General features: G+C 42.1%; 1 protein-coding gene across 1 annotated transcript; it reads right to left on the bottom strand.

Moving 5' to 3' along the window:
* Window positions 1-81197: 81197 nt before the first annotated feature.
* On the bottom strand, window positions 81198-142262 carry E2F6 (E2F transcription factor 6). Its single transcript, XM_030198856.1, has 8 exons — window positions 142178-142262; window positions 137509-137563; window positions 129667-129883; window positions 121225-121272; window positions 119465-119623; window positions 112603-112717; window positions 110388-110550; window positions 81198-82707 (listed from the first exon to the last, which is right to left on the bottom strand). Exons 3-8 carry the CDS (start codon window positions 129876-129878, stop codon window positions 82703-82705), a joined length of 702 nt encoding a protein of 233 aa, XP_030054716.1. The 5' UTR covers window positions 129879-129883; window positions 137509-137563; window positions 142178-142262; the 3' UTR covers window positions 81198-82702.
* Between the last annotated feature and the right edge of the window lie 1917 nt (window positions 142263-144179).

Genomic DNA, 144179 nt, shown 5'->3' with positions numbered 1-144179 from the left:
GGAAAGTATACGCATATTTTACCTTTAAAAACTAGTACAACTTATGTACATACCTGCTGCAAATGTTAAATGGCTCATTATAAAATTACTCTCAATGTGATCATAATTGCACATATTCAAGATGTGCATAAACTACAGATATGTATAATAACGTAATTAAGTTTTTCTTATTTTTTTTCTTTATTTGCAAATCCTCACAGATCCTACCATCCCATATAATCTCTTTTGACTGCCACTACTCATTAACCTAACTAACCAAAGTAACTCAACGATCTCTTAAATTACACAGAGGCACATAATCGAACGGGGCACCCAAGTTTTCCTGAGGACGTCCTCGCAGGACGTACCCGCGAAGGGGCAGGGAAACCCGTATTATTGAAACAAGATGGGCGGCCATCTTTCGTTTCGATAATACGGTTGGGGACACCCAAATCTCAACATTTAGGTCGACCTTAGAGATGGTCGTCCCCAATTTTCGGCGATAATGGAAAACAAGGACACCCATCTCAGAAACGACCAAATCCAAGCCATTTGGTCGTGGGAGGAGCCAGCATTTGTAGTGCACTGGTCCCCCCGACATGCCAGGACACCAACCGGGCACCCTAGGGGCACTGCAGTGGACTTCAGAAAAAGCTCCCAGGTACACAGCTCCCTTACCTTGGGAGCTGAGCCCCTCAACCCCCCCCCCAAAACCCACTCCCCACAACTGTACACCACTACCATAGCCCTTAGGGATGAAAGGGGCACCTAGATGTGGGTACAGTGGGTTTCTGGTGGGTTTTGGAGGGCTCACATTTACCACCACAAGTATAACAGGTAGGGGGGGTGGGCCTGGGTCCGCTTACCTGAAGTGCACTGCAGTACCCACTAAAACTGCTCCAGGGACCCGCATACTGCTGTCATGGAGCTGGGTATGATATTTGAGAATGGCATAGAAGCTGAAAAAAATATTTCAAAAAAATTTTTGAGGGTGGGAGGGGGTTAATGACCACTGGGGGAGTAAGGTGAGGTCATCCCCAATTCCCTCCAGTGGTCATCTCTCATTTAGGGCATATTTTTGTGGCCTGGTCGTAAAAAAAAAAAAAAAAAAGACCAAGTAAAGTCGGCCAAGTGTTCGTCAGGGACGCCCTTCTTATTTCCATTATTGGCCAACGCCCATCTGTTAAGCTCGCCCCAGCCCCACCTTCCCTATGTTTCCGACACGCCCCCGTGAACTTTGGTCGTCCCAGCAACGGAAAGCAGTTGAGGACGCCCAAAATCGGCTTTCAATTATGCCGATTTGGGTGACCCTGGGAGAAGAGCGTCCATCTCCCGATTTGTACCAAAAGATGGGCGCCCTTCTCTTTCGAAAATAAGCCTGATAATAACATAGTAAATGTTGGGAATAACCTGCACGGTCCATCCAGTCTGTCCAACAAAGTGGCCAGAGTTGAATCTGCACATGGTCCACTTCTTCATGATTAAACACTGGCATACTTAATCTCTCTCTCTCTCCCCCCCCCCCCCTGCCAATTTTGGGGTACAGATTGTAGAAATCTGGCTGGCACCTGTACTACTTTCCAACTACTGGAGTTGTTTTCAAAGCCCACTCCAGCCTTAATCCTGATCTGTTTTTTCCCATTTATGGTACCCTAACCATAGAAATCTGCCCGGCATTAGTCTTACTTCTCCTAAAGTTACTACTACTACTACTTATCATTTCTATAGCGCTACTAGACTGCCATCAAAGAACACTCCAAACTATGAGGCCACTGAAGTTTTGCTTTAATTGAATTCCATCCTTTTCCTGGAATGACAATGTCATAACAAAACTCTTTAAGCCACATTGAGCCTGCAAATAGTTGGGAAAATGTGGGATACAAATGCAATAAATAAATATATAGTGGTCCTCTGTTTATCCCACACACATCACCATTTTTGTCTTCACACCCTCCTGCAGGAGGGTATTCCAGGCATCCGCCACCCTTTCTGTGAAAAAAAGTATTTCCTGACATTGCTCCTAAGTCACCCACCCTGCAACCTCAGCTCATGATCTTTAGTTCTAGATCATTATTATGGTTTCATTTTGTTTGACTCTGCCTTTTCTAACCAGTTTTACGAAGTGTGCTGATGCATTATCTTTAACCTAGTGTATGTCAAGCATTCGACCCTTTCTTCACTCCCTTAACAGCTTCAGGCTGCATTTATAATTCTTACACTTTTATTTATTTTTTTTTACACCTCATGGTCCTTCTCATCTTATCTTCATCTATCCTATCAAACACTGTTCTCCGATTACACCTCTGTCCTCAATCTAACTGCTTTTTCTTCTCCATGACCTTCATCTACTCCTTAGTCTATTCCAACTAGAAAACATCCACATTTATTCATCTCTTGACTTTGTTGAAAACTATTCTGAAAACTCATCTCTCTTCAGTCATCTTACCAAAAAAAGTTTACACCTTTTGGCCTTCTGAACCTGTACTATAACTCATTTTAATGGATTCAAAGAAACTTGGAAAATAGTACTGTGAATATTCTGAGTTGCACTGGAAGCTGCTCCAACCTCATTTTTCAACCATTAAACTGGCTCAAGACAGTTCTCCAAAATGGATGAGATCTTGCACATAGAAATGAAAACAGCAATTCCTTGGCAGACATGGCAATTTCTTCACACAGGTGGTATAGCCTAGGAATCAGCACACAGAAATGTGAAAACTGCAGATTCAGGGTCCACCTGATCTTCAGCAAGTCACAATCCTTCCATACTCACACTTACATATCAAGTTTAAGAAAAAAGAAGCCTTGTGCAAGCAGGGCCGTGCCTAGGGTCTCTGGTGCCCCCCTGCAGACTATCAGTTGGCGCCCCCACCCCCTCCGTCTAGCAGAGCAGGAACAGAAGGGAGCAGGCAAGTAAGCTGGACCTCAGGAAAAAAATAGCACTGTATGTATCCCTCATTAATAAGTCTCTGACTCTAAAGTTTAGCAATTTCATTAAAGCAAAATGTATTTTCATAACACTTCAAAGATTTCCAACTCAAAATAGGAATGCTAATTCAAAATGTGAGCAAAGTCCTTTTAGTTTCCAAAGATTCTTTTTCTAATCTCCTTTGCACCAAAGGATATAATTCAGATCAAACATTTGTCTCTGATCAACTATCTCAGATCAAATATTTATTTCAGATTAAATATTAAGGTTTCCTTGCTTACAGTCACTTAAATCTACCTAGCCTTTATATAGCTTATAGGATTTAAACACTCTTAAACTGAAATTCACCCTTTTCTATTCTTCATAAACTTCAAGTAATCCTGAAATATTCAGATCCTTTTTCACTAGAGAAATCTCAAACTTCAATCTCCACCAACCTCTTTTCATTCATATTTTCTCATTTACCACATAATCTGGCAGTCTTTTATAATTTCAGTCAACACACACAGGAACTCACAGCTGCATGTCTCTCTTGGCCAAACCGACAGTCAGTTGCTGTCTCACTCTGTTCCCTTCCCGGCAGATTTCTAACAAAAGCTGATCATCCAATCAGAGAGCTCTATTTGAATGCAGATTAACATACTGACACTGTAATGGGAATTTTTAGTGAAAAACACTAGATAAACCCTTCGTTTTTGGACCAAACTTCACACTTTTGATCAGAGCCATGCCCTAACATTAAGGCTGTAAACACTTCCATCATTTTTTATTCATAAATATGCAAATGAGAACCTCCCCAAAACGGACTAATTTGCATACGATTTAAACAAATCTGGGCATATGACAACCAAGTACAGACTCCCAGCACCTGAATTCTGCAATTAGATTTAATACAAATACTTTTAAAACTTATTTTTAGCACTTTTAAAATTTCAGGTTGTCTTTAATTTGAATGCGGTTCAAGCTCTGAAGCTCACCCTGAGTGAGGAATTAGCCCCAAACCACAGCATATATAGCAATTTGGTTGCATTCTTTAAAATAACTTGAAGAGCCTGCCTGCCTCAGTGAATACTGCTGTTGCATTCACTTCCGGTTTGCCATGAAACATGAAAAGGAGGAGGGCAGGGGCGATCGCAACTTCAACTAAAAGATTTTGCAAGTGAGTGGAAGGCAGGGACCGCAGGGCAGCAGCGCCCCTCGAAGGCAGGCGCCCCCCTGCATTGCTTACCTGGCTTACCGCATTGGCACGGCCCTGTGTGCAAGCACGATTTGTACAATGAATTCAGTACATGATGATGATATACATCATTAAATAATGAACCGTATTAGCAGACCATCTAAGATTATAACATACTTCCCACTTATATCTCAGATACAGAAACACAGCCAGCTGTTGCTAGTGGCTACCAGTTTTTATGCCTCACCTATATTTATCTGAATTTAGCATAATGCATTTCATTGGTAGCTCAATAATTGATTACTCTGGCATTGATAGAGAAACAAATCTGCCTATTGTCACACAGACTCAATGGGAAAACATATTTAGACAAGTTAACCTGTTCTAACCCCAAGCAAAACTGCAACACCCCAGCCTAACCTCTCACAACAAATAGGTAAAAGAAGAGTCAATTCTGTCTATAAAGCACAGAAAGGACCATAATAAAAATCATAAACAGTGCAATAACTATAAAAGGATGCACCAGATAAACAAAATAAGACTGGTTTCTTGGATCTGCGGAACTGCTATATAAAATCAATGATTAAACTAAAAAAATTGAAATATAACATTTAAGAAACAAAATTCTTATATTTATGGGTTGAGTACAATAAATAGCATTGTAATGCTTTTCAGCGATAATGAAACCTGTATTTATTGACAATCCTCTAATTATATAATAGTATATGATACAAATGAATGCCTTTTCAGGTGAAAAAAAAAGCTAAATATTTTCTCTCACTGCTATGTTTGACTAGCATTTGCTACATAAAAACTACCTCTGGCTTGTGAGAAACAACCCCCCCCCCCCCCCCCCCAATCCTGAGACCTTGTACCTCAACTGTTCAGACCCCTCTGAACCTGCCCACTGCCTCCCACAGTACTGAACGCCCTGCTTCAGTGTATGGACTTTATTTTCCTTTAAGTTTTATTCCCATGAGCAATAGGGAAATAAGGTTTAAATTCTAAAATCTAGGTTTTGTTAATTTTTTCAGTGTTAACTACAGGGAAGCTTAACTGGAGCATCCTCCCCCCCCCCCCCCCCCCCCCCCCCCCCCCAGCTGGTCAGGCCCCATAGGGACCACTGCCAGATGCCTCACCAAGCTAAACCTTGTGTGCTATAGCTTGGGGCTGTGGTGGACATTCATTCCGTGCTCTACTGGGGGAAGGACTGTGGTCACACCCCAAGGAAACAGTACAAAGGATTCAACCTCATGGATGCAAGCTATGTCCTGGGGAGTCAGGCCTATCTGCTGGAGGTGGACAAATACTAGAGAATTCCAGGATGCGCCAGCCCTTATACTAGTGATGTCAATGGAACAGTTCAGAATCTCCAACTGTGCAGCTAGGTGGACTCAACCCATTTGTCTGAACTAGTCTAGCTGGATAAGAAGGAATGTAACCTTGCCACTCATTGAAAAGCAAAAACAAAAATTGTCTTACTAATTACCTTTTATTATTATAGTCATAGAGCCAGATACCTCAAACAGAATCTCTCTTTTAAAGGCAGAGGTTAAAACAAACCAACCACATCCAAGTTAATTCCTAGGAAATTACTTGTAGGAATAAAGTAATTATAATTTTTAAAGAATTATGGTACTTCAATTTTGTGTTAATAGAAGATGGTAGTAGAATTTTAAAGTTAAATATTCTGCTACCACTACTGCTCATTTATAAAATATTAAATTCAGGAGAACCTCAATCTCTCATCTCACGTCATCCCATATTGCCCTCCTAGGTCACTCAGGTCTGCACAACAAAATCAACAAGTAATTCCTAGTTATCGTCTCTTTATGCACCAACACATTAGACATTCTATTTTCTCCGTCCAAGCTCCCCATCTATGGAATAACCTTTCACCTTCGATGAGATTGGAAACCTCATTAATAAAATCCAAAACAGATGTTAAAACACATTTAAAGATGCATATGTTTAAATTTCACTGGTTTTCTTCCTTTTCCAGAGAGCTCCATATTGTATAAGCCTCCCTTCTTTCCACTTTGTTCTGTCCCTCCCACTGAACTATCACAAATGGATTTCTCCCCCTTTTCCCCTTATGGTCCAGTCCTGTCATTGTTTCTATAAAAAAAACGGTTTGTTCGCTGTTCTCTATTTATTCCCAAACAGTACTGGGCTACCAATTAACCTATGATTTCCAATTATAAATGTTAAATATTATATAAAACACAAATCAATTACAATAATATCAAGTTTTATTAAATAACTCCTAAATCTAAACCTAAAACAATTACCCAAAATCTGTGAGTCTCTCCTATTCCTATTCTTACATCTGTTGTAGAGTCATTAAACATACAATATTATACAGAAAAATTGTAAAGATAAATATATTTCACTTGTACCATCTACAAAAAGTTTTATTTGAAACTTTCTAGAGCAAATGTTCATAATAAAAGCTCTGTTATCCTTGTTAATCTAATGTTCATAACTTTCCATTTCCATACTATACAAATAGCAGGATCACTCAGTTCCAATGAGCAGACTTGAAAACCTTTAAAACTTATGTTCATGCACTCTGATGACATCAGCCCAACAAAAAACGAATCAACAGCAGTTAGTTGATTCAAGGAGGCTTGGCGCTATAGCAAGCAAGACAAATCCTGAGTCACACTTTTACTTAGTCTCAACATGCTGCATATTTTACCATATCGGCGTCTTCAGGAGACTAAACTGTGAAGATAACATACCAAGATACATGTATTATCAAATCACATAAGAACAATCTTACTTGATCAAAGTCATGTACAAATTTCTCACAGACATCTCTAGACTGATAGTTACTCCAGCAGGACTTCCAATAATGGGCTCCCACTGGTGTCTGATGCCAACAGCGGAAATGACACATTCAAGCCATTTCATGACAAACCTATATAACTGCATCCACTCGATCTGTCTATTGAACCCTAATTGTTCTACCATCTTCCAATTAAAAGTCATTCACTGCTCTAATCTCATCAATATAGCTGATATCTCCTCCTCTGGGGTTTGAATCCGCCGCAGAATTACAAACCGCAGATCTTAAATCGTATGACCTACGGCTTGACAATGATCCACAAGGGGTGGGGATCACTACTTATCTGTATGTTACTCAGATGCTGTGCAATTCTAATTTTAATAGGTCTTTTTGTTTGACCTAGATACCATTTGCTATAGGGGCACTGCACTCCATATACTATTTGTTGAGGGGTACAATCTGTATTATGCTGGTCCAAATTTATAACGCATATGGGGAATAATAATCTTATCGGTAATCATTGCATATTGACAATACACACAGTCTACAACTTGAATGCCCAATAACTCTGTTTGTTCATTAATTATTCCACCAAACTAATTCCCCCAGATTTTCCCTCTCATGAATGCAAACCTAGGTATCTGCTGGAACATTGGATTTAATGAAATTATATTCTAATTGTCACGAAATGCCTAGCCACCCGACTGGGGTTACCCTGCAGCCCATTAGAAGATCTATTCCCAGCACAGCTCAGGTCCACCTGCAGCTTGTGCTCTATGCTAGCACCCTCCTCCCACCAACTGGGTCCCGACTGCCTCTGGGCGAGTCTCCCGCTCTCAAATTATCCCCAGTGATTCTAGGTTACTGAAGCCACACTCCGAACAGTCCCACAGTTCCCAGAAACCACTCACAGACTCAACACACAAACCATCAGGATTCTTTATCAGTCCAGACAAAGCAGCAATAAACTGAAAATTGTTTGTCGTCTTAAAAAATTGAACAGTGTAACATAAAAAGTGTAATCAGCAAACAATAACAGGTAACTGAAATATGGGTCAATTATAACACTAATTAAACATTTGTTTACTTTCTAAAAAGTGCCTGGGAAGATCAGGACACATAGATGCACACAAGTTATCAAACATAACTGTTTATAGGACCTTAGCAAAGAGATCTGTCTCTCACTCCTTCCTGGCTAAGACTGGAGCAAAAGCCAGTATCGCCAAATGAAACTGAGCTCCTGGGTCAATCAGAGCCCAGAACAAGAACATTTCAAACATATACCGCTTCTTGCTTTTTGTTTGTGTGCTAAAACTAAAGAAAGGAGCATTCAGTTCTCTGTAACAGCTTTACAGCAAAGAAACACCACTTGATGGCCAAATAGGAGGAATACACTTCAGGATATGATTAATGCAGGAAAATATCAAATACATTTTACAGGCTTACAACATATTCAGGCCCTCTTACAAAGGTGCATAGGCACCTATGTGCATCCAACGCACATCAAGTTGGCACCGCCACCCAGCTACCGCGTACCCCAGGCAGTAATTCCATTTCTGATGTGCACCCAGAAAATATTTTCTATTTTCTACCGTGAGGTGCTTACCCCGGCGGTAATTGGCATCTGCTGGATGCTTAACGCCTGGTTACTGCGTGAGACCTTACCGCTAAGTCAATGGGTGGCGTTAAGGTCTCAGGCCAAAAATGGATTCACGCTGGTTTTCATTTTGCCACACATCCATTTTCTGACACATTAAAAAAATCCCTTTTTTCCAGGCACACTAAGGAAATGGACCAGCATACGTCCAAAGCATGCGCCTACACCAGCACATGCCACTTTTGGGTGCACCTTAGTAAATGGGCCCCATTGTTTCTTTACACTAATGTTTACATATAATTTGTTGCACTTGAGTGACTTACGAAAAATATGGTAAAAAAAACATTTGAGGCGCTGTTGTTGTGTATCATTGGTTATACCCGAAAACCATTCTCTATGAACATTAATGGCTCTCTTGTGTGCTTTGTGTACCAGCTTACTAGGGTAACCCCACTGCAAAAAATGCATCCTGATCTGCATTGCTTGTACTGAAAAAGCTTTAGGATCTGAACAAAGTCGCTTCAATCTCAAAAATTGTCCCATAGGGACACTATCCCTCAATTTGCATGGATAAAAACTTTTATAATTTAGAATAGAATTCCTACCAGTAGCTTTATGATATACTAGTAAAAAGGCCATTTCCGAAACCAATGAAACGGGCGCTAGCATGTGGCTTTTTGTGTGTGTGTGTGTATGTGTCACAGAGTTATTTTGTGTGTGTGAGTGTGTGAGGGTGCGGTGTGTGTGCAGGTTGTTGGTGTGTGTCTTTTTTTGTTTTGTTTTTTGCTTGGGGGTTGGGGGATGTGCTGTGCTGTCCTTGGTCGCTGTTTGCTGCTGGCTGGGCCGCGGGTAATCCTTCCAGCTGGGCCGCAGCTTGTCCTGTTCGTCCATGTCCCAGATGGTGACGGGCACGTGGCTTTCCGGGTCCTCTGACTCCATGTCAAGCGATCCCAAATATAGTCTGTGCTGTAGGCCCTCTGGCACTCTTCAGTACTGGCATTAGGCATTTAAAAATTTCTCCCCCCCCCCCCCCCCGGTCTATTTTTGCACATACCCACAGCAGGAATATTCTTCTCTCGTTCCAGCGGTGGTTCTGTGCTCTCCGTGCTGCACAGATAATGAGCCATTCTGCTGGGGAATGCTCCTCCCTTATTGTCACGTAGCTTCCTCTGATTGGTTCGTCTTACGTTGCCTAGTGTTGCCTGGGAACGGTGTTGTGATGGTCCTTTGTGTTTCAGAATGTTGAGGGTGTTTTTTCTGATTGGTCCGTCATGCGAGGGCGGGGCAGAGAGACATGGTCAGTGTTGTGGCTTCACCACCATGAATCCATGAACCCTTCAGGGAGTGACTAAGTGACTTCAGAACGTTGTCTTCAGAACGTGGAGGGTGAGTTTTATTATAGTAGATTTGTGTATGAAACCATCACTGATTATATGATAACTGGATATCCAAAACTTTGTCCCCCTATCTGCCAAGTAAATTGAATGTTGAAATCACTATTATTCAAATATTGCAAAAACTACATGATTATCACCTACCCAAATGAAAAAAACATCATCAATAAACCATTTCCACAAAGCTATTGAAGGCATAAATGCTGATGTATACACAAACTGTTTTTCAAATTCTATCATATAGAGGCAAGCTACTGTAGGAGCTACCGTTGCTCCCATAGCTATTCCTTTTGTTGTAAATAATATTCATTTTGAAAAAGAAAATAATTTTTGTGATCACTAGATTAACCAATTGATCCAAAAATTGAAGACACTCATGAAATAAACACAGCTGAGATAGTTCTTGATGTACAAGCCTCATCGCAGCTGGTTGGAGTACACTGGTGTAAAGAAATGCTATCTTAGACTGTCTCCCAAAGGGCGGGATAGTAAATAAAAATAAACTTGGAAAAGGCACAAATATGACTGTACATTCAAAATAGAAATCTGTTAAATTTTATTTTGATATTAAATATTTTTTCAAATCTAATTCAGCAGAACTCTGAAGTCATCTAGTATTATACTGTAACCAATGTTTTTTCTTCATTTACAGGTTTCTACATTCAAAATCACAATACAATCAAACAAGTACATTCTTCTCTACCTCTTTCCTATATTCCATACTAGTGAAAAAGGCCCGTTTCTGATAGAAATGAAACGGGCGCTAGCAAGGTTTTCCTCGGAGTGTGTATGTTTGAGAGACTGTTTGTGAGATTGACTGTGTGAGAGAGAGTGAATGTGTGAGTGTGTGTGTGTGTGTGTGAGAGAGAGAGAGAGAGTGAGACTGGGTGCGAGTGTGTCTGTGAGAGAGAGTGTGTGAGTGACAATCAGAGTATGTGCCAGGGGCCCCTCCCTCCTCCCTCCCAGTTTCAGGGTCCCCCCCTCCATCCCTCCGAGTTCCAAGGTCAGCCCCCCCCTCCGAGTTCCAGGGTCATCCCCCCTCCCTCCGAGTTCCAGGGTCCCTTCCAGTTTCAGGGTCCCCCCCACCCTCCCTCAGAATTCCAGGGTCCCCACCCTCCCAGTTCCAGGGTCACCTTCCCTCCCTCCCTCCCTCCCAGTTCCATAGTCCCCCTTCCAGTTCCAGGGTCCCTCCCCTTCCCTCCCAGTTCCACGGTCCTGTCCCCTCCCTGCTTGGTGGTGGGGGGGGGGGTTGCTATTTGCTGTCAACTTAAGGAGACACTGTTTCTGGCGTCCAGCAGCTAAGTCCTGTCCTGACCCACAGGAAGCTGGAGCTTCCCCATACTCTTTCAGTGACACACATTGACAGGCAACGGCGGGGCTGACGCAGCCACAGGCACTTACCTGGATAAACTTTGTATTGTTGACAAATTATCTGAAAATACAGAGTTTAAAATTGCTGTTTCTACCAGGTAGAATCATTTTTAAAGCTGTTTTAGTGATATTTAATTTAGATTTCATGATATTCATATGTACAGATGGGTACCTTTCAAATAAATTAAAAAGGTGTGCAGTAAAACCAAAAAACAAAAACCTTTTGCCTTTTATCTGTTAAGGCGCAGTTTATCCAGTAGAAACAGCTTTAGACGTGTTTCAGATGGAAGAAGAGAAAAAAAAAACGACAATGTGGATCAGCAGCTCCTAGGTGTGCTTGGTTTTGAGTGTATGGGAATAACAGCTGTGTTGGGGAGTGGAAACAGAGATTAAAACAATGGGCTTCCTTGCTTACATTGTAGTTGATTGGGTCACTTCCACTCGTGTGTAGTAATCGTCCTGCTGCATGGCCAGAGTCGGAGAGGAGAGGGGGTGCGGCGGAACGGTGAGCGAGCGGCTGCGGGAGGGTGGGTGAGGGGGACTGTGGGCGGGGGGACAGGGTGCAGCGGCGATTTTGTTTGGTTTTTGAGTGTATGTGAATGATGGCTGCGTTGTGGAGTGGACAGAGATTAACCAATGGGCGTCCTTGATTCGTTGAGTGTCAGTGCTCCACCCTCGACGTCATCACATTTGACGCAAGGGCGGGGCAGACACTCATGGGCAAACCAGATATCTATGCCACTTCAAGTTTCCGGCTTGAGGCTTCATTAGAACGTTGGAGGTGCGTTTTATATATAGAAATAGTGTGATATAGTTTCCATTCAAATCTGATGCTTTTCAGTTTTTTTTTCCTTTGAAGACTTCTGATAAAGGAATACAGTTAAGTGTTTTTCTTAATCTTTTAAGTTATTTTCTTTTACGAGTATCTTTAGACAGAAAACGTTTCTCCTATCTTTATTGTTCTTAAGTGCACTTATTTCTTCCTTTGTATGTTTCTTGTGCTGGACACCTTTGATGTTTTCAGTGGCGTACCAAGGGCAGGGCAGTGGGGGCAGTCCGCCCCGGGTGCACGCTGCTGGAAGGTGCCGAGAGCAGCCGCGCGCCTGTCGGCTCTGCTGGTTCCCTGCTCCCTCTGCCCCAGAACAGGCTACTTCCTGTTCCGGGGCAGAGGGAGCAGGGAGCCAGTGGAGCCGACAGCCGCGCGACTGCTCCCAGCAGCTAAGAATGCACCCCGGGGGGGGGGGGGGTGTTGTGCTGCACCCTGGGGGGACAGACACCACTGCACCCGGGGGAGGGTGCGCAGCGGCGATCCGCCCCGGGTGGCAGCCGACCTAGGATCACCACTGGATGTTTTCCGCTTTTTGTAAGAGTTCAGTGTTGTCACTTTCTTCCTTCCAGTACAAAACCTACTATAATAAGGGACCCTTTTATTAAAGTGCATTAAGCACTTAGGGACTAGATTCTGTATTTATCACAGAAAAAAAAATCGCCATGGACAAAGGAGAAATTAGACCTTACCTGCTAATTTGCTTTCCTTTAGTCCCTCCGGACTGGCCCAGGGTTGGACTGATGGGTTGTGCACGCCTTCCAGCAGGTGGAGACTGAGAAACGTCTGACTCTAGAGAACCAATAAGAGCCCTGGCCATGTGAACCTTGCCTCAGTTATTTGACTAACAAAGCAGAAGAGAAAGACCCAACCTTCTGTGGCCTGTGGAATCTAAGCAGCCACCAAGCAGTCCTAAACCGTGCTTGAAGGACGGCAAAGTCGTGCTGCAAAGCTCACCAACAACTCCGCCAAGTAGAAGAGGTATGGCTTAACAGGGTTTTGTTTGTTTGGGGGGGTTTTTTGGTTTTTTTTAATAATAAATAAACGAACTGTCAACTCGCAGAGCAACTCCGTCGTAGAACTCTGGAACTATGTACGAACAATCACTCTTCAAAGAACACGGGAGAGACCTGGGCCAGTCCGGAGGGACTAAACAAATTAGCAGGTAAGGTCTAATTTCTCCTTCCTTAGCGTCCCTCCGAACTGGCCCAGGGTTGGGCTGATGGGAAGTAAAAAAGCAGGAGACCTAAGGGAGGGACCCCAGCAAACCCGCTGAGAGCACTCGAGTTGCAAAAACCGCCTCCTACCGACACTGTAAAGCCAGTCTATAGTGTCTAGAAGAAAAGGAATGCAGCGAGGCCCACGTCGCCAATCTTCAAATATCTGCGGGTGGCACCAAGAATTGTTCCGCCTAAAAAGCTGCTTGTCCCCTTGTGGAGTGAGCCTTAACACCTTCCAGGACCGTTCTCCCGGCAAGCATGTAAGCAGAAGCTATCATCTCTTTGAGCCACCGAGAAATAGTGGGCTTACAGGGGGCCAAACCCTTACACAAACCAGCATGGACTACAAACAGACGATCCGTGCGCCAAAAGTCATCAGTAACCCTCAGATAGCGTTTGAGAACTCTCTTAATATCCAACTTACGCAACTTCCTCTGAGACCCTGTACCTAAGGAAGACCCTAGGACAGGGAGGAAGACCGACTGGGAGAGATGAAACCGTGACAGTACCTTAGGTAAGAAAGAAAGCACTGGGCGCAAAGCCACGAACTCCTTAGAAAACTCCAAAAACAGAGGCCTACAGGAAAAGGCTTGCAGCTCCGAGACTATCCGAACAGAAGCAATGGCCACCAAAACCACGGTCTTAAGAGTTAAGTCCTTAAGGGAACAACAAGTCAACGGCTCAAAGGGAGGACCTGTCAGTGCGGAAAGCACCAGGTTGAGATCCCAAGCCAGAAAGGTAGTTCTGACTGGTGGATGAAGAAGGCTGACCCCTTTCAGGAAACGTGAAATGTCAGGAAGAGTAGCCAACAACGTACCTCGCACCCCGCCTCGAAAACAGGACAGTGCCACCACATGTACCTTAAGAGATGAGAGAGACAAGCCTTTATTAATAACACGCTGCAAAAAATCCAAAATCTCCGCCACCGAAGCCCGGAAGGGAGAAATACGACCATCTGCACACCAAGACTCAAAATTCCTCCAGGTACGAATATAATTCAGGGACGTTGACCGATGACACGACCGGAGCATGGTTGAAATCACCAGAGCGGAATAACCTCTGATCGTTAAGCAAGCCCGTTCAAGGGCCAGGCCATAAGACAAAATCAGCTGGATCTGGATGAAGGACCAGGCCTTGTGTCAGAGGATCCTTGAGAACAGGGAGTCGAAGAGGAGGCACTGAAGGTCTGCATACCACGGACAACGAGCCCAATCGGGTGCCATGAGGACTACCGGACCCCCGTGAGCATCGATTCTTTGTAAAAGACGACCCAAGAGAGGCCACGGAGGAAACTCATATAGAAGACCAGGAGGCCACTGCTTTAAGAGGGCATCTATCCCCGCTGTTCTTGAGTCTCTTCGACGACTGAAAAAGCGGGGAACCTTTGCATTGAGTCCAGAGGCCAAAAGATCCAGGATTGGAACACCCCACTGATCCACTATCAATTGAAACACCCGAGGGCTGAGAGACCATTCCCCTGGATCGAGGGTGTGACGACTGATAAAGTCTACCTGAACGTTTTCGGCTCCTGCCACGTGGGAAGCCGAGATGGTGGTCAGGTAAAACTCCGCCCATGCTTTCTCTTCAATCTCTGGGCTGGGTTGTCAATTTGGCCAAAAGTCACCTGACCCCCTCGCAGTATCTAGAATATTTGGGGGCCAGGTTCGACACAGCCTCGGGATATGTGTACCTACCCGAGCAAAGGCGGTGCAAGCTTCAGAATCAGGTCCGTCTGCTCCTGAGGATGCCCCGCCTGCGAGCTTGGGACATTGTCCAGCTGCTTGGATCAATAACGGCCACCATGGAACTGGTGCCCTGGGCGAGAGCGCACCTGAGACCTCTACAGTATGCTCTACTCCAAAGATGGTCTCCAGTATCTCAGGATTACCAATGCAGACTTACTTGGCTCCCTGCAGCCCGACTCAGCATGGAGTGGTGGCTCTCAGACAGCATGCTGCGGCGAGGAATGCCGCTGGCGCTCCCCGATTGGTGCCTAGTGGTGACAGATGCCAGTATGAAAGGCTGGGGCGCACACTGCAAGGGGAAGCATGCCCAGGGTCTATGGACACCCGAGGAGTTGGAGTGGTCCATCAACCGCCTAGAGTTGAAAGCGGTGTTTCAGGCGCTTCTGGCCTTTCAAGTGACCCTGGAAGGATTGGCTGTCAGAGTGATGTCGGACAACTCGACAGCAGTGGCCTACATAAATCGACAAGGCGGCACTCAGTGCAGAGCTCTAGCCGCGCAGGCCGAACAAATTTGCCACTGGGCCGAGCTGCATCTACAGTTTCTGTCGGCAGCTCACATTGCAGGTCAGAGCAATGTGCAAGCCGATTATCTAAGCAGGCATCAGATCGATCCAGCGGAGTGGGAACTTGCAGACGAAGTGTTCCTGCAGATATGTGCCAAGTGGGGCAAGCCCGTGATGGATCTAATGGCGACAAGCACCAATGCCAAAGTCCCGTGCTTCTTCAGCAGATGGAGAGATCCTCGCGCGGCGGGGTTGGATGCCTTGACTCAACCCTGGCCTCCGGGCCTACTGTATGTGTTCCCTCCGTGGCCCTTGATAGGGCGAGTGCTCCTGTGGATTCGGCTGCATCCAGAAGTGGTTCTCGTCGCCCCGGATTGGCCCAGGAGGCCTTGGTATGCGGACCTCCGACAGATGCTCGTAGAGAATCCCCTTCAGTTACCTCTGGTTCCTAACCTGTTGTCACAGGGTCCGGTGACCATGGAGGACGCCGGCCGATTTGGTCTTATGTCCTGGCGATTGAGAGGGCGCAATTGAGAGGCAGAGGCTATTCCAATAAAGTAATTACCACTCTCCTGCAAGCCCGCAAGCGTTCCACTTCCGTGGCTTATGCCAGGATTTGGCGCCAGTTTGAAGTCTGGTGTGATTCCAAAGAGATCACAACCCTGCGAGCTCCTGTCTCGCCGATTCTGGACTTTTTGCAGGAAGGTGTACAAAAAGGCTTGGCCTATAATTCCCTGCGGGTGCAAGTGGCAGCGTTGGCCTCCCTGCGTGGCAAGGTTGAAGGCGTGTCTTTAGCTGCTCATCCGGATGTGGCACGGTTTCTTAGAGGGGTGCTTCGGCTCCGTCCTCCCGTGCGTGCACCTTGTCCAGCTTGGAACCTGGAGCTAGTGCTGAAGGCCCTTCAGGGTGCTCCCTTTGAACCGCTTCGGCATGCTTCAGAGAAAGATTTGACACTGAAGGCCGTCTTGTTAGTGGCCATTACTTCGGCGAGACGGGTGTCAGAGCTCCAGGCGCTGTCCTGTAGAGACCCTTTTCTGCAGTTTTCAGAGTCCGGGGTCACGGTTCGGACCGTGCCTTCCTTCTTGCCTAAGGTGGTTTCAGCGTTTCACCTAAACCAACCTATTTTCTTGCCCTCCTTTGTCGAGGAGGAGTTTCCATAATCTTTTGGGCAATTGCACCTGTTGGACGTGCGCAGGACTCTGCTGCAGTATCTGCGAGTTACTAACTCTTTCAGGACCTCTGATCATCTGTTTGTTTTGCTATCAGGTCCTCACAGAGGGTCTCCAGCGTCTAAAGCCACTATTGCCCGCTGGCTTAAAGAATCTATCTTTTCAGCTTATTTGCTTGCCGGCCGGCCTCCGCCTGATGCCTTTAAGGCACATTCCACTAGAGGAATTTCCTCTTCTTGGGCTGAAACTGGAGCACTCTCTCTTCAAGAGATTTGTAGTGCAGCAACATGGGCTTCTAAGCTCTCTTTTGCCCGACATTACAGGCTGGATGTGGCTGCCAGGAGGGATGCGCGTTTTGGTGCACAAGTGCTAGCGCGTGGTGTGGCTGTTCCCACCCTATCTAGGGATTGCTTTGTTACATCCCATACGTAATGGCTTCATCTGCTTGATGACAAGGAAGGGAAAATTAGGTTCTTACCTTGGTAATTTTCTTTCCTTTAGTCATAGCAGATGCAGCAATGATCCCTCCCTGTCTGATGCTATCTGCTGTAAATCTATTTCAGGTTCTGTTCGTGTTTCCTGGAGATTCCGTCCTTGGGAGAAAGTCAGAAAACAGTCTTCAGGATTCTTGTTCAATTAAAGGAGGATGACTTAATTCCCTCCAGTTTCATGTTTTGGAGGATGAGTTTATTCCCTCCAGTTTCATGTTTTGGAGGATGAGTTTATTCCCTCCGGGAGGATGAGTTTATTTCCCTCCAGTTATTTCTCAGTGGAGGATGTTTATGCCCTCCGGGAGGATGTTTCATTCCCTCCATTCTGAGTTAATGCCCCTTGTTGTAGGGCCATGGTTTGCTGTGAGGAAAGCTCATGTTATTCCCATTGCGGTTTGCCATACTGCTTTGGAAGCTTCAAATACTGAAGAGAGGCAGTGGAGCAAGCTGGTATGAGGCACTGAAAAAAGTGTGCTCTCTATCTCCCTCTGCTGGTTGATGGACACAACCCATCTGTAATGGCTGCATCTGCTTGATGACAAGGAAATGCGTCATGTTCCTGCATCCCATAATCAGGCCCAAGACTCCATTAGGCCTGAAGTGTCTCCCACACATGCCTGTCCACAAACGTGAGCACTTCTGGGTTCGCAGAGCTCCTGTCATACAACCACTCTTTCCCATCACACTGAAGCTCCTCTTTAAATGAATAAAGCTCACTGGCCTAGTTAATCACCAGCACTGCACCCTAACTCCTTCCCATGAAGACTATGACATAGTAACCAAAATAATGTAACCCTTGCTTACAATAACTTACTACTCTACTCTCACTGTACAGAAAAAGAACATGCCAAGTGATCCTCACCAGAAACTTGAATCCAGTTGGTATTAGTATTGATAAGGCACTTTTCATAATGGAACCTTGGTCAAGAGCTCTATTAATTTCCTGGTTAAGGAATGTGTTTTGTAGGCAATATTGGGAGGAAGAGTAATGTCAAGATCAAGTATACATATGTAGTATCACACCACACCATACATTATGCTATGAGTTTATCTTGTTGGGCAGACTGGATGTACCACACAGGTCTTTATCTGTCATCATCTACTATATTAATATGGATCAACTGATGGAGCCCAGAACAAGTTCAGCAAAGTATTGATTCTGTAAGTAACCAAACAGGCTGTGTCAAAGAAACAGACATTCTACATTTATAATGCAAAATTTGACAAGTCAGCCCATGTGGCTAGCTGAGGAGGGAAGTAGAGGTTGGCCCATGAAACGGGTTGAAGAGGGAAGCACCAAGGCTGGCCCACACTGCTGGAAGAGCAGAGCATCAAAATCAATCCCACAGTCCAAGGATGAAGTCATGGCTGAAGAAAACTTGGGAGGAAGTACAGACTGAGCCAGGGCCTGTGAAGCAGAGAAAGTTGGGATATAAACCTTGAATGAGAAGGAAAAAGAAAGGAGAGCGTGAGATGTAGGACAATGAATCTGGGGAGGGGGTGGTCAAGTCTGGAGTGACAAGAGTAACTGGTAGAGCGGGCTGGAAATACAGTGAACCAGGGGGCATTGCCATTTAAGGACCAGAAATATACACAGACTTTTTCTTTAAATAGTGTGTATTTTAGTCTTCATTCACAGAAAGGCACAGATTTAGAAGCTAATACAATAAAAGTTTAGAAAATTAGTGAGCTTCAAGTGTTTACGATTTGCCACTTAAATAGGACACATCATTTCTCAGGCTCATGTCACGATTCTCAGCTCCTGTGGAAGAGCTGAAACAAAATGTCCTGAAGTAAATGCAGTTCATACTAAACAGATGAAGTAAAACACTTTTTCAGGAGACAGTCACATCATTTGAAATGAGCAATGTATTAAGCATAGCACGGCAAACCCTCTTACTCAGATTTCCATCAGGATCCATAAATATACTTCCACGAAAGTATGACTGATGAAAGAGATGTGCAGCAGTACAGTACCAATATAAATAACAAATTAAAATCATTTGAGCAAACCTCAAACATAAAATCCCTAACATGTATATGAGCAGATGGCGTGAAGATTCATAGTGCCAGTGCCATTTTATCCTCCTGTTAAAAAAAAATTACATACAACCAAATGATTCCACTGAGTGCCCAAGCAGCCAAGAAGGGAAATTATTCTACCATATTTGACTGACCTCTACCCAGAGGAAGACTCGGACCCCCCCCCCCCCCCCCCCAAAAAAAAAAAAAAAAACTTATTTCTCACTTCCTAAAGTGGCAATTCTGCATGTACAACATGGGCTAGATCTGCTAAAAATAATGAGGTAATGTAGATTGACCTCAACAAAGCAATCTGCGATGTCATAGATTCTTTGTAAAGAATATCACAATCACTTTTCATAAAAATGAGGATAGTACAGCATTCAATGTCAACAAAACAAAAAAAACTCCACCCATTGTAAAACATATCGCAACCACACTTCTCAACATAGCAATCAAAATCATAGATACTCTTGTACTACAAACCTTTCCAGGGTAGGAAAAAAAGCTTCAGAATCCACACTGCTTATATACTAAAGAAAGCACATCCCAGAGAGAAGAAACATCAAAATGTGGATCATATGAGCACAATAAGTTTATTGCCCGAGTCTTAAGAATCAGAAGACCTGGACTGTAAAGACTGTTCTCATTGTGTCTGAAGTTGACTTGATTTTTCACATTTCATTTTTTCTAATTTTGAAATGCAAAGAGTTGGGGGTTTTCACATAATTGGAACATAAGAAATCTGTTTCATACTCCACTAATAAATTCAAAGGAGTTTCTTAGTCCAGTGATTAAATCAATCTGATCTGCTCTCTTTAGTGTATGAGCAGTGTGGATTCTGTGGCTTTTTTCCTACCCTGGAAAGGTTTGTAGTTAAAAAAAAAAAAAAAAGTTTATCTATGATTTTGATTCGTATATTGAGAAGTAATTTTTTTGATATAGTGGGTGGAGTTTGAAGGCTATCACAATCTCCATGAGAAAGGGGGAGGGGCTACACTGACTTCCCTATTTAGAGGACTTGCATGAAATTGACAGAACTGCATTAATTTTCTATCCCTACGCCTAAAGTGACTCCAGAAAAGGGGAGAAAGAACAGATGGTTAAGGGCCTATGTACAAAACAGGTTTTCTTCTATTTTGTATCTATAAGGAAAACACTTAGTTAAAAGGGCTCTAAAATGCAAAATAAAATTCAGATTAATCAAAGAGTAAATCTCTTTCCAGTAAATGTGATAATTCAGACTCCAAAATGAGCTGCTGTAGCCAATCAAATTCATTCTGGCTACCTCTCATTTTCCATCCTTATCTCAGCTTAGTGCCAGGCTGACGTTAACAACATTACTTTCTCTTCTATTTTTGTAGCAGGAAAGCTAAACCTATCCATGAGTCACCCTTCCAATCACAAGCAAGCTTCTCGCCTGGCCTGACATACTTTAATTGCTATGCCTGCATTGAGAAGCCTCAGCCTCAGAACTCCCACTCAGCTTCTGCCATCCCTCACATCTCCTGATCTCTGAGAAACTGGGGGGGGGGGGGGGGGGGGTTCCTCATGTTTTAAGCCATAGTATTAGCTAGAGCAAGGGATTGTACAATCTTTCCCTTCAGTGATCACATTGTACTTTCCCCCCTCCCACTTAGGGGTGTTGGTTAAAAACTGGATATATGACAGACAATGCAATGGTGTTGTTATTGGGAGGGATCAGGAATGGAAAAATTATCACTATGCATTCAAATGGAGTAAGCAGCACTGTTAATTAAAGCAGAAGGCTGTGAACCAGGTAAGCTAAGGTTCAAATCCCGCTGACACTCTTTCTGTAAGTGGCTTTATCCTCCCATTGGCAAGCCTTCTGCAACTAGCAAAATATCTGAAATACACAAATTTAATTTGCCTTGAACTACCAACAATACAAATTGCATGGTAAAGCCTACCTAGTGCTGCCAGATCTGAAGAACAAAAATCAACATATAGGAACCTCCTCTGGCTCCTGTTCTATTTTATCAATGGAAATTACTTTCCTTTTCATAAAATGGAACTAAATTGCCACACAATTTGAAGCTTGTTCAGCCCTGCCTCCTACTGTTCTCCCTCCCAACACTACAGAAAACTTTACAAATTTAATATTGCAAAATATTACATCTTCTATTAACTATATAAAAAAAATACAGCTTTCTATATTTGTTGTCCAAAGACTTTTTCATCCTAAGGCAGGTATGTCAAACTCATGACTAAGGATGGGAGAGTGTGGATAAATGTTTACAACATAGCTCCACTGAGTTCAAGACTACTACTACTACTTAACATTTCTAGAGCGTTACTAGGGTTACGCAGCGCTGTACAAATTAACAACTAAGGACGGTCCCTGCTCAGAAGAGCTTACAATCTAAAGGACACTTTTAAAGTTGAAAATGATAAAGATTGTAGTTTTCCTGTCCTCTTGGTTTCATTGGATGTATGTATGTATTCTACAACTTGAGGCCATACAAGTTATTGAGGATTATCCTATATAATAAAAGCACCTCCAACTTTCTGAAGCCGACTCCGTGGCACTGTGGCAGTGTGTAGGGTTCGTAAGTCTGTCATTCAGCATTCATTGGCTCTCACTGTCCACAATGTCACAAGAAACGAGGAACCAATGAACGCCCAACCCGCCTGCCCGGACAGTCATTGGCCACACAACACAAACACATGGTGGCGATTCTCCTCTCACTCCTGCCCCCCCCCCTCCAGGCACCCCACCGATTCTCCGTCGCTCCGTTCGTTCCCTCAGAGTACTGCCCTCGCGGAAAGAGGAAATGACGTCAGAAGGCAGACTCACAGGGAACAAACTCAAAGGGAAGGCTACAGACAGGTAGGGCTTTCAAAGGAGCGAAAGAGGTTCGTGGGTGCCTGGGGGGGAGGGGAGAGAGGGAGAATCGCTGGGTGGCTGGAGGGGGGTCAGGAGAGAGAGGAGAATCGCTGGGTGGCTACAGTGGGGGTCAGGGGACAGAGGAGAATCGCTGGGTGGCTACAGGGGGAGCAGGGGAGAAAGAAGCATCGCTGAGTGGCTGGAGGGGGAGCAGGGGAGAGAGATGCATCGCTGAGTGGCTGGAGGGGGGCAGGGGACAGAGGACACTGAATGTGCGAGGTGTGTGTGTGTGACAGACTCTCTCTCTCTCTCACACACAGTCACTGTCAAACACACTTTGTCAAACATACACACTCTGAGGAAAACCTTGCTAGTGCCCGTTTCATTTCTTTCAGAAATGGGCCTTTTTTACTAGTTTGGAATAATTTCCTCGTTCTCAATTGCGCCCACCAGAGTTTTGGTGTAATAGTGAAATTGCGATGAGACAATTATTTTTTTTTAATAGCTGATTTTATCAACAAAAACTCAGGAGTAGCTATGGAGCCTGCTTTGGCCCCTACAATAGATAATTATTTATGGCTCATTTTGAGAAGCAATGGATCTATGAATCTAAGTTCTTCCTAGGATTCAGGAACGGATACAGTTTATAGATGATATTTTTTTTATGGTATGGGTCTGTAGAAATGATGCTTCATTTTCTGCAATATTTAAATTGTTGATGCAAAAGAGGAGTGCGAATGGAACCAGGATATTCAAAAAAACAGACCGAAGACATCCAATACTTGAAGTTAAGTTTATTGAAAGAAGACTCTAGCTAGTGGCGTTTAGAAGCCATACTTTCTATTACACAAGAAAGGTCTTTTTCAAGACCAGTACGTTGCTCACAAAAGACTCTATCCTGAACACTTGTCCCCTAAACATTTTGAGACAAAGTACCAAGACTCCTGAAGAAGGCACTTCCGGTGCCGAAACAGGGTACCTTGTACAGTCTTCTTTCAATAAACTTAACTTCAAGTACTGGACATCTTCAGTCCTGTTTTTTGACGAGCCTGGTCTGTTCCAACTCCTCTTTTGCATCCGAGATTATCCGTGGGACATTGTTATTCTCCACCTCGGGATATTGAAATTGTTGTCATTAACCTATAAAATTGACGTGAACTATCACATGATCAAGTTACCTTTTTGAATGTTAAATTAATGGATAAAGGTTTTACACTACAGTTTCTTTTAAACCAACAGACAGGAATTCATTGTTACATTATAAGAGCATGCATCTATTCCATTTACATACCAAAAATTCCATTTTCCCAATTTTTGAGGTAAGCGGATCTGCTCCGATATAGCAGAATACTAGCTGAGAGCACATTTGCTTGCTGGGTTTCAAGATAGAGGGTTATACTATTAAAATGGTGAAAAAAGCAGCTAAAAGAGCTTTATATAACCCTCGAAGAGTTACTACAATAGAGAACTAATGCACAAGCAGATGGACTGCGACATTGCCTTGAAGTATACAGCTAGTCTGACAGGCTTACAAAGATTATTAAACCTTGTTTAAAAACGTTACATTTGCACCCATGCTTTAAGGATATGAATGTGATATTCTCTGTATGCAAGAAATAGCAGGGGGATTGGTTCTAATCACAAGATGTGGGGAAGTATAATGAGAATCCTTTAAATAGGATAGGGGCCATCGGAGTTGTGGACATTGTTCTGTTTGCACCAGTATTATGGACATTACATCTTACTACTGCATGAAAACTGGAAATATTTTCATTTGAAAAAGTTCAATTACATGTCAGTCAGCTATACTGGTTTATTTAATAATGTGCCCCTTTTTTCCTCTAAATGTGGGCTAGTTGGATTTCTAAGGATGGAACATTTGTTTCATTTTTGTAATTCTATTTTTGTAATTCCTGAAATTCCAATTCACATGTTTCTTTTGATGGACATGTAAAATGTTACATTCAAATTCAAACATGTCCCTGTGATTTAGTCTTAGACATGAAGATTAGACTGATAAAGCATCATCATTGTGTTAAAGCTAAAAAAAAAAAAAAAAACTGAGGAGCCTCTGGTAGCTCATTGTATTGAAAGTGTTTATTTCAAGAGTTGCATTGTACTGTATTGGAACAATGAACTTTTCTCAGATCATCGTGGTAACATTAGATGGAGTTTAAGGCAACAAGAACAGAAGTTGATTTTTTATTTTAATACTGTGGAACTGCAAGGATTAAATGCCATGATAGAATGGGCAGCTTTCTTCTAATTTGGAGTTCTGCTCTATTTCAGTATAGAAAGGAGAGGAGTCTGATGACGTTGAAAAGCTTTAAAATGTTGGCGTTCAAGTTTCTCTCCGCCACCATTTTGTTAGATTGAAGAGACTAAACAGTGTTGAGTTTCCCCCGAAGCAGCAAGAATTGATAAAGAGGGACTCACTGTCAGGTTTTGAATTAATCTATTGGTCTCCCTATTTTGGAGCAGCTACATGGAAGCTGTGGAGAGTGAAGAAGCACACTGAAAGCATTGAACTACTGGACTGAGCTGTGTTTGCTATATGAATGACTGTGCATATTGAACTGTTTGGGTGGTCACTAGAATTCTGTATTTCAAATAACTGAACATTCTATAAAGGATTTGTATTTTTGGTATTATAAACTACAGTGGAGTTTTTCTTTTCTTAAAGACCTATGATGTGTAATGTGTTGTCTTTTTGGTGCTCATTTTCAAAGCACACTGACTTACAAAGTTACATAGAGGCATATTTTTGAAGCACTTAGACTTACAAAGTCCATACGTTACTATGAAATATTGTACCTGTGGAACTCTTAACTCTAAGTGCTTTCAAAATGAGCCCCGTGGAGGGGCATAATCAAACACAAACACCCATCTCCATGGGCGTCTATCTCCGAGAACAGGTACGTGAAGGGGCGGGATAAAACCATATTTTCGAGAAAAAAAAATGGGCATCCATCTTTTTTTCCGATAATACGGTTTGTGCCAGCCAAATGCATCGGATTTGAGCTGGGCGGTTTCGTTTTCAGCGATAATGGAAACTGAAGGCGGTCCAGCTCAAAAACGACCAAATCCAAGGCATTGGGTTTGGGAGGGGCCAGGATTCATAGTGCACTGGTCCCCCTGACATGCCAGGACACCAACCGGGCACCCTAGGGGCACTTGTAACAATTAAAAAAAAAACAAAGCAACTACCTCTGAAGTCCATAGCTCCTTCCCTTGGGTGATGAGCCCCCCAAATCCCCCCAAAACCCACTCTCCACAACTCTACACCATTACCATAGCACTATGGCTGAAGGAGGGCACCTAGATGTGGATACAGTGGGTTTTGGGGGTGATTTGGAGCGCTCCCATTTATCACCACAAGTGTGACAGGTAGGGGAGGGGATGGGCCTGGGTCCACCTGCCTGAAGTCCACTTCACCCACTAACAACTGCTTCAGGGACCTGCATACTGCTGTGATGGAGCTCGGTATGACATCTGAGGCTGGCATACAGGCTGGAAAAAAAAAAGTTTTAAAAGTTGTTTTTTTTTTGGGTGGGAGGGGGTTAGTGACCACTGGGGGAGTCAGGGGTGGTCCTCCCCAATTCCCTCCGGTGGTCATCTGGTCATTTAGGGCACTTTTTTGGGACTTGTTCGTTAAAAAAAAAAAAAGTCCAAAAAAGTGACCCAAATTCACACTAAAAACCCCTTTCTTTTTTCGATTATCGGCCGAGGACGCCCATCTCTCCTCGGCCGATAAACACGCCCCAGTCCCACCTTCACCACACCTCTGACACGCCCCCGTCAACTTTGGCCGTTTCCACAACAGATTGCAGTTGAAGACGCCCAAAATCGGCTTTCGATTATACCGATTTGGGCGCCCACGGGAGAAAGACGCCCATCTCCCGATTTGGGTCGAAATATGGGCATCTTTCTCTTTCGAAAATAAGGCTGATAGTAACCTATGGAACGTTGCAAGTTCATGTGCTTTGAAAATGAGCCTCCACATATAGTAAGAAGCACATAGTTCTGAGGTTTTTTTTAATCTCCACTTTACATTATTGAAACTTGGTCTGATATTGTGGTTAACCCTGTGTTTTGTTTTTTTCCAACCCTTTATGAAATGTTCTGTTTATAGGAATTAGCCATTTTATATTTATTGACCTCCCTATTCTCCCATTAAATTATTTAGGAATCAATGGCTGCACTAAAATATTCGTCCTCTCTACTCTCCACATTACAATTACTTAGAAGCAAACTTTACATTACGTAATTAACCAACTGCTAAATTTAGAATTTGCATTAGATATTATGAAGCGGGTATGTTTTTACATGCCCATCCTAAGGTCTAGCAAAAAAAAAAAATAATAATATTTCCTCTAAATTCTCCCCTGGGTTGGCTTTTTTTACATCTCTTCCTTTTATATATTTACTTTTTGGATTCCACTCATGCCTTTTCAGTAGTAGCTCAAGGTGAATTACATTCAAGTATGCTAGGTATTCCTCAGTCCCATGAGGGTTTACAATCTATAGCAACAGAGGTGTTAAATGTCTTGCCCAAGCTCTTCCCAAAATTGTCTCATCTCACTTCTCATGTGATAGTTCCCCACTAAAGCCCAGTGCAAGCATCACTATGATATAAGTAAACCAGGAATCTCCCGTATATTACCGATACTTTAAAAAACAATCCTCATTTAATAAACCAGGAATCTCCCACATATTACTGTTATTTAAAATCCTCCTTATTTAATAAACCATTAGCATATACATATTTCACTCACACACCCTCAAAAGCCTCTAACAAAACAAGCTAGAACATTTGCCCACAATCCACAGCCAGTTCAAACAAATATTACACCACCACACAGATTTTATCACTTGGTAATCCTTTACTATGTCTAATTTTTCACACTATCTCCACTAAGTCTTTCCATACTAACTGTTATCTAAAGGGTAAACCTGAAGCAGCATTATATTTACCAGCATAATATAGTTGAATTTAGTGCTTGTGAATGCTTCCAGATTGAGGGTACTTAAACAATTAGACAAGACAGAACAAGCATAGCATGCAGTTCAAGATCGGCACTTGTAATGCCCTGCAATGTGTTTGAGCCTTACTCTGCAAGGATCACCTCAAAGTTTGAGAAGGTAAATGCCCCCAAACATATTTAATATTTGGCCTCCATTCACAAGGCTGACCTCCCTTATGCCAAATTGTGCTGGTATTTTTCACTGAGGACTGAACAGAGCATGCATGCTTCCTCATTTCATGTAGCTTTCAGATGGCAATGACACTAGTGCACTTCTGTCCTTTAAAGACTCAAACTAAAGATTTTAAAGTTAAACGCTTTGCAAACTTCTGCACTTGTGCCACTCCACAGACCTATTCAGTCCAGTATGGATGTTATCATCAAATAGGCAAATCTTAAACAAGGTGATGTTTGCACAGAACTTTGGTAAGAATCAGCATACAGCAGCAGCAGAGAGGAGGGCAGCCAAATAAGATTATGTTTCCAACCCTTTAAATACCAGTATCTTCTTGAAATGAAAACTGAAATGACAACTGATCTAATAAAATGATTTTGCCTGATCTGATGCTCTAAACCAGCACATTCAAAATTTGCAAAAGCTATGTTGAAATGCACCCCCCACACACACACCATTAGGACAATAACAAAAAACACATCATTCTTCATGTAGTGTTATTTTCCTTCATTGTGCTGTAATGGATATCAGTAAATCTCTATTCCCACCTACCACCTCCAAAGCACTGCAACCTCCTGCTGGAACTTAAAAATGGTAAGCTCAGATAGCTACCATCTCTCAAAACCACTGCATTGACTTCCTTGTCATCATCTAGTGCCTTCATTCAGAGCCTAGGTTTCAGAGCTTGCTGCACCTGATGACCCTCAAACCCCGACGAGATGCCAAGGGGATTTAATTCCCGTTAGGTGGCCACCATCTTGCTATCTCACAAAAAAAAACTCCACTGCCTGATTGTCGTCATCTAGTGCTTTCATTCAGAGCCCAGGCATGGAAGCTTCTGTGGTTACCTTCAAGCCCTGATATCAGTTGCTTGTATCCATCATCTGCATTCCAAGTTCTCTTACATTTCACTTAAACTGTCTACATCTACAGGTCTCAAATCTCAGTCCCACAAGTCACTCAAATTTGCCTTATTTGGATTTTAATATTGTCTTGCCAAATCTGAGCTTGAAAGTGTTACAATCTATGACTGTTAGATAACCTAGGGGTAAAAGGGGCACTCAGGAAAGACAAGGCCATAGCAGAGAGATTAAATGAATTCTTTATTTCAGTTTTCACCAAGGAAGATGTGGGACAGATATCACTGCCAGAAATGGCATTCAATGCTGATGAGTAAGAGAACCTAAATCAAACCTCTGTAAAACTGGAAGATGTATTTGAGCAATTTGACAAACTGAAGAGTAGCAAATCACCTAGACCGGATGGTATACATCCCAGAGTACTGATAGAATTGAAAATGAACTTGCAAAGCTATTGTTAGGAATATTGAGTTTATCTTTAAAATCAAGCACAATAGCGGAAGATTGGAAGGTGGCCAATGTAACACCTATTTTTTAAAAGGGCTCTAGATGTGATCAAGGACATTATAAACTGGCTAGCCTGAAGTCAGTCCCGGGCAAAATGGTAGTGTCTATTATAAAGAACAAAATTACAGAGCGTATACATAAGCATGGATTCATGAGATAAAGCCAACATGGATTTAGTCAAGAGAAATCTTGCCTCACCAATCTACTACGTGTCTTTAAAGAGCAGAATAAACATGAGGATAAATGTGAGGTCAATATTGTATATCTGGATTTTCAAAAGGCATTTGACAAAGTACCCCATCAAAGACTCCTGAGGAAATTAGTAAGCAATGGGATAGAAGGTAATGTCCTATTGAGGATTTAAAACAGGTTAAACGATGGAGAAGAGAGTAGGATTAAATTATCAATATTCTCAATGGAGAAGGGTAGATAGTGGGGTTCCCAGGGGTCTGTGCTTGGATTGCTTTTTAACATATTTATAAACAATCTAGAGATGGAAAAACTAGTGAGGTAATTAAATTTGCCAATGACACAAAGTTATAAAATATGTTAAATCACAAGATGATCTTACGAGATTGGGCATCCAAAAGGCAGACAAAGTTTAATGTGAACAAGTGCAAAGTGATGCATGGGGGAAAGAGGAACCCAAACTATAGCAACATGATATAAGGTTCCACATTTGGAGTCACCACCCAGGAAAAGGATCCAGGTGTCATCACTGATATGATGAAACCCTTTGCTCAGTGTGCAGCAGAGTCTAACAAAGCAAATAGAATGTTAGGAATTATTAGGAAAGGAATGGAAAACAAAAATGAGAATGTCAAAATCCTTTGTATCACTCCTTGGTGTGACCGCACATTGAATACTGTGTGCAATTCTAGTCACCACATCTCAAAAAAAGAAGTAGTGGAATTAGAAAAGTTACAGAGAAGGGTGACAAAAATGATAGAGGATGGGATGGCTTCCCTATGAGGAAAGGCTAAAGTGGCTAGTGCTCGTCACCTTGGAGAAGAGATAGCTGAAGTGAGATATGATAAGAGGTCTGTAAAATAGCGAGTAGAATGGAATGGTAGACATGAATCACTTGTTTACTCTTTCCAAAAATACTAGGATTAAGAGGCACGCAATGAAGCGAAGTAGTAAATTTAAAACAAATTGGAGAAAATATTTCTTCCCTCAATGTGTAATTAAACCCTGGAATGTGTTGCCAGACAATGTGGTAAAGCAGTTAGCTTAGCTGGGTTTAAAAAAAAAAGGACTGGATACTTTTCTAAAGGAAAAGTCCACAAGCCATTATTAAGATGTAATTGGGAAAATCCACTGCTTATTTCTAGGATAAGCAGCATAAAATCTATTTTACTGTTTTGGGATCTTGCCAAGTACTTGTGAGATTAAGAGTGAATTGGCCACCGTTGAAAACAGGATACCAGGCTTGATGACGTTTTGGTCTGTCCCAGTATGGCAAAGCTTATGTTCTTATGTTTTTGTTCCTGAGGCAATGGAAGGTGAACCGACTTGGTCAAGGTCACAAGGAGAGACAAGAGGAAAAAAATGGAATCTGAACCATCTTCTCCGATTCTCATACTACTGCTCCAACTACTAAACCATGCCACTCTATTTCTTGGGCAGGTGTAAAAAAGAGAAAGGGTGGGAGACAGAAAGGACAATGGCGATAGCAGAAAGCAGGATTCAAGGAGGAAATGCAAAAAAAAAAGTTATAAGTAAATTCTGGAGCAAGAGGCTTTGATAAAGGGAGAATAAAAGATAAAGGGTCATCTTTACTAAAGTACTAGGCAGTTAGTGTGTGGGTTCTTTTACCGTGTCATTAAACTCTGGAATTCATTGCCAGAGAATGTGGTAAAAACAGTTAGCTTAGCAGGGGTTAAAAAAAGGTTTGGATAATTTCCTAAAAGAAATGACTATAAGACATTAAGATGAACTTGGGAAAATCCACTGCTTATTTCTAGAATAAACAATTGTGCCTGTGCTCTGTCGAGCATCAAAATATAACAAAATGTTTAAACACACATGAATACAAGTGTATTGCTTCTTCAGCTTATTGAGAGTGGAGTAGTCTCATATGTAACACACGATAAAGATTATTTGATTTTTCACCCAATGACTGGGTGTATTATCTGTGTGTATTGTCTAATCATTGACTGAACCTCCACCACCCTTTGCTAATCTATATATAAAGATGTATTTCTGTTTGTCAATATGCTAACATCTAATTTTATGTAGCACTTAGCTTGAACAAGTTGGTGCTCTTAAAACCCCGACAGGTCCCCGTTTCGTGGTTACTTTCTCAAGGGGGAGTCACCAGTTCAAGTAACAGTCAAGTAACAGTCTCAAGTGCAACTGCAGCATTACTCTGTCTCCAGATTAGCAAAGGGTGGTGGAGGTTCAGTCAATGATTAGACAATACACACAGATAATACACCCAGTCATTGGGTGAAAAATCAAATAATCTTTATCGTGTGTTACATATGAGACTACTCCACTCTCAATAAGCTGAAGAAGCAATACACTTGTATTCATGTGTGTTTAAACATTTTGTTATATTTCTAGAATAAGCAGAATAAAATCGGTTTTACTGTTTTGGGATCTTGCCAGGTACTTGTGACCTGAATTGGCCACTATTGGAAACAGGATACTGGGCTTGATGTCTGTCCCAGTATGGCAACAATTATGCTCTTATGGCTTCTCTGAGCTTTGAGTTCAGTTTTTTTGTCTACATATTTCTAATATATAGTCATTTATTCTGTCAGTGGTGAAGCTCTATCCATATTTTGCAGGTGTGACCAAGATGAGATATTTTCCAAGCATTTAGTTTCTCTATCTTGTTCTCTCCCCTCTCCTGCTCCCCACCAAAGCTTTTTTCACATTGCTCTATCATATCCACCGGCCTGGGGCAGAAAAGGAGGAGGAGGATAAGGCCTGAATTCCAGCCGTGTACCACCTTCTCTTGCTGCACCATTGGGGGGGGGGGGGGAGTAGAGGCTGGAGAAAGATGGATGGGACATGGGTGCCAGAGGAGTGGGGGCTGGAGGCTGTACAAAGGTGGATGGAATTTGTGCACTATGGGAGGTTGGCTGGAGAAAGCTGAAGTGGGTGTGTGCGATTGGAAGGGGGCAGAGAAAAGCAAGGTGGAGGTTTGTGTCTCATGAGGAAAGACTTTGGGCACAAACAGAATTGGGTCTTGCTGGGAGTTATGAAGAAAGAATAAGGAGGAAATGAATGCTGAACGGTGGGGAGAGAGAACTCTGGGAGGCAGAGAGCTCCTAGAGGGTAGAGGACAGATGAACAGAGGGGGTGGGAAGAGAAAAATGGGAGGTATTCACCCCCTGACAAAGGGCTGAACTTACCAGGGGAGGAACATGAGATAAGAAAGCTGGAGAAAGTGAAATCCGAGGAGGGAAACAGGTGCAATGGGGAATGTAATTCATGTCCAGGGGAGGAGTAAGCCCTTATAATGGGGAATTCTAAATGACAGAATTATAAATATACAAAATTTTGCAAAATTGTAAAATATTTTATGCACAAAGTTCCCCCAGGTGAATAGATTTAAGGTTCTGATTTTTGCTTTCAAATGTTTGTACCAACTTGCACCCAACATACCTACCTGGTCCTATTCAATCCTACATTCCATGGCACAAGTTGCATTCTTCCCAGCAGAGATTCTTTGAAAGGCTAGCATCTAGCTTGGTTACCTTAGGGCTTCTTTTACAAAGTGGTGCTATCGATTAGCAGTGTGCTGAATGTGAAGAAAACAATTAAATTCCCATGGGCTTCATCAAATTCAGAGCACGCTAATCCATAGCACCGCTTTGTAAAAGGCACCCTTAGTGTCCACTGGGAAAGTCTGCTTTCAGCGCAATGCCCTATGATTTGCATGTAGAAACTGATTTGTTGAAGTTTCAAAAAACTTCAGCCTTGCATGTTTATTTAAGCTTTTCCAGAATACCAAATATAAGTGCTTGCCTGGTTTGTGTTTTCAATATGATTTTTAAATATCGTTTTATTACCTTAACTGCTGTTATTATATATTTATTGTAAACTGCTTAAATATATTTTTTGTGCAAGTGGTATATCAAGTCTGACTAGGAATAAAAAGCAACATTGGTAGAAAGTTACATAGCTAGATTTATTTATCACTTAGAACAAATCAAATCATTAATCTTTTCCTTTCAATTAGAATTTATATTTTGTTCCTGTAAAGACATTTCTTTTAAAAAGCTTTTAGCCACTCAGCAGATATCTTACTAACACAGCCCCATAGCTGAAGAGAATATGCAGTACAAGATGTTTCAGGCTATAACCATAAAACTACACAAAAAGCAAACAAAAAATACATTAGGAGAGAAAACAAGGTCAAACTGAAAGATGTTGCAGTAAAGAAACAGACAATTTTATCCTTTCAGGACTACCCATACTGTTTTTTATGAGTCACAATGGTCAGATGAAGGATAAAAGCAGACATTTTTCTTTATAATATTGCAGAAGTCCATGACAAAATGACAGAAAACCCAGAGGTGGGGTTTGCACTCTCCTACTAAAAAGGCCCTATGTGAACTCAAACACCTATGTGTCTCCAACCGGAACTTGGAGACTGATAGGGTATAGAATGATATGGTCAGGCACAGGAGAATAATTGGAGGTTGAGTGCGAGTGCGTTTTTAAGGGGAGGCATGAGCAAGCGACAGTATGAATGGGTGCATAAGGGCCATGTGCAAGTGCATGAAACATTCCATAGAGGAATGCTGTCTGTTCATTGTTTGATTCTCCATGCATTCACCCTTCCAGTCTGCTTCTCCTCCCATGCCCTCTTTCACCCTATTCCCCACACTGCTCAGTGCCAGTCATCTCCACTTATCTGAGTGCATCACTGATAGTACCATCACTACATGAAATGTGAGACAGGTGGACACTGGGTAACAATGTGAATATGGAGCTCATGCAAAAAAAAAAAAAAAAACAGATCAGATACTCACAAACATATGTAGTGATGAAAAGCAACATAACAATATCACAATCAAAAATTTCACATCTCTTTTCTATAGCACTGTAGCCAATGCAGTCCAGCAACACCAAAGGAGTCATGACCTGAGGTCCTTTTATGACTGTCACTGCAACAGCTGGATTATCAATAGAGCCTAACTAAGGAATAACCCCCAGTAACTGTGAAGACAGACTCATGCATACTGTTTCAAACCACTTCTTTACCAAAACCCTGCCTAAACTCTACACAGGCTTCACAAACTAGCCCTAAAGGAACAGTTCATGAAGAACCCAAGTTAGCTCTGTCACACTTATAGAACTACAATAAAATCAACAATATTAACTTCCACCAAGCTCAATTTCAGACAAAACATTCTGCTGTTTCCAGAGCAAGCACCAAAAGGCACAATTAAAATTTGGAATGAGACAGCTAGGGCTGCATTTCACATGCATGTCTACATCCCTGGCATGCATGATGGCGTAACTAAGCCTTGCATTTAATATTTTGTTTGTGTAGCGAACGACTCATTAAAATTGTAATTCCTTATAAATTTGCCAAAATAAACAAAGTATTCTTAGCCTTAAGAAAGGCTTTATGTTACTAAGAAATTTTAACTTGGTTCCCAAAAAGCAACACATTGTTTGACAAGAATGCATGAAGCAAAATTTACAGTACACATACAATTTGTTTCTCAAGTATCTCCAAGCAACCAGACCATGTTTTAAAAGAACTATATGGATTTCTACAAAACTTCAACATGCTGACTTCCAGGAGATAAATTTAAGGATTGAGCACAAAAAAAAAATCACTGTACACAACTAATATCCAAGGTTTTTAAATTCCCACCATCCTCTGAAAGGAATAAAATACCAGAGAAAAACACACAAGGAAAGCTGTGTGCAAATAGTACTACAGGAATTCCGCTTGAAAAGGACAAAATTTAAGAATCAATAAAAATCTGTCACTGGGTTTCACACACACTTTTGCCATGGTATTTTAGTTATTCCAGAAGATGTAGCAAATCAAAACTCTGTTCAAAAAATGAACATACTTACCTGTAGCAGGTATTCTATAAAAACTCATCCATTAATCCTCACATGGCGGCCAGTGAGGAACACTATCCAGCATAATATATCTTTAACAGCTCGCTGCAGTTCATTCGTGTTCTCTCTCTTTTATCTATATATATATATATATATACACACACACACACACACTAATGGCTTGTTTGTTTTGCTTTTTTTTTTTTCACTTTGATGTTTTTTGAGGGGAGGGATTTGAAAGTGGTCCTAAAATATAGATGCACTGAGCACAAAAACATCTAGCAAATGGCCATGTCCACTACTGTTTTTTGGGTTTTTTTTTTTTGGGGGGGGGGGGTTCGACTTTTTTCCTACATACAATATAAATGCATATGCTATCAACCTATATAATAAAACACACCTCCAACATTCTGAAGCTGACTGCATGGCTGAGGCATTCCTGCTCTCTGTATCCATCTCCTGAATTGACATCACGTACTTCCGGGTTCATCACAAGCAGAAGTCACCAACCACACGAGGTTTCTCAGCTTCAGAATGTTGGAGGTGCATTCTATTAAATAGGATTGGTCAGTTCCTTGAAGCACAGCCAGAGCTCAGCGTCCTGCACAGTAACACTCAAGACACCAGAGAGGGGGGGGAGGTATCTGTCACACACACTCTCTCTCTCTCTCTCTCACACAGTTCATGTCTTTCTCTCTCTCACTCTCACACACTCTATGTCTCACACTGTATCACATTCACTCTCTATGTGTCACACAGTCACTCACACACTCTCTTGGTCTCATACACTCAGTCTCACAGAGAGTCTGTCTTACACACACTCTCTCTCTCGCACACACTGTATCTGTGTGAAGCATACTCTCTCTCACACTGTCTTACATACGCACTTGCACACACTCTCATTCTCACACACACACTCGCACCCAGACTCACTCTCTCTCTCTCACACATTCACTCTCTCTCTCTCACACAGTCACTCTCACATACAAACTCCGAGGAAACCCTTGCTAGCGCCCGTTTCATTTGTGTCAGAAACGGGCCTTTTTTACTAGTAGAACATAACTTCTGAGGCAAAACCAACACATGTATTATTTAAGCAGAAGTGAGACTTCCTGGCAAAATGTGGTATTCCATCAACATTACTTCTGTAGCAAGACAAGAGTCATTCAGATGTAACTTTCTCAAAACACATTTTCATGGCAGGTAATCATTGCTCCACTGAGTGTAGAATATACTACTTTTACAGCTATTAAAAAATTACAATGTTACTGTAACTATTTTAGTTATTGTAATCCATCCAGAAAACATCAAACAGCAGATGCAAGGGAGTAAGTGACCTAACATTTTTGCAGTATTTTACACTCACTCAGTGATCCCCGCTTACCATCAAGGCAACCTCCCAGAAATATTAAACATTCATTACCATGCAAAAAAATCCAGGCGGTACCTCAAGACAATCTTAAGTTTATTAAAATATTGTTTGGTGTGCTCTCAAAATGGTACAGAGCAGGAAGATGCCGATTTAGATTGTTACAGTGAACAAAGTACATATTTCACTTATGCTATTAAGCGCTAGGAAACATCCAGAAACCACAGAATCTGCTGAAGCCTATTGCAAAGCTAGTACCCCTTCTGGCTCTATTCTTAAGGTCAAATTGTTATCACTGGGAGGTGCAGAGATCCACTACTCATCTAGTATCTTTCCAGTGCTGATAGAATGATTTCCTTCCAACAGAGACCACATTGCTTCTGGAGGCTATTAGATCATTTTTTTAACATGGACTGTTCTTACTCACAACTGAATCAGATCTCATAGATCCTGTTATTTTAGTCCATCAGACTTTAAGCAGCTCTAATTTAAACAAAACTTCAAAAACCTATGTAGCTGTCATACAAAATCGTTAAAGTGCTCCCAGTTAGCCACACCCACAGAATTAAGCAGCTTAAGCATGCTGTTCTGCTGACCCACATCAAAACCTTAAGCAAACATCATGCTGACACATGTAAACTATGAACACAATAAACAGGTGAACTATACAGCAAGAAAGAAGTTGCTTTAAATTACAATCCCATAACTGAAAAAAAAAACAACAACAAAAACACTGGCAGTACACCATAAAAAAAAAAATCTGGAAACAAAAACAACCTGCTATATAACGCCTTGGGTGAATCTCTACATAAAGATGGTTAATAAATCCCAATAAACAAATAAAGGAGAAAGCAACTTAGTCAAATACAGGCAAATTGGCAGCAAACAATCTAGTGTCACTGCTTTGAACTGATATTTTATTTTGTAAAGCACGCTGACTCCTTGCTAGTTGTGTATGTTTTTCCCCCTAACAGAACACACAAATCACTACTATTGTGTTTAAGCAATGCATAATTCATTATTCAGGAAAATGTCAGTGTATGATAGCCACACAGTCTCCAAAGAACTTGCAGAGCACAGAGGATACATGGCCTGCCCAAGGTCAAACAAAGTAATAGGCATGCAGAATTCTCCTCAGAGCTCCTCCCGATGTGGATGAAATGTTAATGTGAATTTAAAAAAAAAAAAAAAAGAATGGCAGATCACTAAGCAGGGATTTCAAAGCATGCCTGGTCACCAAGCGTCAGAAATAACAGTAAACTTAACCATTCATTTCAATTAACAGTTAAGGCAGTAAGGTTCCTCATTGATAATATGACAATAGAAGATTGAGGGGAGAAAAGTGTCAGGGCCTTCTATGCACCTAAAGACACAGAGCCAGCTCCAGAAGCACAGTGGACCCCAAAATAGCATGACATGCCTTGCCACTAAACCTTAAGGATGAACATGAATCAGAGACTTAAAACCAGTCACCTAATAAAATAAAGGAACCTATGCACCATCATGTAAATAAAGTGACTTACTAAGGAAAAGAGCACATTATACTTGATCTCCTTAATATTTCTAGGGAACACATGAAGATAGGTTTTCAACATGGTAAGTTAAAGGGAGCCTTAGATTTCACTTGACAGCCCTGACAATTCAGATTTAGATGACAGCAACTTCAAAAGGGAAGGATAAAATTTCTCATTTATTTCAGCATTGTGCATGCCAATACATACCACAGACTCTGCTGAAAAATATAACGGAAAACAAGTATACTGGAAATGTATCACTAGTCTTTTACTAAAGATTAGCACGTATCTGCCACAGAAACCATTTTATTTCTATGGGCTCTGCTGCAGTTAACATGCCTTTACCTTTTTGTAAATGGGGTCAACCTGGGTGGGCTCATCATAGATGCATCATTATCCTGTACCTCCGGGGGGGGGGGGGGGAGGGAGTCACACAGTTTTATTTGGCTGCTATCATGAAGTCACAACCACAAAAAGATTGACAAGTACTGCTCTAAGCCACGCTAGTAACAGCACTCAGTGGGAGGAGGATGTCACAAAACCAAAACCATTTCCATCATCAACAAACTTAGCTAAAAGAAACCTAAGTAAGCTGTAGTGTTCTCAGAAACTCACTACTCAATTTGTAGCTCAGGACTCAAGATGCTGTACAAGGGTTCTTGTAAGCCTTGAATTCTGCCTGCCATTTTTATACACTGAAGAAATACGGAATTCCATAAAATCTGCTTCCACTGAAGTACCATGCTTACCGCAAACTAACAGGAGAAGTTATCAATAAGGACTACTGTTGACCCCATTTATTAGTAACTAGATCTCAATGCATACAATGGGACCTGTGCGAAAATAGCACAAGTTAGTGGTAAAATAACATGATCGTCTTCTTTAGGGGTGATCGTCTTCTTTAGAGGTGTAGGGTTTTTTTTTTTCTTTAGAAAAAGTCCAAGGGAAAGGAATCATGATATTAAAGTGGAAACCTCAAAAGGAAAATAAAGTAAATATTACTCTACTGAGCAGATAACTAATGCCTTGAACATCCTACCAGCAAAAAGGACTGCATTTGACTATGCTTGGAACAGTGGATAGGAAGGAAGACTGACAGCAGTAATTGAAAGCAAGGAAACTGTGCCTGATTCACTACAGTCTTCTCTAATTTCTGTCTATCTGGAGGAGTAAGAAGCTTCTTAGATCAGACCCCAATGACAGAAACATCAGGCCATGGGAAAGCATTCCAAGCAAACAAAAAAATTAATTTGAAGTCTTCCATACTGCTCAAATACAGTACCCACCCAGCCATCAGATAAATGTTAAGCAGGACTAAATATGGAATGTGCACACAGGCTACCTGAACAAGATTCCAAAATAATATACCAGTTAAATAATGTCTCACTAGGTACATGCAAAAATTATAAACATCACCATCAGATTATCTTAAGACTGAAATAAAATGCCAATGCTTTGCGAAATTCCAGGCAAATAAAACAAAAAAACTGGTTTAGATGTATCATCTGACAAGGAACTTCAAGTGCTCCTAAAGTCTGGCACTTCATCCCACAATACAACAAACTTCACAAACAGGTTCTATATGCCTACGAGTAATCCTCAAGCTTCTGTAAAATTACACTGGAAAGATTTGATAGGACAAGGACCAGTTTCAAAAATCAGACATAAAATCAGAACTAGAAACACTAATAATTAAAAGCTTTTAAGCCAGATGTATGGAAAGTTAGGTACTAACCTGGTGACTATTTGTGGCCTGCTGTGCTATTTTTAACTATTCTTTCTGGCTGCAGGTCAAAGTTTTCCTAATGGAATTCCACAGAGAAAATGCTGGGAGAGGAGCCCAGAGGCCGCTCTCTGACTAGCCCTGCCAAGATGAGACAGACCCACAGGAAAAGCTTCTGTTTTGTCCACCAAAACCTTCTCCAGTATCATACTGGTACAGTGTGAGAGGACTTCCACCCCAGGGGTCCATTTTCTGCCAATCTCCACACACTTTAGACTAGCTCCATGCCCTGTCAGACCGCCCCCCCCCCCCCACCCCAATTTGGGGCCTGGGACACCTTCCTTCCTCCTCTCTACGTTTAGTCTGCCAAGGATCCTTCCATCCACCAGTTTCTGCCCCTAGTAGTCCCCCTCCTTTGCCCCAAGAGTCCACCAGCATCTACCAATGTATTTCCTCTCCCTCCTCTTCTACCTGCCTCATTCCTTTTTCCTATTCCAATGGTCTTTCCCCTCCCCCCAATCTATTAGCTTCGTTCCCCCTTCTCTGCATCAACGTCCCGTCCCCCCCCCCCCCCCCAAACTACCAGCCTCTATACCTCCCTCCCTCCCTCCCTCCCTGCCCCAAGGGTTCTCGCTCCAGAGCACCCCTTCCGGCTGCCTCTCGCTCCAGAACTCCTCTTCCGGCTGCCTCTCGCTCCCTTCCCCAAGGTCCCTCTTGTCTCAGGCCAGGGACTTTTTGTGTTAGGATTCTTCAGCAAAGCCTGCGCCCGCCCGCCCGTCCCACTCTATCCTGAGGAAGCGGCGGCGGGGGGAGGAGGAGATACAGTTCCGCCTCAAAACAAAAATAACAACGCTCCGAGCAAAGAAAAATCGCAGCAACGGCTCCAGCTAGCTCCCTCCTCCCTCTCCCTCAGGGCCGGTTCCCGCTCCTCTGCCCCGGGGCGGCTGCTCACCAGTAAACTCTCCACATTGATGGGCGAGCGCGGGTCCCGGATGATGGCTTCCAGCTTGCGCTGCCGGTTCCTCATACACTCCACGGTGGAGGCGGACATGATGGCGACCTCCCGGGCCGGGGCTCCGGGCTCTTCGCCCCTCGCTCTCCGCCTGTCCCGCTGCTCTCGCTCACCGCCCTCCTCCTCCTCCCCCGGCAGACGCAGCGCCGCCTCCTCCTCCTCAGCGCGAGCACCGACACCGCCCCGTCCTCGCGCCCTCCTCCATTCTCCGCGGCCGGCTCTGACATCAACTCCGACTCCTTTACCCAGCAACCCCCGCTCCCCGGCCGCCCCCTCTAAACAAGTCAGAAAGATTCTGAGACGGGGGCACAAAGCCGAAGGCGCGCTCGCCTCTGTCACATATTACGCACGCACCCAGATGTAATAATATAACATACATACGTAGCCAGGGCCGGTGCAAGGTTTTAGGGTGCCCTAGACGAACCTTCAGTCTTTTTCCTCCCTCCAACTTCTGCACTGGGTGCATGTGCACATCTCCAGTACTGAGCAAACTGCCACTTTCTTCAATGGGGCTAATTTCGAACTGAGTTCAGCACCCAACAGTTTTACAAATTTCTGCCATTATTTCCAGGTCTGTTTTGTCAGTTCTTTTGGGATTTAGCTCACACCCTTTCACTGCTAGTTCAAGGACAGCTATATTCAGACACATGCATTGCCCTGTACCCAAAGGGCTTACAATCAGACGGGGCAACATTGAGCCAGCAGCAGTTGCTTAAGCACTGACTACCATCGGCTGAATTAGACCCGGATGTTAAATGACCATCCATGTCCATAGGAGCCAACTTTTCAAAATGAATGGGGGTGCTGAATTTTTTTTTTTTTATACAAGTGGTGCATTCCCCCTCCCTCTCTCTGAGTTCCAGTCCCTCCCTCCCTCCGAGTTCCAGCCCCCCCCCCTATCGCTCCCTCCCAGTTCCAGGCCCCCCTCCCCTCCCTCCAAGTTCCAGGGCCGGCCTCCCACCCTCCAAGTTCCTGGGCCGGCTCCCCTCCCCTCCCTGTTCCAGGCCTCCCTCCCCCCATCCGTTCCTTCGAGTTCCAGGGCCGGTCCCCGTCCGAGTTCCAGGGCTCCCCTCCCTCCGAGTTCCAGGGTCTCTCCAAGTTCCAGGGCCGGGGGCCCCCCTCCCTTCCTTCGAGTTCCATGCCCCCTCACTCCGAATTTTAAAAGTCATCTTTCCTCTTCGGGGTTACGGCGGCAGCAGCAGTGAAAAGCGTTTAGGCTCAGCGCTTCAGCCTTCCCTTCTCTCTCTCTCAGCTCTGGTCCCGCCCTCATTTCCTGCCCTAAATTATGAGTCTCTTTTTTTGACCAAATATCGGTATGGCACAAAACATCAGCCAAATTAGCCCGTCTGGAGTAAGATACCATACAATTTTGTTGAGCAAAAACTCCATGGGTTGATAATTTAAAACAAACAGGAGAAAATATTTCTTCACTCAATGTGTGATTAAACTCTGGAATTAATTGCCAGATAAAGTGGTAAAAGCAATTAGCTTAGCAGGATTAAAAAAGGTTTGGATAATTTCCTAAAAGAACATTCCATAAACTATTATTAAGATGGACTTGGGGAAAATGCACTGCTTATTTCTAGGATAAGCAGCATAAAATCTGTTTTACTGTTCTGGGATCTTGCCAGATACTTGTGACCTGGATTGGTCACTGTTGGAAACAGGATACTGGGCTTGATGGACCTTCTGTCTGTCCCAGTATGGCAACGCTTATGTTCTTATGATCCAGCTATAGATCTAGATCTATATATAATTCCACATACACACAGCCATATGACTTCTTTAGAGATTCTGGCAGCTGTTAGTGATATAACAAAAAACGTTTTTAATGCGTGTTAACCATGTATGTGCCTACAATATCCCTATAGGCGCCTACATGGTTAGCATGTGTGCTAAGTGTAGACGTGCTAAAAACACTAATGCACCTTAGTAAACAGGACCCTTAATCCTATATAATAATTCTCACCTCCAACGTTCTGACTTGCCTGGGACCGTGGCTCATTCGGAATTGGTCTGCTAGGCTCCGTAGATCAGGCTGACATCACCGTAGCCATTATGATGTCAACTTCAGAACCCAGGGGGGGGGGGGAAATCATGCCTCACAGCTGAACCATGTCCAGAGGAGGGTCGCTGGACATGGGTGGCTGGAGGGGGGGCAGGGGAGAGAGGATGGTCGCTGGACATGGGTGGCTGGAGGGGGGACAGGGGAGAGAGGAGGGTCGCTGGACATGGGTGGCTGCAGGAGGCAGGGGTTGCTGGACATGTGTGGCTGCAGGGAGGCAGGGGAGAGGAGGAGGGTCACTGGACATGAGTGGCAGGAGGGGGGCAGGGGAGAGAGGAGGTTCGCTGGACATGGGTGGCTGCAGTGGGCACAGGAGGAGAGGATGGTCACTGGACATGGGTGGCTGCAGGGGAGACGAAGAAAACCTTGCTAGCGCCCATTTCATTTGTGTCAGAAACGGGCCTTTTATACTAGTTTTCAATAAAAGAGATTGCAACCTCTAATGTATAAATTTTCACAGGACCAATACAATAGCAAAATGTTTTTATTTTGTTTAGTATATATATTTTTTTTGGGGGGGGGGGTTGTTGTTTGTATTTTTGATTTATTGTCTAGCAGGTTCCTCTGGCTCCCTTAGACTTCCATCTAGTAAACAGTAAAGGACAACACATAAATACCAAAATGGCCTACCAGTTTACTGGATATGATTTGTCCACTTTGGCTAGACATACCTACAAATTCTTCTACGGAACCCATCACCTATTTCACCTTTCCACAAGTCCCTCACTCAAGCTTATTGGAGGCAATTTATAAAAGTACCACAAAGGGATGCACTAGTGTCAATTCTATAGCAACTTGACACACCTAAACCGTTATAGAAAACTAGCTCAAAGAGGGGCATTTTCAATATGACGTCTAAGTTCAAAACATCCAAAATCTGAATAGAAAAGAAGTTCATTTAAAAAATAAAAATGTTTATCTTTTGTTTTTGAAGATACTGTTTCTAACAAAGGTTTTGTGCTTTGGACGTTTTTGTTGGGGGTTTTTTTTTTGGTCCATTAAAAAAAAAAATGTGTCCAAGTGAAAAACGTAGAAAATCAAGCTATTGGGATGTAGGAGAGGCCAGCATTTTTAGTAGACTGGTCTCCCAAACATCCCAGGAAATAAATGGGGCACCCTAGGGGGCACTGCAGTGGACTTTAAAAACATGCTCCCAGGTACACATCTCACCGTTGCTCCCTTATCTTGTCTACTAAGCCCCCAAAAACCCACTGCCCACAACTGTACACCACAATAGCCCTTATGGGTAAAGAGGGCACATATATGTGGGTACAGTGAGTTTCTGGTGAGTTTTGGAGGTTCACATTTTCCCCCACAAATGTGACAGGTAGAGGGAGATAGGGACCAGAGTCCCCCACTCCATGGTGCATTGCACTGACCAGTACACTACTCCAGGGACCTGCATGCTGCTCTAATAGACCTGGCTCTAAAATCTGAAGTGGTCATACAGGCTGCTATTCACATTTGTGGGGGGTCACCCCTGATTCCCTCCAGGGGTTATCTGGTCATTTATGGCACCCTTTTGTGCCTTATTCATTATAAAAACAGGTCTAGCTCAAAAGTCTTAGTTTTAGTCCTAGACACTTTTGTTTTGTTCCATTATGGCTGAACAACGTCCAAGTGTTAGGAACGCCCAGATTCTGCCCTTAACACACCCCTGACATACCCCCTTGTGATTTGAATGCACTTCTGATGGACTTCATAGAAAAATGACTAAAAATTGGTTTTGAAAATACCAATTTTAATGTTTTTGTGAGAAAAACGTCCAAAAGCAGATTTATGCCACGTTTTTGGACGTTTTTCTCTTTTGAAAATGAGCTCCAAAGACACTTTGGCATGCCAAAAATTAGGGGTAGCAGCTTATGTCAATGGCTGGTGTAAACTGGTGTGTCTAAATACACCAATCAATGTATTAAACTAATAGTATTCTATAAGTTGCGCACATCATGTGGCGGCATGCCCATGAAACCATTGGCGTAGCCACAGGTGGGCCTGGGTGGGCAGTAGCTGGTGGGTATCCCAAGCGCCACCAGCTGAAGACTTCCCCCTGATGGTAACGAAAACGCTTGCCAAGGTGGAAAGAAGTGTTTTCCCGCCAGCTGAGATATTTTTTTCATGGGGGAGGGGGGAGGGAGAGCACTTGGTGCCCACCCACTTCTTGCCCAGGCCCACCCAAAATCTGTTGTCTGGCTACACCCCTGCACCCTTGCTCTGCCCATGACAATGCCTTCTTGGTGTTGCATGCTATGCAAAGTAGGCACACTGTTTATATAATAGCACCTAACATTTACATGTATAACTGCCCATTATTGGCACCAATCATTGGCATAAGTGCTAATGTTCTATAAACTTGACGTGCTATTGGAATGTATATTTGGAAGCCAGTTTATAAAATAAGGTTTGATTCCCAGTGCAGCTTCTTGTGACCTTGGGCTAGTAACTTAACCCTCCATTGCTCCAGGTACAAAAACTTAAGATTGTGAGCCCTCTAGAGACAGAGAAAGTTCCTGCATATAATGTGTACAGCACGCTGCATACATCTAGAAGCACTATAGAAATAATTAGTAGTAGTAGGATTTAGAAGAGGAATTATCAAAGCAGCAATGGATTCAAATTCATTTAGGTTTCTGCCAGGTACCTGTGACCTGGATTGGCCACTTCTGGAAGCAGGCTACTGGATAGATGGACCATTGGTCTGATTCAGAATGGCTGTACTTTTTGGTACCTGGGGCAATGGAGGGTTAGGTGACTTGCCCAAGGTCACAAGGAGCTGCAGTGGAAATTGAACCCAGGTTACCAGGATCAAAGCCTGCTGCACTAACCATTAGGCCACTCCTCCACTTATTTTCTTTTAGTATTGCAACTGCTTCTCTGAGAAGGATGCCCCAATGGGTTTTTTTTTCCATAGATCCAGTAGTTTTACTGTTGTAACTGCTACACTGTGCAGCTTACCCCTATGCATATTTCAAGATCTGATGGTTTTAAGGTTGTACCTGCCACATTCTGCAGATAACATTAGTAATTAATTTCTATTCTCTTAATTCTAGGAATCTTATGTGTTTATGCCATGCATTTTTACTTCATTGTGCTACATGTTTTCACTTTACAATCTGTGAAATTAATCCTTTTCTCTACTCTGGCCCCAAACCACATGAGCCTTCATTTGCAGTTCATTAAGTGGGCGCTTATCCCATCTTCACTTTCTCCTCATTCCTGCTCACCTACTATGGCAATGAAAAACACAATGATCTCCTCTGGAACCTGATACATCTGCACCCTCAGCTGTCAGTATGTGTCAGTATGGCCTAATGACAGAAACTCATTCTTTCTGGCAGTGGCAATGGAACACCTTTTGTTGGAAGGGCCAAACAAACCCATCTTCAATTCTACCCCTAAGCTCTGTAGTTGCTGATGCAGTGTTGGTCAAAATATTCTGCTGCCTATGCTCTATGAGGTGGGCTGGGGGGAACAGAGAAGTTAGGAATATTGGCAATGTCTGCAGCCTTTGATTCTTGAGCCTGATTTCTGCTCCAAGAGTTGGTAAACTTGAATCGTGTGCTGTCTTTGGCGCTGGCCCAAATATATGCAATATTTCATTACTTATAAATATTAGACTATAAATGACTCACAAGGGAGCAATAGCTGTTAAAATCATACAAAGTGTTTTCCTATTGATGTTAAGGTTTGGTAATGGAATGGTTTTCAACTCTCTCTTGCATGGTGGTTCATCAAAAACAAATAAAGATATTGCATTTGCTGTAGCAATTAATTCTAATAGTTAAACATCACACGAAAGTGCAGAGGGAATTACTATTGTCATTGAATTTCATAGAAGGTAATAATGCTCGTTTTTAAAGCACATAGACTTACTAAGTTACGTGGAGGGGCATTTTCGAAAGAAACGTCTGAATCAGAATTTGGACGTTTTACAAAGACGTCCAGATTCTAAACAGGAAAGAAAGTCATTTTCGAGAAAGATGGACGTGTTTGGTGATTTGGACGTCCTTTGTTTGGTCCATTTTTGAACAAAAGACTTCCAAATGCAAAACGTCCAAAACACAGGGGGAATGGCTTAATGGTTAGTGCAGCAGGCTTTGATCCTGGCAACATGGGTTCAATTCCCACTGCTGCTTCTTGTGACTTTGGGCAAGTCAAATGCACAAAGGGCATTTTTGGATATGACATCTAAGTCTGAATGTGGACGATTTTTGTAAAACGTCCAAAATCAGAAAAGGAAAGGTAATTTTCTACAAAAAAAAAGTATCTTTTCCTTTTGAAAATGCTGTTTGGAAAAACGTTTTGTAATTTGGATGTTTTATTCTTTGGTCCATTTTCAAACAAATACATCCAAATGCAAAACGTACAAAATACACAAGAAAATCCACAATAAAGTGAAAACATTCACATGTTCTAAGTGTGGTAAAAGCTTTGGTTGTAATGTAAATCTCAAAGTGCATCAGAAAGTCCACACGGGAGAGAAACCATTTGCATGTATAGAGTCTGGTAAAAGCTTTGGTTGGAAAGAAAGCCTCTCATGGCATCAGAGAATCCACACAGGGATGAAACCATTTACATGCACTGAGGAGGTAAAAGCTTCAGTTGCATTAGGACAGGTAATTAGGGAATGTACACTCTTGCTATGAAGTATGGAAAAATAGCACTCTGGTATTTAGATATATGTAATGAGACTGCCTTTTCATCTGTAGATCTGAATTCAAAGCCCAAATCTAATGATAAACAATAGACACAAGGCTCAGATGTTATTTAAACAAAAAAAAAATAGAAAGCTTGGCATCAGGTAGAATAGTGGAAAAGTGACATCCCAGGAAAGCAATAGGGCCTCCTTGGGGACACTGCAGTGGACTTTATAAAATGCTCCCAGGTACATATATGACCATTGCCTACATTGCCCCAGGTACAAATAAGTACCTGTATATAATATGTAAGTCGCATTGACCCTGCTACGAGTGGGAAAGCACGGGGTACAAATGTAACAAAAATTTAAACAAAATTATCTTGTCTGCTGAGCCCCCAAAACCCACTACCCCCAACTGTACACCACTACCATAGCCCTTACAGGTGAAAGGAACACCAATATGTGGGTACAGTGGGTTTCTGGTGGGTGTTGGAGGGCTCACAGTTTCCTCCACAAGTGTAACAAACAGGGGGAGGTAGAAGCCTGGGTCCACCTGTCTGCAGTGCACTGCACCACTGCTAGACTACTCCAGGGACCTGCATGCTATTCTAACTGACTAAGGTGCACCACTGAGGTTTTCGGGGCTCAGTAAAATTCACCAGTGGGAAGATCTTTGGAGCAGATTGAAACATGGTAATATGAATGCCATTACTTTGCTGCATCAGGAATAAAAGATTTTTTCAGCATATGCAATAGGATGCTGTGTACTGAAGCTCTGCAACCATTGTCATGCATTTATTATGTCAGCCCTAAAGCTGGTACCTCAAGCACTGGAGGGCAAAGTGGCTTACCCAAAACTTTACTGCAACAGACAAATATCCAAACTTCATACTTTCTTGTAACAAAGCAGTTCACTTGGTATCAAACAGTTCAATTTGCTGAAAGAAGTTTTTGTGCCAGTCCAAGACTATTGATAGAACTACTATCCACTAAATTTGCAGTCTCTTATAATCCTACGGTATTTATATATTTACAGCTCCACCAGTCCAATACCCATCCTTTTGAGTAGAATAATCCAAGGCTGTGCTTGCAGTTCATTTTGCAGCAAGTTGTCTCATTGGGATTTATCCAGCTGCCAGATCCACTTAGGACCAGACCTTCCTGTCTGTCCTTCCTCCAAAGGTACACTTCCATAAGCTGTTGCCTCTGGAATTGAACAGGCTGTTTCCTGTTCTGCTCCCGGGCTAGGTTAACCCTTCTACACACCTGGAGCACTCCTTAATCTCCACAGTTAATGCTTCAGTTGGCAAAAACCTCCTCTTAATTCAGCCTTAGGTTAATGGGCCTATCCAGGACACCCCCTCTCCTCACGGGTCCTGTTGGGGGGGTAGAGGTAACCAAAGACCATGTGCTTTGCACAACTTTTATTAATCTTAACTCCTCCCCTATATGACATCTCCTGTCTATCTAAACCCACAAACATTTCCCACAGCAACTTTTCCATAAACATTCCTCTTTGGGCTGGGCTTCTCACTCTCCCTTTCCAACCTGCTTCCTCCCTCCAGTAACTTTGAAGGAGGGGTCCCTCATTAGTATAATAATCCCCAATATATTGAGGGATTACGAACTTAAGAACATTGCTTCATTGTAAACAGACATGTGAGCTTAATAATTTAATTAATTCTAATCAGAATTTGAGAGGGTTTAACATGATTTGATCTTATTTTGTAAGCAAATGAAAAAGGATACGTATCTGAACTGTGTATAAGAGAATCATACAAGAGATTTACTTGGGCCTGTTATAATAATAGCGTAAAGGCACTTTGAACACTTGTTTTCAAGCACTGAATGATTTATTAAATTGTTTGCTACACTTATAATTGATGGACTAGTTCTATTCATTACAGGGCCAGATTTAAGATGCATGTGCCCATAAGTAGCACTGGAAGGCTTATCCTGAAGAGAAAACAGAGCAAGTGATCCTGAAGAAAGTGAAACCAGGCTCCATAAGATGGCTTCAAAATGTGGCATCTTAGGTAGTTGCTTATGTTGTCTCTGCAGATTTAATATATAGCTTGTTCAATAACTTTATTGATTATAAGCAGATGATCCTTCACTGAAGTGATCCTGTGCCTTTTTGTTTTTCAAATTCTACATGTGTATCAGTTGAACTGTGTTAAGAAATTGTGTATAAATTATAATATACACAAGGAATTGTATAATACACTATTCCTACTGTAAGTATTGCACATCAGCTCTAGCTATTACTATCTACCTCCAAGGGACGTATTGGATCCCTTTTAATAAGCAAAGTCCTAAGGATGAGTTTGTGGGTAAACCTAGAGGGTGACTGAAACTGGTTTCTTCAGCGTTGGCAGAAACCAAATCTGTGACCGAAATTTGCTGCTTGGTTTTGGCTGAACATAAGAACATACGAATAGCCATACTGGGTCAGATCAATGGTCTATCTAGCCCAGTATCCTGCTTCCAACAGCGGTCAATCCAGGTCACAAGTACCTGGCAAAAACCCAATTAATAGCAAACATTTCATGCCACCAATCCAGGGGCTTCCCCCGTGTCCATCTCAATAACAGACTATGGACATTTCCTCCAAGAACTTGTCCAAACCTTTTTTAAACCTAGATACACTGACCACTGTTACTACACCCTCCGGCAAAGAGTTCCTTAACTATTAACTATTCTTTGAGTGAAAAAAATATTTCCTTCTATTTGTTTTAAAAGTATTTCCATGTAATTTCATCAAGTGTCCTCTGGCCTTTACACTTTTGAAAGAGTGAAAAATTGATTAACTTTTACCTGTTCTGCTCGACTCAGAATTTTATAGACCTCAATCATATCCACCTCAGCCATCTCTTTTCCAAGCTGAAAAGCCCTATGGGCTCATTTGCGAAAGAGATGGAAGTCCATCTTTCGACATAAATTGGAACATGGACGTCCATCTCCCAGGGACATCCGAATTGGTATAATCGTAACCTGATTTTGGACGTCTCCAACTGCAGTCCGTCACAAGGACGTCCAAATTTCAAGGGGGCATGCCGGAAGCATGGTGAAGGCAGGACTTGGGCGTGCCTAAGACTTGGACGTCTTTGAGCCATAATCGAAAAAAGCAAGGATGTACTAAAGTAAAACTTGGACGTTTTCACCCTGACATGTTTTTATTACGAATAAGGCACAAAAAGGTGCCCGAAATGACCAGATGGCCACCGGAGGGAATCGGGGATGACCTCCCATTATTCCCTCAGTGGTCACTAACCCCCTCCCACCCTCAAAAAACATTTTAAAAAATATTTTGTGCCAGCCTCGGATGTCATACTCAGGACCATGACAGCACATGCAGGTTCCTGGAGCAGTTTTAGTGGTACTGCAGTGCATGCCAGACAGGCGGATCCAGGCCCATACCCTCCTTACCTGTTACATTTGTGGAGTAAACAGCGAGCCTGCCAAAACCCACCAGAAACCCACTGTATCCACATATAGGTGCCCTCCTTCACCTGTAAGGGCTATGGTAGTGGTGTACAGGTGTGTGTAGTAGGTTTTGTGGGGGGTTGGGGGGCTCAGCACACAAGGTAAGGGAGCTATGTACCTGGGAGCAATTTATGAAGTCCACTGCAGTGCCCCCTAGGGTGCCTGGTTGGTGTCCTGGCATGTCAGGGGGACCACTGCACTACAAATGCTGGCTCCTCCCACAACCCAAGGACTTGCATTTGGCTGTTTTTGACATGAACGTCTTTGGTTTCGAAAATCGCCGAAAGTCAAAGACGTACATGTCTAAGGAAGTCCAAATTTAAGGGCATCCTTGGTATTTTCGAAACGAAAGATGGAAGTCCATCTTTTTTCAAAAATACAGTTTTCCCCGCCCCCGGATTTGGACGTTTTACAAAGATGTACAAATCCAAACATAGATCTTTCTTTTGAAAATGCCCCTCCTAACTGTCAGCATTCGTTGTCTAGGTATGGTCCTGGGTCCAGTCCGTAGAGGCAGTGGGTTCTTAATAATGCACAATCCACACGGGTTTGGATAGAAAGTATATTTTATTTGCATATATAGGCTCACTGTCTGGCTGCTCCCAGATACCCAGAGAGGACAAAGGGTATGTTAATTAGAGGTACTTGCGAAAACAAAGGGCTAGCAGGTAGATGGGCACCATTTGGTCCATCTGCCATCTTCAGGGCTTCCTGAGGGGGGAGGGTTATCAGAAGCTGGTTTCATATTAATCCTGACATCCAGCAATCCTGACACCAATCTCTTTAGCCTTTTCTCATATGGGAGGAGTTCCTTCCCCTTTATCATTTTGGTTGCTCTTCTTTGAACCTTCTCTAATTCCACTATATCTTTTTTGAGATACGGCAACCAGAATTTAATGCAATACTCAAAGTGAGGTTGCACCATGGAGCTATACAGAGGCATTATAATATTGGTCTTATTTTACACCCTTTTCCTAATAATTCCTAGCATCCTCTTTGCTTTTTTGGCTGCCGCTGTACACTGGGCAGAAGATTTCAGTGCATTGTTAGTAGTGTATCTCACTGCCATTTGTCAAAATTAATTGATTTTAACAGATGACATGCCCACTTCCATGTTTTCAGCCAATCAGAAGCTAGGACACACCCAAGCCCTGCCCACTCCCCACCAGGGGCATAGCCAGACGTCAAGGTGGGAGGGGGCCAGAGCCCAAAATGGGCGGACACATTTTGATTTACCTCCCCACAACTCCTTCACTGCTGCCCTGCTGCTGCATATACATTAGCTGGCGGGGGTCCCCAACCCCCACCAGCTGAAGCACCACCGCTGCTGCCGCACATACCTTGGCTGGCAGGGGTCTCCAATCTCCACAAGCTGAAGCATTTGTCCAGCACTGGTCTCCGGTGCCGCCGCATTGCCAGCCCTGCTCTCTCTTCCTCTTATGTTTGGCATGCTCATTTTAATGAAATTGAGCATGTACACATCCTCAGTTTAACTAAAACGAGTGTGCCTGATGTGAGGGGAAGAGAGAGCAGGGCAGGCAATGCGGCGGCACTGGAGACCAGTGCTGGAAAAATGCTTTAGCTAGCGGGTGTTGGGGACCCCTGCCAGCCAAACCAGGGGCACAGAATCAATTTGGGGGGCCCAAACCAATGTGGCCCCCCATAGCTAAGACACTACTCCCCACCCCGTGGATGACATCACCAGATATGATTTACTGACCCCACATCTCTTGCATGCTATGCCCCTTGCCCCACCTTGTTTGCATAGCCCTGCCCAACCCCCCCCCCCACACCCTTTTTGCATAGCCCTGCCCCAACTCTGCCCCTTTGGTGATGTCACAGGAAGTAACATCGTAGCCATGCCTTTTTCCCAAGAAGGCGGCCACTACTGTATACATTGTGTTAGTTCCTGTTTCCATTACTAGCCACTATCTTGGATGAGGGGGGGGTCACATGATGGACAGTGATGTAAAAAAAAAAACAACACTGACCCCTACAGCCTCGACAGAATTTACTTGTACATACGCAGCTTAACCTTTTTTTTTCTCACAGAAAAAAAAATAGGCATTTGTTTTTCTTTTTTTCTTTTAAAAAAGGACACCTTTTTAAACTGGATTGTGTTAGATCAGTCTGCTTTTAAGAACGACAGGAAGTATTAGCCTGCTGTACAAAGCCTCCCTGCTTTTTCAAGAGAGATCGCAATGGCTCTGGCTCACCAGGCTTCCTTTTTTTCAAAGCTGTTGTAAGGTAAGTTTCACAAGAAAACGGAGGGCTTTTTTCTGAAAACGTTGAAAAAAAAACTCACTCTGTCTGCTTTAAAGAACGACACTGATTGCTGAGTGACATCGGGTCTCCAGTGTGCAACTAAATTATAAACAGTGTCAAATATAAAATGTGACTTATTTATAATATATCTCACACCATCCAAATCCCATGAAGATTCAGCTTAAATAACAGTCTGCTCAAAAACTAATCAAACAACAAGGCATACCAAAACAGTCTCAAAACATAATAGTCTTCGGTTGATGATACAATCTAGTTTGTGACATAAAATTGGTTCACTTATCTGAGTCATTAAAGTCACTGGAATTCAGAACCTTTTATTCCAAATGAGGTTCTACACAGCTCTGTTTCAGAAATTCCTTCTATCCTCAGGAACCCTGTATCGAGTATGGAAAATTCCCTGACCAAGACTGTAGGTGAGTGTGTCGTTTCAAAATGGCTAGTTAAACTGACTCTTCATGGGATTTGGATGATGTGTGATCCAAATCCCATGACACTGTTTATAATTTAGTTGCACAACAGAGACCTGATGATGGTACAGGTGTATCTTGTGACAAATACTCTATTCCTTTTGGATGGAGGATTGGACACTCCAAATATCACAATATCCCCCCTGTTTACAAAGATGGTGCCGTAATGCTGATACAGCCCATTCAATAGGCTGTGTCAGCATTGCTGCATGGCTTTGTAAACGGGGGGGGGGGGGGGGGGGAGTATATTAGTTACATAGTTTTTGCAGTTGTCTAATCTCCAAATCTCCATTTAGATGTCAGAGGATACTCCTTGTATATGTACGAGCAGGTTTTTTGTTTTTTAATAGAAAAAAAAAGCACTGTCCATGCTTATTCATTATGCAAATGTGGCCTAGTGGTTAGGGTGGTGGATTTTGGTCCTGGGGAACTGAGGAACTGAGTTCGATTCCCACTTCAGGCACAGGCAGCTCCTTGTGACTCTGGGCAAGTCACTTAACCCTCCATTGCCCCACGTAAGCCGCATTGAGCCTGCCATGAGTGGGAAAGCGCGGGGTACAAATGTAATTTAAACAAAATAATAATACTCTTTTACTAAGGTGCACTAACAGATTTAGGGCCCAGTTTACTAAGCCGCACTGTAGGCGCGCAAACGTTTTAGCACGCGCTAAAATTTGCACTCGCCAACAACGCTAGAGGTACCCATAGGATTTTACAAAGTTAGCGTACCTACAGTGCGGCTTAGTAAACAGGGCCCCTAGCATGCACTAACAATTAGCACATGCTAAATGATAAGATGCCCATAGGAATATAATGGGTGTCTTATCATTTAGTGCACGCTAATCATTAGTGCGTGCTAAATCCATTAGCACACCTTAGTAAAAGGACCCCTAAATCAACACAAAAAGAAATGTAAAAATAATCCTACTACAACATTATATTCAACTACAGGGGTGTAAGATACCCAAAACTAAAACCAAACAATTTAAAGAGTATTGCACATGAGGTCAGAGAGATGGTTAACATATAAATAGGTAAGAGAGTAAGAGGAGTTAGAAAGGAGTTAGAAAATAAGGGGACTAATTTAAAGAAAGGTGCACATGAGGTCAGAGAGACGGTTAAATATTATATCAGCTAGGGTAGGCGTGGATAAACATGTCCTGCTGCAGTATGTGCAGCTTGTGTCACTCCTTGTTTGAGTGAGACTAACAAGTTAGTTACTTCTTCCATTAAAGGTCTAGATGAAGAGCCAAGCTTTCACCTGCTTCCTGAAGTAGAGATAGTCTTGTGTTAAGCGGAGCCTTTTAGGGGTGCATTCCAAAGTGTGGGGGCTATCCGGAGAAGGCTCGCTTGTGGGTATCACATTGTGTAATGTCTTTTGGCGTGGGTGTGGTTAGTGATAGTCCTTGAGAGGACCTTAGTGTCCTTAGTGGTGTGTAGAGGGTCATCCTGTTCTTCAAGTACTTGGGGCCCTTTCCTTTAAGGGCTTTGAAGGTCAGAATAGAGTATTAAATTTAGCCCTGTATTGTACTGGTAGCCAATTAAGTTTTTGCAAAAACGGTGTGATGTGGTCATGTCGCTTGAAACTTTCTACAAGTCTTGCTGCAGCATTCTGAATCAATTGAAGCTGGTGCAGGCCCTTTGTAGTCAGACTGTTGTATTGTGCATTGTAGTAATCCAGTCTTGATGTTATCATGGCATAAACAACTGAGATAAGATTTACCTTCTCGATGTAAGGAGAGAGGCAGCATAGCTGTCGCAATTAGTAGAAGCAGCTTTTTAAGGTTACTTGGATTTGGGGAATCAGAGTAAGTGTTGAATCTAATTGTATTCCAAGGTTCCTGACTTGTGATCTGAGGGGGAGTTTGTACTTCTCAAAAGATATTTTGGTGTTAGGTATGTATCCACTTGTGTTAGGGACCCAGAAAACCTCAGTTAGATAGAGTAAAATGGGCTTTTATATATACCGTGTTACAATATTATGGGTTTGAACATAGGCGTAGACTGGGGGGGGGCGAGGGGGGGCAATGCCCCCCCCCAAACGACGCGAGGCGCCGCCGCGCCATTAGTTAAAAAAAAAAAAAAAACACATGCAGGCACGCGCTCCTCTCCGTCCGCTTAGCTTCCCTGCCCTCTCTATCTGCATCCCGCCTTCCTCTGACGTCATTTCCTTTCGGGCGGGGCGCAGACAGAGAGGGCAGGGAAGCCAAGCGGACGGAGAGGAGCGTGTCCGTCTACCCCTCTCTCTTCCTCCCTCCCTCCGGCGCAGGCAGCAGTCTTTTCCAGCGTTCCTGGCAGCGGTAGCGATGTACACGCTGCCTTTGGCTCTGCCCCGAAGCCTTCTCTTCAAGTTCCTGTTCCCGCATAGGTGGGAACAGGAACTTGAAGAGAAGGCTTCCGGGGCAGACCGAAGGCAGCGTGTACATCGCTACCGCTGCCAGGAACGCTTGAAAAGACTGCTGCCTGCGCCGGAGGGAGGGAGGAAGAGAGGGGGTAAACGGAGTCACCATCTTGGACCTCGCGGAGGGGGTGGGGAGCAGAGGGAAGATGGATGGGACGGAGGGATGGTGAGCAGAGGAAAGGAACAGAAGATGGATGGGACTGGGAGGGATGGTGAGCAGAGGAAAGGAACAGAAGATGGATGGGACTGGGAGGGGTGGGGAGCAGAGGGAAGGAGCAAGAGATGGTTAGGACTGGGAGGGGTGGGGAGCAGAGGGAAGGAGCAAGAGATGGTTGGGACTGGGAGGGGTGGAGAGCAGAGGGAAGGAGCAAGAGATGGATGGGACTGCGAGGGTGGGGAGCAGAGGGATGGACCAGGAGATGGATGGGATTGGGAGAGGTCAGGCACAGCAGAGGGAAGGAGCAGAAGATGGATGGGACGGAGGGATGGTGAGCAGAGGGAAGGAACAGAAGATGGATGGGACTGGGAGGGGTGGGGAGCAGAGGGAAGGAGCAAGAGATGGATGGGACTGGGAGGGTGGGGAGCAGAGGGAAGCCTACTGGAAAGAAGACACTGCATAAAACAGAAGACACTGGGATCAAAGCGAATAGAAAAACTAAATGATCAGACAACAAAGGTAAATAAAAGTATTTTATTCATAATTTATTAATTGAAATGTGTCAGCTTTTTGAAATGTGCATCTGTGATATTTTGCCTGTAAATTTCATTTCCTTCCTCCATATTAGCATATTCATTTGCATATGTATATATGCAAATGATATGCTAATATGCCCCACCCATTCTTTGCCCCCCCAAATGAAACAGTCAAACTACGCCTATGGATTTGAATGATCATTTGTCGAAGCAATTCACATATTGTATTTTGTTTCAAAATCCAGGATGTGGGTAAATGAAGACCTATCAGAAGACTTTGCCTTCCTTAGAGGGATCCGACAGGGCTGCCCATTGTCACCTATGCTTTTTGTACTGACTTTAGACCCTTTGATATGAGACATTATTACTAATCCAGAAGTTAAAGGCATAGGGGAAGGGAAGGATGTATTTATGATTGTGGCCTTTGCGGATAATTTGCTGGTCCACCTGGCCAGTCCCCATATCTCCCTTCTTGCGCTGCTAGGCATTTTTATAGAATATAGGGCCTATGCTGGCTTAAAATTAAATCTTTCTAAATCAGAGACCTTGTCCACAATGCACCATATGAAATCAAATCTCTTCTCCAAGTCCCACATAGTGTATTACTGTATTCTCTGGGAGAGGTGGAGGGGCATAATCGAAAGGGACGTCCAAGTTTTCATGAGGACGTCCTTGCAAAACGTCCCGATGCAGGGGCGGGGAAACCCATATTATCGAAACAAGATGGACGTCCATATTTTGTTTAGATAATACGGTCAGGGACGTCCAAGTCTTGAAATTTTGATTGTCCTTAGAGATGGTCGTCCCTAGACATGATTGTTTCTGATTTTCGGCAATAATGGAAACCAAGGACGTCCATCTCAGAAACGACCAAATGCAAGTCCTTTGGTCGTGGGAGGAGCTAGCATTTGTAGTGCACTGGTCCCCCTGACATTTATTTATTTATTTATTTATTTATTGCATTTGTATCCCACATTTTCCCACCTTTTTGCGGGTTCAGTGTGGCTTACAATATGAGTTAAATGTTGAATATACAATTTGTTACAGATTGATTATGGATTACATTGTGCAGAGTTATGCGAAATAATTGAGGTGTCGTTAAGGAATGTAACAATGGAACACAAACATTGAAACTTTGGAAGGAAACAATGGGAGCTTAGAGAGCAATAAAAAGGCATGAAGACATATGGTATATATCTTTCTGTGAGTAAAGGTATGAATGATGTGATAATACGGGAATGAGAGTTCAGAGGTGAATGTATGATGCATTAGTGAACAGCAAGTGTGGGCTTTATGTGTTTTGGTTCTTTCCGTAAATTTTTTCAAAAAGATGGGGTCTTCAATAGTCTGCGGAAGGAAGCTTGCTCGTTGATTGTTCTTAAGTTGCGCAGCAGTGTATTGCCAGGACACCAACCTGGCACCTTAGGGGGCACTGCAGTAGACTTCATAAATTGCTCCCAGGTACATAGCTGTCTTACCTTGTGTGCTGAGCCCCTCAACCCCCCCCCCCCCCCCCACTAAAACCCACTACCCACAACTGTACAACATTACCATAGCCCTTACAGGTGAAGGGGGGTGCCTAGATGTGGGTACAGTGGGTTTCTGGTGGTTTTGGAGGGCTCGCTGTTTCCTCCACAAACGTAACAGGTAGGGGGGTATGAGCCTGGGTCCGCCTGCCTGAAGTGCACTGCACCCACTAAAACTGCTCCAGGGACCTGAGTATCAACAAAAGGATGAAGGCTACTGTGGCTCTAACTCAGATAATCAAACAACAAGTGAAAAGTCCAATATAAATCAGGGGCGTAGCTAAGTGGGGCCACGGGGGCCTGGGCCCCTGTAGATTTGGCCCTGGACCCCCCTGCCGATGACCCTCTCAACCCCCCCCCTCCCGCTGCCAACCCGCCGTCGCCGTCTGCTATCTTTGCCGAGGTCCTCTTCTTCCTTTGTTCTGCTTCTGAGTCTGACGTCTTGCACGTACAATGTGCAAGACGTCAGACTCACAGAAACAGAACGAAGCCGTGCAGATCGCAAGGCTTCATTCTGTTTCTGTGAGTCTGACGTGTATGTGCAGGACGTCAGACTCAGAAACAGAACGAAGGAAGAAGAGGACCTCGGCTGGCGGGGGTTGGGGTCCCCCGTCAGCAAAGGTAGGTGATGGTGGGGGAGGGTTGGCAGTGGGAGGGGGGGGATCGAGAGGGTCATCGTCGGGGGATGGGGGTCAAAGTTGTTGTTGTTGGTGGTGGTGGTGGCGGCGGCGGCAGGGGGGGTGGCAATGGTGGGGGGTCGGCAGCGCCGGGGGAGAGGCTAAAATGTGTCCCCTCACCTTGGGCTCTGGACCCCCCTCCCGCCAAAGTCTGGCTATGCCCCTGATATAAATGCTTAATCAAATAATTAACATGATGTATTTAAAATTCCAATCTTCCTTTATTTTCAAACATGCTCTTCTTTTTATGTAACAAACAATTGTTTATTTATTTATTTGCTACATTTGTATCCCACATTTTCCTACATATTTGCAGGCTCAATATGGCTTACATAATATCGTGAAGGCATTCGTACTTAGCAATGGCTCGACGGTGGGCCAAACCCGTTTCACTTTACATGCTTCATCAGGAGCCGTGGATCAACTTTCTTATAATATCTAACAAGATGGTATCACATATTCTTGTGATCACCTATAAAACAGATACATAACAAGTGAGCTCATGTTGACATTAAATAATAGTAATGTAACAAAGAGAGGGATCTAAGTACAGAAAAGACCAAGCAAAAAAACAAAACAAAACAGCACAAAGGGCCTTTAAAAACAAAAGGGAACACAGTTCTTTCATTTAAAAAATCCTTTGAAACTTACACTGTTGCTGTGTGAAAGCCTTGCACTTCATTTCATTTGGAGGAACATATCACAAAAACTTTGGAAAGCATCAGCCTTTTGAAATTAGTCTGTTGAAGCCTCCTTTGTCATTGGTGTGTCGCAGGTGCGGTAGCACCGAAACACGGCCCATGTCGGGTCTTTCTTCAATCAAAGTTCACTATTAAAGGATTTTTTTAATGAAAGAACTGTGTTCCCTTTTGTTTTTAAAAGCCATTTGTGCTGTTTTTTGTTTGCTTGACATTAAATAATAGCACAGAAATAGGAGACCCCTGTGGAACTCCACAGGGAGATCGCCAAGGAAAAGATGATTGACCATCTTTAATAACTGGGTATTGCCAATTAAAAAAAAAAAAGAGCTGAACCACTGAAGCACAGTAGCAGTGAAACATAATTATGATAACACAACTATTAGCTTATTATAATTAACTGTGCCAAAGACTTCAGATATATCAAATTGTAGTAACACCATATCTATACCTCTTTTTAACATATGCTTAACTTTAGTTGTTAAAGATAATAAAAGTGTCTCTGTACTATGATAAATCCTGAAGCCTTGTTGAGATTCATGAAGTAAAGTTACTGTCATCATATACTCGGATAATTGAGAGCTTACCACAAATTCAGTCAAGTTGGTAAAGAAAGATATATTAGCAATAGGACTACAATTTGCAACCTGAGATAAGTCTGAACCAACAAACTTATATTCAGGTGCAGTAGGTATTTACCTGTCCCCAGAGAACTTATAATTTAAGTTGTACCTAAGGTAATGGAGGGTTAAGTGATTTGCACAAGATTACAAGGAAGAGCAGTGGGATTCAAACTCTCGTCTCACAGATTCACAGCCGCTAGGCTACTCCTCCATGCCAGTGTGATGAACAGAATGATGTCAAGAATGTATTTCAAAACCTGTAAATTCTGAATGTAAAATATAAATAATTTAATGAATTGAATGTTCACATAAAGCTCTATATTTGAGTCAGGCCTGGAACAGGTTCACTTATCTCGATCTTATTGTTTACTTTTAATATTTATTGCAGAATAATACCCTCGAAGCAGCCAAGACTGACTGAATTTTTTGGATCCAACTGAGTTAGAAGAGGCCCAACAATTTTGATGAACGTCAATGCTGATATTGTGTTAACTAACAAAGAAGATCTTGATGGAGTCACAATAAAGTTCATCCCTGAAAAAACTCTTTCACACTCACTTGAGGAAATTGGAATGGTGTCAAGAATATGTTTCAGTGGAAATAATTTGTCTCATCCAGATATTCTCAGAAGCCACAAATCATCTCCCTCTCATTCACTTGCAGTCAGGGCCAGATTAAGTCCAACTGATGCCCTACGCACAGCCCCAAAATAGCATCCCTCGGCCCTCACATTGCTTAACTGAAAAGACATTAAGACTCAATAAGTGCTAAGAAATATCATTATTGTGTGAAACAAAACATAACTATAATGATTAGAAAAACACTGAATTTTGTGTTGGATAATGGATATGGCAGACAGCAGTGAAAGAGTTAAGGGCATGATAGCTAGGGGAAAAACTCTGTGGTGCTCCCCTTTTCTTGGTACCCTAAACACATACTTATTTTGCATAATGGTTAATTCAGGGCAGGTCACAGTCTTTTGAACAAATTTCTTATTTCTGTTTCTCCAAATGTTAAATGCTTGTGGATGTCTTCTGGAGGGGCATAATCGAATGGGGCCGGCCAACTATATGGGTGGCCATCTCCAAGGCCGGCCCCGGAAAGCGGGATACCCAACCGTATTATCGAAACAAGATGGCCGGCCATCTTTCGTTTCGATAATATGGTCGGAGCCGGCCAAATCTCAACATTTGGGCTGGCGTTAGAGATGGCCAGCATTAGAGATTGGCGCCATTGGTTTTCCACCGATAATGGAAACTAATGGCGGCCATCTCAAACCCGACCAAATCCAAGCCATTTGGTTGTGGGAGGAGCCAGCATTTATAGTGCAGTGGTCCCCCTCACATGCCAGGACACCAACTGGGCACCCTAGGAGGCACTGCAGTGGACTTCATAAATTGCTCCCAGGTACATAGCTCCCTTACCGTGTGTGCTGAGCCCCCTCAAAACCCCCCAAACCCACTACCCACAACTGTAGAACACTACCATAGCCCTTATGGGTGAAGGGGGGCACCTAAATGTGGGTACAGTGGGTTTTGGAGGGCTCACATTTATAACCACAAGTGTAACAGGTAGGGGGGGATGGGCCTGGGTCCGCCTGCCTGAAGTCCACTGCAGTACCCACTAAAAACTGCTCCAGGGACCTGCATAGTGCTGTGATGGAGCTGGGTATGACATTTGAGGCTGGCATAGAAGCTGGCACAAAAATGTTAAATATTTTTTTGGGTGGGAGGGGGTTAGTGATCATTGGGGGAGTAAAGGGAGGTGATCCCCGATTCCCTCCGGTGGTCATCTGGTCAGTTGGGGCACTTTTTTGAGACTTGGTCCTAAAAATAAATGGACCAAGTGAAGCTGGCCAAGTGCTTGTCAGAGCCGGCCTTCTTTTTTCCATTATCGGCCGAAGCCAGCCATCTCTTAACCATGCCCCCATCCCATCTCCCGTACTCTACCGAAACGCCCCCTTTAACTTTGGCCGGCCCTGTGACGGAAAGCAGTTGAAGACGGCCAAACTCAGCTTTCCAATATACCGATTTGGCCGGGTTTAGGAGATGGCCGGCCATCTCCCAATTTGTGTCAGAAGATGGTCGGTCTTCTCCTTCGAAAATAAGCAGGCTGGCCACTGTTTGGGATCTAGCACTTTGGCCCATTTAAGTAGATCAGCTTTTTCATCGTCAAGCTGTCTCCTTTCTATAGAGATTTTCTAGGAAAGCATTTAGACAGATTGTAGAGTCTCCTTTTCTATCTTTTCTGTGGAGGGCAATCCCTTGGCATATGAGAATACTGGCAGCAGTAATGGATTTTTTGTAATATGGTCGGTCCAGGATTTTGTCATCTCTGTTCAAAAATTTGAACAAGATTTTTAACCATATTTGTTCTGTAAAGATCAGAGTTGTCCAACCTCAGTCCTCGAGGGCCGCAATCCAGTCAGGTTTTCAGGATTTCTCTAATGAATATGTATGAGATCTATTTGCATACACTGCCTCCATTGTATGCAAATAGATCTCATGCATATTAATTGGGGAAATCCTGAAAACCCAACCTGGCGAGGGCCAGGGTTGGACACCACTGATATAGATCCATAATCTTGTAGGTTTAGTCTTAGCTCAGACAGTTTTTTTTTTACATTTAGTTATGTGTGACCCCCCCCCCCTGAAAATACCCAAGATTTTCAGGGTTGTCACTAAGAGTAGGGAGCTGATATTGACAGCACCATGGCAGAAGGCAGAATCATTGTGAGGGCAGCCCATGGGGGCAGGGCCAAGGAGTTGATAAAAATAATGAGTGGGAAAGATTCTGGGTCTTTGGTAGCCCACCCCCAACTGGACCCGTAGCACTGAGGGGGAAGTCCTGGATGCCAAATCAAGAGGAAATTTGTCACTGTAGTGTTGGAATTTCTGCAGAAAGCAGAAAGAACCTGCTGTGGCGTTACCAACATGGGAACGACTTAGAAGGGCCTAAGGCAGTGTTTCCCAAACCTGGTCCTGGAGGTACCCCAGCCAGTCAGGTTTTCAGGATATACACAATTAATATTTAGGAAAGAGATTTGCTTGCACTGCCTCTACTGCATGCAGATCTATCTCATGAATATTCATTGTGAGTATCCTGAAAACTTGACTGACTAGGGTGCCTCCAGGACCAGGTTTTGGAACCATTGGCTTAAGGGATAGAGACCCCAGAAGGGAGAAGTTGGAGTGGGCATGCTTGACTTCTGGCAGGATCCACATTACCCAAAAAAGATTGACCCTGCTCGGGGATGGGACAGAGAACAAGAATTCATCATATGAGTGGACTACGGGATAAGTAAGACTAGTGCGGCTCACCTACGCGCTAAGTTGCTCATAATTCCACAAGACGTGGAGGGGCATAATTGAACGCGAACGCCCATCTCCATGGGCGTCTATGTCCGAGAACGGGTACATGAAGGGGTGGGACAGACCGTATTTTTTAAAAAAACGGGCACCCATCTTTTTTTCAATAATACGGTTTGTGCCTGGTAAATGCATCAGATTTGTGCAGATTTGAACTGGGCGGTTTTGTTTTTCAGTGATAATGGAAACCGAAGGCGCCCAGCTCAAAAATGAACAAATCCAAGGCATTGGGTCATGGGAGGGGCCAGGATTCATAGTGCACTGGTCCCCCTCACATGCCAGGACACCAACCGGGCACCCTAGGGGGCACTTGTAACAATTAAAAAAAAAAGTTAATTAGCTCCCAAGTCCATAGCTCCCATCCCTTGGGTGCTGAGTCCCCCCAAATCCCCCCAAAACCCACTGCGCACAGCTCTACACCATTACCATAGTCCTTATGGCTGAAGGGGGGGCACCTAGATGTGGGTACAGTGGGTTTTGGGGGCAGTTTGGAGGGCTCCCATTTACCACCACAAGTGTAACAGGTAGGGGGGTGGGCCTGGGTCCACCTGCCTGAAGTCCACTGCACCCACTAACAACTGCTCCAGGGACCTGCATACTGCTGTGATGGAGCTGGGTATGACATTTGAGGCTGGCATATAGGCTGGCAAAAAAAGTTTCTAAAGTTTTTTTTTTTTTGGTGGGAGGGGGTTAGTGACCACTGGGGGAGTCAGAGGTGGTCATCTGGTCATTTAGGGCACTTTTTTGGAACTTGTTCGTGAAAAAAAAGGGTCCAAAAAATGACCCAAATTCACGCTAAAAACGTCTTTATTTTTTTGATTATCGGCCAAAGGCGCCCATCTCTCCTCGGCCGATAAACACGCCCCAGTCCTGCCTTCACCACGCCTCCAACACGCCCCCGTCAACTCTGCCCGTTTCCGCGACAAATTGCAGTTGAAGATGCCCAAAATCGGCTTTTGCTTATACCGATTTGGGCGCCTTTGCGAGATGGGCGCCCATCTCCCAATTTGGGTCAAAATATGGGCACCCAACACTTTCGAAAATAAGGCTGCAAGTTACCTAGAAGAAAAAAAAGGGAAAGTGATTAGTACTTTAAGGTGACATGCCGTGGCCAGTTACCCCACAGCCTGATCAGAAGAGTGTGAAAAGGAAAGGAAACAAAAAACTTTATTTACAAACCTGAAAAAGTTGAGTGCGGCAATGATTGTGAATTGAGTTAAATTAAGAGGAAAATCCCCAAGCACCATGTCTGATAGCCAATACACGAGATTTTGATAAAGAACTGAACTGTGATCCTAAATATGTCCTGATATCATTGAAACTAGTTTTGCACTATGCTGTCTGAAAGATCCCTGATTGTACAGACCAAGTTGTCTGAGTTTATGAATTATTTTTCAAGTTGTTAGTAAAGCCAGTTAAAGGGTCTGAAAATGAGCCTTTTGACTATTTCTTGGAAAGACTGAGCCCAGAGAAACAGTACCCTTGGCCTACCGGATTGAATCTGCCAGGGAGATCAGTAAGTGCTCCCGTGGTAATTTTTTTAAAATGGTTGCATGCTAATACTTACATTAGCACACTGCCAGAAAAAGATATAATAGAAAGTTGCCTCTTTTACATCTGCACTAAAAAGGGCCATAGAACACAGGAAAGGCATAAGAATATTAATAGCAATACTGGAACAGGCTGAAGGTCCATCTAGCCCAATATCCTGCTTCCAACAGTGGCCAATCCAGGTCACAAGTACCTGACAGAAACCCAAATAGTAGCAACATTCCATGCTACCAATCGCAGGGTTCCGCATAAGGGCGCACTAAGCCCATTTACTAGCACAGCTTAGTAAAAGGGCCATATGGTGAGGCTAATAATTAAAGCAATATTTTATAAACTAAGGGCCCAATATTCAGCTCATGGACTGAAATGACTCTGTATATTCAATGCCAGGGCATGCTCGACTCCCAGCGTTGAATATCTGGGTATCAGTGGTCACCCGGAAGTTAACCGGGCACTGGGCAATATTCAGACTGGTGCCGTGTGAACTTTAGCACATAAAAGGGCCCTTTTTACAAACTACAGTAAAAGTGGCCTGTGGTAGTGTGGGCGTGTGAAAATTGCCAGAGAAGAAGCCTGCCTATGTTCGTTTTGATGAAAATGGTTGTGTAACAGCTTGAGGATGCCACCTCAGGAGGCTTTCCTCTCATTTCAACACTTTTGATATAACTGCACAGAAAGAGTTTGTCAACCTTTATCAATGCTTATTTGTCTAGTGAAATGCCATGACCTATAGACTTCCACTTTCAGTCCTGCTGTGCCATCTAGTGAACTTTGATGAATAACACCTGATTTGTTCTAAATGCCAGGACCTACATCATGACTGACAGTAGAATAGTATCTGCATGCTGTCTGTTTTTTTTTTTTTTTATTGAAGTTGACCTGCATTGGTCTGAATACAGTATTTTAAATGGCAGTTGGTGCAGTAGAGTGAAAATGGCACTGATTTGTATAATTGTGTTTTCTTACTACTCACAATTTTTTATATTCTGTATCTGGACAGCAGCAATATTCAGTCTGCTACTCAGGAAACCATACAGATAAATTTATGCAAGGTAAAACGCTTTCCTAAATTTATCCAGATAACATCTGTATAGGCAGCTTAATATTGCCGCTATCTGGATATTCAGTGTAGCAGTCCTCCTTTGATTAGGGGCTGTGGGTGCACCCAAAGGTACTACAAATATAATTTGTACATTAACATATCATACTATTTATTAAGAGCTAAAGTGTTTAATGAATAGCATTTTAGAGCATCCCCCAACTCCCTCCTTTACCTCCTCCCCTCCCCGAATATAAACCTCCTCCAAATTATAGAAAGAGCTGGTTCAATAAGAGACTGTGTACCCTGGGAGATAAGGCTAATACATAAGGTTCCCAAACAGACCAAAATTTGTTTCTGTGCTTCAAGGTCATACGTGCATCCCATGCTTCCATAAGTACCAAGTTATGGAATGCATTTCTCCAGTGCCAGAAATTGGGGAGAGTAGTCTGAGTCCAATAGTGGAAAATACATTTTGTATCCACCATTCCTGCTTTATAAATAAACTAGTAAAAACGCCTGTTTCGTAGAGGAATGAAACGGGCGCTAGCAAGATTCCATGCCCCCCTCCCTACCTCCCTGTCTCTCCTCTGAGTTCCAGGCCCCCCTCCCCCTTCGATTTGCAGGACCCCCCGCCCCCTCCCCTTCAAGTTGCAGGAGGCCCCCTCCCTCCCCTCTGAGTTCCACACCCCTCTCCCCTTCAAAGTTACAGGAGGCCCCCCTCCCCTTCAAGTTGCAGGATGCCCCCCTCCACTCCTCTCCCAGTTCAACACCCCCGTGCCTCCCTCCCTCAATCTCTGTCCCCTCCGAGTACAAACAGGACCTGTCCTCCGGCAGCCCCTCACCTTCCTGCGTGCTGGCTCTATTTTAAAAATTGTTACCTCGGGGTCCGGCGTCAGCATTGACAGTGAGCGGCGCTTCAGACTGCCTTCCCATCTGTCTCAGCTCTGCCTCTGGGCTCTGGTCCCGCCCTTCCGGAAACTGGAAATGAGGGCGGGACCAGAGCCCAGAGGCAGAGCTGAGACAGATGGGAAGGCAGTATGAAGCGCCGCTCGCCTTCAATGCTGACGCTGGACCCTGATGTAACAATTTTTAAATTAGAGCCGGCATGCAGGAAGGCAAGGGGCTGCCGGAGAACAGGTCCTGCTTGCACTTGGTGGGGACAGAAATCAAGGAAGGGAGGCGCGGGGCGTTGAACTTGGAGAGGGGGGGCGTTGAACTCGGAGGGGACTGGAAGGAGGGGGTGTCCTGCAACTCGAAGGGGAGAGGGGGCATCCTGCAACCTGGAAGGGAGCATCCTGCAACTCAAAGGGGAGGGGGGTCCTGCAAGTCAAAAGGGAGGACAGGGGGGGGGAAGGGAGGGGGGCGATTGTCTACTCACCTCCGCTGGCTGGTGCTGGCTTCCCTTCCCTCTCACTTCCCATTGGTCTGCTCTCTGACATCATTGCCAGGGCAGAACAATGGGAAGTGTGTTATGAACCCAGGCATCCAGACGGAGGTGCAAATTATTATATAGGATATACATTTTATTTCAACAGCAGTGGTCCACAGTGTTCCATTTGGCCCAATATAATACCTGCAGGTGAGGCTATGATATGTTTATGAAGCAATTGTTCCCAATACTTAATCAAAATAGACCACTATCTTTGAATAGGGGGACGATACCACAAGGTATGAGCCAAAGTAGCTTCAGGACATCCACATTTAGCACACGTCATCGTATTCACACATCCAGCATGGTATACTTGTCGAGGTAAAAAATACGATCTAGTAAGAATCCTAAATTGGCATTCTCTATAAGTTGCACTATATATGTACCTCGGGATCAGCTGCAACAGTCATTGAACCTCCCCCTCTCGAATATGTAGTCCCATATCCTTATTCCAATGCTGTACCAGTGGGGCAAAATCTTAGCAATGGAGACCCGATAGTGGTTCACCAGTCAAAAAAAAAAAACGTCTCCAGCAGATGAAACACACCCCGGGAACATGTCGTTAATAAAAGTTTAATATAATGGGAGCCTTGGAGATATGCAAAATAGTTTAGTGGGTGTGGTCTCAGGATTCACAGTAGAGTGTCAAAAGATTTCAATGTGCCATCTTCCTGCAATAGGTCAGCCACGTAAAATATCCCCTGCTGCGCCCATTTATGGAATATTCCTCTATCCTGGCCCAGGCCAAAATCTAAATTACCCACAAGAAGCAAAAGATCTGTGCACATCGGATCCCGACACAAATACCCACAGTATCAGCTGGATTAATGGCAAGGTAGCCAGTCCTAGTGGGACATCTAACATCACCCTCTTGCCAAGAGCAGGTAAGAGGCTCCATGCTCCAATCCATGTGCAGGGTAAGAAAGAAATCAGACTGTACCATTTTCGAGGCCCTTTTACTAAAGTTTAGAGCATGCTAAATGCTGCATGTCCGTCTATATATCTATGGGCCATATGGCACTTAGGGGTCCTTTTACTAAGGCACACTAGCGTTTTTAGCACACGCTAAAAATAAGTGTGCGCTAAATGCTCATATATTCCTATGGGTGTCTCTAGCATTTAGGGTACGCTAATCAGCACACACTAAAAATGCTATCCCACCTTTGTAAAAGACCTCTTTAGTGCATGCTAATGTCTGTTAGTGTGCACTAAGCATTAGTAAAAGGGCCCTGTCATTATCAAAGTGTGAGGGGCAGGAGGAGTGGGGATTTATGTTATTCCAAACATCCATTTGTAGCACTGGATGGGGTAGATAAGGACATTTGGGAAACCTAGCAAGGGGAGACACATCTGGAGGGAAGTGGAAGAGAGGACATTGAGGCATGACAGAGCCAGGACAGGGTGAACAGGGAGGCAGCCCTGGAATCACTTAGTGAGTGACATCAGACTAGTCTGAGACCAGTTTTGTATCTGGAACACTGCCTACACTGACCCCATCCTCACTGCACCTACCCTCCCACACCTTGAGAAGTAGTAGACTCAAACATCCTCTCTCACTGCAATGGTGATAGTTTCATGAGAAGCAAAATCTTACAGGTTTGAAGATCCAAAACAGAGCTTGATGAAGATATTAAAAGATCTTACTTTGTCTAGTCTGGGGAAAGGTTATTTAACTATACAGTAATATATATTTTTAAGTGCTGAACATCCAGTTACTTCAGTCATCTATACTTTACCTAAAGTCCTTAAGACTCTACAGACTCCTCCTAGAAGGGCTATTGTATTAGTAAGGGGTCATTATTAGGGCCTCCATTGATTTTTGTGGATATTTTTTTTTTTTTAGACTACTGGTTCAACAAGAAATCTTAAATACAATATTCATCTGATTTATTTTAGAGAAATTAGGTAAAGTACACTGTAATTTTCAAAGCACATTGATGACCACTGTGGACATCACTTCTCTACTTACAGTAATACTGCAACAAGAAGCACTTCAAGTGTTGAGTTATTTGTAGATGTGAGATCAAATCCTAGAAAAGTACCTACATTTTATCTTTTGGAGCTGGCAAAGTTGGCCATGACTAAAACATTTTTTTCAGTTTGAATGACAATGAGGCATATTTTCAAAGCACTTTGGGAGGCTAAGTTCCATAGGTTTCTATGGAACGTTGGGAGGCTAAGTGCTTTGAAAATGAGCCTCAATGTTTTTCAGCAAAGACCTGAGGTGGCTATGGGAGTCACTATGACCCTTTCTTTAGCCAATTTGTTTTTTGTTTTATTGATAATATATTATTCTGGGTACAGCTCATTGATGATGTTTTTTTTTTGTTTGTGGAAAGGCACAGAAAAGTGTCTTAAGCAATTTCATGTTTGGATTAATTCAGTGTATGCTAAGCTTTGATTAATTTTACATGCAGAGAAAATATAATTTTTGGATGTTCTGATATTAAAAACTTCAGTAGATTTTCAGACTACAATGTTTCACACAGACAGATCATAACACCTTTCTTCATTATAGTAGTTGCCATCCGTTGGCTTTGAAAGATAGTTTGCCATTTTCCCAAATTTTACATTGTAGACAGATTTGTTCTGTTATCAATGATTTTAAAAAGAAAGTCAGAGAACTCAAGACACAATTGATATCAAAAGGCTACCCTAATGCAGTGATGAAGACAGCATTTTAGTGGCCTAAATATAATAATAATCAATCATTACTGCTGAATTTCAATAATCATACTAATGATATTGGCTCTAAGGTAATTTGTATCAAACTACATCATGGGCTCAGTTTTCTGAAGAAAGTGATTAGAAGAAACTGGCATGTTCTTTCAAGTCATCTAACATTTTCTACTATGGATTCGAGGATAGTGGTCAGAAGAGAGCGTAACCTTAAAGAATTATTGGCCCCTCGATATTGCCATCAATTGAGCCACAGCAAGCCCCTGATAAAAGTAGGGTATTATCTTTGTGGAAACTGAATACTTGTGCAATCATATTACAACTATCATCTTTTGAAAACCCAACTACTACTACTACTACTTATCATTTCTATAGCACTACTAGCTGTACACAAAACATGTAAGAGACAGTCCTTGCTCTACAGAATCTAATCAAGACAGACAAACAGGACAAATAAGGAATAAGGGAATTACTAAGGTGGGAATTATAAAACAGACATGGGTGCTGAACAAGTGAATAGGAGTTATGAGTTAAAAAACGGTGGACATTTAGCCTAGATTTGAAGATGGCCAGAGATGGAGCATGACCTACTGATAATAAAGTATATCAGTTATGGCATTACACTACCTACACTTCATACTTTGTTTCCTGTGTTATGTGGGGGCAAACCTTGGGAGTGTCCTGGCTGTGTATGCATGAACACTACAATACTATTAAGCATCAGCACACCAGTATTCTTTAGTGCCATTTGCATTGACATGTCTAATGATTTTTCCTTGCTCTGCTGTTTTGTATTACATCAAATTTTCCCTAACCCAAGGGCTAGTGATTTCAGGTGATGCTTGCTCTAGCAACAATAATGTTAGATTTTTACACTTAAATCTATGGAACATTTGGAGTTAAATGGGTACAAGGAATGGATTCTTTTTTTATGAAGATCTGGCAGACATATTTAAATGTTTTGTTTTTTTAATTTCTATGAGCTCTTTTGGTTATCAATAGAAATCAAACAAAATAAAACATGGAAAAGAAAATAACATGATACCTTTTTTATTGGACATAACTTAATACATTTCTTGATTAGCTTTCGAAGGTTGCCCTTCTTCATGTGGTGCCAGTTTCCGGAACTCTTCCCACTTTGAATGAGAAAGCGCGTCAGCAATAGGGTTGCTTGCGCCGGGAACATGCTTCACGCACAACAATATATTGTTAAATATGCACAGCATGACTAGCTCGCGCGCCAAGTCAACTACTTGCGGACATCGCGCATTTTGCCTATTTATTATGTCCACCACCGCCCTGTTGTCCGACCAAAAAACTACACTCTTGTTGCTTAGTCTCGCTCTCCAAATAGCAACTGCTAATACTATCGGGAATAGTTCCAGGAATGTGATATTTCTAATGATGGGCTGTTCTTTCCAACTCGGCGGCCATACGTCCACACACCATTCCCCCTGGAAGTAGATGCCAAAACCGATGCTGCCGGCTGTGTCTGTATACAGCTGCAAGTCAGTATTGGATATTGGGGCATCTAGCCATACTACTCTGCCATTGAAATCGTTCAGGAACATGTTCCACACCCTGAGGTCATCTTTCATGGCCTTTGTCATCCTGATATGGTGTGAACGCTTACGCACCCCTGACATTGAGCTGGATAGCCTGTTTTTTTTTTTTTTTTACTTTGTTTTGATTGGTTAGTTAACTTTTGGTAAGCTGAACTGAGGAAGTGTTGTACACAATTTATTTTGTTTGCAATTTTATTATGGAGATTTTATATTTACACTGTCTCTGTGATTTTTGCAGCATTGGAGCTGATCCATTGGAAGTATGGTTTTTCTGTTCCCTGAAGCAGAACTGCGAAAAGTGTTGCAGCAGATTGTAAAGCACCTGACAGCTAATACTTTCATTTTTGTTTAAAGATAAGTTTTGATTTTTCACTATTTTGCTTGTCATCAATATTTCTTCATATAAATAATACTAAAGAGGTTTTTATGCCTATGATAGATATTTATACCAAAGTGTTTCTGCACTGGTATATGCTGAGACCCTTGGTAAAACCACAAAACAACACTGTAATAATCCATACGTGATAAAAAATAAACATTGTAAAACTGAGAGAAAATACCCTCTCGATAAATAAAAAATGAAACATTCGAATGACCACAACTTAAAACACCACATGCATGTGACCCAATATGTACTGCCAGACAAAGGGTAGGATCTAATATAACACCCAAACTGCACAACTCTTACCTATCTCCAGTCCTGGCCTAAATGCATTCCACTCCAATAATAGAAGCATAAGTTGGTTCCACTGAAGCCATATTGTACTCTGATTCACACAGAGCTGTAAAAAAATCAGATGTACAGAACATCCAGCTCATAGAATAAAACACAAAAGAGAAGCAAAACAGACATTAGAAAGTACAGGGGAAAACATAACCCCTTGTAGCACCCCAGATGGAAGAGAAACCCAGTCAGAAAACATGTGCCAACCAACCTTAAACTGATGACCACCTAAACGGGAGCAATTCATCCTAACACTAAGCCAAAATACTTCATCTTGCTCAGCCTATCAATTTGAAATGGTTCAGGGTGCCAAATACAGAGGTGATGTCCAATGAAATCAACAGACTGCCCGTTATCCAATATTTCCCTTTCCTCCACAAAATCTGAAAATCTCTGGAACAGTAGCAGTTCCAATATTTTACTTAAAAGAGATAAATTAGATATAGGACAATATGACTCCAACAAAAAATGGATCCAATGAAGACTTCTGAAGCACCAGATGTACTGTAGCATTTTCAATGAGGGAACACTATCCTCAATCAATGAAGTATTAAATGACACAGCACTGATGAAAACTCCATCTTCCATTCCTTAATTATTACCAATGGACAAAGAGCCGAGGACTCTTTTAACATTATCCTATCTTGTAAAGCTCCTCCACCTCCTTTTCTGACATCTCTCTGAAACAGGGAGTGCACCTGCACCGGACATTCATTTTCTTTTGAGCTTCTCAGAGTCTCCCAAATGGATTGAACCTTCTCCATCTGCAAAACTTATTCTAACTTTCTAAATGCAAAGGAAGCTGTTCCACATTCACACCTTCTACCATAGTAAGGTTCCGAACCATCAAAAATAGTTCCTGAGGACAATTCAACTGACATGCCCAAATGCAAGGAATTACAATAATCCAACCTTGTTAAAATCAAACTCTGTACAATTGTTCAAAAATTATAGTTAGATATCCTCTCTTTTAGTTTACTGATGACTTGCAGTTGAAAAAAAAAGAGATTGAGATCAATTTGATGCTGCATAGTTAAACTGGAGCCTAAAAACACTCCCAAATTGTGAAGATATGGTTTAACTTTTAAATCTATTCCTTGAAAACTTAAACAGAAGGCAGATGTCTGCCAAAAAACAGTTTTTGCAAGATTTAGGTCCAGTTTATATTGATACATCTAATTTGTTCTCATTCAGATATTTTGTCAGCAGCTCAGGTACATCTTGTACGTTCTCTGTTATTGTAAAAAAAAGTGGATGTCACCAGCATAAATTCTGAATGACACTCCTCTATTCTGAAATACTGCATTCAGGGACGACATATACAGATTGAACTGTAGTGCCGATAATGCTGACCCCTGAGGTACTCCTGGATTTGTAGAATGTTTGTCTGACACAGAATCATGAATTTTCACTACAAATGATCTTCCCTGTAGAAATGGATTCAAACCATTGTAATACATTTCCACTACTATCAACATTATACAGATCTTGCAATAATATAACATGATTAACCATATCCAACTCAGAAGCGATTCAGTGTTACTAAACAAAAGCAGATATTCTGATTCATAGCCAACCGAATTTCAATCAATCATAGATAACAGCAACAATTCAGTACTATGATCCTGTCTGAAACAATATTGCAAATCATTTAGTAAACCATTGCTTTCAACATATTCTTTCAACTGATTTAAAACAACTTCCTTAGCTATAAATGGTAAAACTGAGATTGGCCTGTAATTATGTGGTACAGATGAATCTCCAGTGCTTTTCTTTCTCAACGGTTTCAGTTGCAGTCTTCATACAATTTTCCAACATTCCATCCTGCAAGGGCTTTTTCACAATTTTAACCAAAAATGGGCTCACCATGCCTACCAAAGATTTAAATATAGCAGAACAACATGGATCAAAACAAGAGCGAATAGGGGAAAGATTTCACACTAATATACATATTTCCTCAACATGTATCATCTGAAATTCATCCCACACATCTATGATCTCCATATAATTTTCTCTTTCTTCTATCCTTTCCTCAGAATTGATTTAATCTGAAGACAACCATTAATGTGTCTGATGTTGACTCAGAAATAGTTACTGGAGTAACATTTTGTATTTCGCACTGTACTCATGCATGACACTTGTTTCTCCCCTGTTGATTCAATTGCTTGAACAGCTTTTTCTCTTTCTTCACAAATTCTGTTGTTTCCTTCCCTTTTGGTACTGGACTTTCAGCCATTTCTTCGTTGGAATGCTTGCCCAAGTTTGATGGAACTGGATTCTGGAAGTTTTCTTTAATATTTCAGCATGGAGGCCTATGATAGTAGCTCGATATAACCTTTTTGAATGAGACCCATCCCTCCTTCAAATCTAGGAATGTACAGTATAGGTATACACTGATTCTTATAGAAGACCTTGTGGGCATGGAGGAGTTTTCTTGTTTGCACATCTAGTTTTTCAAGGTCCTTAAGAAGACAGTCTACAATACCAAGGCTATGAGTGTGCAGGAAATGCCTGTATCTTATTCCATGATTTTAATACTCTCTTCAATATCAGCTTTAGTTTCTTATAATATTTTTTTAATGATTTTATTCTCCCAGCAATGTCTGCTTGATAGTTGTTAGTTCCTCCACTTCTAGATATTTATACACACCTTCCTGTTAAAGTTATTTATCTCAGAGTCATCAGTCAGAGAGATGTTTTCAGTTTTGCACAACTTTCCCTTAAGAAGTCACCTTAGCACATTTGTCCAGCCCAAAAGTAATCTAAAAAGTTTTTCACTACTTGAAGTTGTTTCAGTGGCGTAGGAAGGGGGGGGGGGCGGGAGGGATGGTCTGCCCCGGGTGCACGCCGCTGGGGGGTGTCGGCTCCGCTGGTTCCCCGCTCCCTCTGCCCCAGAACAGGTTACTTCCTGTTCTGGGGCAGAGAGAGCCGACGCAGCTCCCAGCGATGTAAACTCGGGGCGGACCGGCCCTCCCGCCCGCTCCCTTCCCTATGTGCGTGACTGGCAAGAATGCACTCGGGGAGGGGGATGCGCCATGCTGCACCCGAGGGGGGGTGCGCAGCAGTGAACCACCCCGGGTGGCAGCCGCCCTCGCTACGGCATTGAGTTGTTCCACTAATTGCTAAACTACTACTACTACTTATCACTTCTATAGCGCTACAAGGCATACGCAGTGCTGTCAGTCTAAAAGAAAATGCCAAATAGTCGGTTTTAGACTGACAGAGTTGTCCATGCTGATTAGGCTCTAGGAGCAATTGAGACTCCATTCCATATCAAAGGTGCTACATTGTCACAGTACCACCTACAATTTTTTGATCAGGATTAGCTGACCCCTGAGGCAGGCGCCAGTGCGGCAAAACATGGCCCGTGTTGGGTCTATCCGTCAATTAATAAACAAGAAACTCTGGACTGACTCCATCCTGTATATATCTTTCTATAGGTACGGTCTCCAGAACTGCACTCAGTACTCTAAATGGAGCCTCACCAGAGACTTACTCAAAGGTTCTATCATCTCTTTTTTCCTGCTGGTCATCCCTCTCCTTATGCACCCAAGAATCCTTCTGGCTTGGACCGTTGCCTTTTCTGTTTGGCTACCTTACGGTCGTTAGATACAATCACCCCCAAATCCTGCTCTTCTTTTGTCACAGAAGCCACCCCTATATTGTATCGTGCCCTTGGATTCTTGTAACCCAAGTGCATGACCCTGCATTTCTTGCCAATTATTGGACTATTTTTCAAGCTTCGCTAGACCCTCCTTCCTCATGCTATCCACACTCTCTGGAGTGTCCACCCTATTACAGAGTTTGGTATCATCCACAAACAGAAAAACTTAGCATACAGTCCTTCCACAATATCACTCACAAAGATGTTAAAAAGAGCCACCCCAAGGACCGATCCCTGCAGTATATCACTGAAAACATCTCTTTCCTCAGAGCAAGCTCCATTTACCATTACCCTCTGTCTCCTCCTATTTAACCAGTTTTTAACCCAGTCAGTCACTTTAGGTCCCATAACGAAGGCACACAGTCTATTATTCAGTCACTTGTGCGGAACCATGTCAAAGGCTTTATTAAAATCCAAGTACAGCACATCTAGTGCCCCTCTCACATCCAACTGTTTGGTCACCCAGTCAAAGAAGTCAATCAGATTTGTCTGACATGACCTGCCTCTAATGAAGCCTTAGGTCTTCAGTCCATTCAATTTGAGAAACCTCACAATCCTCTGCTTTAGAAGCATTTCCATTAGTTTACACACCACTGAGGTCAGACTGACAGGTCTGTAATTACCAACCTCCTCCTTACTTCCGCTCTTCTGCAGAGGGACCACATCCCCCCTTCTCCAGTCCTCCACTCCAGACTCTAAGGAAGCATTGAAGAGGACAGACAGCGGAGCCACCAGAACATATCCGAGTTCACTGACTACCCTCGGATGTCTCTCATCAGGCCCCATCGCTTTGTCTACTTTTAGTTTAGTTAGCTCCTCACAAGCACAGTCTTCCAGTCTACTATACATCCATCCCCATTTGCATTTGTTTTCTGCAGTCCTACTCCTGGCCTTCCATCTGTGAACACAGAACAGAAATAACTGTTAAGCAGTTCAGCTTTATCCTTATCAGCTTCTTCATATTCCTCCCCCTCAGCTTTGAGCCTCACAATGCTATTATGGCACTTCCTTCTGAAAAACATCTTGTTGTGCAATTTTACAGAGTCGGCTATCTTTTCTTCCATTTGCCTCTTCGCTTTCTTGACAGCTTTTTCAGCTTCTCTTAGCTTTTCCTGATATTTTTGCCTGTCTTCCTCTTTCCGAGTCCTTTTGTATTGTATGAAGGCTAATCTTCTTTCCCTTACCTTTTCAGCTACTATGTTTGAGCAGGGCCGGTCTTAGCAAGTGCGGGGCCCTGTGCAGACCAATTTGGTGGGGCCCCATCCTAGCCCCGCCCCACCCTAGCACCACCCCCACACTAGCTCCACCCCATGGTGGCAGTCCATTTATTGGCTGGTGGGGCTCGGCAAAGGTATGCCTAGCATGCCCGCACAAGGGAGGGGAGAGAGAGGCATGTATTCCCCCCTCCCCCCAAATTTCAGGGCCGGCTATGTCCGGAGAGAGAGCCTGTTGTTAAAATTTTACCAGCACACCCCTGGGTGGGTCCCACAGGCAAAACAAAACTTATACAAAATGGTGGACTACAGGCAGCTGAAACATTTCACCACCACAGACAGAGACAGACAGACTACTTTAATTTAAAAAGGTTCTTCCTAGAAAAAAAGCTATCATCATACCTGTAACCTGGCTGGCTTGCTGCCTTAATGGATTGATTTGGCACAACTGTTGTAGCACAGAAAGACAGTATATCAAATCGCATCTCCGGTCATACTGTTCTCTGCTTCAAACCCAATGCCCTTCTCTCCCATTCACACTGCCAGTGCCTACACAACTCTCCACTCTCTCCTTCAAGACAACATTTTCTCCCTCCAGTCCAAATCCTGTTCAGCCCACTGTCAATCTCTGAATCTCACTCATTCTTTTCTCCTCTGGTCTCCCTTTCTCCCTCCAATCGCTGTTCTGCCACCCCCAGCTAAGGCCACTTTTTCTCCCTTCCATTCTCCTCCTCAGGCCTCTAGTCCCTGTGTTTGAGAACCAAAGCGACCTTCTTTTCCTCTTTTATTTAATTTTCTAACATAAAGGTTTGTCGCCATTAATATGGCTCGTTTCAGTTTCACCCACTACTGTTTTATTTCCTTCAGCTGTTTCCATCGAACTAACTCTCATGTATAGCGATTGGAGGGAGAAAGGGAGACCAGAGGAGAAAAGAATGAGTGAGATTCAGAGATTGGCAGTGGCCTGAACAGGATTTGGACTGGAGGGAGAAAATGTTGTCTTGAAGGAGAGAGTGGAGAGTTGTGCAGGCACTGGCAGTGTGAATGGGAGAGAAGGGCATTGGGTTTGAAGCAGAGAACAGTATGAACAGGGATGTGATTTGATATACTGTCTTGAGAACCAAAGCAACCTTCTTTTCCTCTTTTATTTAATTTTCTAACATAAAGGTTTGTCGCCATTAATATGGCTCGTTTCAGTTTCACCCACTACTGTTTTATTTCCTTCAGCTGTTTCCATCGAACTAACTCTCATGTATAGAATGTTTGTACGTTTGGGAAGCTTGCCAGGTGCCCTTGGCCTGGATTGGCCGCTGTCGTGGACAGGATGCTGGGCTCGATGGACCCTTGGTCTTTTCCCAGTGTGGCATTACTTATGTACTTATGTAGAAATTCCTCCATCTCAGCAAAGTTAGTTCTTTTGAAATCTAGGACCTTCAGTCTCAAATAAGCCCTCTCCTCCTTTGTCTTAATATTGAACCACACCATTCAGTAACCACTAGATGCCAAATGATCTCCCACAGTAACACTGTCCCTGTTTGTAAGCACTAAGTCTAGAATAGCTCCATTCCGCGTCGGTTCCGTTACCCACTTGCTGAAACAATTCTTCATGTAGAGAATCCAAGATCCCTTTGCTTCTAGATGACCCCATAGCAGGGACTCCCCAATCAACATCTGGCATATTAAAATCACCTAATAATTACTTCCCCTTTCCTAGTTATCTTGTGGATGTCTTCAATTAAGTCTCTGTCCATTTCTTCTGAGTTTGAAGGTGACCTGTTTATTTCACCAATGTAAATATATTTTCCTTTCCCTCTTACCAGTTTAACCCACAGCGCTTCTTCCTTACCCCATATGTCCTGCAGTTCTGTCACTTTAAAATTATTCTTAACATATAATGCCACTCCTCCATCCTTTTTACTTACCCTGTCCTTCCTGAATAGATTATAGACAGGTATAGCTATATTCCAGTCATGGTGCTCCATGAACCATGTTTCCACTACTCAATCCAAGTCTGCTTCATTGAAGCATCTAGATATTTGTTTACCATACTATTGGTATACAAGGCTCTCCAGATGTTACTCTTTTCTCCCCTTTCTATGAGGGTATTTGATGTCTTACCTTCCCTGAGGGTTATTAATGCCTTTGGGGCTTTTCTGACCCATCCCCAGCCAGTTTAGTTTAAAGACCTCTTTAGTACTTTAGCCAGTCTGGTACTGAAGATACTTCGTCCTTTCCTTGAAAGATAGACACCATCACTGCTCAGTAGCTCTTGGAAAATCATCCCATGGTCCTGAAAACCGAAGCGCTTGTGTTGGCACCATGCACACAACCACAAATTCAGCTCCAGGATGCGAGCTTCCCTCATTCAGCCGTTACCTTCAACAGGAAGAATCAATGAGAATACAGCCTGTGCACCTAGGTGCTTTACCTTCTGACCCAGAGCCATGAAGTCACATTTGATGTGTTCAGTAGGATACCTAGCAGTACCATTTGTGCCAACATGGATGATCAGCATAGGATAATGGTCAGCAGGCTTGATGAGTCTAGGCAATCTTTCTGTCACATCTCAAATCTTGGCACCAGGCAGACAGCACATCTCCATAGACATGTCTGGTCGGCATATGGGCACTTCAGTACCTATCAGAAGAGAATCACCAACCACCACTACCTTTCGTTTCTTATTGAACACCAATCTTGCGGCTTTGGGATTTTTGATCGGTTTCCTCCTGTTCCTGAGATGTTTTCTTCTCTTCTGCCTCCAGTGCCGTGTACAGATTATTCAGTTCAACACAAGGTGGAGTTGGTAAATACATGTGGGCTGGACATCCATTTTAGACATTATGAGCTGCACGTCTCTACTCTGACTTGGATGTCCTTTCGAAGATGCCCCTCCAAACTAGTTCTGAGCTCTTACCCACTGCTGCTGGGACAGAGCAGTTGTCAGACTACTTGTGTGCCTGATGTAATCCTGCTTGTTTTTTCGTCTCTTTTCTGCTACTATCTCCTCTGCCTCCTTCCACTACGTTGCTATTAGGCAGAACTCTTTTGAGAACTTTGCTTTGTAACACTTTCCTTTTAACGGAGGTCAAAAGAAATTATATATAAATATTAATCTACTAGTATATCCCCAAAATAGTAAATCCAGCACCCCCAATGCTTCCCTTATAAATCAGTCAGGAAGCAAACCATAGTAAGCTCTGACACAGAGGAAAGCTTCCTTACTTCATATTTGGTTTCTGCTTTCCATTTCCAAATATTCTTTTAAAATGAATACTGGAGGAATGCCTGTAGGTAAGTGCATGTCACTGCATGGAGAACGATGCAAGAAAACCAGTCTTTGCAAAAAGCGTCCATGGAAACAAAACAGCGAAGATCACTCAAAATTAGGAAGGACAACGTATTGAATTGATATCCAGTTTAAAACAAATTTATTAGTAACTAGATAAACATCATTAAAATCAGAAAAAATAATGAATAATACAATAAGAAGGTCGGTGAGCAAGACTCGACACAGCTGTGTTTCGGCCTATCAGGCCTGCATCACGAGTATGAACCCGGTTCATACTCGTGATTAGACGCTATCTAAGAGAACTTTGAGAAGTTGCCTACAAAGACGCTCCAGTACGATCATATTAAACATCTTTGAGAGACAAAAACAAAAGATTGCTACACTAGAAGTGAGCTTACTTATGGTGAAAAGACTCCTGATGCAGGCCTGATAGGCCGAAACACAGCTGTATCGAGTCTCACTCACGGACCTTCTTATTGTATTATTCATTATTTTTTCAGATTTTAGTGATGTTTATCTAGTTACTAATAAATTTGTTTTAAATTGGATATCAACTCAATACGTCGTCCTTCCTATTTTTGAGTCATATTCGCTGTTTTGTTTCTATTGTCGCTGCATGGAAGCACGCTACTGATAAGACAACTCTGGCGAGGATGAGATCTTAAAAAGTGCACAGAAACCTACTTCTCAAATTAGTTTTTCATGTTTAACTGAAGATAGACTTGAATAAATTAATTTTGCTAGCGTTTTAAATCTGAGTTAAGAACATAAACAAGATTTCTGCATGGTACACAGCTCTCAAAAAAGAAAAACATATCCTCAGTGGTTAGTAGCATCCTTTTAATAAATCTTACAAAAAAATAAAATACATCTGTACAGTTGATTATGAGCCCCTAAAAATGTAATATTTTTATTACAGCAGGCTCTCCTAAATGAATAAAAGTCTACGAGACCTTTCTGTGAAAGAGAACATCTTTGATGTGTATAAGCCTTGAAAAAAAAAAATTCTATAGAGGAAATATTTATAGACATGGCCAGTACATACCTTAAGCTTGACATGTATTTCAAATAAGATACAACTTGACTGGTTCACATGAATTTCTGATAAGCAATGCTTCTTGGAACTTTTAAACCAATTTGAAACACTTGGGCAAATGGGCAAAAGAGTAATAATTCTGCTACAATTTCAAATTCTGCTCACTATTTAAAGAGAATCCATTGCTTAGTAATAGCACATTAAGATATGATAATGATTATCTAACATTTTGAAGTGCCAAATGACAATTATCAAAAAGCATTTAGTACACTTTAAAAAAAAGACATGATATAGATTCAATAATTCTAATTCATGATTAGTGGATACAATTATTGATTTGTATTCCATCTGATACAAAATGTCTGATTCAAGAATTACCAAGTTTAAATTATCACATAAAAAATGTCAAAACATTTGTATACTGTTACTTACAAAAACGTAACATGGTTTCTCATTCTAATCCATTCAAAAGAGGAGATACAATTAAATTGGACTTGAAAATACAAAAGTAAATGCTACTATAGCTAACACCGGCTTTCCTTTTTGAAAGATGATTTCCATTTTTGATGAAAAAGCACAGGTATGATGTATTCTTCATTCAAATCTTATGTAGAGACTCCTGTTATCTGTGAGTATGTGTATATATACATCCACTCACTGCATTTTAGTATGCATTTCCCAAATATTTAAGGGTACTGTATGCAAACAATGTCACACTGATTCTACATTATAATAAAAAAGGGACAGAAGCATTTGTTTTTCATGATTTTAAAGTAGTAAAATCATGAGGGTTACACCCTCCCCACCAAAGAAAGACCAGATTCTCTAGTCCCTGGTTCTCACATTTTCACAATCACAACAGAATTTTAGTGCAAACACAGTCACAAACAAACTTGATTATTGTAATGTATGCTCCAGAGTTGTACTATCACTCAGTAACTCTTTCATGATTTAAATTCATACACAGGCCATTTTCCAAGTTTTTAGAATGCACTCATTTTGTTGCTGCTAATGCAGATGCTTTTTCCACATAGGCAGCTGAAAGTTGTTGCTGCTTGCCTCTCTCCAAGCTATTGTTCCTGTACAAGTGAACCCTCCAAAACAGTCCAGAATTCTGACAGAGGCATCTTGAATGGAGATCTGGCAAGTTTACAACAGGATTATTGCTGGAAATTTGAGTCTGAAGCTTTAGCTCCTATACCATTCTATTCTCCAAATGGATTCTTAAGCAGTCTGTGCAAAGCTCCCAGAGTCACAATAGCTCTTGCTTTTGATTGTCAGAATAACCAGGAATTTCATTCTAGAAAAGAAAAATATTTTAAATGATTAGTGAGGATAAACTATCAGACAACAGCTACAAGTCGGAATGAGCATTATTCAACTAATCAGAACCATCCAATCTAATGCATTTATATAAATTAAACCTGATTATGCTCTTTATTTAGAATTGTTGAAATAGATGCATGTAGTCTAATTATGCCTACTCTTTAGTACAGTAGTACCAGTGAGCCAGCAAATGTTGAAATTTTGGTCCTAGAAGAGAAAGAAAACATATATTTGTGATAACTAGAAATTTTGTATCTTTGAAACTGAAACTTTTGTTGGAACTCAGGTTGATGCTTGTTTACTCCTTTTTACATGCCAGACAGCATGTAGTATGTATTTACTGGGATGTTTGGGGGATGAGTAAATGTTGGTATGGAGAATTTACATATATCAGTTTAATAAGGAAAAGTTCATACTAATCTTCTTCTGTCTGCATTGCTCCCATGCTATCTGTGGGTTTTTCCAAAGTAGTAATTTATTAGTTTTCTAAACTAAACAGTACTACTACTATTTAACATTTCTAAAGCGCTACCAGGGTTACGCAGCGCTGTACAATTTAACATAGAAAATCAATCCATGCTCAAAGAGCTTACAATCTAAAGGACAAATGTACACAAGTTCCCTGCATGTACTCCTCAAATGTGAGAGGTGTACAGTTTTCTAGGACTTAGGTTCTCACTAAGGGCTCTGTTTACTAAGCAGCGTTATAGGCACGTTAACATTTTTAATGCGCGTTAACCATGTAAGTGCCTACAATATCCCTATAGGCGCCTACATGGTTAGTGCATTCTAAGTGTAGGCGCGCTAAAAACATTAATGCACCTTAGCAAACAGGGCCCTAAAGTTGTCCAATATAACTTATTTTTGAGTATAAGAAAAATGCAAGATATATATTTTACAGTTTACCTAGTTCATGATTTTTTCTAAATTAAATATATATAATAGCGTTTTAAACCTTTGGCACAATCTCTTGGTAGAGAATATTTCACTAGGCATACAAACCAATACATTCACAGTGAGTTTATTTTTTAATTATACACTGTCATGCCATGTGCATTTGTTAGGAAAAAGTGATAAATCTTATAATTTGCTTGTCCAGGTTTATTTTTTCTTGTGTGAATGGTTCCTAAACTTTATTCAGGAATAAAAACAAACATAGGGCCCTGTTTACTAAGATGTGCCAGCGTTTTTAGTGCATGCCTAAAATTAGCACGCGCTAAACACTAGAGACACTCATATATTCCTATGGATGTCTTTAGCGTTTAGAACTTTTATACCACAACAACCTAAACGGTTCTATGCAGTTTACAGTAAAAAGAAACCAGTTGTACCTGGGAAGTAACATCAATTAGTAGATTAAAAAGAAAAACAATTACATTAAACTTCCTTTATTAAACTTATTTAAAAAATTTCTCAAATAGCCATGTTTTAAGCATTTTTCTGAATCGCAGAAGACAATTAAAAGATCTAAGAATAACCGGAAGTTTGTTCCAGAATTTTATTCCCATAAAAACAAATGCGGACTGGAAATTTCCTTATATCTAACAAATTTGGAAGACGGGAAATGTAAAAGTAAAGTATTCTGCAATTGCACAGCATTTCACCTGCAGGGAAGAGTGAATAATGACAACACATATTCAGGGGCAAGACCATGTAATGTTTTGAAAATAATTATATAAATCTTAAACTATATTCTAGCTTGAACAGGAAGCCAATGGGCTCTAACCAGCAAGGGAGTTACCCTCTCAAACGTTTTAACAGAATAGATTAAGTGAATTGCCACACTCTGTAAGGTCTGCAACCTCTTTAAAATTAGTTGCGTACATCCAATAAAAAGTACAATAATGTAACTGACTTAAATATCAAGGCTCGAACAATCACCCTTAAATTGTAGACGTTCAAAGCAATGCCTAATCCTTCTTAGCCTTCTCAATGTAAAAGACACTTTTTTAGTTGTGTCACATGTTTCTCAAAGAAGAGGCCAATATTCAATACTCCTCCCAATATTTTTTAACTCCAATTCAATTGGAAAAGAAACCTTATTTATATTAATCAATTGACATATTCTGTTGTGGGTTAGAAGCAATAAAAAAATTTTGTTTTGTCTAAATGTTAACTTCTAGCTACCCAAACTTTCACTAGTTTAACACAAAATGTAGCCTTGATATCAATATTTAATATACCTACTTCTAAGGGAATAAGTAGTGATATCATCTGCATAAATAAACTCTTTTCACAGCATGACTACTTAGAATGTTACCTGATGATGACAATTGCTACATTAAAAACAATAGATGACAGGGGAGATCCCTAGGGGACACTATACTGAACCCCAAGAAGAGAAAAGTTCATTTCTCATTTTTACGTGATAGGGCCGCAAAGTTAAAAACCCCTTAAACCAATTCAGGAGTATACCAATCTCATCCAATATCCGTCATGATCTATCACAGAATTCAAGCACGCGTGGGATAAACATAAAGGAATCCTGTTCAGAAGGAATAGATACTAAGGAGCTTAGCCGAGATTGGGTGGCAGAGCCGGTGGGGGGAGGCGGGGATGGTGCTGGGCAGACTTATACGGTCTGTGCCAGAGCCGGTGGTTGGGAGGTGGGGATAGTGCTGGGCAGACTTATACGGTCTGTGCCAGAGACGGTGGTGGGAGGAGGGGCTGGTGGTTAGGAGGCGGGGATAGTGCTGGGCAGACTTACACGATCTGTGCCCTGAAAAGGACAGGTACAAATCAAGGTAAGGTACACACAAAAAGTAGCACATACGAATTTATCTTGTTGGGCAGACTGGAAGGACCATGCAGGTCTTTTTCTGCCGTCATCTACTATGTTACTATGTTACATCAAACGCTGCTCTCAGGTCAAATTAAATTAGCAGCACATGATGGCCCTTACCAAGTCAGTATTTTATTTCTACTATTATAGCACTTAGAACTGTATCAGTGCTGAAGTTCTTTCTAAAACCTGATTGGGAAACATACAAAATATTATACTGATCTAAATGCTCCACAAGTTGTTGTGTAACTATGGCTTCTAGGACCTCAAACAAAGGTATAAGTACTACTGGCCTATAATTACTAATCAGTGATGCTGGGCCAGACTGGTTCTTTAAGATTGGCATAAGAATAATGTTGCCCAAGTAGTTAGGGTAATGCCACTGTTCCAGACAGATTTAACCAAGACATAAACCATTAAAAAAAGAAAAACAGTGATGAAGATAAACTGAGAGCAAAGCAGACTGCATTCTAAATACTTATTTTCAAATTTAATCTAAAAAATATCTAGTGAGAAAGCGTAGAACACTAATAAAAATGTTTCCTGTTCTGTGCTTTGGTTTCCATAAGAGGAATGGAAAAAGAACATTTGTAAAAATAAACCTTTCCTAAATGAGGCATGTGTGTTGAAAAGAGGACAAGATACCTGGCCTAAAGTTATCTGATGATTCTTTTGCCAGTTTTCTTACAAACAAACAATGAACTGCAAAATCAAGATAAAATGTTTAGATTGAAAATATGCTCATTATAACCAATAACACCCAATAACAAAATAAAAATGGCACACACTAACTCAAAAGAGTTAAGCCTTTCTTCCCAAGGGCTATCTTTTGAAACCTAGTACAATCTCTAGTGCTAAGTCACCTGGACTACTGCAACTCCCTATATGCTGGCTGTAAAGAACAAGACAGCCCAGAATACTGCAGCCAGACTCATATTTGGAAAAACAAAATATGAAAGTGCAAAACCCCTAAGAAATATACACTGGCTCCCACTGAAAGAACGTACCACGTTCAAGATATGCACGATTATTCATAAAATCATTTATGGAGACGCCCCGACATACATGTTAGACCTCGTGGACCTTCCACCCAGAAATGCTAAACGATCCTCCTGCACCTTTCTCAACCTACACTTCCCCAGCTGTAAAGGGGTCAAATACAAACTAACACATAATTCCAGCTTTTCCTACATGGGCACGAGGATGTGGAATGCACTACCAACTCACTTGAAAACGATCAACGAAATAAATTGCTTCCACAAAACTCTGAAAACCTCTCTCTTTAATAAAGCCTACCACGAGAACCCATAATGACTAAACCACAACCCTTACACTCCCTTTACTCAGAATGTCTTAAGGTATAGCTACATGACTTGATCCTCTTGTCTTCTTATCACTTTGTAAAACCAATTGTATTTCTTCTCTGTTACGGCAATGTCATAACAGATCTTTGTAAGCCACATTAAGCCTGCAAATAGGTGAGAAAATGTGGGATACAAGTGCAATAAATAAATAAATAAATAAATACATGATGGAACGTGAAAAAGTCAAAGTGTATTAATGTTTTCCTTTGAGAGACAAACATTAGCTCCATTTCTCAAATATCAACCTGCAGGTGTGACTGCTCTATTACTACTTTTGATCTTATTTTAGGTCTCTTTTTGCTCACATATGCTTTTAGAATTGGAAACATATCCTATAGCAGAGCTCTTTATTATTCATCAAATGGGGACCACTTGGCAAAGCAAAGAATGCAAAGATACAAATGAAAGAAAAGATAGCTAATACGTTAAAAATTGGAGGAAAAGACATTTTTTCTAAGATATGTAAATGATAGGAGGAAGTGACAAAATGGCATTGTAAGGTTTAAGGGTGAAGGCGAGGAATATGTAGAAGCTGATAAGGATAAAGCTGAACTGCTTAACAATTATTTCTGTTCTGTGTTCACAGATGAAAGGCCAGGAGTAGGACTTCAGAAAAAAAGGCATATGGGAATGGCTGTGTGGTAGACCAGGACCGATTCTCAGAACATTGTGTTTGAGAGTAGCTAGCTAAACTAAAAATAGACAAAGCGATGGAGCCTGATGGGATACATCTGAAGCTACTCAAGGAAATCTGAGTTCTGGTGGCTCCATTGTCTAACTTTTTCAATGCTTCCATAGTCTGGAGTGGTCCCGGAAGACTGGAGAAGGGTAGATGTGGTCCCTCTGCACAAGAGAAAGGAAGAGGTTGTGAAACACTTCTACAGCAGAAGATTGTGAGGTTTCCAGAATCTAATGGACTGAAGGACCCGAGGCAGCATGGTTTCACTAGATGCAGGTCTTGTCAGACAGATCTGATTGATTTGACTGGGTGACCAACAGTTGGATATGGAAGGGACACTAGATGTGATGTACTTGGATTTTATCAAAGCCTTTCACACAGTCTGCATAGGTGACTGATAAATAAACTGAGTGCCCTTGGCATGGGTCCTAAAGTAACTGACTGGATTAAAACTGGTTATGTGGAAGGAGATACAGGGTAGTGGTAAATGGAGCTTGATCTAAGGGAAAGGATGTTATCAGTGGTATACCGCAGGGATCTGTCCTTGGGCTGGCTCTTTTTTTTTAACACATTTGTGAACGATATTGAAGAAGGACTGTCTGGTAAGTTTTTTTTTGAAAGGGTGATGGACGCATGGAACAGCCTCCAAGTGGAGGAGACAAGGACTGTGCCTGAATTTAAGGAAGCGTGGGACAAGCACATAGGATCTATTAGGAGAGGAGGAGGTAGTGGATGCTGAGGATGGGCAGACTGGATGTACCATTTGGCCCTTACCTGCCGTCATGTTTCTGCCCAGGACCTGGTAAAAAATGTATTATGTTATGCACACATCAAAAGCCAGTTTCCTTCTGTGCACTGCCATGGAATACTTAATGGCTTCATTACCACATATTTTAATGCAATGTGCAGCCATGTCTTTCATGCAAGTTAATGCCCGACCTCAATACCTCTCTGCATTGTTTGGTCAGTAATATGAGCATACAATCTGTAGTAACCCTGCAGTTATGCTTGTGATAGCTTTCTGTATTGGTCCCAGATTTCTGTAAGTTGCCTGCCTATGTGAATTCCCCCCTTACAAATATGAGTGCCTTTTGTAGAATGCCACTTGGGTGCCCAGATGACATTTTAATGGGTAAGTGTACACTCAGGTGTATTCTGTACTGTTGGCCCATAAACTATTTATAGACTTGTCCTTTATGTGGCTCAAATTCACTGAAAGCAGTGCGATGTCAGAAGAAAAGAGAGCACCTGGTACATGCCTCTACAGAAGGTGGTACAGAATATTGGGAGAACAGAGGCAGCCTTAAGGACACTATTATAGATAATTCATCTTAAAAGAAAAGTCAGAGTCTAAATCTAAGCTTAGGTTTTTGGAACTGTGGGCAAAATTTGCACATTATGCATCTTGTACAGAGATGCCAGAACTGTATCAGAAATGGCAGCATCTTGAAGATAGGATACAAGTCTGCAAGATGGTGGACTAGAATAGGTAAACGTGAATCAGCATACTCTTAAAAATATAAAGGGACATACAATGAAGTTAGTAAGCAGTACATTTAAAACAAATTGGGGAAAATGTATGCGACCATTTCTGGGAAAAGGTGACTAAACAAAAAGATGAGGTTTTAATGAATTCTGTTAGAGCAAACAATTTGTAATACAACAGTCCAAACCCCATCCTTTTATGTGAAAAAAAAAAAAGTTACAGAAGATCAAACTTGTAACTTTTTCAGACTGTTTATGGACCCATGACATGAAAAATCAGCCATTCTCAACGGTTTGGACCACTACTTTGGTCACCTTTCCCAGAGATGGTCACATTTTTTCACTCAATGAATAACTGCATCCTGGAATTAACTGCCAGAGGATGTGGCACATATTAAGAGTAAATCTTAATCCTAAAGGTTTGACTGTGTGCAGGAGGATCACAGAAGATTTGTGTGACTCTGCAATTCCCAGTGTTTCTCTGTGGGGTTTTTTTTTTATCACAGGGATAAGAACAGTGGCTTTATATTGCAGTGGAGTTTTTTTCTTTCTTCACTTGAGAACTTGTTGGATACAAAGATCAGCAATGTTCAATATCTGCTACAATTATTAAGAACTGGGTTTTGTGTGCCCTTGTTTTTTTAAGGCTCACTGACTGATCTTTATTGAGATTGTGCTCTGATGATACACAGAGACTGAAGAAACTGCAATTTAGGGTTTATGTTCAATGTTCTTTGTGGGATTTACATATGTGATCAGGGTATAAGTCTGGTGTGGATGGCAGTGTGAGTGAGTTGCAGGGATACTATTTGGTAATTCTTTTAATGCACTGGTTTGTTTTCACTAATAAAGATTTTGCAATTTATATAGAACAGGAGTACTGTTGTTAACATATTAAGAGCAGCCAGATTTGTTTGAACAAGTACATAAATTGGGAGTAGTCTAATTGTTTGTGCAGTGGCCAGAGAACTAAGGGAACCGAGTTCAATTACCACTTCAGCTCCTTGTGATTCTGGCAAGTCACTTAACCCTCCATTGCCCCAGGTACAAAATAAGTATCTGTATATAATATATAAACTGCTTTGATTGTAACCACAGAAAGGTGGGATATCAAATCCCATCTTTTTTTTCCTTTATCCCTGGAATAAGTAGTATGGAATCTAGTTTGGTGATTCCTCTGCGGTCTGCAGATCCCATGGGAGTTTGTGAGAACATTACAGGAACCCCATAGGACAAAGAAAAAAAGAAGAGAGAGACTTTTTTTATGCTACTATAATCCATGCGAGCAGAAAACAGATGCTGTTGTAGATGAAGGATAAGCACTGGTAGGGATGACAGTAGTAGCATCAGTAGCTGCAGGGAACAAAAAGAAGCAGCAGGTTAGGCTTGGAGGTGGCTGCTCAGGTCAGAAGCAGTAATGGCTATGAGGGTAGGATTAAAGACTGCTGGGCACACCAGAAGCCGGTAACATGAGGGTGAGACCAGCAGTATGGCATCAACAAGCAAGAAAAGCAATACTAATAGTGGGACTAACTGAAAGAAAAAGGGAGCCTGCAGGAGACAGACCTGGAGGCGGGTGGGATAACGACTGAAACTGGAGGAAGCTGTCTGGGGGGAGGGGGAGGTGCAGTGAGAGAGAGGAAAATTGGTAGAAACAGAAGGGGAATTGGTATAATGGAGAAAGGCTTGGCACTTAAGGGAAAGGGGTTCAGGATGAATGATGGAGATGAAGTGGAGGTACCTGAAATTTTTGAAGGTTAATAAAGGGCCTACACAAAGAAAAAAAAAGTACCAAACCTCTGATCTGGTTTTTGGGATCCTACCAGGTACTTGTGATCTGGATTGGCCACTGTTAGAAACAGGATACAGGTTCTGATCCAGTATGGTAATTCTTATGTTCATATTTCTGTAGGTTTACAGTAACTCTCTACTGAAGAATCTTAGCCAAGTATCTTAGAATGTACTTTGGTAAATGATGTATTATCTAATTTGACAAAAAATAAAAAGCCACACTGGGATATTCCATGTTTGGTTCACACAAATACAAGGGCATTATGTAACACCTAACCAGTAACGTACTAATAGCAGTTTTTATTAAGGCACACTACCGCATTTAATAGGCACTACTTCGTATTATTTACCAACATCTTATTTTATGCAATTGGGCCTATTTCCTATTAGTACATGCTAATGCTGTTAATTAATATTTACATGTTAATGCACTAGTAAACTAAACTTGATCACATTCCATGCACAACAGGGCTATCTGAATGTTTTGTAGATGGGGTCCTTCCTGATCTTTAAACTGATTTAACAGCCCTAAGGTTGGACGATAAAGTTAAGCACTTTGGAGAAAAGTCTTGGAGCCAGAACACATCAAACAAAAAAATGTGTACTGATAATGGATTTTTTTTTAGATTTATTGTACTAAGCTATAGGACTGTAGATTTCATGTCTGGCAATTTCTCATACTTAAACCTGAATTCTGGTGCAGACATTTCACTCTGAAATACTTTAATATGTGGTAAAAATCTAAGCTCACAAGGAGAAAGCCTTCATTTTTTTTTTTTTAGAAACTATATAAGTAAGAATAAATTCCTTCAAAATTTCTCATTTTCTGTCTTATGTTTTAAAAATATTTTGGAACCTTAGGACTCATGAGGAACCCTTTGGGGATTTGTAGATAACCAGCCTGAACAAAATCAAGACTAAGGGGTCCTTTTACTAAGGTGCGCTAATGGATTTAGTGTGCACTAACGATTAGTGCGTGCTAAATGCCATATAGCCCATTATATTCCTGTGGGCTGCATTACCTGAACAAAATATTGAAGTATTCCAATTAACTGTTGCTGAGCCCAGTAGTGTCATTGAATGATTTTACTTATGAAGTTGCTTGGGGGTGTAGGCATAGTCTTCTACCATACTATGCTTTCAGTATGAATGAAAAGCTTACAATTCATATAGCTCTAAGTTGATATTTAAAAGATGAATATTTAGTAGGGATGCATATTTCTGGTACACATCCAATTCATAAGCATGCCTTAAAAAACTGTGGCCAAAATCATTTTAATGCTCATTAACCTACAAATTACTGCACTTACAAATCCATTTACATGTGCAAAAAGTTCTAATGCCCATTAAAAAATTTAAACAAAAACGTTTGAAGACAGCCAGAAAAATCCAAGAAAAAATAAAATCCAAAAATGATCAGCAAAGTTGCTTGCCTATAAACAGGTGTTTTCAATAGGCAGCAGAACTAAATCAGGCACACAAATGAGGGACAATGCACCGCTCTGGGATGGAACAGCACTCCCAGAGCTTAAACGTTCTGCATATGGATGCCACTTCCCACATGGAGGAATCTACTCATTCCCTTTTTTTAGTTTCAAAGTTCAGGAGTAATGCAACTCTCAGGGAGTTAGGAAGGACTGTTTGCCTGATAAATCCCATTGCTACAGCAGATATTCATTATAGGTAATCAACTTTACATCCTGTTTGTTGATGGAAATCAGGTACACAGATGACTACCAAGCTCACAGATGATCCATCTCAAATAACTTTGTCAATGAAGAGAAGCCTACTCAGACAATGATACAAGCACTGCATCATGAGGATGATACTGCTCAGCTGGATGGACTGTCTCTTAAGGACTGGTTCAAGCATCTGTGTGACATAAAAGGTATATGAAGCGAGAACCAAGAGCTGCTTTGTAGATTCTTTTCAGCAAAGAAGACTTCAAAAGAGCTACACTAATCACAGTGGCTCTGATGAGATTTGACTTATTCTAACCAGAAGCAGTCAGCTCATAACATAATTTGAAACAAAATGCTAGCCAAGTCTGCTGGGGCTGAAAAGGACAAAACAACTGCACAGATTCTCTAATGGAATCCGTTCTCTTAAGATAGAAATCAAGGGTAAATTAGTTTTTACCTGATTTTCTTTCTGATACCCTCCAGACGTTTGGGTTTGTGCTGTCCTGCCAGCAGCTGCAGAATGAAAACTACTGATGTCATCACTTAAGAACCCTGTGCAACCCCCTGGCCAGTCAACAATGCAGAAGGGCAATGAACCGCTTAGAGAGCTACTAACGAAGGATAAAGCTTCTCCAGACTAAAGATCTAAAAATGAACTAAGATCTTTATGATCCAGAAGAAAACCTGAAGCTAAGAACCATGGGTGGGGTCTGGACTGGTCTATAGGGACTCAAAGAAAGAAAATTAGCAGGAAAGCCTATCCTTTCTTATAGTCCCATCAGACCAGTTCAGATGATTGGGAAGTAGCAAAGCAATACTTACTGAGGGTAGGACCCTGAAATCCCTGCCGCCAACTCTTTGGCCCCAAGGGATGCATCATTTTGAGCATTCAATCTGTAGTGACAGACAAACAAATGCAGAGATTTCCATAGTTGTGCTTTGCAAATTTCTTGAGGAAGAACTAAGGAGTGCTCTGCTCAAGAAGCAGACTGACCATTCTAGAATGAGCTTTCAAAACTTCTGGAACTGGATGACCATGGACAATATAAACAGGAGCAACAACCTCTTTAACCCAACTCTGGAACGCAATACCAAGACACATCCGAAAAACCAAACACCACCTACCCTTCCGAAAGCTGCTGAAAACATACCTCTTCAAACAAACCTATCCAAATGACCCAAATTAATTCACAAACCTAACCCACACCACTAACACTACCCTCACCTCTATCCCTCCCCCCACATCTCTTCCTCTTATCCTACTCCATACAGTTGTGTTAACTCTGTGTTACTGTACCATACATTGTAAGCCGCACTGAACCTGCTATCGAGCGGGAAATAAATACTACAAATAAATAAAATAAAAAAATCAAGCTATTGTCACTTTTGATGCTGCTTCCCCCCCTTTACAGCATCAACTAAAAAGAACAAGAAGCTTATCCAATTTCCTTATTATTTTGTACATTTCAGGTACTTCAACATGTTTCCCACATCTAATTTGTGCAAGGCAACTGCACTAATTAAGATCCTGAAAAACAGGTAGAGACAAACCGATTCAGATGAAAGGCCAAAACTACTTTGGGAAGTAAGGATGGGCCTAGTCTAAGTACAACCTTTTAATTGATGAAGTCCAAAAAAGGTTCTGTACAGGACAAGACATATAACTTTGAAGTTTGCCTAGCCGAACAAATAGCTACAAGAAAAACTCTCTTATCTTCCAAGGCTGTGGAATCTAAAGGTTCAAAAAGAGGGTGAACTAAGGTAGACATGACCAAGTTTAAATCCTAGAGTGGGAATCAACAGATGACGTGGCAGACTGAGAAGTTTAACCTCTGTAAACCCTAATTCTTCCTGTTCTTAAGCGATCCCACATGCTTATCCCATGCCAAGTAGCTAAGTCTTATCTTCAATGATGCGAATGCCAGCTCCTTGTCCAAAACATCTTGCAAGAAACCCAAAATATCTGGAACAGAAGATGCAGAAGAAAAAGAAACACTTATCTTGACATCAATTCTCAAAAATCCTCCAAACCCTTATGTATGCTAATGAGGTACATCTTTTTTCAGAAAGTAACAAGGTAGCTATCACCTTATTCATTAATCTTTCTTCTATAACTTCGCCTTCTCATGAGCCAAGCCATTACAAAGAAAACTGAGACACAAGTGTATAGATACCAGTACCCAATCACAGAAACTCTCGATGCCATATGGCAAATATAGGTTATTCAGATCATATATTTTTTGCACTCATTCCCTCTGCCCAGTAGCAAATGAAGCTGTTCAGCCTTCTCTCAAGGGTATGTGTTTTGCAAACTTCACCAAACTGTGCACAATGTTTTGCAAACAAATTCATGTACATAAAAAGATGGCAAGAAGCTATGTGGGAAGCAAGCACAGCATTCTGAAAACATTTTCTTTCAAAAAAAAAAAAAAAAAGATTCCAATGTCTGAGCTTTTCTGAATAGCTCTTGGAACTTCTGGTCCTTTTCAAAGTGAATTTGACCTTTGTGGAATGAGGAGGAAGCAGTTGCTTCTCAATGTACATAGTCAACCACATACTTATCTGTACATATTTGAGTCATGGGCACAGCTTCCTTAAGGGGAGAAAAGGGGGTTTGAGGACTTGGAGGAGATCCAGTGGGTACTTCTAACTTAAACAGAACGGCCCCAGCCAGTTCTCTCACAAAAGCTAATGTACGAGACAGCTCCCTAGGAAGTGATTTTCTTCTTTCATGAAGAGAAGATGGGTTGATGGTAAGCTAGTTGAAAGTTCTCCAGAAAATACACCTGACTCAATCAGAAATACTACAGAGCAGAAGTCTGGGTCTCTGCCTGTCTAGATCTATTGGTATCTGTGTCACACCTTTGGCATGGGCATCAAGAAAGAAGCTTTCTCCCCCAACACACTGGAGATCGACAACGGAGCAGCAGATACTGACCCTGAAGTCATTCTGTGTGTTGATGCCTCCCCTACAGGCAGTGCATAAATCTCGAGGACCAATTGGATCTTTCTCTGTGTTAACAGAATGTGTTGAAGCTACAGCACTGAAATAAGCAAAAGAATGCATTATCTGCTCATCAAATCTCCCCCTGAGCTGCTCCTCAAAGGTTAGCATTGACAAAGGCATAGGGAAAACAGTAGGGGTGGCCACATCCTCATGAGACACTCAAGTAGTATTGTACGCCAGGTCTTGGGTCCTTGGGAACTGGTTCACCCCTCTATGATAACAAGGAGATAAGTGGTCCTCACATCAGGTGCACTTTGAGAACACCAGTAACCTCTGTGCTCTTGATGTCATGCTCTGAAAAACTGCAGTGTCTGTGACCCTGCCTATCTGGTGTTTGGCACTGCTAGCCTTTGGCATCAAAGTCGAAAACAGCAGGACTCAGGAATCATACTTGTTTCACACATATCATTTTCACCTCAAATTTCCAATGTTTGTAAAACAGGGTTCTTTGTACTCTGACAACTCTGTGCTATTCACCGTTACTTCAGCACCAATACTTTTCACTCCCTTATTCTCTGTTGACTATGAAACTGGACTACTGCACTATCATATACCTTGGTTGCGCACAAACATCCATTAAAAGGCTCCAATCTCTCCAAAATACAGCCATTTGATTGCTCTGCCACACCCATTGTTATGACCACACATCACCATTACTTCAAAAATATCACTGGCTTCCAATTCATAACCGCATTCTCTTTACACTATTGGTCCTTACATACAAATCCATAGGAATAAAATGTGCCCTGCTGCAGATAACTCGAGCTAATCTTTAATAAAAGACCCCCTAAATGACTTGATTTTGACCAAAATACTCCAAGAGCCCAAGGTACTCAACTGAGGTCTACACCAAACTTTAGAAGCACAAAAATATTAGGGAACTTTAAAAATAGGCAAAAATCTAAGAAAGAGTACTGGATGACAGTAACAGAACCAAGAAAACTTAAAAAACAAATCTTCTCCAAGCAATAGCTGGTGCTACTATTCAGTTTTCAAATCTTCATATTTGTGGAATTTCAATATTCATGTGGATAGTCCTAAACATCCAAGAGTATCACATTTTTTTCTTTTATTCAAAATCTTGGTCTGAATCAACAGGTTAGTATTGAACCCCATTGTGAAGCACATCCTTTGGATTTAATGATTTCCCAAGTATCCTCTGCATTTGCTTTATACAGTTTTACAGCATTTCTGATTTTTTTGTCTGACAATTATGTCCTTCACTTTATATTATTCTCAGCACAATTATATCACACCCCAAGACACGTAGGATGTATGAAAAGACAGATCCATCAACTTGATCCCGATTTTCTTCCACCTCTATTCTCCTGATTTCCTGAAAATATTGGTTCTTGCTCTCTTAAGATCAGGTTCAATGCTGGGATACTACTCTTTAAAATAATCTTATTGTTCTATTTCTTGCAGTCAGCCTTGGTACCACCAGGGGTTCCATGTCTTTTGAAATAATGGACTTGACAATCGCTCAGTTGATACTCTACAGCTCTATAGATCTTGATAATGATATTTTATCTAAAAGTGGCTAAATGGAAACTATTATATTAATTCTATTCGGACTTTGGCTAATCCCACTAGAAAAAACTGAGGAAAATTCTGACATCTCATTCTGTCTCCAATATTACTCGGGTATCACCTTCAGCTTATGTTTTGGCTCTGTATTTTGCTCCAAGATCAATTCCCTTGATTGCATTAGTCTCATCTTTAAGGTTCAAGGTTATGTTTATTTGATTATCCGCTTAGGGTCAGACCATCAAAGCGGTTACCCGAACTAAAATAAAAATAGAAAGCAACATAAAAAAATACAAACAATAATAATTATGATAACTCTGCTGTGACCCAACAGGCCCTGAGCCTGGATCACCTGGTAAAGGCTGAACGAAATAAATGAGTCTTTAGCAGGACTTTAAATTTAGGGAGACTGCCTTTTATATGTGGCGATAAAAAAAGTGCGTTCCACATGGTGGGGCCCACTACATTAAACACTGATGCTCTATATGTGCTCAGAGGCACAGCATGAACAGTAGGTATAGCCAGCCCCTGATTTCTCACCTTGCATCCAAACCAAAGTTTCAGCGTGCTTGTCTGACATTGCTGTCTGGATGTCTCAACGCCACCTGAAATTAAATATGACCAAAACCGAGCTTCTCATTTTCCCCCCCAAACCCACCTCCCCGCTCCCCCCGTTTTCTATTTCTGTTGATGGCTCTCTCATTCTCCCTGTCTCCTCAGCTCGAAACCTTGGGGTCATCTTTGACTCTTCTCTCTCCTTCTCTGCTCACATCCAGCAGATTGCCAAGACCTGTCGTTTCTTTCTTTACAACATCCGTAAAATCCGCCCCTTTCTTTCCGAGCACTCTACCAAAACCCTCATCCACACCCTTGTCACCTCTCATTTAGACTACTGCAATCTGCTTCTTGCTGGCCTCCCACTTAGTCACCTCTCCCCTCTCCAGTCGGTTCAAAACTCTGCTGCCCGTCTCATCTTCCACCAGGGTCGCTTTACTCATACTACCCCTCTCCTCAAGACCCTTCACTGGCTCCCTATCCGTTTTCGCATCCTGTTCAAACTTCTTCTACTAACCTATAAATGTACTCACTCTGCTGCTTCCCAGTATCTCTCCACACTCGTCCATCCCTACACCCCTTCCCGTGCACTCCGCTCCATGGATAAATCCTTCTTATCTGTTCCCTTCTCCACTACTGCCAACTTCAGACTTCGCGCCTTTTGTCTCGCTGCACCCTACGCCTGGAATAAACTTCCTGAGCCCCTACGTCTTGCCCCATCCTTGGCCACCTTTAAATCTAGACTGAAAGCCCACCTCTTTAACATTGCTTTTGACTCGTAACCACTTGTAACCACTCGCCTCCACCTACCCTCCTCTCTTCCTTCCCGTTCACATTAATTGATTTGATTTGCTTACTTTACTTATTTTTTGTCTATTAGATTGTAAGCTCTTTGAGCAGGGACTGTCTTTCTTCTATGTTTGTGCAGCGCTGCTTATGCTTTGTAGCGCTATAGAAATGCTAAATAGTAGTAGTAGTAGTTGGCTACAGTGCAATGTCCTGGAGGGGACATAAGGTAACAAATGAGAGGACAAAAATACAGGGGAATCTGCAAGAGGGAAATAGTTGAAGGGAAGAGCATTTTACTCCTGCAGTTCGACATGTCCAGTACCTTTGATATGGTGCACCATGGCATACTACTGTGGCTCCTAGATTACTTTGGTGCAAGTGATAACGTATTAGCCTGGCTGAGAGGTTTTCTTACATCCAGATCCTACCAAGTACACGCCAACTCTAACCTATCATCTCACTGGAAAGCAGACTGCGGTGTGCCACAGGGCTCCCCACTATCACCTACCTTCTTCAATGTGATGTTGATCCCTCTGGCAACGGCTCTCTCCAAACTGGGACTAAACCTGTTTATCTATGCAGATGATATCACTATCTTCATTCCTTTTGAGAAAGACCTAAATGAAATTACCTGTAGGATTCGGCAAGGTTTTAGCACCATGCTCAACTGGGCCAATTCTTTTCGATTCAAATTCAACACCGAGAAAACACACTGTTTGATCCTCTCCTCTCCTTATAACAAACTCAGGCCTCGTACATTAATTACTCCTGAGCTCGTCCTGCCAATCTCGATATCTCTAAAAATCTTGGGAGTCCTGGTTGACAGATCTTTGACATTGGAGCAACATGTGAACTCTACAGTCAAGCAAATGTTCTACTCTCTTTGGAGGCTTAAGCGTATCCAGCCTTACTTTCCTCGAGATGTATTCTGCAATCTAGTCCAGTCTCTAGTAATTAGCCGTCTCGATTACTGCACCAGTATCTACGGGGGATGCACAAACATGCTCCTAAAAAAATTGCAAACTGCTCAGAATACAGCAGCTTGACTCATCTTCGGCAAATCGAGATTTCAAAGTTCGAGACCATTGCGTGAGCGGCTGCACTGGCTTCCTGTGAAGGACCGCATCGCGTTCAAGATCTGCGCATTGGTGCACAAAATCATATATGGAGAAGCCCCTTCCTATATGGACACTCTCATTAACCTGCCGCCCAGGAACTCCCGAAGGTCAGCCCGCTCGTACCTCAATCTCCACTATCCAGCTCCTAGTGGCCTCAAATATAAGACCATCTGAGGAGAGAGGAAGTGACGTCATCGCACAGCATGGTAGCCTAGTCCCACAGCTCTCCTACCCAACACCTATTTTTTTGGGTAAAACAGCGAATTAACAGACGAAAAAAGCAGCTTAGGCAAGCGGATTCCTCCTCTGAACGGTTGTAGACATGAGCAAAACAGCTTCTAGCCGGAAAAAAGAAGCGGACAGAGCAGAGAAAAATATGGCGCTCAAGGCCGCTAAACGCCACAAGTCCCCGGAGCGTGCTTCTCCCTCGGACTCGGATTCTGCGCTGTCCATGTCGGAAGCGCAAGCGCCTCCCCTAAAAAAAGGCATATCTAGCGAGCTCCGCAAGTTTCTATCCAACATCCAGACAGAAATTAAGCAGTCCAAGGACGAAATTCTAGAGCGGATGGACACCTTAAGTGCTGACCTCAGAGAGTTGGGCGGCAGAGTAGAGGAGGCTGAATTGAAAACTGATGAACATGCTGAGACTCTAAATAAGCATGCTGGTCTTCTCCAGGAACTGGAACAAAAGCATGCAGACTTGGAATATAAGATCGACGATCTCGAGAACAGGGGACGGAGAAATAATCTCCGCTTCCGTGGAGTCCCTGAAGGTGGCGAAACAGAGAACGTGGCCGAGATAGTGCAAACCCTTTGCTCAACTCTGCTGGGCCCTGAAGCTGGCGAACTGCAGTGCGAGCTGGACAGAGCTCATAGAGCCTTGGGGGCGCGCAAAGAACAGCAGACCCGTGACATAATTGTGCATTTTCATAAATATGAAATTAAGGAAAAAATCTTGACATTCGCACGAAGGGCAGAGCGTCTCGAATATGTTGGAGCCCAAATCCAGGTGTACCAGGATCTATCGCAATACACGTTGCAGTTAAGAAAGCAGATGAGACCAGTGCTGGAGTCCCTGAATAAACACAAAATCCCTTACAGATGGGGATTCCCTTCGCCCTCATTTTTACCCTGAAGGGCAACAAACAAAGGGTGCAAACTCTACAAGAGGCCTGGGAGGCTCTACACACTGCTGAACTAGTTACCGCTAAGTCTCCGCCTGGGGCAGTGGCGCCAGCCACTCGAGCGAAGCTTCAAAGATGGCAAAGAGTCCCAGAACAAGCAAAGCGTGGTAGCCAGAAGCGCTGAGACGGACTGTGTAGGTTGGACAGAAGCTAAAAGACCAGGGAAGTGAGTTACTCTGATCTGGCAGTTGTGTTTTTTTTGTGTGCCTTGCATACTGTGAATATTGGTACGGGTTCTAACAAAAAAAAAATAAAATACAAATTTCAGTGTTTAGGGGCTGGATGTTCTAGTTATGGGGACGGGTTAGATGTTAAATGGGGGTAAGCATGGGCTAGTAGCCGAGTGGAATGTTGAAGGGAGAGTTAACTGCTGTCTGTTTTTTTCTTGATAATGCAAGGGTGGGGGGGGGGGGGGGGGATGGATGCATGGTTGGGGGCCGTGTGAAAGGTGGGGAACTTTCTCTATTCCCATTTGGAGAACGTGATCTTCCATCTGGTGAAACAGGAAGGGACAGGGGAGGGCTTTCAGGGAGGGGGTGTGGACAAGGGAGGGAGGGAGGAGGGGGGAGGACACGGCTGGAGTCCCAGATCAAATATTCTAAGAAATTGGGTAGAGCGGTCCTGGGGGGATGAAGCTGCTCAATACGGGTGGTTCGTTTATTGATGGGAACAGGTTTCAAGATTCTATCCTATAATGTAAAAGGCCTGAACATGCCTCAGAAAAGGCAGAAGTTTTATAAAGAACTGGGGCAGCTCAAACCACACGTGGCCCTTCTTCAAGAGACACATTTGAAAGGTAGACATGAAAGACTTCTCTCCTGCTCGGATTACCCGGTGGTGTACTCTGCTTCTGCAGCGGGATCCAAAAAGGGGGAAGTAGCGATCTTGATACACTCCACAGTTGGGGCACAGGTGATTAAGATCAAGAGGGACACGGGACGACGGTATATTTTTCTGCACGTTAAAATTGACCAAGTGGATCTCACCATTGCCTCTATTTACGCTCCGAACTCATGGCAAGCGGGATTCATAGAGAAAGTTAAAAATTCACTGGCTTCATTTGCGCAGGGATCCCTAATTATAGGGGGGGACTTTAATTCGCTGATGAACCCGGGCTTAGATTGCTCCGGAGCGACCAGAAATGAGGGACAGAAAGACACACAAGCATTGAGATCTTTTGCACAATCATTAGGCACGGTAGACTTGTGGAGGGTTCATAATCAGAAGGTGAGGGATTATACATTCTACTCCCCAGTACACCACTCCTATTCTCGTATAGACTATATCTTTATGGATGTTGCTTTAGCAGAGAGAGGCCCAGCAGCAGGAATCGGCAGTATGACCTTGTCCGACCATGCACCGATATGGGTGACTTTACCTGACATTAGGACCGAGAGCAAAGACAAAAGATGGGCCTTAAATATTAATATTCTACAAGATGAGGCAGCTGTGGTGGGCTATAAAAAAATGTTGAACGAATACTTTGAGTTTAATTTGGAATCTGGGCCATCGCTCAGTACAATTTGGGATACCATGAAGGCAGTTTCCCGGGGCTACTTTTTGCAACTGGCCAGTAGGAAAGCAAAGACTGGTAAGGCGCAGATAGAAAGCTGTTTGGAAAGTATTCGTTTACTGGAAGCGCAGCATAAGGCAACAGGGTCCTTAAAGGCTCTGAAAGAACTCAATGATCAGAGGCTAAGGCTCGACTCTATCTACTCCGAGCAACTTAGCATGCTATATGCAAAGAATAGGTTGGGCTCCTATGAGTTTGCCAAATAAAGCAGGGCGCCTTTTGGCCATAAAGATGCGTAGGCAAAAAGTCGACCGAACTATTTTAAAAATACGGGACATGGGTGGGAACGATCTCGGTAAATCTGAGCAAATACATAGGAGATTTGGGGAATTTTACCAGGCCTTATACGCTAAGGAACTCAATCCATCCATGGACCTAGTAGATCAATATTTACAAGAAAGTGAGTTGTCCTCTCTGAGTCATCAGCAGCAGCGGCTGTTAGATGAGCCGGTTACCCCCAAAGAAATTCAGGAGGCTATCAAAAGCTTACCATCGAGCAAGTCGCCTGGTCTGGATGGTTTGCCTAACAAGTTCTATAAACAGTTTGCACACGAGTTAGCCCCTCTTTTAGCTGATTTGTTTAATCAAGTGGGAAGAGGCAGATCCTTGCCTCTGTCTATGATGGAGGCGTGGATAGCGGTGCTGCCCAAGCCTGGAAAAGATCACTTGGATTGTGGATCTTATAGGCCAATATCAGTGTTAAATGCTGATGTGAAAATTTTGGCTAAGGTTTTGGCAAGCCGGTTGGCACCAATTCTCCCAGTGCTCATCCATCCAGAACAGGTGGGCTTTATCTCTCACCGGAAAACAATGGACAACATCAGGAGGGTAGTAGATATTATGTATTTGGCAAAAAGAACCCAGAAACCATTATGTCTCTTAAGTCTGGACGCGGAAAAAGCCTTTGACCGCCCTTTATGCATAGGGTCCTTGAGACGATGGGGTTCAGAATGCATTTCAGGAGATGGATTCAGGCTTTTTATGAATCTCCAAGGGCCTGTGTCCTGGTTAATGGTGGTAACTCAGAGTTATTTACGCTGTACAGAGGAACAAGACAAGGGTGTCCTCTTTCACCCTTGTTTGCTATGGTAATGGAGCCTTTTGCGGCTCGGGTACGCTTGGATCCCAATATCTCTGAGTTAGAATAGCAGATAGAATACACAAAATGGCTCTTTTTGCGGATGATGTCCTATTGTTTGTAACTCGACCGCTGACTACATTTCCATACTTAGCGCGAATGATAGAGGAATATTCAGCAGTGTCTGGTTTTAAAGTTAATATGGCCAAATCAGAAGCTTTAAATGTAACCCTCTCTGAGGAAGTGGTGGCTTCTCTAAAGATCTCCTCTCCTTTCCGATGGGCTCACAAACAAATTAGATATTTTGGGGTGAATTTGACCAAGACACTCTCAGAGCTGTTTAATGCAAATTATAAGGGGCTAGGCAAAACTATTAGGGCTGAGTTAGAGCGCTGGGGAGATATGCAATTTTCATGGTTTGGGAGAATAGCTATACTTAAAATGAATATTCTGCCTCGGTTGCTGTACCTTTTCCAGGTGCTGCCTGTGATGATGCCCAGGCGATTTATAGCTTCCTTACAAGACGCTCTTGTGCGGTTCGTCTTGGCAGGAAAGCGTCCAAGGCTAGCGAGATCCTTGTTATATAGGGATAGGAAAAGAGGTGGGCTGGCGGTACCCAACCTTGCTTGGTATTATAGAGCAGCGCAGGGGAAGGCAGCACTTGAATGGCACCAAGAATATCCAGATAGACAATGGGTACATATAGAACAACACTCCATGGCCGATACACCGCTGAGCGCATTAATGTGGTTACCTAGGCCATTTAGACGTCTGGGAGAGGGAACTTGCCCCTCGGTGGATGTCACACTTTATTATTGGGACAGGATGTTTCCTAAGAAACAATGTACTTTGACCCAGAATGCCCCAATAGCATATAACCCATTGTTCTTGCCTGGCACTATAAAGGGGACATTCACAAAATGGCACGCAGCTGGGGTGCGGACCTGGGGACAGATGTTTGAAGCAGACCTCATGCTGTCCTTTAATGCTCTGAAGGATAGTTACCCAGAGGTGGCGGGGGATGAGTTCGCATACTGCCAAGTGGCCCATTTCTTGCAAACTAAAGTGGTGCAGGAGGTGATGAAGCGAAAGAAACTCGGTTTGGAGAAGATATGTGGGAAGCTTACGTCCTCCCGTGGCCTGATTGGTCACCTTTACCAGAGCATAAGTCATCAATCATCTTTTAATGCAGTGCACAGAAGAGGCTGGGAGAAAGAATTGGATATGCGCCTGGAGGAGTCCGAGTGGGAGAGAATAGAAAGAAAAGTAGTGGGGTTGTCTATTCATATCCCTATGCAGGAGAATGCAGTGAAGGTGCTGTATAGGTGGTACCTCACACCTACCCGGCTGCAAAGGATATTTCCGGATACACAGGATGGCTGTTGGCGAAGATGTGGCCAAAGGGGCACTATGGGCCACGTGTGGTGGAGCTGTAAAAAAATTAAGGCCTATTGGAGGGCGATTCACTTCCGGTTACAGGGATGGCTGGGGCGCGGGGTGCCATTGAGTCCTCTGGTATTCTTGTTCTCTGCTCGGATAGCTGGCCTCACGGCTGCCCAGCAGTCTTTGGTAAATCAGGTGGCGGGTACAGCCAGGATAGTCGTGGCTTCACATTGGCGGAGGGAGGGGATGCCCCCGATAACAAAGTGGCTCCATAAATTGAGGTATGTGAGAGAGATGGAGAGACTAATCGCTGAACATAATCACCAGTTGGGGAAGTGGCGGGCGATATGGCAATTTATCCCTCCTGACACTCTGTAAACATGGACCAAACGCTCAAAGAGTGACAGGAATGATCATAGCCAGCTATTTCCTCTGGGAGGGAGATGGGTGGGTGGGAGGGGTGAGGGAACGGGTGAGGAACTATTATACTCAGTAAAATTCAAAAAAAACGTGAAGTTTGATAAAGTTATTGTAGGCAAGTTGAAACTGTTAGATGTTATATTGCAGGCATTGTTCACAGATTCCTTGTACACACTATGTAGAAGTGCTTGCCTGCTGACTGTACTGTGCAAATTTTAATCTGTTTCACTGATAATAAAGACTACTTGCAAATAAAAAAAAAAATATACAGTGGTGGAAATAAGTATTTGATCCCTTGCTGATTTTGTAAGTTTGCCCACTGACAAAGACATGAGCAGCCCATAATTGAAGGGTAGGTTATTGGTAACAGTGAGAGATAGCACATCACAAATTAAATCCGGAAAATCACATTGTGGAAAGTATATGAATTTATTTGCATTCTGCAGAGGGAAATAAGTATTTAATCCCTCTGGCAAACAAGACCTAATACTTGGTGGCAAAACCCTTGTTGGCAAGCACAGCGGTCAGACGTCTTCTGTAGTTGATGATGAGGTTTGCACACGTCAGGAGGAATTTTGGTCCACTCCTCTTTGCAGATCATCTCTAAATCATTAAGAGTTCTGGGCTGTCGCTTGGCAACTCGCAGCTTCAGCTCCCTCCATAAGTTTTCAATGGGATTAAGGTCTGGTGACTGGCTAGGCCACTCCATGACCCTAATGTGCTTCTTCCTGAGCCACTCCTTTGTTGCCTTGGCTGTATGTTTTGGGTCATTGTCGTGCTGGAAGACCCAGCCACGACCCATTTTTAAGGCCCTGGCGGAGGGAAGGAGGTTGTCACTCAGAATTGTACGGTACATGGCCCCATCCATTCTCCCATTGATGCGGTGAAGTAGTCCTGTGCCCTTAGCAGAGAAACACCCCCAAAACATAACATTTCCACCTCCATGCTTGACAGTGGGGACGGTGTTCTTTGGGTCATAGGCAGCATTTCTCTTCCTCCAAACACGGCGAGTTGAGTTCATGCCAAAGAGCTCAATTTTTGTCTCATCTGACCACAGCACCTTCTCCCAATCACTCTCGGCATCATCCAGGTGTTCACTGGCAAACTTCAGACGGGCCGTCACATGTGCCTTCCGGAGCAGGGGGACCTTGCGGGCACTGCAGGATTGCAATCCGTTATGTCGTAATGTGTTACCAATGGTTTTCGTGGTGACAGTGGTCCCAGCTGCCTTGAGATCATTGACAAGTTCCCCCCTTGTAGTTGTAGGCTGATTTCTAACCTTCCTCATGATCAAGGATACCCCACGAGGTGAGATTTTGCGTGGAGCCCCAGATCTTTGTCGATTGACAGTCATTTTGTACTTCTTCCATTTTCTTACTATGGCACCAACAGTTGTCTCCTTCTCGCCCAGCGTCTTACTGATGGTTTTGTAGCCCATTCCAGCCTTGTGCAGGTGTATGATCTTGTCCCTGACATCCTTAGACAGCTCCTTGCTCTTGGCCATTTTGTAGAGGTTAGAGTCTGACTGATTCACTGAGTCTGTGGACAGGTGTCTTTCATACAGGTGACCATTGCCGACAGCTGTCTGTCATGCAGGTAACGAGTTGATTTGGAGCATCTACCTGGTCTGTAGGGGCCAGATCTCTTACTGGTTGGTGGGGGATCAAATACTTATTTCCCTCTGCAGAATGCAAATAAATTCATATACTTTCCACAATGTGATTTTCCGGATTTAATTTGTGATGTGCTATCTCTCACTGTTACCAATAACCTACCCTTCAATTATGGGCTGCTCATGTCTTTGTCAGTGGGCAAACTTACAAAATCAGCAAGGGATCAAATACTTATTTCCACCACTGTATATAAGACCATCTATGGTTCCTCTTTCCCTTATCTCAGCACTCAACTGTGGAACGGGCTGCCTCGAGAGGTCAAATTCACTCCAGATCACCCGACCTTCAAGAAGCGACTTAAGACCTTCCTTTTTGGCAGAGCATACGCTGCGAGGCCTTCAGGTGCCACACCCTCTTAATTCACGACTCTCTCTGTGATAATTTATCACCCCCTCTCTCCCTTTTCCTCCTCAGTTATTTTCTTTCTCCCTCTTGTGACCTTGTAAACTGTATTTTGTACTATTGTTTGCTTTTTAACTATTGTACGCCACATTGAGCCTGCCCATGGGTGGGAATACTGTGGGATATAAATGCCATAAATAAATAAATAAATGTAGGATTTTATAAGTCAACAATAGAATCTTATATATCATTTGTTGCTCCACTGGAAGTCAATGCTCAAGTTGCAGCAGAGGCGTCACATGGTGAAATATTTTTGTATTATGGAGTAATTTAACAGCAATATTTTGTATTAATTGCAACTGCTTGATCTCCCTCTGACCGACCCCTTTCAAGAGCACATTACAATAATCCAGGCGGCTTGATCAAAAAGATGTCAGACTGACCTAAGACACTTTAAATGAAAAACAAAAACAACAACAACAAAAAAGAACGGGTATTAACTATGGATGACACATGCAATTTAAAGGAGAGATTGGTGTCCAATAAGACTCCTAGTACCTTAATGGAGTCACTCTGCACCAAGGTCACCCTGCCTAAATTGAGAGTTGGCAGGTATATGAGTGTTGAACCCTACTAAATACTTGCAAATGTTTTTTCTGGACATTAAGCTGTAGCCTATTTGCCTTAAGCCAGGATTCCAGTTGTAACACTTTAATTCCAACTGTTGCCAATGAATTGGCATCCAGAGGTACTATAATCTGTATGTCATCTGCATAGATGAATGGTAGTAGCCCTAAAGATTGTATCAAAAATGCCAGTGTGGACAAAAAGATATTAAACAGCATAGGCGCCAGAAGGGAACCTTGAGTAACCCCATACAGGAGTTGGAAAGGGGCAGAGACAGCATGTTCTGCCATGCAAATAAGAACAGAGCCAAAGCACCTGGCTCACGATCCTTATGTCTGACAGACGAGACAGAAGGAGCTTGTGGTCCACCATATCAAAACCTGCAGTCAGATCTAACAGAAGGACATTTCATTTCTTTATCAATTCCAGCTGAATATTCATTATTATCCCCAACACAGCAGTCTCTGTACTATGGTGAAGACGGAATCCTATCTGATGAGAATGTAACACCTGATGTGTTTCCACAAATTCCGTTAGATATTCTAATATGAAACATTCTGCAACTTTAGACAGAAAAGGAATTTGAGCTATCAACCTATAGTTACTTACTAAATCTGTACTTAGATGACATCTTTAGGTTTCAGCTGTACAGTGGCAGCTTTCCAGGTTGATGGAACTATGCTCTTCATGGTCTAGATTTCAGCTTCCCACATTATAATCCTTATCTAGTTCACAGTTCAAATGTATTTAATTTACCACAAAATCACAGCTAAGTGGTTTACAACTAAAAACAGAACAAAAAGAAAAAGGGAAAGGTGGCCTAGGTTACAGAATCAATTAAATAAAATCTAAACAATATAAAATCAATTTGAAAGGAAATTAGATATAACAATTATACAGTAATTAACTATATAATTTCCTCCATGAATCCAACAACCTGTTTGCTTGATCCAATTTTGTCAGCTATTCATGACCTGCACCCTCTAGTGCTCATAATGATTAATCATAGTAACTTTGGAAGAAGACCACCATCCATCCTATCCTTAAGAAGCCATCAGACACCACAGTTCTAGCACACTATAGTTCTGTCTCCCACTTGTGCTTCTTTTCAAAACTAATGAAAAAAGTGATTTTCACACAACTATCATCTCATCTTGAACAGGTAGCTGTTCTCCATCAGATAATTGGGTTTTAGATTGCACCTAAGTATGGAGATAGTTGTGACCTCATTACAGTGAAATCCATTCTATACTAGACAAGGGATATATATACCTTTAACAATCTCCCTTGGTCTATCTGCAGCATTAGACTTAGTGAACCATTCTCTCCTTTTAGGTATACTAGCTGAGATCGGGGATTAAGAACAGATCTTGGACTGATTCACTTCATTTTTAACTGCTTCTTCCTTTACAGTGATTACATTTTGTTCGATGTCCCTTGCCTCCGTTGTGGGGTACCACAAGGCTCTATTTTATTTCCACTGTTATTCAATTTGCTGACTCATTGATTAGTGCTGGATTTCTGGTCAACCGTCACATCCTGATGTGCTTCCAGTTCTGTTTAGCTCTCCAGTTCAGAGTGTAGACTCCTTCAGATATCTCTGCCTCATTATTATCAATTTACTTTCGAGCCACTGATAATCTAAATTTGTTAAAACAGGCTTTTTTATTCTACATCATTTTCAATCTGTTCACTGCTGCTTTAATGATACCACCCTTCATTTATTGTTTCATGCTCTCTCTGTCTCATTGTTAGATTACTGTAATATCACCTATGTGGTTATTTTGCAAACAAGTATGAAGAGACTTCAATCTCTCCAAAATATGGTCATTCATTTTTGAGTCAAGCTAAATGATAGGATCAGGCCACTCTGTTGCTGTTTTACCACTATTGGTACATGTTTAAAAAACAAAAAACAGGGGGGGGGGGGGGGGTGGAGTTAGGGATTCTTGAGAGGTTATTGCTGGGAATTTGATAAAGGGGTAGATCAGGAGGGTCTTTTGGTTATGGTAAGGGTGCTATATTGGTTCAAAGGGTAATGGGGACGCCTCTGGGCATGGTGGATGTTGGGTGTAGAGCGGCATAATAACATGCTTGCATTTTAAGTGGGTTGTAATTAATAAGACACATAGTTTGATGGTTCATCGGCCACCAATAATTATGGTTGACACATAAAAATCTCTTTTCCAAGAAGGTGGGTAAATCTTGATGCTCCTCCAGGTGGGCAACAATTTAGTTCTCTTGAATAGTTAGGTGAATAAGTTTGGGTGAATGGGGTGGGTCACTAATGGGGGGAGGGGAGAAACTTAAAATATTGAGGATGGATTTTCTTATTCTGTATTGTTCTTTATGATACTTACATAAGTCAAATCATATAGAGATTGTTGAAATGTTTAAATGGCTGGTTTCTCAATAAAAATGTTGAAACATAAAAAATTAAAAAAAAACCCAAAACAATAAAAGTGAGAAAATTATTAGGTATTAGGTTTGATCTGTACAATTTATAAGCAGCATCAAAAAAGTTATATTTTGAAGAATTCTCACAATATGAATGACATCATTAAAACACAAGTAGGTTGTTAGTTATATATTTACCTTCATCAAGGGGTACTGACTCTTGTGTTTCCATTTTGGTTTCAGACTTTAATGTGGCAGCTAGATCTTCAAATGTTCTGGAATCTGGGCCATCCTGCTGCATCTCACATAAATAAACATCAATTGGCCCCTTTGTACTCTTTATATGTACTCTTATACTATCCTGTAAAGTTGAACATACATCCACTTTACAAATATAAAAATAGCGATTGAATACAGAGATTGGGGGAAGGGGATACACAAAAGAAATATATTTTATATTATCTATCTATATAAATATATGTATGTATAGATATAGAAATATACACACATAAAACTATTCAAAAATGATCTTTTCTGAAGGTTAATTTCAAAATATGAAAACAGGGCTACATTTACTAAGGGAGTCTTTTACTAAGGTGTGTTAGCATTTTTAATGTGCGCTAAAAATAGGCATGTGCTAAATGCTAGAGACGCCAATGTATTCCTATGGGCGTCTCTTGCATTTAGCACACGCCTATTTTTAGCACACGCTAAAAACGTTAGCATGCCTTAGTAAAAGATCCCCTAAAAGAGCTACGAGTATTAATACACATTAATGTCCATTATTTATTGCAGGTCCAAGTTTACACATTGGGACCAATTTACTAATAGCATACATTAGTGCATTAGCATGTGTAATACAGCAGCACACTAATAAATATTCTTTATGATTGCATTTTAGGTGGATAGGCTAAAATTTCACACATCTAGCCTGTAGTTTGTAAATGGAAGCTTAAAGATGAAATTAATTTTTAGATAAGAGTGGAATTTCTTTTCACTTCCACAATATGTACTGGATCCTGATAAGCCCCCGACTTATAACATTTTTCACTCTACACAAAAGGGTCCCCAAACTATAGCCAATGGACTGAATGTGGCAAGCAGAGCTCATTTTTCTGGCCCACCATAATTTTATGCCCTTAGTTTAATCCATTTATCTCTCAACAGTGGAGGGAATTAGTCACAATGCCCAAAATATCTTCACACTATCATCACTTTATCATCATACTCATACAGATATTTTCATTGGACCAGTCAGAACCGGCATATGGTTCCTCAAACTTTAGGAAACCTTGCCATCAGTCCATATGAGTATTTTCATAAAAATAATCATCATTTTCTAGCAAATACAAACTTTAATGTATCGAAAAAATCTTGTAGATGAGATAAAACAATCAACTTATCTGGAGCGATATGGAGAATCTATTGCCGACACAGCTATGTTTTAGAACCTGCCTCAGGGCAAACAGTCTCCTTCATATCACTTATATCCTTCTCCTTGACTCATGTGGACTGATGACGACATTTTGACAGTGAGGTTTCCTAAAGTTTGAGGAACCACATGCCGATTCTGACTGGTTGGATGAAAATATCTGCATGACTTAGTTGAATCTGATATTTGATTACTCTTCTTTTTATGCAAAGCAGGCACAAAGGCAAGAAAAGCTGTCAGGGTTTCCAGACGCTACTAGTCAAAGCCAATGGCAATATACTAACAAAACTCTATAAACTTCAAAAAGGACCTCTACCCACCCTCACGTTTATACTCAGCAAACTCTGATTAGAAGTTTCCTCTCCTATATCCTACAATCAGCTCTATCAGTATTTGAAATGTCCTGTGTGGATTTCCTCTGAAAATGCTAGGGGATTTTGGGAACCCCTGCTCTACATAAAATAAAGTAAGCAAGAGTGCCAACAAGTAATATTCTGGTTCTTTTAGTGCAAACTTTGCCTACCAAATATATACTAAAAGTTAAATGACTGATAAAACTGTTTTGTCCTAGAAGAGAGTTTCCTCAAACTAAATGAAAAGTCCAAAATAAAAAATAAAAGATGACACTGTTTCCAACAATTATATCTTTGTTAGACACAAACACTGAAATAGGACCAAAATAAATTTTCATGAGAAACTGGGGCAGAAGAAAACAAAGCAATGCGACACCACTACACACTTCATCTCTTGTCGTGAGCCAACCTAAAAAGGATGACTCCATACCACTCAAAGATGACAAAAAGCCAAAGCAATTACAAAAGTCCTACCATGACTTTAACAAACACATTTCCTTTTATTCTTGATTCTGACCAATAAACCAATGAAATTGGTTACATATTAATATGGCCCATCACCTATAAATCCACAACAAGACACTGCAACAGAGCCTTGAAAAATAAAAAAATTCTGAAAAGTACCCACTTCACTAGGAGCTGGCACTTCTAGTTTGGTCTCCTCAGGAGCTTTCACTGCAATAATTATCTGTTCATGGAAGGCTTCAATGCTGCGGATATCTTGGTAGGTCACATAAGCTAGCGTCCACTGGTCAAGGAATTCGGTATACAATGAACAGTTTTAAAATTCTCTCGGCAGCATTCTAGCTTAAGAACCATACACATTCCCAGTCTTCCTTTCTATTTTTCCCTGGCAACAAAAAATAAATAAAAAGTGGTTCAAATGAGTATACAAAATTATGAGGTGCAGTCGGAGCAGCCATAAAGGCAACACAAAAGGCCCATTTTTTTTTTAAATAAATTTTTTTTAAATTCAAAATTGAAAGAAAAAACAAGACAATGTGACTATATCATCAAATATTACAGTTATATAACAAGAAAACAGTTATCAAACAATATCACCCCCACCCTCCCCCCCACTAGATTTACTCCTCTCAAGAAAACATAATACTTATTGCAATAGTCCTCAAGAAATACCTCTCCACTGATATGGTTTCCATATACCATGAAAATGTCCCATCCGATCATATTTCAAAGCAGTCAGCTTGGACATCAAATATAGATTGTCAATTTTTTGCAGCACTTGCTCTTTGGTTGGAGGCTCCGGCCTTCGCCAAGCAGCCGCCACACAAAGGTGAGCTGCTGACACTACCAGTGCCAGCAATTGCTTTTTATTGTCTTCCCACTGAGTTGGATAATCATTAAGCAAATAATTGAGGATATTCGGCGGGCATGGAAGTCCTGACATCTCTTGAAACATCGTAGTGACCATCATCCAATCCAGTATGACTGAATTTTATGACACAACCACCAAATGTGTGCAAAAGAACCTTCAACACAAAAACCTCTCCCAGCAATACCCTGTCCCGGTGCCAAATATTTTATGCAGCCTGGCCGGAGTATAATACCATTGGAATAACATTTTATAACCATGTTCAATATAATTAGATACAAAAGAACCCGGCGTTTACACCAGGGCTAGACAATCCAAGGTTCAAATACTGGGAGGGGCAAAATCTGTTTAAAAAGTGTGCTAAATGCAGAAGGGAAACTCAAACCTCTACACCAACTCATCTCACCTGAATTTAGAATGGGAGGGGATGTCTATGCTTACTTCCAAATTCAGCATGATAGTCAATCCTTGAATGAAGACACTCTTAAATTTCAATTAGGGGATAAAGTAAAGGCCTTTTATGATGAGCTCTCGACGGAGACCCCGCGTATATCCTATGTACAGAAAAAATTATGGGATTTGATACCAAGGGAGCGACAAATCTTAGCCCGCCAGAGATGGGAAATAGACACGGGGGAAGATCTAACTAATTGGGACATTGATAAACACCTTAAGGGGATCCCTAAATTAGTTACTGGAGCTCGATATAGGGAATGTACATTCCGTATAATACATAGAGCATACTTTACACAAACTCAGCTGTTCAAAACGGGAGGGATAGATACAGCAATTTGCTTGAAATGCCAATTAGAGGAAAATACCTTTTATCATGCATTCTGGGAATGCACTAAGGTGCAAAGATACTTGCGGAGAGTGATAGCTTTCATGTCCTATATATTGTCACGAAGGATACTGGGAAACTCGCTACAGCTCGTGTTAGATTGTCCGGGTGCTTTTGCTGGGATGTCAGAGGCGGACACTCTATTGAGTCGCAAACTTACTTTGGTAGCACGGAAGTGCATATTACAGGTTTGTACCTCTGCAAGCCCACCCGAGTATTGGCACTGGCGCAATCAGATACATCAGCTGATGGCATGGGAAGCAAGAGAAGCAAAAGGCACATACCGCAGAAAACATCTGGGGATGTCTGCTAGAGACATTAACACAGAGAGGCAGAAGCCTTATCTTAAACACTTTATGACTTGGACATTAAATGGATTTTACAGGGAAATCACACAGAGGAGTATGTATGGAAACACGCGCACACACACAAAAATGAACATTGTCTCGAGCTGGGGAGGGAGGGAGGTGGGCTAGGGAGGTGGGGGGGAAGAGGATACGGGGGGGGGGGGATTTGAAAATAAACAAATGGACATATAATGTTACGGGATACTACTGTTATATGGTTGTATTATGCTATTTGTAACATGTGAGACATGTTAACCTTTGGATACCTTGTTTGGATGTGTTTATTTGTTAATAAAAAACTTTTAAACATAATTAGATGCAATAGTAAGTTGAGTAAGCTGTTTGTAAATTCTTTGCCATTGTACAGTCGATAAAGTAACATCCACCAATGTCTCCCACCTCTTTTCATACTGTTGGGCTATTGGCTTGCTAAATAACAGTGCTTGATACTCCCATATGAAAAATCGTAAGTAGATCATGATCTTCCCTTTCCCAGTCTGAAAGAACCTTTCTCAACATAAAATCATACAACTGCTCATTAAAAAAAGCGATCACCCTCCCTTAACCCGTACCTATCCTGGAGTACAGGAAAAGGAATCACAGTGCCCCTAACCACCAACTGACCTAACGTCCTCCAACCTTGCTTCTCCCACCTATGAAAGGCTCTGATGTGGGCTGGTGCATCAAATCCAGAGGGATGCACTATTGGCTTAGCTGAAAAATATTACTGTTTATGAAAAAAAGCCTTCCGGATGGAATACCAGAGATCTAAAGTGCATGAAGCCCCAAAAGGAGCCCCTGCCAATCTAGTTTGCAGCTCTGACAGTGGCCATGGTACGTATTGCACTGGCATTTCCCTGAGCAGCTCCTGCTCCAGCTGTACCCAGCACTTATTTGGAAAGGTGTGCCATTCAAAAAGGGCAGCAAGTAGGGACGCTCTATAATAAGTGAGAAAATCTGGCACCCCCATCCCACCCTGCTCTCTTGTCATATACATATGACTCCTACATACCCGAGGCGGTCTCCGCTGCCAAATATAATGAAACACTTTGCTTTGCAATTTAATCAAAAACCCCTTGGGGATAGGTAATGGGAGGCTGGAAAAATAGTATAAAAAATGAGGTAACACATTCATCTTCACTGCACTAATCCTTCCCACCCAAGATAAACTAAGCCCATCCCAGTGATCCAAATCTGCCAACACCTGATTCAGTGATGGTGGATAATTCAGTGAAAATAGGCGATTCAGATCCGCCGGGATTGACACTCCTAAGTACCAAATACTATGAAGCACCTGCCTAAATGCAAGATCTGGAAAGTCGCCAGACATGGTAAAATTCAAAATTTCAGATCTGACAGAATTAACGGTGAATACTGACACCTGGCCATAACAATGTAATAAATCCATAACGGATCTGCGGGGATTCGACAATGTAAAAAGGATATCAGCAGCACAGAGTAATATCCTGTGATCCTGCTCCCCTACTCTAATCCCAATAATCCCAGGATTATCCCCGATAGATTGGACCAACGGTTCTATAATCAACGCAAAAATGAGTGGGGATAGTGGACATCCTTGTCTCGTACCTCGAGAGATTTGGAAAAAGTTTGTGTAAGAGATATTGGACGATAAGAGCTACACTCAGCTGGATCTTTCTCAGACTTCTGCAGCAAAGCCACTCCTGCCTGCCGAAAAGAAACTAGCAATTGTGATTCTGTCAAAGAATTATAGCAATGGGTCAACAGCTCTGCCAGAGCTGAGCAAATTTCTTAAAAAAAAAAAAAAATTTGAGAAGCCATCTAATCCTGGGGCTTTATATGTCAGGAGGTGGGCTATTGCCCCCTCCACTTCCGCTATAGAAATTGGGGCTGAAAGCTGAAAATTGGTACTAGGCGACAAGCTAGGTAATGTAATTCCATCTAGATAGCTCTCAACTGTAGTGTAACACCCCTTGATCTGTGGCATACAATTTTTCATAGTACCGGACAAATTCTCATCCAGTGGCTTCCTCACCCTGCAATACATCACCATTTGGGGTTTTCATCTGCATTATCACATTTTGAGCTTGCTGCTTCCGAATTTTAGCCGCCAATAGACGTCCCGCCTTATTGCCCCCTTCAAAATATTCCTGTTGCATCTGATGAAGAGAAATAGCTAAGTCCTCAAAATATAGCTCCTGCAGCTCTCTCTATCACTGACTTAATTGCTGACGAACGTATGGGACGGCTGTGCCCTATAAGCATGCTCTAGGTCTCTCAAACGCTGACAAAGCTGTAAGCGACGCTGACTTTTCATCCTATTGCAAATAGCCTGTTTCGATATACAAAGACCCTGAGCAAAAGCCTTGAAGCTCTCCCAAAGACATACAGGCCCTACTGTATCCATGTTTCTCAAAAACAAAATTCCCGAAACACCGTTTCCAAATGTGCAAAAAGTTGAGGGTCTCTCAACAACTTATCACTGAGCTGCCAAACTTCATGCCACACTGCACCAGAGATTGGTTTAGCACCAGCAATATCGGAGCATTATCAGACCACACACCCCTGTGCAATGGTTACTTTAGATACCAATGAGCAGTGACCTCGCTCCATCAGCCACAAATCTATGCAAGTATAGAAATCATGTAAAGCAGAATAAAAAGAGTAATCACACTTGGGTGATATAATCGCCAATCATCTTCCAAAACCAAATGAGCCATAAAACTCCTCAACATGATATGATCTTGTTTAGAATATTGAATTTTACTTGAACAGTTATCCATCAAAGGATGACATGTCAGGTTGAAATCCCCTCTTATAACTAGAATACCCTCTTGGAAAGCTAATAATCTGGGTATCAAAGACTCAAAAAACTCTCCTTGGTCAGTGTCGGGCACATAAATATTCACCAAAGTATAGAGCGTCCAATTCAGTTCCACCTTTACAAATAAAAAACGGCCCTCGTGATCTCTCAACACATCATGAAGATTCACACGGATTCTCTTATGTATCAGAATTCCCACTCCATTGCTTTTTTTACGCAACTTATTTGGGGCTTGAAACACCTCAGGGAACTTATAGATGTTAGATTTGTTCAGGAGACGCACTTTCTGCCTTCTAAAATAGCTTTGCTGGCATATCCTATTTGCCCTTTCTGCCTCCTTAAAAAATAATTTCTGTTTTTGAGGGGAATTCAGTCCCCTAATATTATATGTAAGCAAGTATAGAGATCCCACAGGAACAATTTATGTGTAGATGCACCAGCCCACCCACATCACTCAAACCAATCAAACTCCCCTCACTCCAAAAATCCATGATCCTCTCACATAACCATATACTCACCACTCTTCCCGACCTCACAAACCAGTGTATCCAGAGGAATAAGCTAACCCTTCCCTGCCCCCCATCCCCCCTCCCTCCAATCCCTTCCCAACAAATTTGGCTCCACCATCCATACATAAGGCCCAAAAGAGGAAGAACAGACCCCTAACTCCAGGACCCACTGAAAGCAACAGAACATTCAAAACACATTATCAGAATCATAAGCTATACAAAAATATCTGTAGTACACCTCTAATAAGAGATCACTTATACAGACCACATCTTAAAGTTCAAATCATGAAGATTTCCCAGTTAGTCACTCAACGCCATCCCTGCTTCCCAGGAGACTTGCGTGAAGAATTAGCAGACGTAGAGGCCGTAGAAGTGTCCCGAGTCAGCAGGCCTGCTGACACCAGATTGTCCTTCACTGCTGTAATCGATGTGGCTGAATAAGTCTTACCTCCATAAGTGAAGGAAAGGCCAATCGGAAAGAGCCATCTATATCGTGCTTGGTGCTCTCGTAGCAGCTGTGTCCAACCTTGATACGTCTGCCAACGAACCAAAGCCGCTGGTGCAATATCCAGATAAATCTCCACCTCCGTATCTTCCCAGGAAACTGAACCTCCCTTTTGTCGAATCGCATGCAAGATTCTCTCTTTATCTTCATACTTGTGAAAGCAAACCACTATGTCTCGTGGTCAGTTGCCCACACGAGTTCCCATCAGCCAGTGTGCTCTATCAAACATGGGGGGAACAGCCTGGGTGGGCGCATCTGCAGACTGCAGGGCCTTTGCTAAGATAAGGCCCAAAGTCTCTTTTATTTGACTATCAACTACAGTGTCTGGCACACCTCGGAGGCGTAAATTGCATCATCGCGATCTGTTTTCCAGATCTTCCAGCTTAAGAGAAGACACTTCTTGTAATTCTTTCAGCTTCGCCATGCGGGATTGCAACCGCTTCATCTCCTCCCCATGTGACTCAAGAGCTCCTCGTTCTCCTCCACCACCCGCCCTATTTCACTGACATCTTTTCTTAAGACAAAGATTCTTGCAGCTCTGACTTCACAGTCGTGAGGTCCAACTTGAGCTGCTGAAACAAATTCCTAATCTCCAAACGAAAACCTGCCAGTTCAGAGTCAGAGGATACCTTGGGGCTCAGCTATGACAAGCCGCCCATGGCCATCTTATTTCTCACATGTGCTCTCAGCAAGAAAGCTGAAGTTGTTGTTTTTATAGCTCCCAGGTCATGTCGACGGGAGGGCATCAGATCGCCAAAGAAATATCGCTCCCACAACGCTCTATCACTCAGTCATTATAGCAGGTATGAAGCACTAATTACATCTGCCACCATCAGTGAGCCCTGGAGCCCGTGGCTTAAGCAGCCATCTATTCAGAAGATGTCCATCCATTTCTAAACCATGACTTAAATAGTAACTTACAATTCAGCCACATGAATAAATCTAATAATGGGTAAAACACAACCTAACGTATCTATGGCCCATATTCCTGCCTAAGATGATGGCTGACCTAGATCCTCGTCTTTTGAAAACACATTCTTCTGGTTTAAAATCTTTAGCATAAATAGTTAACCAGAGCAGACTGGCATATATATAAGTCAAGTATATAGGCTAATTTTAATTTTATAGTTGAATTTGACAAGAAAAGGATATTTTCCATTTTGTTTGTCATCTGTTAACTCAAATAGCTGGTGGGCGCATTCCTTAATTAATTCATCCAGAGCCTGTTCCATAGCTGACAGATCAGCGAGTTCATCTTTTAGTTTTTGCTGCTCTGGTACCTTTCTTTTAACTTGATTGATACTGGACACCCTAAAATAGAAAGAATATATTTGAAATATAAATACATGCAACCAAAAATTACTAATGAACACTGAAGTAGTATACATTAACATTCTTACAATCAACAGTCAAAATGAACTGAATTCACTAGATAACAGTATTGTAATCAACTTAAGCCTGGATAAGGACAGGAATAGTGGCTATTTGCTTGTAATTTCATATATCAACTTGAATAGAGGATATAAGATGCTTGTAAACGAGTATGGGAAAAGTCAGTGACTTACATATTCTAAAAATTCCCAAACTACCTCAGTAAACACAAGTTAGCGACTAATTTAACATTTTTAGTGAAATAAATGTGCTCATAAGCTTTCATTGGACTACCACAGACCAACTGGTCTAACACAGTCCACGTGTTCTAATCATAACACATTTATAATGACACAAATAAATGTGACTGTGCCAAACAGTGCTTCAATATAAAGTGAATTTAAAAAAAACTGTAATGAAATCAAAACTTAACTTGCAATACAGATTGTCCTGGGTGCGACAAGGACCATGTTTTGCTGTACGCTTCCTCAAGAGACCCAATAACTTCTGAAAGCTGGCTGTTCGGGTCCCTCACTCAAAAATTTTCATCATTTTAAGCATTTAAGCATGGCTCCGGTGTCCTTAAAATGATGAAAAGTTGAGCAAAGGACCCGAAAAGAGACGGATGAGGGGAGAAATGATTGAGGTCTACACAATCCTGAGTGGTGTAGAACGAGTAGAAGTGAATCGATTTTTTACTCATTGTAAAAGTACATAGACTCAAGGAAGTTACATGGAAATACTTTTAAAACAAATAAGAGGAAATATTTTTTCACTCAATGAATAGTTAAGTTTTGGAACTCTTTGCCAGAAGATGTAGTAACAGCAGTTAGTGTATCTGGGTTTAAAAAAGGTGGACAAGTTCCTAGAGGAAAAGTTCATAGTCTGCTACTGAGACAGACATGGGGAAGCTACTGCTTGCCCTGGGATTGGTAGAATGAAATGTTGCCACTATTCGGGTTTCTGCCAGGTACTTGTGACCTGGCTTGGCTACTGTTGAAAACAGAAAACTGGGCTAGATAGACCATTGGTCTAACCCAGAATGGCTGTTCTTATGAGTCACAGGTGTAGCTAAACAAAAGTAAAAAGTAACAAGTCACAGTGTTATCATGTATGGAGGACAATGAATCTTTTCCCCTATGTTTTTTTGGTTTATCCAAAATAGTTTCAAAATGGCAAAACAGGCAGCAACCAGATTACACCACATTCTCTCAGCCATAGGAGCCAAGTTTTCAGAATTATTGGGGGTGCTGAGTGGAAATAACCCCTCCCTGGACACATACAAGGAATTCTCTCAATATTGGGGGTGCTCAAGCACCCACAAAACCAGCTCCTATGCTCTCAGCAATAGCCAGTAAACAAGCAATCTAGTGAAAGTAGAAATGCATTTGCAGAAAAATCTATTATGCATGTTCTTTGGTCTGAATATGCAGAGAGTTACCAATCATATGGTTAAACTGTGGTAAAGCAAAGCTCCTGGGGACTCTGGTGGTTGATTTTACAGTTCAGTGTACTCTGCTTTCATACAGAACTCTACTTACCTTGCTGCTGAAACAGGTTCAGTGCCTCCACACAATTCCATAGGAGCTCTGAACACAACAGGAAAAAAAGAAAAACAAACCCACAGATCACAAGGGTAGTCAGACATTATACAACATACCAAAGACTGCCCAAAACCTGACAAGAGAACTGCCAATTACATAAAGATCCACAAAATTCAATCATAGTGCAACCAAAACACGTATACATTATGAGGATAATTTTATAACAGGGCAAGTAGGTGCCTACGTAAGTGTAAATGGCAGAAATCATATCTACTTTGTAGAGACACTTACACCTGCTCCTGAGCTGGTGTAAATATCCAAACCTATATTAATCATGAACACATATAGACTAGTGTATTTTATAATCTGCTCATCCTATCTTTGTTTACCTCTCCATGATCAATTTACATATCCTCAAAACCCCACTATTACTATGTTTACTACAACTTGTAGCATTCTCCTTCAAGACTTTGTAATTCTATTTACTATGTAAGCCGCATTGAACCTGCTATGTGTGGGAAAGCGCAGGGTACAAATGTAATTGATAATAATAAATACGAGCTCCACCTACGTACCACACAATTCTGCCCTTGTACATACCTACTGTCAAAATACACATCATCTTGTCAGAGCACAGACTTTTATGCTGGGCAGTATAAGAGGCCACATACATGCAAAAAAGACTTTCTAAAATTACCTGTGTATAAGTGTTTTATTGTAAGCCCGAGATTAGGTTAGACCAGCAACATATACATGGAATAAAAATATACACACAGAGGAAGTGGACAGTTAAAAGCACCTTACCTTTCCTGCAGCTAGATCCAGATGCACACAGGTTAGTCTCAGTTCACTCAATGGTATCTTTTTTTTCCATGAGAGATTATGAATATGGGAGCTGCTATTACTACTGGTATAGCTTGCATGGATCCAGATCTATCTGTAGGACCTTTTTTTTTTTTTGTTGTTGTTGTTGCAACAATAACCTGATAATATCTTTAGTGACTTTTAATATATTACTTACAAGACAGAAGCATTAAGTGCACAAATACTTTCAAAAAGATAAGGCTGAAAACTGAAAACAAATTAAAATTGTGTACATGGAATAAATTTTTAAAAGTATGGTTTAATAAAAAAAGGACAAATTAGAAAAATTTCAGTCCTTCCATTGTCTTTGATTATCTCATTTCAAACTAAAACGAAGATTATACAACTTCCTTGCATCCCCCCTCTTCCCAAATGATTTTTAAAGCATGCTTGGTTGTGCAAGTATTTCCTGATTAATTCACGATGCAACATTCATATACAATTTTAGATTGTGTGGGTTTAATTGTGATATGGGGAAACTTACTAGGGCTGATATTCAGATGCAGGAGGCAGTCCCGCTAACTCCCACAGTTGGCGGCAAACCCGTAAATTCAGTGCTGGGCTGTATCTGGCAATTAGCATTGAATTTCCGGGGTTTTTTTGGCCGCTATGAACATCGATGGTTAAACCGATAATCATCAGCTGTCTGGCTAAAGTTACAATGGCCAAAGATAGACCTGCTATTTATGTGGGTCTATCTGGCCGCTAAACTTAGCTAGTCAACTGGTGAATATTGGCGTGACATAGCCAGTTAAATAGCCTTAAGATGTCAAAGTGCTCATATTCAGCTGAGATAGCAGGCTATCTTGCTCTGAATATTAGCACTTAGCTGGTTTATGGCTAGTTAACCGGTTAAACAGAGCTGAATATCCGGGGGGGAGGGGGGAGGAACTGTATTTTATGCTACTTTATTTTACCATATGATTGTTTTTTATTTTTCCTTATAATTGTATTCCTTGTTCTGAACCACTTTCCCCCAGATTCTATATAGTGCGACTTAAGTTGCATGCGGAAATAGTCGCATCTGTATTTTCTCGCACAACTTAGTTAACAAGCCAATCAGCGTTAATTGCCAACAAATAGAGACTAATTGGAAATAATTAGAATTTACGCGCACAACTGTCTAAGCATATTCTATAATGTGATGTGCCTAAATTCTAAGTTGCATAGTTGAAAAGGAGGCATGGTCATGGGTGCGGAATGAGCAGGTCATGGGCATTTCTAAAATCTATGCGCGTTGTTATAGAATACACCCGCTCTGCATAGACACCAAGTAAAATGTGATGCAACTGGCCGCGACTAAATGTAATTATATTGACGGGTGCTCGGTGTATTCTATAAACCGAGCGGAAATTTAGGCTTATTCTATAAAGTACGGCTAAATTAAGGCATACTTTATAGAATACGCTTAGGTATTTTTAATCTCGGCACCGATTTTTTAGGCGTGTTATACAGAATCTAACCCTTTGTGACTATGTATGTGGCAGTATAATAAATCACAAGATATAAATAAATTATATTCACTTTTGGTAAAATACAAAAAGGGGGGTAAAAGTTTAAAAAGAAGCAAGTACTTGTACTCAAATTATTGACCACGTGAGGAGATCTATCCTTTCACTAAACTGACACCCATGACCAACATTTATTAGGCTACAAAATCTTAAAATACACCAACAGATATTTATACAAAAATGCCATGTGTGTTCAGGAAATGCAAGTGTCATAAATCCAGAACCACAACTATCACATGGCTGGTCCAGGAGTGAGAAAACCCCATCAGAAATCTATAAAGTGCACTGACAGATGGCATGGCCCATCAGTACCACAGAAACAAAAATGAAAAACCAAGCTGAAAGATACATCTTGCTTTAATGGTATCATGTAATAAATAAATAATTATTATTAGGCTTTTTTTTAAATTTAGGATAATCTTTCCAGTCCTAATAGCTAATCAAATATTTAAAGCACTACAGTAGAGGCAGTCAATAACCCTCAGCTTAAGATGTGCCATGCTGAATCAGAACTAAAGTCCATAAAGCCTAATATCCTGTCCCAAAGATAAAATCCATTCTTTACTGCTCACTCCCAGAATTAGCAATGGCTGTCTCAAGTCCACCTGGCTAATAATGTGGTGTGATGTTTTTCTTGTATACTGCTAACTCCATCTGAACAGAGGTTCAAATGACTTATGAACTTTTCTTTTAGTAGCTTCTCTAAATCCCTTTAACACTCAGCTTTGTTAAATACCTTGACCACATCCTTTGCCAACAAATTCCATAGCTTCATTGTTTAAGTGAAAAAAATATGTTCCGATTTGTTTTAAATCTGCTACGTGTTAAGTTTCATGGAGTGTCCTCTAGTACAAGTACTATATGAAAAAGTAAATAACCATTCCCTGTTAAACTATTCTACATCACTAATGATTTCATAAACCATTATCATATTTCTACAGTTGTCTCTTCTCAAATGTGTTTAACCTTTTCTCAAGGGTGTTGTTCCATTCCCTTTGCATCACCCTTCTGGATTTATGGCACACCTGATCCTCCTAATACCTATGGCAGTAGCAGAAGCATTAAACACAGTTGTGCACAGACACTCCACAGTTTACACCTGCACTCACATCTGACTTTTGACACTGCCACAGCTCCAGGTGGCTTGTGGGAAGAGGAATTAGAGGTTGGCAGATTGAAAAGGGGACTATGGCAAGTTATCTATAAGAAAACCCTCCCACCTCCTCACATTTATTTATTGCATTTGTATCCCACATTTTCCCACCTATTTGCAGGCTCAATGTGGCTTTCAAGCACCTGTTATGGCATCGCCATTCCAGGAGACAATACAGTTGGTGTTACAACAAGATCATGGATGATGATAAAACGATCAAAACAAAGTTATACAAGATGATTATCAGAAAAGGGTGAAGTGGTGTGGTGTAATAGTTAAGCTATGGATTTTTATTGTAGGCTTTGTTGAAGAGATGAGTTTTTAGAGATTTGCGAAAGTTGGTTATTTCATTAATCATTTTCAAGTCAGTTAGTAGTGCATTCCATATTTGCATGCTCACGTAGGAGAAGCTAGTCGCATGTGTTAGTTTGTATTTTAGTCCTTTGCAGTTGGGGGAAGTGCAGATTAAGGAATTTGCGGGCTGATCTTTTAGCATTTCTGGGAGGTAGGTCCACGAGGTCTATCATGTAGCTCGGGGAGTCTCCGTGGATGATTTTGTGAACAATCGTGCAGATCTTGAACGCAATATGCTCTTTAAGTGGGAACCAGTGAAGGCTTTCCCTTAGGGGTTTTGCGCTTTCATATTTTGTTTTGCCAAATATATGAGTCTGGCTGCGGTATTCTGGGCTGTTTGAAGTTTCTTGAAAGTTTGTTCTTTGCAGCCAGCGTATAGTGCGTTGCAGTAGTCCAGGTGACTTAGTACCATTGACTGTACCAGGTTACGGAAAATGGATCTCGGAAAGAATGGTTTTACTTGTTTGAGTTTCCACATGGAGTGGAACATCTTTTTCGTTGTATTCTTCATGTGGGTTTCAAAAATGAGATTTCAATCAATGGTGGCTCCAAGAATTTTCAGATTACTTGTGACTGGAAGAGAGAAGTTAGGTGTGGTTATGTTGGTGAAGTTGTTTGTGTTATGTTGTGAGGTAAGTACAAGGCATTGTGTTTTTTCTGCGTTGAGTTTTAGCTGGAATGCATCAGCCCAGGAGTGCATGATTTGGAGGCTTTGATTGATCTCATTGGTGATTTCCTTTAGATCATATTTGAACGGGATATAAATCGTGACATCGTCAGCATATATGTAGGGGTTGAGCTTATGATTGGCTAGTAGCTTGGCTAAGGGTATCATCATTAGGTTGAAGAGGGTTGGTGATAGGGGGAACCTTGGGGGACTCCGCAGTCAGGTGTCCATGGGTCTGAGATGTCCTCGTTAGCTATTACTTTGTATGATCTTGTGGTCAAGAATCCTTTGAACCAGTTGAGTACATTGCCTCCGACTCCAAAGTACTCAAGAATGTTTAGTAATATTTCATGGTTGACCATGTCGAAGGCGCTGGACATGTCAAATTGTAGGAGGAGTATGTTATTGCCAGTTGCAAGAGGGTGAAAAATCTATTCACACCTGTTAATTTTCTTTCCTTGAATCCTGCCACACTAGTCCAGACAAATAGACTGTCTCTTCCCAATGATCAGACTGAGATAGAGAAACAGTCAAACCAGTGAAATCACTGGTATAAAGGCTGGTGCAGGCCAGTAAACCTCAGTATGCTATTGCCCATGCAGATCAAGGAAATCCATACAGAAACCCCATGGGGAACTACTACAGAAAACCAAAACTGAACATTTCCTACAAAACTTTTAACTATTTACAACAATACTTCCCTTTTCTTTGGGCAGTCAGGAGATACAGCTGCAGTCTTTCAGGGTAAGCCCTGGACTGGTGTGGCAGAATTCAAGGAAAGGAAATTAACAAGTAAGAATAAATTTCACCTTCCTTTTCATTCTGTCACACCAGCCCAGACAAATGGGATTTACAAGAGCAGTCCCTTCTGGCGAACACATTAAACTTGTAGTGTTTTACAAAAGAATGCAGGAACAACCATGTTATTTTCCTATGAAAGTCTTCTGTTACCAAAGCTTGCACCGTTTCAGCTCAGGTGGAGTTGGTGCACAGCCCACTCAGCATCTCTTTACATCTCAATATATAGGCCTCTTCCATAGTTAATTTTATTTGGCAAGTAATGAAAGATTGATGCAGCTCGCCTTTTCTGAGGGCCACAGAACAACACAAAAAGTCTGTATACGTTTTGGAATGCATTAGTGACGGTCAGATAACACAACAGAACTCTGTGGACATTTATTTTGTGAATTCTATGTGAGGAGGCATGCTCCTTTGAGGCTGGGAGAAAAACTACCTCATTTAAGATGAAACAGTGAAACGATCTTGGGTAGGAACAAAGGAACTGTTCCCAATAGCTATTCATCATCCGTAAAAGAGAGTTATGGATCCCTACAGGAAAGGTCCTTTAACTCAGAAACATGCCTTGCCGAGCAGACTGCAACTAAAAAGGTGGTCTTTGAGGTCAAATTCTTCAGGTAGGCACTCCTTCCTGAGATTAAGTACTATCTGAAGATCCCACTGTGGGAGAACTACCTGAACAGGTGGGTAGATTTCTTTTATCCTGCACAAGAACTTGATCACATCGCATTCCCTGAACCTTGTCCTGAAAAGAGGATAAGGCTGCTGCATTTTCTCAAGATGCAGAGGTCAGAACAGAGTCCAGCTACACCTTCCAGGGGAACAATTCCTGCTTTTCACCCACAAACACTCAAATGTTTTCCAAACTTGGACATAAGTCAAGAAGGTACTACTACTTATTTCTATAGCGCTACTAGACGTAGCGTCTGCAGGCTCTTAGAAGAGTAGGAATAATTGACGCCGAATAACCTTTGCTCCTCAGGTGTCTCCTCTCAAGGGTCATATCATAAACCAAAAAGGAATTTGGTTCCTCCATTACGACTGGCCCATAGACAAAGATTCCCTTGCTCCTGGGAAATGGTAGTGGGGGTCTGATGAGTAGATGAAGATGATCATGATCATGTATCACAGGCAGTGTGGCCAATCTGGTGCTACCAGGATGAAAAGGAACAGATGGCTGGCCACTTTGCAGAGCATGCTGCTGCTGAGTGACCAGGGCAGAAACACATTACAGTGGTTCCTAACAGGATCAAGGTTTTACCAGGCAGTCTATCCCTGCAGATCTGATCTCCCACCTGCAGATGAAAAAGCAAGGGCACTTCACATTCCAGTAGAATGCCATTAGGTTGCAAGCTGGGAGGACCTCACTGGTCCACCAATGTCTGAAAGTTCTCTGGGCACAGTTCTCACTCTCCTGGCTCAGCTCCGACAATGTGTGACTGAGGAAGTCTGCTTGAACATTTTTCATCTGCACAAAGTAAGTTGCTGACAGTGACTTCAAATGAAGCTTGCCCAGCTGCACAGCCAGCTGGCTTCCAATGTCATCTATGCACTCCTAGTCCTGTCCTGTCTGTTGACATACACCATCACTACGACACTGGACATCACCTGGACCACCCTCCCAAAAATCAGGGTTGGGGGGGGGGGGGAGGAGGAGGGACAGCTGAGTACTAAGTGGATGGCTATGGTCTGGTCACCAACCAGTTGAGGGACCAGGATAATGTCCTCAGAGACAATCTGACCTGAGCCAGTTTGGTTCGTCAACTGCTTCCCTTTTTTGTCCCCCTACAATGGAGGCTGAAGGAGCAGCTTATTATCCACCAGCTGGCAGGAGTCCTAGCCTGCCTCACTTGTAGGGCCTGCAAACCAAAGCTTGGAGCTTAGGAGGTAAACTCCTGACTCAACTGAAGAAATGGACATGAGGAGCCAATGCCCTTCCAAATTCAACTTTACCGAATGCAGGCCATGGACACCGGGAATCAGGCTTACTTATGTAATCCTACCTCACCAGCCCATCCTGTCCATCCACTGGAGCTAAAGAAATACTTTTACCAGCATGTGCCAGCCCTTATACCTGCAATGTCACTGGTTATACTTAGTTTCTTTACTTCCATCTGCTGGTCAAGAAGGGGCACAACTCATTTGTCAGGACAGGTGTGGCAGGATGAAAAGGAAGGAGGGATTCCTGACAAAGGCTTCCCACCCTACTGGCTGTTTGTGTGGCACCATCCCTTAAAAAGGTTGAAGGGGGTTCTGTGGTTTGGTAAAAAAACTGTAGTACTGCAATTAAGACACAAGGATAGTGCCTGAATTCAAGAATATATGGGGACAACCTCTGAGAATCTACATGGGAGAGGAAACGTTGTAGAGCTGATAGTTGTGTGGATGGGCTGGCTAGATAGATTAATGCAAACTATTTAATTACTCATCAGAGTCATTAACTTTTTGGACACCCAGTTTTAAAAACAAACCTTGTACCTCACAATGAATGTGCTCTAGCAAGATAAATTTATGGTCAGTGGTATCTAAAACAATGTGAGGTCCCACACAGTCTGCCTGATCTAAAGCACACAAGTCCACAGTAAAGCACATCAGTCTTTCACATTAAAATACTAAGATAAAAAAACTTCATCTTTAAATAATCCCTCATGGGATCTATATAAATATAAGAAGAGCCAAAGAAGAGAGGGAATCCGAAGCCAAGCCAAGCAAAAAATGCACAGTGGGCCTCCAAGAGTGGGTGGCATTCAAACTTTAGTGAGACACTCGACACAGACAATGTCCGCTGAGCTTTAAAGAACAGAGGATATTATCTAAACTGTATTGACAATATTGATGACCCCTGATGCAGGCATTCTGCCGAAACACGCTCTGCATCGGGTCTCTCAAGGCCTCCAAGAGTGCCAACCCATTCTTGGAGGCCCACTGTGCTTTTTGTTTTGCTTGACCTATAAATATTAGACATACTTTTCTAGGATTCCTTTGATAACATCTACAAATTATTAAAAAGGAAGAAATTCCCAATTAATCAATGGGAGCCTTTGTGAAACTCTGATAAAGAGCTGAATGAAAAAAATTCTAAGCTGACTTACAGCCACTGGATAAGGTTCTTAGATCTTTTCTGAAGAAGGTGGATGCCATCTAACACATTGGTGATGTCATATACTCTCCTCTTCCGGACCCCTAAAGTCCTTGCTACATCATTTAAATCAAGAACTCCATCAGGAGCAGCTTTGACAAGGTCCATAAACTTCCGGGTCAGGTACACCAGGGATGCATCAAAACGAGGCCTGGGAACTTTCATTGTTTCTGAAACATTGAATAAAAAAAGGTTTTAGTCTAGCCATCAGTATGAGAAGTGTTACCATATCATGCCTATTAGTAATAAGAACCTCAAAGAACAGCAGCTCTACCTACAATACTCAAAAATATACTGCTACAAGCTACTAGATCTAAGTCTCCTTTTCTGGTCTACTAGATTATATTCCTTATCCTGTAATTGTTTGCAACAACAGATGTGCACATACTGTGGCAACATGGCTTGTTTAAAGCTCTCCAAATCCCATTTAATGCTACTTTTATACTCAAGGAATACCATGGTTCTGGTAGCCTCGACCTCCTGATTTAGATTGATTCACAATGGTGAGCCTGATTAAGCAGTGGGTGCATACAAACGCAAGAACTGAAAAATTAAAAACAAACCAAAAAAAGGGTTTAAAAGTAGGTGTTAAAGATTAGCTTTTCCTTTTACTTGGTCACAGATTTTCTTGTGCTGTCTGACTACATACAGTTCACCCATGCCTTGGTGCCCTTCTTAGTGTTCCGACAACTTCAGGTTCAGTGCCCAGCTCTCACAATGTTTCAGCTGATCATGCTCTTCAACCTGCTGCTATTACAAACCATAGACTAACTGTGAAAACGGCAACACCCCCATGCTTAACAGACAAAGTAAGTACCTGTATATATGTAAACCGCTTTGAATGTAGTTGCAAAATACCACAGAAAGTCGGTATATCAAGTCCCATTTCCCTTCCTTTTTCTCTTTGAACAGAGTATGCGCTGGCAGGCTAGTTGAACTCACAGATCCTAAGTCTATTTTCTAAGACACTGATAGAGCATCAGTGTCTTAGAAAACAGAGGGGGGGGGGGGGGGGTTAAGCAGCTTCTGTGATGGGCGTCCTTCTTGGACGTGTTTTTCTTACCTGCAATTAGGAAGCACTTCTCTGAAGAAAAAAAAAAAAAAAAAAGGACGTCCATGGTTTTCTTACCTGCCTAAACGGACCACAACCATAGCTCTCTCAACAGTCCCCTACTAGGTTGTTTTCAGCTTGTGCCCCCCCCCCCCCCCCCAAGATCGGGACGTGCGAGGACATCCAAATCAAAACTTTTTGGATGTCCCTCCCTCCAGGTCTCTCTCAGCCAATCACAGCGCGTTTAGCTGTTATCAGCTAAACGCGTTGGGATTGGCTGAGAGAGACCTGGAGGGAGGGACGTCCAAGTTTTTGATTTGGACGTCCTCGCACGTTCTGATCCGGGGGGGGGGGGGGGGGGGGGACGCATGATGAAAACAACCTTGGAGGGGACTGCTGAGAGAACTGTGGTTACGTCCAGCTTTTGATAGAAGTCCCGTCCCTGACGAGCACTTGGATTTTTTTTTCTTCTTCAGAGAAGTCCTTCCTAATTGTCTGATGTAAGCCTGCCTTTAACATGCAAAGCAATGGAAATGTTACACAACAGAACAGTAGCACTTAAATTAACTGGGGCTCTTTTCAGACAAGTTTCCTGCTGGTCAGGGACGTCCTTTTTTTTTTTGTTTGTTTTTTGAGTGAAGGACGTCCTTGGCATGCGCAGAGCAGCCAGCATAACGCTTGGCTATTCTGCGCATGCTCGACCGGCCAACTGGCTTCCGAGGGAAGAGAGAATGCAAGTAAGCTGCAACGAGCAGCTCATTTGCATTCCCTTTCCTTGATGCATGGCTGTTCCCTACCGATTCACTATGGAATCAGTAAGGGAAGGGCTCTTCCGAGGACCTTAGTGCATCTGCCCCTAAGTCTCTCCAGTCTCAAGTGGTTTCAGCTTCTACCGAAAAAGAAGTGGCTGGGACCCTGGTTGTTCAGGATATCAGTAACCAGATTTGAATATTTATCTGCTTCTGTTTAAGATCTCATGTCAATTGCTTTATTATCTATTTCTTTTCTTTTGTATTGGTAATTGTCGACTGGTGAAGATTTGGAGATTTCTAGTTTGTTTTTTTTTTAGATAATTATCTTGTTTATATTATTCTAACATCAAACTTCTTTTCTGTAGCAAGTTTGTATTTGTGATCATATATAAATTTCAATACATATAAAGGAAAAAAAAAAACTTGAAGGCAATGAGGAAGAGAGAGGAACACAAAAAGTGTTCTCCCTGCTCCATGGAAAAAATGAGACTCAGAGACCCGTGTTCATGTGGCGGGTGGGGAAGGCACCAGCGCACACGTGGTGGGATGCTACTAGAAAGTTTTCTGTCTCACTAGTAAGTGTCTGCACCAGGCTCCGTTTGATGATGTCACAACTGTGAGAACATGAAGGCCTGCTTGTCCTCGGAGAACACTTTGTTCCAGAGAACTTCAGATTTATGTTTTTGTTTGCATACCATTGAGCAGGGGTTCTCAACCCAGTCCTTGGCATGCACCCAGTAGGTCAGGTTTACAGGAAAATTAATATGCATGAGATAGATTTGCATAGAATGGAGGTAGTGCATGCAAATCTCTCTCATGCATATTCATTGTGGATATCCTGTAAACTTAACTGGTTAGGTGTGTCCCACGGACTGGGTTGAAAACTCCTGCTTTAGAGGATGACTTCTGTGATGACCTCATAGAAAATGTTTTCTCTCTGTTTTCTCTCTGACACTCTCCCACTCAGATCATTATTGTCTAAGAAGTGCTGTACTTAAGGAAATTCCATTGCCAGCTAAACTTTTCAGCAGGCCACCTGTGATCATCTGGGCTCTGTTTTGCAGACCTGACTAGTTAAATCTGTCAAGAGATTATTTTTGGTTTTCCAGATCTTGCCTTAACAGTTCCACATATCTCATTTCTTAATAATAGTTTGAAATTTGCAATTGCTAGTGGTAACCATTTAGTGATTTTATTTTTAAATAGCTTTCCCTTGCTCTTATGGGTGAATCACTCATTTTCAAAACTCAAAGACAGTTGCTTATAACAGTTTTAATTGTTGAAAGTAGACAGACCAAATCACAAGCTGAGAGGTTCAAAAGGTCAGAGTATTTATCCAACTGTAAACTTGGCTTCACCTAACTGGGAAAACAAAACAAAAAAAAAGTCTAAACAACTATGGGGTAGATATTCAGCTGGCGAATGTGGTCGTTTTTTTTTAGCTGGCATTATTCCCAAATATTCAATGCTGGACCATGTCTGGGCTTTAGAATTGAAAATCCGGGGTTAAGCAGCTGGCTCTCTTATGGGGGTAAGTGCCGATATACAGCACTTAACCGTCTAACCACATAAATGCCGACTCCGCCCCCTGACCACCCACAAAATAGCCAACTTTCACTTCAGTGGTGTGTAGTGATATTCAGTGGCACTGACCAGTTAAATGCTGCTGAATATCAGAGGATAGGCTCCCACAAGTCACTTAACTCTCCAGGAAAAGTTTCTGGCCAGCTAAATCATGTTGAATATTAACACCTATACTTTCTGGGCCTTAACTTTATAAAATGAGAAATGGATCAACTAGAAGGGTGTCTAAATTTTTGCACCTGCCATATCCAATCTGTTAAAACCAGCAAATAAATAGCAGAGATGCTAAGTTACCCGGTTCCAGGTTGGAGATTTTAGGACAGTCCTGGATTTCTGACTGCCCCTTCCTGGTGTATTATAGAATTTGTAGCACTGATTTCAAAGGGCAGGAATAGGCACTATAAATCCCACACTGCTTTGGGATATAAATTCTGACGAAGAAGGGCAACCTTCGAAAGCTAATCAAGAAATGTATTAAGTTATGTCCAATAAAAAAGGTATCTTATTTTCTTTTCCATGTTTTATTTTGTTTGATTTCTATTAATAACCTTTAAGAGTGAACTAGCACGGCTACCACACCTCTCTACTTAGGATATAAATTCAAAACTAGGACTGGCCAAAAAGTCTCCAGCCTGGAACTGGGTAACTTGGTATCTCTGAAACAGTTATTCTGCATTAAAGTCTGCAAAAGATGTTGAGCCTGATATTCAAAAAGGATTTAACAAGGCAGGAGAGGCTTCTGCCTAGTTAAACCATACTGTGCACCTCAGGAGCGAATATTCAGCGACACAACCCGGCAGTGACACTGAATAACCCCTCTGACCTCCACAGCACTGTCCAGGCAGAACCAGGGTGGTCCTGGAAGTTATGCAGACACCAGCAAAATTCAGTAATGGTAGCCACATAGCTAACAGGGCAAGCAGGACCATTTAAAAAGCAGTCCTAACTATGCCCAGCTGGCTACGTGGGTACAGCATACAACATAGTTACTATGTTACAGTAGATACCAACTGTACCCACATAACTTCCAGCTTAATACTGATCCAGTTGTGTTTAACTTTGTATCATGTACAGCTTGCTCCAGTCAGGGGCGTAGCTACGGGTGGGCCTGGGTGGGCCCAGGCCCACCCAATTCCAGCCCAGGCCCGCCCAGCGCCAGCTCCCATTGCCGGCCACTGCTGCTTTTCCTGATGAGCAGCAGGGCCGGCGCCCGGCGCTACACAAAGAAGAAGCGCTCAGCTGACTGAGCTGAGCGCCAACACGTCGCTAAGGACAAGAAAAAATGTTTTTAAAAAAATGCGGCACCGCAGGCAGCCTCGAAGCATTGGCTGCTGGCTCTGTGCAGGCTCCTCCCGTCTCTTACATCACTGCCCCTGTAGCGAAGCAGGGGCAGTGACGTAAGAGACGGAAGGAGCCTGCAGAGCCAGCAGCCAATGCTTCGAGGCTGCCTGCAGTGCCGCGTTTTTTTTTAAACATTTTTTCTCGTCGGGTTAGCGACGCGTTGGCGCTCAGCTCAGTCAGCTGAACGCTTCTTCTTTTTGTAGCGCCGGCCCTGCTGCTCATCAGGAAAAGCAGCAGTGGCCGGCAATGGGAGCTGGGGCTGGTGGGCCTGAATGGGAGAGGGAAAATGGATGGCAGGATGGGGAGAAAGAGGAAAAATGGAAGGATGGGGAGAGAAAGAGGGAAAACAGATGGGAGGATGGCAGAGAAAGAGGGAAAATGGAAGGATGGGGAGAAAAAGAGGGAAAATGGAAGGATGGGGAGAGAAAGAGGGAAAACAGATGGGAGGATGGCAGAGAAAGAGGGAAAATGGAAGAATGGGGAGAGAAAGAGGGAAAACAGATGGCAGGATGGGGAGAAAGAGGGAAAATGGAAGGATGGGGAGAGAAAGAGGGAAAATGGAAGGATGGGGAGAAAGAGGGAAAACAGATGGGAGGATGGCAGAGAAAGAGGGAAAATGGAAGGATGGGGAGAGAACGAGGGAAAACAGATGGCAGGATGGGGAGAAAGAGGGAAAATGGAAGGATGGGGAGAGAAAGAGGGAAACAGATGGGAGGATGGCAGAGAAAGAGGGAAAATGGAAGGATGGGGAGAGAAAGAGGGAAAACAGATGGCAGGATGGGGAGAAAGAGGGAAAATGGAAGGATGGGGAGAGAAAGAGGGAAAACAGATGGGAGGATGGCAGAGAAAGAGGGAAAATGGAAGGATGGGGAGAGAGAGGGAAAACAGATGGGAGGATGGCAGAGAAAGAGGGAAAATGGAAGGATGTGGAGAGAAAGAGGGAAAACAGATGGGAGGATGGCAGAGAAAGAGGGAAAACGGAGGATGGGGAGAGAAAGAGGGAAAACAGATGGGAGGATGACAGAGAAAGAGGGGAGATGGATGAAAGGATGCAGAGAAAAATGGGAGAGTGGAAGGATGTGGAGAGAGAAGGGACACTGAACAGAAAAGGGTAGAGAGATAGACACTGGTTAGAAGGAGGGAGAGAGATATTAGATGGAAGGATCAGGAGAGAGGGTAGATGGGTGGAAGGATGGGGAGAGAAAGAGGGAAGACGCTGGATGGAAGGGTAGGGAGAAAGAGGTGACACTGGATGGAAGGATGCAGAAAGAAAGAGGGGAGACTATTGGAAGGATGGGGAGAGAGAGGGGAGACACTGGAAGGATGGGGAGAGAAAGAGGAGAGCTGCTGCACGGAAAGGGGGAGTAGTGAAAGATTGGAGAATAAGAGAAAGGGGCATGGGGAGAACAAGGGTGAGAAAAAGATGAAAAGCCATAAGTAGATGAAGGAAATTAAAGAATGGATAGTAAGAATGAATTAAATCTGGACACAGAGAGAGGCAGAAAAATATTGAAGAAAGCAAAGAAAAAGGAGAGAAAAATGACAAATGGCCAGGAAACCCTGGCAGAAGAGTTAAACGAAAGAAAGCAGAATCTAGAGACACAATGAGACAAAGTAAATGGCCATACAACAAAGGAAAAGAAAATAATTTTATTTTTAATTTAGGATAAAGTAATATGGTGTTAATAAAGTTTCAGAGACCAATACTTCCTTCCTTAGGTCAGGAGAGGATACCGTAACAGCATTATACTGACCTGAGGCAGGAGGTTTTGGCCTCTGAAAGCTCACTGAAAAGGATTAGTAAATTGTCTGAAATCGGATGCACTGAAAAGCAGCACTTTACCCTGTGTGACAAATGCATCTGAGTGTGACTACATTTTGCTGGTGGGGGGGGGGGGGGTGGTAGAGAGAAAATTTTATGCCCACCCACTTTGGGTTCAGGCCCACCCAAAATTGGCAGTCTGGCTACGCCACTGGTTCCAGTTCTGCTCACTACAACATGATTCAACAAAGGTTGCTTAAAAAAAAAAAAAACACCCCCCCCCCCAAAAAAAAAACTACAGTTTATACTTTAGTAAAAATTTGATATACCACCCATCATAGCCATCTGATTGGTTTACCAAAATGATTAAAAATCAACATATTGTTAAAATCAGAAATAAAAACAGTTGCTGTGAGGATGCTGATCTCTTCTTTGACAGCACTCCCTCAAGTGTTAAAGCCACCTTAAAAACTTAGTGACGTGGGAGGGGTGGCGCCAGAAGGACATGGTGCAGGAAGTATAAAAGCTAAGGCCATAGCTAGGTTAAAGAGGCCCAGAGGGAAGCAGTGATGCTCCTGAGTAATTGCTAGAGACTTCCCTGGTAACTTTGAGAGGAACTAGGCCAGGGACAAGTAAAGCATGCCACACCAGGACATTGTTACATTTATGGACTAGTTTTATGTTGCTTTTTTCCTCCTACCTGTGAATGGAACAGGACCCCTGACCTAACAGCTTTAATAAGTGTTCTTTTCCTTTCCCTGCAACTGCTGTGTGGTTCCAGGCCTGCCCTCATTCACATTACCACAGCTACAAATATACATTCAGAGACAAAAACACTGATAATAGATGCTAAAGAAATAAAAGATGCTAAAGTAACAAAATTGTTTCCCCCATCTGTCATCTCAGATGATTAACATAGCTCCAAAAAAAAAAGGTAAATTGTGTTAACAAATCCATTTTATTAAAAGCAGCTTGAAAAGGAAATGTTTTTAAACCTTAAAAAAAAATTTTTAAACAAATATTTATCCACAACCGTATCAGCAATGACCAATGGTTGGGACTCTATCCCAACTTCAAAGAGCTGTGAATACCATTCCTTCAGCATCCTCAAACAGGAAAAGCCCGCCCTGCAAACCTATTCTAACTGCACCATTAAAAATAAAACGCATTTGTACTTAGCTTCCAAAGTACAATGCTTGAATGTCACAAAGAAACATATGCAACTCAATTCCGTCATTTATAAAGAATTTGAGGATTTAAATGCCCATTCATCATATTCAAATTTTTATAAAGTTAAACACTTACTTCTTATGGCAACAAAGTGTTTATTCTCCTCTTCTCTACAGGACAGCGTCTGTGTCTATAAAATAAACAATTTTTAGATATAAAAGCCAGGACTGCAGATATTGACCATTTAAATAAAGCAGATATGTAAAGGTGAAACACAACTAAAGCACTCTCACATCAGATTTTCATTGCTCTACACGGTAATCCAAAAATAGCAAATGCCTTTCTCCAGCTAGTCCTAAGGTTTGGGCTTTTGGTCTGTTGGTGATCTTATAACCTCCACTGTTAGTCTGCCTGATAAAATTTAAGAACTACTATATTGAGTCAGATCAAAGATCAAGCCCAGTGTCCTGTTTGCAACAGTGGCCAACCCAGGTCACAAGTACCTGGCAGAATACCAAAGAGCGGATAGATTCTAAGCTCCTTACATCTAGAAATAAGCGTAATACTCCCAGTTCATGAGCATTTCCTCCAGGAACTTGTACAATCCTTTAAGCCCATGTATGCTGCTTTTATCACATCTTCCATGATGCATGTGGGAAACAGGAACCCAAACTATAGCTACATGATGCAAGGTTCCACTTTAGGAGTTATCACTCAGGAAAAGGATCTAGGTGTCACACGTTGATACCCTCTGCTTAGTGTGCAGTGGTGGCTAAGAAAGCAAATAGAACTTTAGGAATTATTAGGAAAAGGAATGGAAAACAAAATGAGAATGTTATAATGCCTTTGTATCATTCCATAGTGTGACCGTACCTCGAATACTATGTGCAATTCTGGTCACCGCATCTCAAAAAAGATACAGCGGAATTAGAAAAGGTACAGAGAAGGGCGACAAAAATGATTAAGGGGATGGGATGACCTCCCTATGAGGAAAGGCTAAAGAGGCTAGCGCTCTTCAGCTTGGAGAATAAATGGCTGAGGGGAGATATGATAGAGGTCTATAAAAGAATGAGTGGAGTGGAATGGATAGAAGTGAATTGCTTGTTTACGCTTTCCAAAAATATTAGGACTAGGGGGCACGTAATGGAGCTACAAAGTAGTAAATTTAAAACAAACTGGAGAAAATATTTTTTCACTCAATGTGTAACTAAACTCTGGAATTCACTGCCAGAAAATGTGGTAAAAGCAGTCAGCTTAGCAGGGTTTTAAAAAGGTTTGGATAATTTCCTAAAGGAGAAAGTCCATAAGCCATTATTAAAATGGACTTGGAAAAATCCACGACTTATTTCTAGGGAAATCTGTTTTACTCTTTTGGGATCTTGCCAGGTACTTGTGACCTGGATTGGCCATTGTTGGAAACAGGTATACAGGGCCCAGTATGGAAATGCTTATGCTCTTATGTTTAATTTCCACAGCTTAATTATGCACTAAGGGAAAATACTTAGATATACTTCTTAGTAACTTCAGTCAGCGTTTCCTAGTCTTTACTCTTTTACAAAGTACAAATAATTCTTATGCATTTAACTGTTCCACACCACTGTTGATTTTATAAACCTCTCTCCTTAGCCATCTCTTCTCCAAGCTGAAGAGCCCTAATCTCGGTAGCTCAAGGTTGGACAAATCGCAGATGCTAGGTAACCATGGCAACTAGAAGTCTCTCTCTCTCTCTCTGGTGCCTGGTATTTTTGTGTTCTCTTAAGTGTTTGTTTTTGCTACTGCTGCTGCTGCCACAACCATTGTTGGAGTAGGAACTTCCTTCTCCCTGCACCACGTGGCTGTGTCAGACATGGCAAGTCACATACTTAAGGGGCCCGATCTCACAGACTCCTTCCCTGCTCCCCAGCAATCCAGCTCTCTTCACCACACATTTCCTCCATTAGTACGGCATCAACTCATATCTCCCTCTATGCCCCCTTCCCTCCTGCAGGTCCAGCATTGCCTTCCTATCCTAACCTTCTATGAGCCCTACAAACCTGTGGCTTTCACTAGCACTGTAGGCAGTAATTACAACAGGCGCTCTCTGGGCAGCCCTGGAGTCCTTCCCTCTGTCGCAACTTCCTGTTGCCACATGCGCAGAATGCAGCAAAGTGAGCTGTTGTAATCATTGCCTGCAGTGTCGGTGAACACCGCAGGTTTGTAGGACTGGAGGGGTAGGGGGGAAGGACAGAGATTAGGCACGAAGGCAAAGCCGGAACCTCAGGAGGGAAGAAGCTGCAATGAATGGAAGGAAGAGAAGGGAAATGCTATACATGGACAGAAAGAAAGGGAGAGGGAAAATGCTGCACATGGGGGAGGAATGGAAGAGATGCTAGGAAAGCTGCCGGGAATAGAAGCCAAGATGGGGGGGGGGGGGGGGGGAGAGATGGAGGGAGAAGAGATGTCATAAAGAAATGTGTTGGGGGGGGGGGGGGGGGGGGGAGAAAGAGCTTCCAGGATGGTGAGGGGAGAGGAACAGATGCTGGACCTGCAAGGAAAGAAGGAAGAGGGAGAGATGCTGGACCTGCAAAGAGGAGACAGAAAAGGAGCGAGGAAAGAGAGAGGAACACTTGCTGGACCTGTTGGGGGGACAGAGGGAGAGATGCTAGATGGGGAGGAGGGGCTACCTAGGAATTGCTGAAACAAACTGTCTTGAAGTGGTTTGGTGACTTTCTTGATAAGCGCACTTACCGAGTAAAGAAAAATGGTGATGTTTCTCTACCTTGGAGACCCGGCTGTGGGGTTTCCCCAGGGCTCTCCTCTATCCCCAAGCCTGTTTAATATATGAGCTAGCTGGGAAAGGCACTGACTGCATTGGGTGTTTATGTTTTTGTAAGTTATGTCAACTTAGGGCAACTAGATCTTCTCTTAATAACAACAGCTTTAAGGTTATAGTTCAATCTATAATGCTTCCATATTTGGATTATTGCAACTCGTTATACAGGTCTGTGTCTAAAAAATTAGAAAACAAGCTCCAATTATTACAGAATACAGCAGCAAAATTGATATTCTCATTGTGTAACTTTGAGCATGCCTCACCCATTGCTTGCTACTTTACATTGGCTTCCAGTAAATGCAAGGGTTGAGTTTAAGACTGCTTGTTTGATCTACAAGGACTTTTTCTGCTTAAATTCAGAAGGTTTGACTGAGCTTCTAATGTTGTCAAATAATTGGTTAACATCTAGGAAATCTCAAAAATTGAAGCTCAATTATTCAATAGTGAAGGGTGTTAAATATAAGATCCATTTGGTATCTTCCATTTTATGGGCAAGAATTTGGAACAGTCTTCCACCCCAAATTAGAATGTTGAGGTCTTATTTTTGTAAAGCTTTAAAAACATACTTGTTTACTAAGGCCTTCATTGTGGTAGTTTAATGTAATTTTTACTGTACACATTTTATTGTTGTTCCTCCCTCGCATGAAGAGGTAATCTTATTGTAATTCGCTCAGAATGGTGTTCAAAATAAGTGGAATATAAGCCTGTATGTAGTATAGTAGAGTAGAGTAGTTATGTTGGACAGGGCAACAATAGGGACACGGAGATGAGAATTGCTCAACATGGCAGGAAGATACGGGCATGGACAAAGTGCTGATGCTGGGTCAGAGAGATAGGAATGCAGAGAGAAGATGGACGGTGGACATGAAGAGAAAAGAAGTGACAGATGTGAAGACTCTGGCATGACACTTAAGAGAAGAAAAAGAAAAGCAGAAACCAAGACTGGGACCATTACAATAAGAAAAATAAAATGACCAGGCAATAAAGGAAGAAAAAAATAATTTTATTTTCTATTTACTGATTGGAATGCATCAGTTTTTGGAATTTGCTTCTGCCAGAACTAGTTTTATACACGGCTGGGGCCCGCTGAGAAAAACCTCACTCATTGGTACTCAGCCATGTAGTGAAAGGAGGAGGGAGTTCCTATTGGCTTGCTGGGTGGAAAGGCTAGGGAAGGGGCAGAGGGGATGGTGAGATAGGTAAGGGAGATCAGTAGGGAGGAACAGGCTCAGAGAGACAGAGAATGAGACTGAGTGATGATTTGGGGGCTGGGCTGCTGGCTGTGTCTTTCTGTCAGTGTCCTGCAGGGGTGCATTAAGTGCCTGATTTGTTAACTTTTTTCTTTTCCCCTGCAAAAGGAATGTTAAAACAGCCTTAGTAAAATCAAAAGGAGCTCCCCGCTCCTCATTTCTGTGGAGACAAAGGGGGTAGGAGGAAAGGAAGATCTTATCCACTGGCTCCTTTTTGGCTTGGTTCCTAAATGCAAATAAAATTTCTCAAGGCCTGGTTTATCCTCTCATTTCCTTCCAGTGCCTGTCAATATAATTGTAGATAATTCTAGGCTAAGCGCTATTCTATTTAAAAAAAAAAAAAAACTACATTCCAAGTTGGGCGCTGTTTATAGAACAGCGCTAAGAGCCAGGATACACAGCCAATTTTGAGCGCAAGAATTTGCACCAACTGAAACCTGGTGTAAATTCTCACTCCTAAATTAGGCATGTTTCTACCATATTCTATAACACTGCACACAAATACAAGGAACACCCATGATCCTCCCCTCACCTTTTTGGATCTGCGGAAAATTTACATATGCATCTTTATAGAATACCAACTAGGAAGATGTGTGTGTAAATTCTACTTATTGCCAATTAGTGCCAATAATTGTTAGTGCCTAATTATTGGTGCTAATTGATTTGTTCAATTAAATTATGCACCCAAATTTGCATGCCATATATAAAATTTGGGGGGGGGGGGGGGGGGGGTTAAGCCTACCCTAGTGCACTTTATGAAGAAAAACAGTTCACTGATTGTTCAAAGCTTTCAGGAGTCACAAACCAATGCCCGACATGGCCATGTTTCGCCAGAAGTACAGGATAAGTAGGGGCAATGAAAACTGTAACATTGAACATAAAAACATATTAATAAATAATTCAATAAATACATATAAAGCTATAAACCAGCACATATATCTGGTGCCAAGAACACATCTAAATACATATATTTAATTAAAACCATATATAATTAAAACACTATGTAAATAGATAAATGCAGCAAAACCTAGTTAAAACACAATATAAATAATTAGTTGAGGCAAAAAATAAAACACAAATACTGAGAAGTTCCAATTGGTATAACTAGTAAATTAAAGAGGATGACTTATCCAGCTGGTGTGAAACTACAAACTTCATTAGTGCTGATTATAACTTAAAAAAAAAAAGGGGGGACAGTTGCCGCATTTGTAGTGCCCCGCTGGTAACATTGTAACATAGTAGATGACGGCAGAAAAAGACCTGCACGGTCCATCCAGTCTGCCCAACAAGATAAACTCATATGTGTATACCTTACCTTGATTTGTACCTGCCTTTTTCAGGGCACAGACTGTACAAGTCTGCCCAGCAGTATTTCCCGCCTCCTAACCCCCTCTAAGGGGTCCTTTTACAAAGCCGTGGTAAAGTGGCCTGTGGTAGTGTAGGTGCGTGCTGGGCCACTTTTTACCAAAGCTGGGGAAAAGGCCATTTTTTTTTTACAGGCCAGGAAAAAAATTAAAATTAGTGTACGTCTATTTACAGTCTGAGCCCTTACCATCAGCCACTGACTTAGTGTTAAGGGCTCACACGCTACCCACGCAGTAACCATGCAGCAAGCACCAACGTGGCCATGCTGCCGATTACTGCCGGCCAGTTTCTCCATTTGGACTGAATCAAGATAAAGATTTTTTCAGTTTTCTTGTGATGCTGCTGCACTACTGGGTTTCCCCCCTTTTTAGGTGTTTATGTGGTCTTAACTATTTTTAAAGTAAATTTCTGCTTTTTATAGATGAGTATATTCTTTTTAATATGAGTGTTTTACATTACTATTTTCCACATTTATGGTTTGTGCCAGTTAAGGAACCTTTATTCTGGTTTTAAGAGAAGGATTTTCTGTGCTCAGAGGATGGTTTACCTAGATTTTTCATCAAGATTTTAATGTCTCTTATTTTACTATTTATGGATGTGTATCAGTTTTGATGTCTTTGAGAAGCTTTGAAATGTTTCTAATCATTTTAAGAATTTTTTATGATATTCTACACACTTTTTTTTTCATTTTTGAAGTCTTTATTGAGCATTGAAAAGACAATACAACAGCAGGTAAAACATAAGAGTAAACAAAATGCTGTTCAAGAACAACCAGAGTAATATTCTACACACTTTTTATAGAAGTTTCAGGTCGCAAAGGTTTCTTCCATGGTTAAAATTAATTGACATCACTGGAACACACAGAATCAGTCTCAATACATTCCACCATTTTAAAAAATGTTTTGAGACACTTTCGGATATTTTTTCGCAACACCTTTTGGTGATTATGGAATGGCAAACATCTCAGGACATTTTTCCTCATACTTTGTTTTTAACTTTTTTTTTTTTATCCTCCATTTTCATTTTACATGAGTCTGAGAACTTTTTAAAGCTGTTTTTATTAGATTGTCATAATTCTTATGTCAGAGACAGCCTTTGTGCATATTTAGAGGAGTTCACGCACATTTTTCATCTAATTTTGATTTTTTTTTCAAAGGCAGTTCATACATATGCATGTCTGCAACATTTAAGGTAGGCTGTCACAGCAAGTTTGTTTTTATGGTTTCAAATGGATGCAGGAAGAGATCTATTATTTTTATATCTATTTTATGTGAGGAGGTGGCTGCAGCAGCACCACTACTTTTTGAATATTTATTTATTAGGATTTACCACCTTTTTGAAGGAATTCACTAAGGTGGTGTACAGTAGGAATAAATCAA

The sequence above is a fragment of the Microcaecilia unicolor genome, chromosome 3, assembly GCF_901765095.1.
Source record: "Microcaecilia unicolor chromosome 3, aMicUni1.1, whole genome shotgun sequence".
Lineage (NCBI taxonomy): Eukaryota > Metazoa > Chordata > Amphibia > Gymnophiona > Siphonopidae > Microcaecilia > Microcaecilia unicolor.
The sequence above is the reverse complement of the archived record's forward strand: the minus strand, read 5'-3'. Positions and strand labels throughout refer to the sequence as shown.

What these genes read in the sequence shown, in the direction of transcription:
- E2F6 (XM_030198856.1), bottom strand. Translation starts at nt 129,878, where the DNA reads ATGAAAGTTCCCAGGCCTCGTTTTGATGCATCCCTGGTGTACCTGACC. An exon ending in GAACCTGTTTCAGCAGCAAG is followed by an intron (nt 119,624 to 121,224) that starts GTAAGTAGAGTT and finishes TTTCTATTTTAG; the next exon opens with GGTGTCCAGTATCAATCAAG. An exon ending in AAGTGCCAGCTCCTAGTGAA is followed by an intron (nt 110,551 to 112,602) that starts GTGGGTACTTTT and finishes TCAACTTTACAG; the next exon opens with GATAGTATAAGAGTACATAT.